The following is a 122094-nucleotide window of genomic DNA, read 5'->3' on the forward strand; positions in this document are numbered from 1 at the left end:
AAGCTCACTGAATATTTTGGAAACATTTTAAATATTTAAGGGACATATCTGGCCCCTTTTTCCTCCCTTAAAAATACAGGCAATTAGAGTTGGAGCTGCATCAGAAACATATTGATTCCACATGTTTAAGTTGAATTTGGTTTAAAACAGTCAGGAAGACATTCATAAACCTATAAACCTATTAGAATTTTTAATATATATATATATATATATATATATATATATATATATATATATATATATATATATACATATATATATATATATATATACATATCTATATATATATATATATACATATCTATATCTATACATATATATATATATATATATATATATATATATATATATATATATATATATATATATATATATATATATATATATATATAAGTGGCATATGTGGCATTTATGGACGTTTTAAGGATTTGACAAGTTTGTTATTGCACAAAGAGCAAAGAAAGTTTCTGAATAGTTTTATCTTTGAGCTTTTTACACCAAATGCTGCAGCAAATAGAGAAAGCACGATCAAATTCTGAACCGCAGGTCCTAACTGTGTTACACAGTGTAATTGTCCCTCCCATTCTCCTCTTTTTCACCACCTCACACTGTCAATTTCTTTCTCCACTTCCAAGAACATGACCGTGGTCACCACAGAGCTGCTGAACATCTGTAGAAGCTCGCCGTACAGATTTAAGTAGCCCCCAGAGGAACTAATAGGTTCTCTTTGCTGTGGAGTTGCAGCCTGATGTGTCGGCTTTCTTAACTCTTTACATTATGATGACGAGGATAGAGCACCGTTTAAGTCACTCGGAGTCCACCTCAAACATTTTCCTATTGAATAAATGTATATAAATGTATATTCTTTACCTATATTATCTGTGACACATCTGGTGATGGAGGGATCTTCAGACAACCCCTACAAGTATCAATTTGAAGTAAACGGCAACAGTGACAATGAAGATCAATGGCATGCTCGTCACCTGATGTCCATGCCCAGGACATCGTGTCCTTACATTAGTCATGAGGTCCTGGTTCTCTGAGTAAAATATGCATCACATTTGTCTACCATCATGTTCTGATGAGCATGTCAGGGGGCAGCACCCTAAGTGTGTTGCTCAAGTACAGAACAAAATATTGGCTATAGATCAGAGGGTGCAGGAAGTTGTTCTTCAGCTGGAGAGTCAACGGATTGATCGTCAGCCCCACCGTCAGTGCCAAGGACACGTCAGGACACTGAAGCCCACATTGCCCCATGTACTCAGGATTAATGGATATACTGTATGACGGAGTATGATTGTAGATGTGGGTATGTGGCGTATATATTAATACATATAATTGAAGCACTGTATGAGTGTGAATGGCGAGACCAGGCTGACTTGTTTGTTTTGGGTACATTTCCTCCACGAATTTATGGTCTCAATAGCTAGTTTCAATTGCTGCTTGGAGCATGAGAGCTATATTCTGATTCATGGTCACATTTATTGTTACACAGATGATAAATCCAGTTCATTTATTAGTTTGCAGATGTACTATAATGGAAAATGAGTAGTTTCCACCATTCTTGGTCAGATCTACCACTCAATTGTAACTTCCAAAAGATCAAAATGATTGTCAAAAGCCCAAGTTCCCAGAGTGCAGCCAAACTGCTGAACTCTGAGCTTCAGAACAGAGTACGGAAAGGAAGACCTCACAATTATGTCTATATATTTAACACAGTCCATAGATTTTAATGCTGCATTACATGATGAACCAGGAACTAAGAATTTCTGATCTCTTACTTGGAAAAATGAAAGGAAACAGTAGAAGAAGTCAACTTTCTGGGGCAGTAACTCAGGTAAAATTTCAATGTACTTAATGCTGCGCCAATCTTTTTTTTCCTCTTTTTTTAAAACATTTTTCTAGTCTTACCACTTGGTTGGCAAACTGCCCTGTTGAAGCTATTTCAGCAGGATACCAAGACCTGCTTTTGTTCTCGACAACATGGATGAACAGAATGATTATTATTGACAATGTTTTGACTACAATTCTAGTGTTTGGTTAGATTTAAGCATCAAAATTGCCTTTCGTACCCTACTACGAAAGGCTTATGGAAAGGAAAGGCTTATGGTTTGATTTAAAATGTGCTGTTTCATTATGTTTACATGCCAAGTTGAAACCAATGCTGAAGGCTTACCTCTAGTCTGATTACTGACTGGTTCCTACGGAGTGGTACATGACAGCATCAGAGCATGACCCAAACTGTAACGGTCCCAGGAGGTCACGTGTTAGGGGTTTGAAGTGCTGTAGAGGAGAGGATTCATCATGCTTTTTTTTTTCTAACATTATTTCACTTTGGCCTCCGTTGCTGTGTTTGGGTAAAAGTGGAGATGTCTTGGAGCATGCTGTAAGATTATACTGCAGTTAAACAGATCCATGAAGTCCTCCACCCATGTTAAACATCTTTGTGCGTGTGTCCATCCAACAATTCCTGATCCGTGGGAACGCTTGAGTAGCTTGACAAAGTTGAGGATGGAATTTTTCTCTTTAAAGGATTTGAATGGGATGATGTGAGACGAAAGCCTGACCGGTCAGCCTGCTCCGGCTCTGATGATGTCATGTCCTGCAGCTTCATCGAGAGCCGCTGCCATCACCTGCTAATGACAAGGGTAGCTCTGAGTCGCTTTCAACATACGGAACCTGTAGAATTTTATCCCACTAAAATCTTTTCCAAGAAGAAAAAAATTATTTTGCCTAACCGAACAGAAACGGTGTGTAAATGATGTGAGAAATAATACGAGGAAGTGGGAAAAAAAAGCTGTTTTGAAGTATTCTGAACGCATGAATTAGATTTCAAAGACCTCACAGCTGCCAGGGGCTTTAAGAAAACAACATTATTAAACATTGTTTATTCTCCTTTGTGTAGAAATGGGTAAGTTATTTTACCTTGATTATTTTCTTGCTCTTTTGAGCTGAATTTATAAAGCATTTTTTGAATATTTTTTTTTAATTATCTACAAGCTGCAGCATTATTAACCCCAGTAGTACATTAACTCTCAGTGTTACGAGGAGTAATGTTTCACAGTCCTCCAGACTAACTTAAAACTGCACATTTTCGGCGCTCTGGCATATCTGCTTTTTCACGCGGCCCCTCTGAAGCTGTTCTCCAAATGTTTTTCTTCTGTTTGTTCTTTTCGCTTCAGCCTAAAGAGGTATCAACTAATGCTTGAAATGGCATTTGGGGAACAGGCAGTAAAAGCGGTCCCATCTGGATGTGACATACAGCAGTTGCTGAAATCGACCAGACATGGACTTTTTTGGCAAGAGAGTGACTTCCGAGTAGAGCCAAGTGGTTGTGGTCTTTTTCACAAAGGTGATGAAACTTCTTCTAATGTCCTAACAGTTATTAAAGTTCCTCTCCAAATACTTCAGAGTGATGTCACGCTGCTTGATCACGTTATCAAAGCAGCTAGAAAAGATCAAAATTGATCCCAGACATTTAAAACGGACAATAAACAACATAAAACAAGGATAATGAGTCCTGGAAACAGGTTTTCATTTCAAATAAACAAAAAAATACTCTGGTGGGAAGATGTTTTATACTAGTTTGCTTTCCATCTGAGAGTAACATGGGAAGATGGTTATCATTTCTATGTTAGTTTTTAATAATAATAATAATCATACTTGAGAGGAGTTACAAAATTATCATACACAACACAAAGCGAGTCATATTTTTACATCAGAATAAAGTAAATGAAAAGTAGTTCCAGTGCAGCGTGGCAAAGTCGCTTTGATAAAACAGGTGACAATTTTAGCAAACCTGCAGTTTTCTGGGAGATCCATAAATGAAAGCACTGAATGAAATCAGAGTATATTAATAATAAAGAAAGAAACAACAAAGAAAGAAGACAGCGATAACAAAAAGGAAGACTAAAAAATGGGTTATAAACAGATTTTTAATCACAACAGACAACCATATACCCATATGCATTCCTTTGATTAATATTATTCCTGTTCATTGGTATAAATTCATTAGTGATAGTCAAAACTAAAAGGAGCTATGTCGTTATGTTTCCAATCATTTTTATGAATCCTAAAAGTCATATTGCTGGACAGAGAGGGATGGAGCAGCCTGGTGGGGATGAAACACTGTTGAACAGAAAGACAGAAGCACATATACGTCTGGACTGTTATCTGGGCGGTAAACAGCGTGAACTAAACCCATTTTCGACATTTTCTGCCAAATGCATTTTTTTAATTATTTCATATTGACTAAGTTGCATATTATAAATAATCCACTTAATGAAAATGTTTTTATGCATTTCTGTCTTAAAGTCTTCCGTAAGATTATTATAAATCGTCTTCCCGTGGTGATATGGATAAAGATGTTGATGTATAAATACTGTTTGAAAATGTTCATTTTTGATTGACATTTTTATTTCATTTAATTCATTTTATTTCATTTATTTCATTAGTTCATCAAACTACAGAAACCTGTAGTTTGATGTGTGGATTATAAATTTAGATTTTTTTTAAATATAATATTACATCAAATTTAGCAGATGCTTTTATTGTGTAATAAAAAGGCATACAATCAAAGAAAAAAAAATTGCGGGACACAATCAATTTAAATCGTATTTACTTTTAGTTATGAATTCAATTTGTACATTTCGCAGAAAATGTTTACTATCAATGTTGCTATTTTGAGCCAGTTGAGGAAATGTAATTAGCTTGTTTTGTTGTTGTTGTTTTTCTAAGAATTTGTAAAAGATGAGTTACACCTTTTAAAACCTAGGATCTGAAATTATTATCTTTTTTTTTTAGGTATAAAAAAGTCAGGATTTTCCCAGATAGGGTGTGCTTTGATAGTGATACTGTGAAGTTTCAACCTGTCAGACTTGTTTTAATAGTTTAATGAAACAAAACTCAAGAATGGGACATCTGCAATTTTTATTTCTGCACAGAAATATTGTTCTTTTTCTGCCAAATTGTGAGTGCAAATGTGTCATCTATTAAATTATGTTATCACTGATTTTACAAAAAAGATGTGTGTGGTATCAAGCCCTCAAGTGTAGATAATTTGATTTAGGTGTTTTGTTTTACAAGTCAAATTTTAAGTTGAAGGAATCCAAGGTTTTAAATTGTGATTATGTTTGGATAGAGATCATTGAAGAGAGATCATTGAAAACGCCATTTTAACTGTTGCTAATCTGTTTGTAGGAAATATGAATAAATTCACCCGTTGCTGAAGGTGCTTCTCATGGTTTGCAGTTAAAGGCTGATTTATGGTTCTGCGTTACACCAACGCAGAACCTACCGCGTAGGTATACGCCGTACTCTACGGCGTAGAATCTGCGTCGATTCAACGCAGAACCATTTCAGGTTTAAGATGGAAAGGTTTGGGCCCGGATAGCTCAGCTGAGCGGGCTGTTTCCATGTATGTATTATGGGCTGTTTCCCTCCTGCAGCTGCAGCTCCGACTCCCGTGTCCTCCCCCTCACTCTATCCAAGTTTCCTGTCTAGCCACTTTCACAATAAAGGCCACCAGTGCCACAAAAAACCTAAATAGGAAAGTTTAGACAGCCACTGGGAAATTTAAAAGTTATTTTCCGAAGACTTGTAAATAGAAATAGGAGGTGCGCGTGGTGCGTTATGCCATCTCTAATTGTGTAGTGGAAGAATGGACGACTTGATCCACTTTACTGAATGTATATATATATATATATATATATATATATGCTACACAAAAACATATGAATAAATGTTTTTTAAAAAGGGTTTTTTTGACATTTCATTGTGTTCTGCTTTTTATTTACATTTACACAAAATCACAACTTCTTTGGAATTGGGGTTGTATTATAACTAGAGTTATGTTTTATTGTAAATATAATTATGGCACAGATCAGAGTTAAAACTGATCTCAATCAGAACATCACAGACGAAGCAGTGTTGGAAAAAACCTCATTATCCTGCCAACACTGGGTGCCTGGGTGAGATAGTATAAATACGGTACTTTTTTTTTTAATCTCTCTTTACATTTTTTCTTTCCAACAAATCAATGAACTCAAAAATATTAACAAGAGAAAATGAAAAATACACTCAGTTAGTTTCACCACATAACTGTTAAACCAATTAACTACATAAAGTACATTAGGCACTTAGTCCACCGTTATAATGTTCAGAAATTTAAAACAATTACATGTTTATATATACGTATATGTACTGTATGTGCAATAGTCTGTTTCTTTGCAAACAGAAGATATTCCTTGTTTTTTTTTTATTGTAAATGTATGCATCCATTTCTTATTTTTTACTTTTTTCAAGACATTTCAAACAAAATTGGGACAGTAAAGTTTTTCTATGTAAAGTTGTCATTCCTTCTCATGAAACTAGAGGTTGTACATTGAGGATGAATTCAATATTTCAGCTGGTATGTTGTCCCACTTTTTCTGAAAAGATACGTCTGCAGGTGTACAGCACAACACAATCATCATCATCATCGTCCCATTGTTGTTTGTTGTTCTTTGTTTTGTTTTAAGCTTCTCCACATGCTCATATTTAAGGACAGGTCATCTCCACAGGCAGGTCAGTCCTTCACCCGTGTCCTCGTCTTCCTCAGCAATGTCTTTGTAATGTGCTCAAAATGTGGCTTCCTATGGTCTCTGGAAAAGATGTTGTCTTGAATGCAGTGGACATTGCGATATAATCTTATTCTGCTGCCATCACAGAAATGTAAATGACCTTTGCCAAAGGCACTGATACAACTTCATGCCGACACAAAGCCTTGCTTATGGACAGGTTCCTGATAACAGTCTGGATCGTCCTTTTTATCTTTGTTTCACTGCACATGGCGCCTATTTCTTTGAATATAGGTCAGGAATATCGGTTTATCTGACCACAATACACATTTCTAGTTTATAATAGTGTGTTTCCAGATGCCCTGGAGTTCAGAGGCATTGGAATCTGAGTCTGATAACATGAGGTTTATTTTTTGCAGACTAAAGTTTGAAATGACATTTGCACTTGACAAAGGTTTCCCGAAGGAATCCCTCGCCCATGCGGTTCTATCAGCTGCTGATGAGTGAAAGGCCTTGATGCTGTCAGAGGTCATGGCTGACCAGCTTAGCCTTGTATCCTTACCCTTTTATGCACCGAAATTGCCCCAGATTTGTTCAGTCATTTAGTGATAGTATGTACTGCTGAAACAAATATACAAATCCCTTCCAATCTTTCTATGACAAACAGTTTTTAAACATTCCCATGAATTTCTGACTGATTTGTTGAAAAGGTCCCCTGCCCGTCTCAGCTCCTTAAATATTCATCTTCTCATGGACTCGTCTTTTATACCAAATCATCAACCTTATAAAGTCTTAAAATGTTTACTGGCCCAACTTTTATGGGAATGTGTTGGATGCCTGATATTCAAATGTGAATATTGAGAAATGAAATGTGCTGTTGAGAAGAAAAGAAAATAAATATCTTAGATTGATACTTTTGACACAGAAATAGAAATCAAAGTAAATTCAAAGTACACGCCCCTGATGGCTGAGTTTTACTTGTGTTCTCAATCTGATCCAGGACAGAAATTTGGACTTGAAACACAGGAGAGGCAAAGGAGTGACTGGGCTGGTGAGAGTGAGGGTGAATGAGTGCAAGTGGTCATGAGTCTGCCAGGGAACAGAGAAGAGGCTTTCTTGTGTCACACAGCTGTCTATGAGTGTCACTATCAAAAAAAATCTGTTTGAAAGATGTGTTTGTAAAGAAGATTTTATTAAAAAGGCTTTGTGCTGTCTGTCTACAGTAAAATAAGAGCCAAACAGTTATTATTTGCATTCGAGAGATTTCTACTTGGACCTTCTTAGCAGGGAAAGATAAATGATTTTTTCTCCTCGGAGCTGCAGCAGCACCAGTCCCCTCTAGTGTCAGCCAGCCTGATGTTTAAGCTTGTATCTATAGTAAAACTCAGAAGGGGGGGTGGTTTTACTGTAGATACACTGCTGTATGCTCTCATGCATCCTGCACATGTGATGTAATCATGTAAGGAATCAGACTGCAGGACAGAGATGTTATTCATCAGCAACAAGTGGGATACCCTGCCATGCTACGAGATGAGGCTACAACACGAGCCTGTGGATGCCTGCGTCACAGATTCTGTCTTGGTTCCAGATTAAAAATAGTTTAATTGATAACTGGGTCAACGGGGAGTTGTGGTTTTCATAAAGGATAGGATATGTGAAGCTAATCCAAACAAAACAAAACAATCTACACATCCATCAGTGGCTTTGCTGTACCGTTCCTTTTAACCTTTCTGTTATCACATATCACACACGTCCTACAACTCTGTCTGTCTCTGACAGATGTAATTATTGTGGGGGGTGCGTTTGCAGGCTGCTGGGCCGCTGCTGCCTCCATCCACACGGCGCTGCAGGCTGCATTCACAGTCAGGGAGCGTTAAATCACAGCACACGTTCTGGGCTGAGCTGTGTTGTGGCGTCCGCCATCAGGACAGACCTTGTGAGTTTGGACCAAGATGAATCAGTCTGTTATTAATTGCCCTGCCTGCCAGTCATTGGGGCCATAAATAACCGTCAGCTGACAGATGGATTTTAACCAGAAAAACACTATGGTTTTTGTGAATCCGTAGAAATTTTGATTATAAGGTACATCTCTTCAGTTGAGCGCTGTTTTTTTTTTGTTTTTTTTGAACAGGTTACTGTTTCATCATCTAAGAAAGTCTAGACCTCTTGCTTGGTTTGAAGAGAGAGACCAGAGATTAGCGATATTAATAGTAATATGAAAACATGTTCATACACACTCTTTTTCCAGATTCAAAACTTCAGTTTCAAATTAAATATTTGAACGGCTGACTTCTAAAGGTCATCATAGTACACCGGAACACAGCTCTCTCAGTCAAACATATCAAGCTACATCATTCAGAGGTGACTATGCGGCTCCCTGATGAAAGACTTACTTGTTTTAAATTCTTAGTAGAAATTTGTGGCGTGCTGTCTGATCAAACTAAATCCTGTAATTTTAAAGGTATGCTTCAAAAAATAACTCCTACAAAGCGCCCATGAACTCTGAGCGCTAACAGCCTCTCAGTGTAGCTCGAAAACCACTCCTGGGTTCACTCTGGTTTTGTTTTTCCCACCCACCAAGGCAAACAGAGGGCCTGCGGGACATCAAACAGCCAAGATGCCCTGGGGCATCCAGGGGCCAAAGCATATCTGAGATCAGGCAGCATTTCACCAGAACAAATCGCTACCTGATTGTGTCCATCTTATCGTCATACAGCCCGTCAATCACTTCTTAAAAAAGAAGGCAGTGATGACTGCGAGGTCAGCGTAGCCCTCAAGAAGCAAAGTTATTAGCTCTGAATGCTCTACACAGTAAATAAACCCATATATCTATTTGTTGACCTAGTTCAGGCCACGGTTTGTATACCTGCTTCTGGTCAGAACAAGTCAAATATGAGGTCAGTATATTTTGAATCCTCAACCTCCGTTTCATTCTCCCCGGAGGATTGACTGCGCTTTCTGCTGCATATTCAACACGTGGACTTGAATAAACAAATAATTCCACCGGTTTTACCTCACGATGCTCATCGTTGCATATATTTAGTGACGGAAGTTACGATTTCAATAAGCATCAGGTGGGGAGGCTTGTTGGCATCGCCGTGTCAAAACATTTATCCAGCATGCGAAAAGGCCTGTGGTTTCTCCTGCGGCCAAGCTTCAACTTTTATTTAAGTCTGCAGCCACATTCCCCGAGCTCCTCCAGAGCAGCACAGTAGAAGCATTTAGTGCCGGAGCTGCATGGGTCAGTCGTCCGCCTGATCGCACAAGTCGTCTCAGTAGGTGGGTTGATTCATACTCTGGAGCGGAGGACGGACGCCACGCTCCTACATAAAGTCATGCTTGTGCCATGTCATTTGCTGTTAGTTTCAGTCACTCTGCAGGTGAACAAGGATTAAAACTCAACTCCTTTTCAGTTTAATCACATTCTGTTTACTGTCCTATAAAAACACCCATAGGTCTTTTCTGTTTGTAACATTCTTTTTATTAATGACAATCCAGATTTTTTTCCTTTTTTAATTTTCTCCTTAACTGAGATATGATTGTTTTTTAGTTTTTGTTCATCATTCTGTACTTGCCAAATATTATTTCTGAGCTCTCGCTGTGTAGCTACTTCAGGCACGGACAAGTACAAAAAACACAGTTGCCGGAGAAGGAAAATGGTTGTATGGATGCATTTGAGATGCTTCCTTCAGGGCATGAGCCGCATTTCCAAGCTCGTCACTCGAGCCTTCCCCCCTAAGCTTGTTTGCTCTGGTCCAAATAACTTGATTTGTTTACTTACTTATCTTGTCAATTCTTCAATATTTCTTTGTTCAGCTTGTGTTTTCAACTTGATCCAGTTCCATGTCACACAGACAAAAATACAACTTATGCATGTGTTTGAAAATAAGAGACAGCTTTTGCTGAAAAGAAATATTTTAATCCACTCAAGTCCCCGAAAACACAGTTACACAACAGTACAGGATTGTATGAGCATTTAATCATGCACAACTGTAAACTCTGTGTTAATCCCACAGAAACTAAAGTGTACGCTTAACTCAGTGCCCAAAATCGCACTGCTCCAGGCTTTTGGTCCTGTTTTGGTGTGGCTTCCCGTGCCGCCATGGAGACCACATCAAAGTTCCACATTTGATTCAAATTCACGTGTTTTGGGCGATCGCGGCCCGCATGTGATGTTGACACGCGAGTGCGATTACTGGATTCACAGCAGATAAAAGGGAACTGCATCAAGCAGGAAAGCAAAGTCAAGTTTGCTTTAAGTGGACTAAAGCTTGTAGGTGTGAAAGGAGCCTCTAATAGAAGAGTCTGCAGGCAGGAGCTGCTGTCAAGGCTGTGCCAAAGTGATTTGGGAAGTCGGTCCACGTCAGACCTCTGAGAGACACCGGTCATAGTCTCATAGTCTATTCTGATCTTATGGTACCTTTGTACATTTAAATACTCACACGCCTATAGAGAACAGCAGTAGTTGGAATATTATTGTGGGTATTATAATGAGAAATAAACGTTTCAGCAAACTTCAAAGAGAAATCAGAATCAGAATACTTTATTATCAATGTACCTGGGTACTGTGAGATTAGAGGTAGCATCACCTCTCCAGTGCAAGACAAATAGCAGTAGTGCAAACAATAAGAAATACAAGAAATATAAGTAATATAAAAAATATAAAAAATGTTAAGGTGCATTTGAATCGTTTTTTTTTTTGTTTTTTTTTACAGATGACAGTATATACATGTGTAGAATATTGTAGAATATTGCACAGAGTCCGGGAGAAGTATTGCACAGTTTAAAGAGACAGTAATGAGGATGATTCACATATTGTTCAGGGCGATTATGGCTTTGGGGAAAAAACTGTTTTTGAGTCTGTTTGTTTTTGACAAACAAGAGTAAAAGTGGTCAAAGCTGAACTTAATGATTTTATTTAACGTTAGCCTATTTTAGACATATTATTGAACTTCTTGTGACTCGTTAAATACTTTTAACAGGACATCTTCTCGTCATTAACTGGTTCCTATAAATTCTTCACAAGAGAGCATATCTAGGTCCTGGTTAGTCGTTGACTGAGGGCAGTTTATTCAATAACAAATTGACTACAGATTCTCGACACCGGCGGGGGAAGACAATTAGCCTCTGATCATGAATGATAGATCGATTGAAGCAGTCTTGTTTCCAATTTAGGAAAAATGACATCCGCATAAATAAACAGAACAACAGTCATGACTATTTTTCTGTTTATGTGTACTGAGATGAGTTGAAACTGTTTATTAAAGACAACCTCAAGTACATTTTGTTGTGGAATTACAAGACAGTTGTTTATAACATGCCAACTGCAATCAAATGAGATTATTGGGTTTCAGCTGAGTGTGAAAGGACTTTCAGAGCAATACTTTTGTGGGCTGGATTGCACATATATGGACAATCTCGTTTAAACAGCTATCCATCAGCGCACCGACAATTTGTACATGAATATGGAGCTTATGCAAGCAGAGCTGGCAACGTAATCGCCAGTAAACGAGCGTGCAATTTGGGAATTGTTATCATTGTGTTTACTTGAAATATACAATACATTCTGTCACAGCTCATCATTTCTTAAACTTTAATAGAACCTTTAAAAAAAGAGAAATCTCCTCACATGTTGCATCAAGGGGACACACAAGACACATAAGTCTCTGTAAAACATAAAGAAAGACGGATTTATCTCACAATTCAGGAGAACTAGAATTAAGTACATAGCATAAAATGCATATGTTTTGCAGTTTTCTGTTGTATTATGTCTATTCAAACTGTTTGGTTTGAATATTTTAGCCGTCCAGGCGGCTGGATCAGTAGTGAGGAAATGATGATGAGTCCATCAGAAACAGTAGCTCAGCTTTTACCCAGCAGCCCAAAACCAATCACTCTGGCAGGCTGTATTTAATCAATTATTAGGTTTGTCAGAAAAATGCATCTTATCGTTATCTGCTAATTAAGCCTCCAACAAGAGCATGCAGAAAGACAGATTGAGATTGGGGCAGGCGGGACTCAAGATTTCTCCAAGTAAACAGGACCAGGTTTTAAAGGAGTATCTGCTGACTTCTTTTGATTTGAGCTATAAGAAGATCAAACCAGAACATGCTGGCTCTGACCGACGAATATTTGAGATGCTTAACCAGAGAAAATGAACCAGAACGGATAAAGCCCGAGACTTTTACTGAGCTGTCTGTTTAAGTTATCTTCCCTCCATGGGAAAGGGCTGAACATTACTTCGAATGGGAATTTTGGAGCTTTTAAATTCCAGTAATGACAAAAATATTAGAAAATGTTTTGATATTTGATTCTGTGTCCTTTAACATAGAGCAGGCACCACAGTTACACGCAGGGCTGACTTTGAGTTCTTCGGATACTGGTTTATTGTCAATTGTAGTATCTTTTTTTTTTTTTTTTAAAGCTGGAAATCATTAACAGCCTCTTTTAGCTCGGTTTAAACCCAAAAGTAGACATCAGAATCAAAGTATTTGAGTGAGAATAACAGAGGCGTCAGAGTCAGCGCCACAAAGGCATTTCGAAGGCACATTTTGAAGGAATTTTCCAGCTTTTTTCCCAATTACACACATTCTACTCATGTTGTAAAGTTTCATTAAGCAGCCGTCCATCTTTTACAGGCCAGAATATGAAAAAGTAAGGAAACCAATTTTATGTCTTTAGCATCTTTCAAACAATACAAAAATACAAAGAGAGCTCAACATGCTCGACTTAAAAAGTATTTCCGTTTCGGAAAAAAATATTAAAATATTATCTAAAATATATAGATCTCAAAAACATAATTTCCTCATGTTCTTTCTGTCATTCAGGTCTAAATGATCTGAAACAACTAGTGCTGGATGGGTCACGCAAAGTAATTTGCAGTTATTTACATCTTTTTGATTTGGTTTATTCGTTTTTTCATGCTTTCATTATTTCAAATGTTGTCACAATATTTCTCCAAGCATTGCTTAAACACCGGAAAACCATAAACGTAAATTACAGTTCAAAAATTGTTTAATGTTAGCAATATCAATAATTAGGGCCCGAGCACCTTCAGTGCGAAGGCCCTATTGTATCTGTAGGAATTTTTCTTTCTTTCTTTCTTCTGACGAAAGGAGGGCCTTTTTGCCCCCCTAAACGTGCCCAAAAAGTCACCAAATTTTGCATGCAAGTCAGGCCTGGCGAAAAATTTGATATTTAATGGTTTACATTAATGGGCGTGCCAAAATGGCTCAACAGCGCCCCCCGGAAAACTTTGTGCCTCAAGCCCCACAATACGGTTTGACGTACATGCACGAAAATCGCTACACACCTGTATCAGTACACAACTTAAAGAAAAGTCTCTTGGCAACATGGCCGAAACCGAACAGGAAGTCGGCCATTTTGAACATTCTGAATTAATCACGTAATTTTGGAGCAATATATGCCATTCCTTCGAGAATTAATACGGCCCGAACCGTAACGTGCACCCAGGTGTGTTATACATCAAAATATGCGTCTCCATCCTGCGACTACGCGCATTACTTTTTGTCTTTCAAAAGTGTTACCGTGGCGACGCTAGACCCCAAAAAGCGCGCCCCCCTTTCATCTGATTGGTCCATATTTGATAGTTCCCCAAAAGGCACCAAATTTGGCATGCAAGCCAGGCCTGGCGATAAATTTGATATTTAATGGTTTGCATTAATGGGCGTGGCAAAATGGCTCAACAGCGCCACCTGGAAAACTTTGTGCCTCAAGCCCCACAATACGGTTTGACGTACATGCACGAAAATCGGTACACACCTGTATCATGTTGCAACTTAAAGAAAAGTCTCTTGGCGCCATGGCCGAAACCGAACAGGATGTCGGCCATTTTGAATTAATTGTGTAATTTTGGCGCAATTTATGCCATTCCTTCGGCAATTAATACCGCCCAAACCGTAACGTGCACCCAGGTGTGTTATACATCAAAATGTGCGTCTCCACCCAGCGACTACACGCATTACTTTTCTCTTTCAAAAGTGTTACCGTGGCGACGCTAGACGCCAAAAAGCGCGCCCCCCTTCATCTGATTGGTCCATATTTGATAGTTCCCCAAAAGTCATCAAATTTTGCATGCAAGCCAGGCCTGGCAATAAATTGGATATTTCATGGTTTGCATTAATGGGCGTGGCAAAATGGCTCAACAGCGCCACCTGGAAAACTTTTCTCTGCCATAACTTTTGAATGGTATGACATAAAGAGTCGTGGGTGGTGTCATGGGACTCGGTATTGAGTCCTTGACCATAATTAGTGAAAATTAGCCCCACCCCTTCTTTTGATTGGTTGTCCCTATTTCCTGCTATAACTTTTGAATGGTTTGACATAGAGAGTCGTGGGTGGTGTCATCAAACTCTGTATGGAGTCCTTGACCTTCATTGGCTTGAATTAGCCCCGCCCCTTCTTCTGATTGGTTGTCCCTTTTTTCTGCTATAACTTTTGAATGGTTTGACATAGGAAGTCGTGGGTGGTGTCATGTCTGATATGCTTATGGGGGGCGGTGGCTGTGAGTGCGAGGGCCCGTTCATCGCTGCTTGCAGCTTTAATTGTAATTATTATCAATATTCACACATCACAAAGGACTTAAATTGTCCGTTTCAGTTTAATTTAAAGGGATGTACAGTGACTTTACATTACAGCAACAGAAACAATATGTTTATACTGGGTCTTTCTACTCCAAGGACCACTCAACCCTAACAGCTTCCTCTCCCTGCCACACACTCTCTCACACACACATGCATTCATCACACCACATATAACAGCAATGAAGCCAGCGCACAGCGCTCCAGCGGGTTATAAGACACTCAGGAAAGGAATGATAGAAGAGAAAATCAGAGAGTGACTGAGCAAGAGGCCAAACACCAGAAGTATAGGGGGACCACAAGTCCTCCTCAGTTGTGATCAAGTGAACCAGCTCTGCTGCTCCACGAGTTACTACCCAGCTACTCAACACTATATTTTATTTATTTTTTAAGTATGACCGAAACACCAGGCGCCTAATTTGTAAATCAACAGATCTCAAAATGCAGAGAGGGTTTTAGAGCTGATTATTACTTGTTGAGAAGCAAACATTTAAGTTGTCATCAGCTCGAGTACGTAACCATCAGTTCATCCGTCTCTCTCCTCCTCTCTCATCTGCTGCCCGTATGTCTGTTCTGCTCAAGTCCAGGGCTCTGCACCATGCTGATTTATCTGCATTCACTTTCTTTCATTTCAGCGCAGTGTGAGGTGCTCTACTGTTGTTTTACCGCTTTCTTACTCCTCTCTCTTTCTCTTGCCAGTGTGTGTGTGTGTGTGTGTGTGTGTGTGTGTGTGTGTGTGTGTGTGTGTGTGTGTGTGTGTGTGTGTGTGTGTGTGTGTGTGTGTGTGTGTGTGTGTGTGCCTCTCAGCTGACTGTGTGGTCCACACAAAGCACAAATTTGAACCAAACAGTCAGAAGAGACACATATTTGAAAGTGAGAGGCGGAGGAGAGCAGGAAAAGAACAGCAGAGAGTCTTGCACTGAACTAACCCAAAATGAGTGTAGTTATGAGCTTTTAACCCTGCCCACATGGTGATGTAATGGTTGCTCAGAACTTTGACTTGACTGGTGAGACTGTAGAAATCTTTTTTGCAATGATGATGACTGTTTTTTTTTCAATTCATTAAGTGTCGTCTAGCATTAGTAAAAAATGACCACCAAATGATAATATTGACAAGGTTGAATCATGTGGGGAGAACAGGTATTTGATACACTGCCAGTTTTGCAGTTTTCCTACTTGCATAGCATGTAGTAGTTTTTAGTTACTTTTAAATAGTGTGTGCAAACCTGGTCAAGGAAATGTCTGATCTCTGTTGTTGCTAACAAAGACTTCTGTGCCAAATATTAAGTTCTGTTTTACTGATGTATACTTATGTTTTATGCAATAAAATGCGAATTAATTATTTAAAAAACATACACTGTGATTTTCTGGATCTTTGTTTTAGGTTCCATCACTTGCAGTTGTAGAGTACCTCTGATAAAATGATAGGCTTCTACGTGGTTTTTGCGAGTGGGAAAACCTGCAAAATAGGCAGCATATCAAATACTTGTTTTCCCCACTGTCCATGAGAGGAAATCTTTATTCTTACTTAGTAAACCCTTCGAGATCCACCAAAAAGACATCCCATCACAAAAGCAGGCTGTTATCATCCCTGTGATATGTCATGTTGTTGGAAGGTAATGGTCACTGGCATCGTTTATGTTTGCTGTCTTTAACCCTTTAAGCTCCAGCTATTTTCAATGGCTCTGCACATCTGGAGTGGAACAGGTTTGCATCTTAGTTCATCACTTCATTGCATTTATTGTTCAGTTTCTCCTCTTTTTTCATGAATTTGACGTATACCACTGTTTACTGAGTTTTTACGTGCCATTGTTTGTTTAATAACTGCTCAGGGGTCCTTCATTGGGTCTGTGGAAAGCACCTAGAGACTATTTGGATTTTAATATGAATAAAATGATATGTTAAATTGAATTGAAACTGAGTTTTTATGGACCACAATAACATTACACCTGTGTTCGAATTGGGGGGGAGCTAAGGGGAGCTGAGCTCCCCTAAGAAGAACATTGGCTCCCCTGAAAGACTGCTTTGTGAAATTTAGGGGGAGCTCTAAAATATTGGCTGTTTCTTTTTCAGACAGGTTATAGAGTTCGATTTTCTGTACTAAAAAGTAAAAAGTTTTATTTTTGACTCAGGGTATTTATTTTAGAAACATTATTCTAAACATTATTCATTATTTTTTGTTAATTAATATTTAATTTTACAGCATATTGATTGTATAGGTTATACAGGATTCTTGAAGGGGTGTTTTGAGCAGAAAAAAACCTTGCCTGTGTGTCCCCTTGCTGCTTTTCTTTATTCTGATTAATAAATTAGTTTGGTCATGCAATACGGCTAGTAGTTTTTCACATGGTCTTTAACCCAGCAAGCACCGTTCTAAAAGAGGAGCAAATGATACATTTGTTTATTTATATTGAGACCCGTTATGTTGCAAAATTGCGTCAATTAATTTGCTTCAAAGTGAAAATTTCTTTGGGCAGTACCCCCGTCCAACCCCTCAAAAATGTTGGCTCCCCCAGGACCCATGGTCCAATTCGAACCCTGCATTACACTGTTGATAGAATTGAGATACCTTGTTTATAAATGTGTATGAGTGCGAGTTTAATTTCTCATAAATGATGTGCTGCACCTTCCAGTTTGTCTGAACATGTCATCTTTCAACAGATAATGAAGAACCATAAAGAGTGCTTTGGCTTCCGCAGAACATCAAATCAAAACCTCAATGACTGTGGTGAATTGGTTTCCTGTAAAGCCGTGCTAAAAAGCAGGGATGAATAACGCTTAAGGGAGGCATGTCTTTTGAGAGCTTACAAACAACTCCTAAATGGGGCTCAATAATCCCATGCAGCTCTCTCACTTTGCTTCCCTGAGATCCATTGTGAAGATGCTTCTGTGGACTTTGCCTTTCGACAGCAGGGGACATTTCTCCGCAGCATGAGGGACAGAGGGAGACAGGAGTGGCTGCTAATGTAATCCACAGTAGCTCAGAGCCCTGACTGAGCCGAAGCAGATAAGACTGTCTTTGGGCTAACGACAGGTCACAGCATGTACCTGACCCATCCATTTCCCTGCAATAAAGCCCAACTTATAGCCCGGTCCCCTGAGGCTTCAAAGAAGGAGTCAGCTTAAGCCAGACCAGGCCTGCTGAGGGTCACAGGCACCGAGAAGAAGTAAAGTTGCAAGCCGGAGAAGATGGCTGACCGCCTGTCAGCCTGCTCATCCATCTCTCAATAATTTGCAGCTCCGTGGTCACGTGGCTCTGACGGCCAAGGTACAAAGAAGACATGAGGTGCTTCAGGGGTCAAGGAGGAAAGTCAGAAGGCTCACTGCCCCCTGACCTCATGTCTTCAGAGGGGGCAGGGGGCTATTCAGCTCCTGGCAGCGTGTGTCCACGGTCTGACCCGAAACTAAAGTCCTGAGATGGCCAAAGGTCTTCAGCAGGCACAGGGAGTCTCCTATTCATTCACACATAGAAACAAGGGTCATAGAAACAAGAGGGCAGCTGAGAGAAAACAAAGTGGTCGACCTCTGGCTTTAAGAAACATGAGAGGAAATCCCACACTTTTATCAAGTGGCATGATCGGGTGGGAGCGGGGAAAAGTTTAGCAAACTTTGCAAGGGGAGTCAGGCTGTTCCTTTATGAGTTAAAACTCAGGATTTGCAGAATGAGAAGTAGAATTAAAACTTTATTTCAACAAAAATTATTCAAATTCTGATTTTATGAAAACAAATTGATGAACATAAAACAATTTACAGACTAAGATGGACCTCAGTGGAAATGTGGATCATGGTTTTCCATACAGATAATGGTCTGTATACCTCTTTTCTCAAAAATATCTCAATATCTGGATCAATAACTTTGATTTTTGGTCCGTTGTTTTAAATGTTGCCTTCATAACTTGGTGAATATATCAAGATATATTTAAGATATAAGTCATCCATAACAGTATCCATTTAGATCCATCACATGGATACTTTAATATAGTTTATCACTGAACAAATTGCATTTCTCCCAGGATCAGTTCTCCTGTGCTTTGCTGTTAATGACAGTTAATAAACGTTAGTTTACTAAACTAAGTAAACATACAGTAACTCATGCAACTCTGTTTTTTTGCATTTATCTGTGGTTGACAGCTCGACTTGCTAGGCTGCCTGCATGGCTAAAGAGTGTCATTAAATACTTTCAAATACATGCCGTAGTTTGTTTTGATCCTGGTTCAGAAGCTGAAAAATATTGGTATCTGAACATATTCTTATTTTGAATCCTTGCTGCAATAAATTTTGACAGAGATCCGCTCAATTTAATCTCTACTTGGTATTCAGACAGCTTTTTAATTTGCAGAAATAAACACTGTGGCACCATTAAATAACAAAACAGCATTTCTCTGAAATATGAACTGAAAGAAAAAAAAATTACAATCGCACTAAAGTTCACAAGCAAATGTTCAGAGCTTACCTCCTGTGATGTGATTTACGACGCTTCATTTGGAGTGTGCAATTACCCCTGTAAAGTTGCTTCCAAACACTGAGGGCTTGTATTTGTGCACAGTTTTGCCCCAGACTGGGCCTCGGGCACCGGATTTGAACATTAATGGTAGCAGCTCTCCCACCGGGATACATGAACAGCACGCAACTCAACACCCACACACCAACATAGCACAAAGACCTCCTGCCTTTCCTATCAGGGGGATCAAGTCACAACAGGCCTGCAGGAAAAAGGACACTCAGATGCAGGCGGGCTGACCAGCGGGGTGGACGCTGCGAGGCTGCACTCATGGGAAACCAATGCCTCATGTGCTCTCTTATAACTGTGTAGGATTTCATGATTTCATTTTATATTGGTCTGCTCATATCGGTGATATTCCCTCACGAGGGACCAGTGAAGTAGTCTGTAAAAATTCCCACAGTTTGTGCAAGCTCAAATCTGAGGGGTCTCTCTTGGCCAGCAACTCGCCCTCCTCTGTTTTCCCAGCCTTTCACTGCACCTTATAGCACCATAAACCTGGAAACAGAAAGAGGAAAAAGGAAAGGAAAGGGAGGATAACAAAGAAATAACAAGGGGATACTTCTTATCTGATACATAAAGCAAAGCTGAGGAATAGACTGGGTCCAAGTTTAGAGTGGATGGACTTGGAGGTTCATCAAGCTCACGGCTCTGCAGTGCGGTTGCGACAATAAATAAAAAAGTGCACGCAGATGAAGAACAATAAGAGGTCAGAGATCATAGAAACTTTGAGCTTTTCTCTGTGCCGCAGTCAAACACCTGCTGGATTCAGTCGTGCAGCAGATTCTTGCAGTTTGAGAGCATCTCTGTTTAGTGAATGAAGGCCTGTGACCCTACTCCCTGATCACAGCAAGCTAAACAAATCATCCCTGAATGCCAGCTGTGGGTGTTCTGGCTCACAGCGCCCAACAGTGCTCTGCTAATAAGTGATAGAACAGATGGAAAGTCACGAAAAGGTTGAGACAAAATGAATCCGTTTTTAAAGCATTCATAGAACAAAAGAGCAACACACGTAATTTGTTAAAGACTATGTGATTAACTGGAGCTGCAGCCTTGGGTGTGATAGCAAGAGCATCTTGATTATGGTGCCCTTCAGAGAGACTATAGGTGTGATTCTTCTCTTTGTCCTCGTAGTTGTGCTTTTCACTGCTCGTGACAACTACTCATTTCCCCCACAGACATCACTGTTGTTGTTGCTCCGTTCTTTTCTGAAAATGAAACCATAAAAGGTAAGACTGCTCAGACACGTAACACAAATATCAAAAGTAAAATATTTCACGCACAGGATCATGAATTGCTGTTATTTGCCTCTTAAAGTGCCTGAAATTATTATGAAGACATTCAGGGTGTCACGTATACCAGTTTGTATCATTCCTCGGAGTCACACCCATATCTATGTGAGGGCATTTTTTAGTGACATTATTATTTAAACTGGGCAGCTGTGGTGTAGAGGAACGCTGTAGGGGACAGTGGTCATCGTCAGGGCTCTCTGCAGAGGGGCAGATGGTTCCTTCACCCTGTAATCCCTCCACAACAGGGAGCACCAGGGACCGATCAGCCTCTTTAAAGAGTGAAAACCCCCTGCAGGGACGTACTCCAATAAAATCTCTTTGTTCCCTCGTGAGCGCTGTATCCCAGGTCCTCATCAATGCTCCGGGTTGGGATTTCAAGAAAAAACCAAATACCCCCTGGCTGCTTTCTCCTCACGCTCTTTGTCGGTGGATTGAAGGCAAACTGGAGTGCGAGCAAGCAGATTTATTTGGCTGCTCACAGGGTTCTGACCTAGTTTATTAAAGCGAAGTTGAGTGATCCTCGTCAAAGACCACAGGCACAGAAAGGCAAACATTGGGCTCACTGGTGCCGCATTTAATCCTTTTTTTTTTTTTTGCCTGCCTTAGATTCATTATTACTGACGTGCTCCTTTGTTTTTAAACAAATTGAACAATTGTTTCTGGTCAATTTAAACAATTGAACTAAGAACTAAACCAAAAGAAATAAATATTAATTTAAAAGTCTAGTTGTTAACGCTACATAGATGTTTTACAGTTCTCTAATAAATATTACCTTCAATAAGGATATAATACTCACTTTTGAAACTTTCAAAAGTGAGCTCATTTTAAAAAAAAATAATTGCATTGCACATTGTATGTTGTAGCCATTTAGATCAAAAAAATTTAACAAATTGAATAAAATGGGGTCACACAATTGTTGAGCCTCTATAAGCTGCTTAGCCGTCCCCATACAGAGTTATATTAGTCTTTGTAGTAACTTGTGCGGAAATAGGGTGAGTTTGAAAGATTTAACAAATGTTCAGTTATTCTTTTCTGACTTCATCAGGTTTACAGTCCGTATTAACATTTTTTTTTTAAAAAGGTAAATAATAATCATTTATGTGGATATGTGGTAGTGTAAGATTACAGAAAAATGTTACTTCCCTGTCTGAGATTAAATTTTATAGTCTTGCCTTGTTTTCAAGTTGCTACGGAGATAAAAGATGTTTTCTTTGCTGCAAATCCAGTGATGGGCCTTACCAGCCTCTTGATATAAACAAGATCTGCTTTGTAGAAGCACTTCACAAACCGTAAGGGTTTTCGTCTGACCAGTTTAAATTGTAATCATGTTTGTTCTCCATGTTAGGCGGTGGTGATGCTCTCCAAAGCTAAATCTGAGTTGCAAGAATATCCTCATTTATGTCAATACCATAAAAAACCTCTTCTTGACAGACAGCGCTCTGTGCTCTAATAAGCCAAAAGGACTGGGAAAATGGGCATAAAACCTGCCAAAATACATTTGTTAATGAGTCGTCATGAGAATCTGTTTACATCTCCTGGATACCTCAACTTGTGAAAGAGGAGACGCCACCAAGAGAACAATGAAGAGAGTAAATATTTGATCCATCTTTCTTCTCTGCTGTGTCTAGCTGTCATTATAAGAAGAGGGTGAGGTTGAAAAGATTGCATGCCTAGAGTGTATAATGACCCATAAACAGCTTGTGTGAGAAATGAAATATGGTTTTAATTGAAGCATAAATGTTTATGGCTATATGCAGGAAACATCAAAGTTCTGACTGAAAGTCTGTGTACAGCTGTGGCCGCTATCAGAGACTTCTAATAGTGTTTATCCCAGTTGATGAGCAAATTTTCATCGTTGTCTTTTTCAAGCAAACAAACACATCTTTTTGAGTGACTGTCTGTCAGTGAGGGGCGCCTCAACATCCACTTCTCATTATGCTGGTCAGTTTCCATTGACGAGGAAGACGACTGCAGAGAGTAACCCACATACACAGAGAAACACGCTAAGTGAAATCACCGACTAGCAGCAGCACTTCAAGCACTGTCAGTGCGGCGGCAGCGAAACTGAATAAATCAGAGAACATCAAAGGTCAGAAACAAGATGAATCTTTCTTCTAATCAATTTCATGCAAAGGCTTAATTCTCATTCCTCCTATCTTGTGATTTTTATGTAAAGAACTCAATAAAGCTTAAGCCTCATGTGCCTTTGAGTTGAACTGAATTTTCCTGCTAAAGAAAACTTCAAAATATAAAAGAAATAAAGAAAACATGCTTTTTGATTATTATTTAGCTTTGTGAACAGTGCACAATAATCGGTCTGCAGAACATGGGACTAAAATGCTGTCTTTACATTCATCCACTGGGTGAAACCTCCACTATACAATACAAAATATTTACGTATAAATTGGTGCATAAGAAAACGTAGCATGTCACATGAGTCCTTACATCATTGTAACATCACTGAACTACACCCTGTTTCAGCTCTGGTGACCACGAGCAGGGACATTATGCATTTGCAGTGTGGTTAATCATCAGAGAAGCAATTATGCGGCTGATTTTCTTGTATGACAGGAGCTGAGGTCTCCCCAGTTTTGGTCTGTGCCGGGCTGGACTTGGTCAGGTCCAGGACGCGAGCTCGGCCTTTTTTCTGAGCAAACCACACCAAACCACTGCGAGAGGTTATCACGCTGTCTGCATGCAGTCTGTGAGAACTCTGTATGTGCGAGGAGATCTAATCTTAAAACATATTTCAGCCTCATAATTGCACATTTTTGTGAAAAAAAACAACAAATGTCACTAAAACAATTTATAAAACATCCATGTGAAGGACTTCATTTGACGGATAATTTATAAGGTACATAAAGAAGATTTTTTTATAAATCCTCAGTCTATATATGGAAACAATTAGATCACTGAAGGAACACATTTCTGACACTGTTTCATATGTAATTAAATAATAAAGTTAAATCCTTATGTTGGATTTTTTTTGGGTCATTTATTCGTTGCAATACAAAACTTTTTTTTTTAATTTAATTAAAATGCGTAGTAAAAGGACTGTAGAAGTGACAATCTCAGATCACATCTTTATATAATCCAAGCTGTTAGTTTACTAATGATATTAACGTAAATAACGTAAGCAATATACAGAAATAGTTTGCTGTGTATTTTCTGCAAAAATAATTGATTTGCAGAGGTTTTATGCGATCAGTAAAGACCAAATAAATATTTTTTCTAAAGTATCAGGCCAGGCCGTCATTGAAGCTTTGAGGCACATCTCCATGTCTGAAATACTCCCACAGTTGGGGAGGAGGAAAGTTTTTTCCCTTCCACAGTAATTCGATTAGTGGATTATTTTGAAAGCAAGACAAGTGTAAGTGCAGCAAACTGAACATCAGCACAGGCTATACATCAGGATATCCAGAGTATCCTCACTGAAAACCCCGAAACACACACGTTGACAGAGCAGCCACATCCTTCTCTGCATATATGGACTTGTGCAACTTTTGGCATCTGCCAAGGTTGTACACTCCCAAAAATGTCGAATTATTTCCAGGAGCATGTGGGGAACCAAGTAACCACAAAGGCATTCTGATTTCTGTTGGTAATAACATCTCGATTTTGGACTATTTGTATTAGAATAAAGTTAAAGCAACATGAATGAAATTGCTTTTATTATTAATTGCTCTGTTTTTGTCATTTCTAAACCAAAATAATGTGCTTTCAGACAGATCTTTCCTGACACGAGTTGTTAATGATCATATCACAGAACATACTCAAAGGATTAGCACATGCCTGTAGACATTAGCTGCATGAAAAACCCCAAAAATTAAGAATAAAAAAAAATAAAAACCATTATAATTCAGCTGTTTAAAAAAATCTAAATGTAGAGTTGGTAGCGCCACGGAGCTGCCAGGATAGCCTGTCTGGTAAGACAGCTAAGCACTTATGTCTGGTTTAAAATTACATGAATAACACGTAGCCAAATTATAGTGTAGTTACATTTACAGGATTTAGGGGCCAGGTACTGACGTTGGATAGATAAAACATGTACTGCTATTTCACTCCAGAGAAGTGAGATGGTTTAAAAACAGAGTAAATGCAAGAAGCAGATTAGCAAGCTCTAATCACCGGGCTGAAACCAGGTAACCACAGGGAGATTTTACAGCTTAAATTACATTTGATGCAAGTAATAATTGTGTCTTTGAAACAAAATGATACTGAGTTGTAACAGCTGCTGCTTTGCCAAAAATGTTAAAGCATTTGTGCAGTTCACAGAGCCAGAAGAAAACTAGATAAATGGATTTTCTGTGGGAATGTGGTGATGCCAAGAGCTGAATGTTCTCCCCAACTCTTCTGAAGTAGAAACAAAAGTGTTGAGCTGGTCAGATCGTACAACGTTGTTGAAATGTCTTTGAATACTTTAAAAAGCCTGAATATTACAGTATTGTGGCATAAGTGGAACTAAAACACAATATCACTGTGTCTGTGTTTTATTTGGGTTATTTAATTGTAAGTTTTTTTCCAATTTATAATATTACTATTTTGAATATCTACTGTAAAAGTATATCATTCAATTTTAAAATATTAAGTTTCAAAAGTGAACAAGAAATGTTATCACTCCTAAGTATCATAATCCTTGTGCAGATGAATAATGTCTGTAGTATTTTAACTGTTTTGTTGGATTATTAATTCTGGTCATTTAATTTTGCAAACTTTACAAGAAAAAAAACTGAAAAAGATGTAAAATATAAATGAAAACTGAGAAAATAAAACGAACTAAATTAGTCATTTGTACACTTTAATATATTTCAAGGTATTTGCACTTTATTCATGCAGAAAGGTACACTGAGGTCTGAAAAGCAAAAGCAAGCTCCCATCAAGACCACATCTTTTCCAGGAAGGTCCATGGATTTTTCAACAGGGCAATGCAAAACCACATTCTGCACACATTATAAAAGCGTGACTGAATAAAAAGGGGGTACAGGTCCCGGACTGGCCACCTGGGAGCAGGTCTGACCTGCACCCAGTGGAGAATGTGTGGTGAATTTGAAACAAAAAATACCCCCCAAAAATAGCAGCTGAAACTTTTCATCACATGGTTTCCTCCATGAAATAGCTCAGATTCTAGTATATTTATTTATTCCACGTCTCCATGTTATGACACTTTGACAGAAATGTATTCCTGCATTATAAGTACAGATGTGGTAATAACAATTTGAGAAAAAGATTATCAGTGTTTGCAATTTTATCCCACATTTCTTACAACAACTCTTGAAATAAATTGTCCAAGTCATGGTCGACAAGGCTTTCAGTAAAGGATATGGTAATTTTACTTATCAACCCATTAACAGCAAAGACCTGCAGGACATCTTACATCAGCTGAACTTGTCCTCTTACTGTTTAGACATCTTGCCAACTGTTTTTTCACAAAGGTCTCAAATATTTTGTGGTCAGACCTGTTACTAATAATGAACTTGTCCTTAATGTCAGGTGTGTTTCCAGAGCCACTAAAAACAGCTGTAATTAAACCCCTGCTGAATCTTGACGAGACACAATTGAACAACTACAGGCTGATCTCAAATCTCCCATTTTCAAGTAAGATCATTGAAAAGGCGGTTTTTCAACACCAAATTACTTTTTAACACAAAACAACTGCTATGATCACTTCCAGTCAGGTTTTAGACCGCACAACAGCACTGAGACTGCTCTGACCAAAGTGTTTAATGGCATATGTCTGAATACAGACGGTGGAAACATGTCAGTCTTAGTTGTACTGGCTCTCAGTGCTGCATTTGATACAGTTGACCATAATATTTAACTCAAACGACTGGAGAACTGGGCGTGTCTTTCCAGAACTCTACTAAACTGTTTCAAAACGTACTTAGAGAACAGGAAATATTTTGTGTCAATAGGTAACTTTCAATCTGAGCAGAAAACAATTACATGTGGAATTCAAGTTTCCATCCTGGGACCTCTTCTGTTTAACATCTACATGCCCCCCAGCTAACAGATTATAAAGAATACTACCATACCACTACCATAGCTATGCAGACGACACGCAGATATATATTGCACTGTCACCAGGAGACCGGCGCTCTGTACAGGCTCTTGGTAAATGCATTGAAGAGATTAATTATTGCATGTGCCACAATTTTTCTAGCTAAACAAAAACAAAACTGAGGTAAAAAAAATGGGTGTAGTGATGGACTCAGACCTAAATTTGGAAAAACACATTAAGGCAATAACAAAAGTCAGCCTACTATCACCTTAAGAATATATCAAGGTTAAAAGATTTGATGTCTCAGCAGCAAAACTAGTCCATGCTAGTCACCTCTTTAGTAACTTGATTATTGTAACAGCATCTTTAGAGCTCTTCCAAAAAAGAAAAATCAGTTAGACAACTGCAGCTCATTCAGAACTCTGCTGCTCGAGTCCTCACTAAGACCAAAACAATGGACCACATCAGTCCAGCTCTGAGGTCTTTACACTGGCTGCCTGTCCATCAGAGGACAGACTTTAAAGTTCTGATGCTGGTCTATAAAACTCTGAAAGGTCCAGGACCAGAATACATCAGTTACCTCCTGACCCAGAATTTGATTGATTGAATTTATTTATTTAAAACAGGGATAATGCACAAAAAAACATTAATCTTGTAAAACAAGAAGAGATGCTTTGAGCCAGGTTATAGCAACAATTGCTAATTTCCGCCTGTAGTCCCTGGGCAGGTAAAGTGCTAAGCAGATACAATATTAAGATTAATTGAAATAAGACATAATAACCATAATATTTAAAAATGTGACAGAATGCACTAATAAATAAAAGCACGGAAACAAGAGCGCCAAATCATAAAGTGCACAATAGAGACCAACAGCACATGAATGAACCTTCCAGACACCTCAGGTTGTCTTGATCCGGCTTTTCATCAGTTCCCAGAGTCACAACCAGACATGGAGAAGCTGCATTCAGCTTTTATGCTCCACATGTCTGGAACAAACTCCCAGAAACCCTCAGATCAGCTGAAACTCTCAGTGTATTTAAGTCCAGGTTGAAGACTCACCTTTTTCCAGCTGCCTTTGAATAAAGCTCTAAATATGCACTGGTACTTTAAAGCTTGAGTTTCACAACTTGATCATTTTTGAACTACTGATTTTATCTAATTTTATCTATTGTTCTTATTTCTTTCTTTTCTTTTCTTCTTGTTTAAATTTTAAATCATGCTTTTTATTTATGTTTTAATGTCTTTGTAAAGCGTTTTGAATCACCGGGTTGTAGAATTGTGCTATATTAATAATCTTGCCTTGCCTTGCCTTGCCTTGCCTTGCCTTGCCTTGCCTTGCCTTGCCTTGCCTTGCCTTGCCTTGCCTTGCCTAATTTCAGAAAAGTCTCATCAAATGCACCTGCTGTTATGCATGACTTTTATTTTGTCTTTTGGGAAACAAAAGCAAAGGAGTGATTATGTTCATCGGGTAATAATTTTTATTTTACGAGCAGTTTCCCGCCGCTGGCAGGTAGCAGGCGGGCGGAGTGCAGCCAGCAGGATTAGAGGTTCAGTTAGCAAAAGAGAGGGCAGGAGGGCACACAGGAAATTATTACAGCCCCGTGGAGGCCAGTCAGAGACTGGCGCTGCCAGACCAGCTGCTGCAGCCCAGTCTTCACAGAAGTTCTTGGTTATGGGAGTGCTCAGACAAAGAAAGAAAAAGCTAAGGTCAAAGAATCAGAAGAAAAACACTCCGAGACACAGTAGGAATATGAAACTGCTGAAGATAGAAAAACAGTCATGTAAAAACAGAAAATTCTCCATAATGGTCACGTCAGGAAGATGAATATTGAGGTTTTTTTTTTTGTTTTCTTTTATTTTTTGGGGGGGTGGATAGTTGTTTTGTTAAGTAAACGTTGTCCAGTGGACTGCATGGGGTCAGACTGGGGGTACTGGTGCATAGGGGCTCATAAATCATATGTGCTGGCGATGGCTGCTCGGCTACATTGCTCAGGCATGTGGAGAAGGAGGAAGTATGCCAGTTTGAGTCCCCTGCACACATGTATAACCAAGGTGTTTTCTAACTCATTGAGCTTTTATTAGCAGTAGCCACTGCTCTGGCGGTGGTAATTGATTCTGGCAGGGACTTTAGCTCCCAGTTAGAATGGCTTCCAAAAGTAAACAAGCACTGCCCCACTAATGTGGAATTTCCACCACATTCATTTCTTAACGTGATACAGCCATTATAAGGATCTGTGCCGCTGCTATAATTAAAGGTACACTGTCCAAGACTATGTTTTTCCACTTTTTATCACCCACCCTGATAGTCCAATGCAACTCTTTTGTATGAATACATTGCGTTTAATAAGAGGGAGGGCGAGCCAAAGCAGCTTAGAGCAAAGAGACTGTCATCTATGAAGACAAAGGCAGAAAATGACAAATATACATGCAGCTTGAGTTTGTAGACATGCAGGCAGGATCCTCCCAGTCAGGGCCTGTGGTGCCTGATCCTAAAAGCCACACAGGATCTTTCATGTGGGGACAATCTATTGTCCCGCTGTCAGCTTCAAGACTGAAATGCCTATCTCTGTTTACTGGAAAAAGGAACAGTTAGATCATTTCTTCCTCTACACCCCCCCCCCCCCCGGTCAACAGTTAAGCTCACAAATGAAAGTATCATTGCAAATAATTAGTCTGTCTTGTCTGCACACTGGCACAACTAAAGTACCTCAGTAACCCTGGTCTCGTTTGGCAAAATGCAGGACAATCTGAGAGCAATTGTGGTCTCAGTTTTTTTTCCAGAACCACGGCCCAAAAGAGATTTCCAACTTTCTTCTCGGAATCTATTTACCTACGGCAAAAATCACTGACTCGCAGTGAAGGAACTTTCAGCCACAGATATTTGTAATCTAATGATACAAATGGTAATGAATGCATACTGAACAAAAGCAACAGCTGAAATAGTAAAAGAAGAACAAACTTTACTGATGCCATGCTCGCAGCGAAGAGGATGATATAACAGAGAACAAAGGCAAAGTATGAATGAACAGAAAGCATCATTTTTAGCCTGTTTCAAATGTTCTCAGTCATCTCTAATCTTCCATTTGTCCTCTCTTAATCAGCCTCTATCGAAGCCTTGTGTGCTCTAACCTTCGCCTCCAGAGAATCAATAGATTTAAAGTGTGCACATGTGTGTTGCAAAGAAGACTGCAAATAGACATGAAAAATTCAAACACTTAACAACTTCCAGTCCTAGAAACCCCTTCCACACGAGCACACATCCATAACACCACCAGCTTTAAGAATATAAATATACCAATTAAAAACCCATCTAATAGACCAAAGGGATATCTGTGAAATATCGCGAGGATGGATGATTTAGAGATTCATTCCACAGTCTTCATCAAAGCCTCCTCAAGTACCCCAGCCAAAACAGAGCCGGACACACAGCTGCTCCTCATTGAGGGGCTGGGTTGATTTAATCTGTGCTAAACATGATCTGATTTAGAGTTAATGTGGCCCTTGTGTGGTCGAGGGGAGGTACAACTTCAGACAATCGAAGTGATAAGGAGCTCTGACCTCTGCTGAAATAAAGAACATTCTCTTGGTCTTTTCAAGCCTTAAAGAGGTAATGTTTCTCTTCTCCATTCTCTCTTGTCCGCTTGTTTGTTTGGTTTCTTTAATTAAATTCAGCAAAGATTGCAGGCCAGTACAAATGGCCTCCCAATGAGCACTGAACTGTAGATTGGTATATCAATGCTGGTTTATCTCGTGCCTCACCCCTGCTCCTGTGTCCACCTGTCATGGTCAGTGTTTGCTGAGCAGCAGTAATTGTACCACGCTGGCATGAAAGCCCACAGGAAATCCCTCAAACAAAACGCCCGCCACGCTGGAATGTTGGCACCACGTTGGTACTCAAATGTCTCAACCCAGGCTACACTGATTGAGTAAGAGGGCCACGTGATGCGAAGAGGAATGCCTGAGGCTGGTGTTGGGTCGAGGGGGCAGATGGAGGGTCGGTGTTTGGAGGACAGTGGTGGGGAACCGCCAAGGTTAGTGGAGGATTTTCAGGGAGGATTTAGGGCCAGCAGCCGAGTCTGTGCTGCTAATCTCCAGTTGGCAGGCTGCGGAGAAGTTTGAGGATATGTGTGGAGGAACCTGGCCTTCGCAATGAAGAACTGCGTCCTTTCTATCCAAAGTACTTAAGAGGGGTTCGGAGCTGCGGGCAGCTCTGCTGCCTGTTGGAGTTAGAATAAAAACATTGTGTCCCTTCAAACTAATCCAGATTGACAGGTAGGAGTATTCCCTCAACATTTGCACAACGAATTCCAGTGACAATACATTTTTAAAATCCAAACAGTGTTTTAACTCCGTAATGCTAGATGTGCATATTTTTTTTTTAATATCTTTTTATTTCACAATAATTTTCACAATTCACATTTTCACATGCATGATTTCTATTATACCCACATTCCTACCCTCCCCATAATTACCCTAGGGGAAAAAAAAAAAAACATACATTAAGGGAGAACAAAATTAAATAAATATTAAAATAAATAAATAAATAAAAAATATATAATGGCAGCAACAGCGATATCAAACTATATATATATCCATACATACATACATACAAACATACATACATATAAGGCATAAGTTCGAAAATAAAGATACTCATTGGTCCCCTTTGGAAAAATTATCCAATTTTGAGAATAATGGGAACCAAAATTCTTGAAAAATATGAGCATGGTTGTATTTTTCTAAAGTAAATTTTTCCAATGGTAAAAAAACTGAAATTTGATCCAAAAAAAACTTGAAAGTTGGAGGGGAATCATCTTTCCAAAGTAAAAGTATGCATTTCTTAGCGAAGTATGTGATCATAATTAATATCCTGCTTTTTTTCCGGTCTAACTGAAGATCCAGTGTGTCATTTAATAAATACAAATTGGAACTTAACTCAAAATTAATTTCTAATACTGATTGTGTGAAGGAATGAATTGATGAATGAATGAATTGAATTGAATAGATGTGCATATTTGATGCATTACGCTCTGTACCAAACACATAATAACAATTATAACAATATAAAAGTTATTCGGACAGCACGGTGGCTTTAGTGCTTGAGTGGGTTTTCTCCGGGTACTCAGGCTTCCTCCCACAGTCCAAAAACATGCATACTAGGTATTGATGATTCTAAATTGCCCGTAGGTGTGAGTGTATCTGGTTGTCTGTGTACCAGGGTGAACCCCTGTCTCTCACCTGAAATGAGCTGGGATAGGCTCCAGCAGACCCCCGTTACCCTGCAAAGGATAAAGCGGGTATAGAAAATGGATGGATGGATGAAAAAGGTATTCATACTGATACAAAAGATCTCCAGAGACTGAGATGCAAAAGAGCAACATTCAATCGATGGATTTCAGTGCTCAAGTCAAGCACATATTTGTTCTGGCGGTGCATATCAGGTAGAGAAAACTGGACTTTAGGCATTTATTTACCTCAGCATTGACACATTATATCTGATGGAGGGTTTGACATCATCTTGAAAGATAAAAAAAATGATATCTCTATGGCTCTTTTCAAAGCAGTTGGTTTTAGGGGGTGGGGTCAGACACTCAACTCCACACGCTATGCTGCAGGGTATCCTCTTTTTTAAAAAAACAGTGCTGCAACCAATCCTCTCCCTTCTGCTAAATGGTTTGGAGTTTTGTTGAGATAAAGATGGATAATAAGCCAGATAATTCTGTTATGAGCTGCCTCTGGGATGTCACAAAACCCTGTAAGTCTGAAAAGCTCAGTGAGTGACATCTTTTTAGACTTACACAGCCCCAAGCAAAGTGACAGGATAATGTCAAACTGTTTGATTTGTTAATCACGTAAGATGATCAAATGTATGCATACACATGCATTTACTTTGTATCTACTCTCAATTATAAATTTAAATATGTATAAATCAGTTGTTTTGAGGTTGTTTTTTCTCATAATATAGCCCCTTATAGCAGCTGAAGAATTCAGACTTGGCCCTGCTTTTTCACATTTCAACTCAGAGCGGCAGCTGTACTGAGAAAGAGGAACAAAGCCGTATATCAGAGGAACAAAACATCATTTTATGGGGCATATGGGAGTGCTGGGCCGTCTGATTTTCTGTAAAACCCATGCTCTTCTGACAGAACCTGAATGTGTGCATGTGTGGATACGTGTGTGTGGGTGGGTGTGCATGTGTGTGTACATTTCGCAAGATATCCACACAGCCTGTTCAGAGAACATGGAAAGAGACAGCTATTTCAAAAACATCTTCAAGATTTGAACTCTGGACCAATGCCTAAAACTTGAAGGAGCACAGTCAGTCTGAGTAATTACTCAACATTATCAAGGTGCTCTCAGACTTGTCCTTTATATCTGAAAGGGGAAAGAGAAACTTTCATAACCGAGCATCCATGAAGCTATTTATTTGCAGAGAATCCTGCGTTTCATCAAGTTGTTGAAGCTCTTGGAGACGCTCCCATCACAAACTTTACTGCACAGAAACTCTGTACCATAACTGTATCATGACCTACTGGAAAAATGCATTTAAGAAGAACGTCTGTGCAACAAACAGAAAAACTTTGAACTAGACATAGTTTACCCCTTTTGTCAAAAGTTGGCACAGGTTCCTTAAGTCTTCATGAAATTTCCATTACACTTTTCAGTCAAAATACCACAAAGATGCAGTCCAACAGCTTTCTGTAAATCAGTGTTTCAGATATTTGCTTCCAACTTATAAGTTACAGGATGTAATGTTGAATAAAGACGTTGAGGCTTGATCTTTTCTTTTCTGTCAAAGAATTCTGAAAATCTGAATAGCTCGACAGAGTTTCAGATTAATGAACCCTCAAAGGAAGTGACAAAGACCCTGTCTTTAAACATTCAATTCAAAAGAAGAAGTAATTTAGCCCTTCGTCATGAACTCATAGTAGATACAAAGAAAGCCTTTTCATTATATTTAGATGCTTTGTTTAGTTAATGAGCATAACCTCTTATAAGCCCTTAATTTCTAAAATAATGATAGTCATTCAGCTTCTCGTGGCTGCTCATTCACATGTGTCTGTCCCGATAAAGAGTAAATAGCTGTCATCAAGAACGTCCTGTGAAAAGCGTCTGCCATTAGAATCCAAGAACATGACTGCTGAACCAGCACAGCTGCGTATTGTTGTGCATTGCAGAGCAAAAGCTGAGAAACTGAAGCCAAAGCTTCAGGGAAAAGATCGTGTAGGTATGCACCATTATCTAGCCTCCCTGGCAAAAACACATTCACACTACAGAGAAAGAGAGAAAGAGAGGCTGGGAGAGAATGGAAATCTGTGGTGCATCCTCATCTCAATTTGCTTAAGTTAAATGTTGCGGTGGGAGAAGGGAGAAGGGAGGAAATTCCATTATATTAAAAAGCTGGTCACCCTGGTTATCTAATGTCTCAAATGGCATTTAGGCAAACACTTTCACTCATCCATAGCTGATATACCCACATGGACAAGAGATTATGTTAGGACGTCTTTGTCAGTGCCCTTGGCAAAGGTCATTTATGCTTCTTTGATGGCAACATTAATGCAGAAAAGCACAGATTTTAGAGCAACATGTGGCATCTTCAAGGCATCTGTTCCAGGGGCATCCATGCATTTTTTAATAAGACAATGCAAAACCACATTCAACGCACATCCCAAATGCATGGCGACAACAGCCCCATACTGTTGCACAACATGTTTGCATAACAATGCGAGCAAATAACTGAATCTCTTCATCAGTTTAGTGTAAATGTTGTAAGAAGGGATGGACATTATAAGGCGGTAAAAGGTTTTACTGCACTTTTTCTGGAATGTGTTTCAGACCTAAAACGTAGAAATGAATGATAATTAAATAAGTGAGATGAAGTTGATGAGAAAATTTGAAATATTTGGGATTCAAAGTGAATGTAAAATCAAAGTTAATGTAGGAATCACTGTCTTTCTTTTGATTTGCAATTTCCATTATGATCCCAACTTATTTGTGCTCAAAAACAAATAAATGTTTTACCTGCAGTCGAAGTAAATCTTTCAGTCATTGATTGAGAGTGAGTGAAAACTTTACACCTGAATGTGGAACTAAATGTATAGCCTGATTGATCATCATTACACCCAAAACAAAAAGAAATCTGTTGTTTTGGGTGAGAGCAGATCCTGCGTGCATGGGCTCGTTTGTCTCTGGGTGGGCCTGTGATGGACTGGTGACCTGTCCAGAGTGTATCCCACCTCTCTCCGACGACAGCTGGGGGAGGCTCCAGACCACCGCACAACCCCCACAACCCTGACAAGGGCAGAGAAGATGGATGGATGGATGGATGGATGGATGGATGGATGGATGGATGGATGGATGGATGGATGGATGGATGGATGGATGGATGGATGGATAGTCCCCTCCTAACAGCAGCTGTAAAATGAATCAGAAAGCATGGAAGGACAATATTAAGTGTCCACATGGTAAAGAAGATGTGGATGAAAGTGTCTGACTGTGAGAGTTAAGCCTGAATCTTTTCCTTCCTTTCCTCTTATGTTTTGCACAAAAACAGTAGTTCTGCGGCTGACTTCAGAACTGGCTGTATATGTAATTTTTTGGGGGGGTTAACGCACACACACACACACACACACACACACACCTACGCAAACACACACACACACACACACACATTCAGCATGCAAACACGTCCGTCTGCAGCTGCGCTCCTCCACAAAGTCGCTCTGGGACCCTGAAAGGACAAATGTTTGTTTCCCTGTGTAGAATTAATGAGGGGCATTAGTTCCTGCCACATCCACTCCCCTCCACACACACAAGGCACTGAAATCACGCTCGGCCTCAGCTCACAGGCGAGAAGTAAATATTAGGATTTGACTATTTAGAATGAGTTGGAAATGTGCAACCCACGGCAGGGCCATGAGAGGGACAACAGAAGAAAAGAGGAGGGGCTCCTTCCACCGGCAGAGCGTCTGAAATGTGCTCCCAAGAAGGATATGACAGAGATGTGTGCTAATTGCTTTAACCTTTCACAGCTACGGCCTCTTTGTACTGGCCCTGTTGTTATTGCTTTGCAGAGAAAAATAGTCTCTTCCCCCGCTAACCTACTCAACAGACAATGCGTTTGTTTCCATCCTTGTTTTCTTTTGGGGAAAATCAGTCCCCAATCAGTCTTTTCTTTTTCATTCAACCAACCATGTAACACAGTCACGGCTGTATTATTTTCTCCAGTCCTTTTAAATTTAGACTGACTCATTTATTAGTATATCCAAGGCATTTCCGCAGCTATGATCATCTTAACCATAATAACATCCCTGACACTGATCCTACTGATGCATCTGTGTTTGGGAGTCCATCCCCAAATGGAAACACGGTGGAGAAGGAGTCAGAGGAATTACTAATGGACAGCACTGACTCAGAAACTCCTCGCCACAGGTTTTTTTTTTTCAAATAGAGCGCAGGAAGCTGTGTTCTCACAGCTGCTAAATATACATTTACCTGAAACTCACTGATATTTTGAGTACGATGCCAGTGTCTTTTCTTTAACCGCTTTAGACTCCAGTCCAGCAGATCAAGCCGGTGCAGCAGTTAAAGAGACAGTCCTGCTCAACGCTGGGAGCTGTCTGCAACTGTTGCAGCTGAGATGAGACTGAGGTCATTGTATTGAAAGTTATTCTGGTGCTACTAATACCTAAACATGCTGTTGTATTACCCAAAGGCCAATAGTTTGAGTAGTGTTAGAGTAACTGTAATATTATTTGACCATAAACTGAGTCTATTTGTTCACCATAACAGTAGGAACTATAATAGTATTTGCAGACATTAAATTACACTGTAGATTCAGCAGAAATGCTAGCAGTCAAGATTTGCTGCTATAGTAACAACAGTAAAATTACTAGAATTAAAAGTAAATTCGGTGTTCATTTTCATTGGGATTTTGTTTGACATAGGATGTGTTTTCTCCATCACCAACAAAGTATCTGAGGGAAGGAGGCAAAAAGAACCATTGCTTGACTGAAAATATCTGTTATTGGCAATGCTGTTATTGATCCTATTTCACTTAATAGAAACCAGAGTTCAAACCATCAGTACTTCCCACTGCACTTGGACTGCGAACACATTGTTTTCACTCAGTCACTGATTCATTTGTCTGTGAATCAGTGACTAAGACATGGTAGTAACTGGAGCAGATGCCTTCATGTAGTCATTTTCCGAGCAGATGTGAGAAGAAAATCTAAACTAAATGAGATACTTTTTTTTAAAGTCATCAAGGTTTGTAGGATGTGAGGTGGGATGTGCAAATCCAGGACTTATTCTTGTGTTGAATAGTTTCTGTTAAAAAGATTGTTTCAAAAATAGTAATTACAGTTTCAGCACACACACACTTCTGACTATAGTAGTTCAAAATGCCTGTTCTCTGCAGATGACACAACTGCTTTTGTACTGTAAAATATGCAACATTTATTGTGATAAATTAAAACTGTGTAATCTTTCATCACTCTCCTGTCTTTCATCGGGCAGCTTCAGTCTGGTTCACCAGAAGTGATGAAGGTGCTTTCTGTTCCTCGCACAAGCAAACACCGAGGTCTGGCCCAGACTCACCCGCACATCCCAATACCCCCAAACCAAGAACAAGAGGAAAAGAGCAATATTTAGATGTATATGCAGTGCATGATACGAACAGCTCGGTGCAGCGCAGTGTCGCGGCATCTCTCCATCTCTCTCGTGAATGAGTTAGAGGTGAGTCAGTGTAAGTCTGGAGGCTTGAGATGCATCTCAAGAAAACAAACAAACAGAAAAATAAGATCTCGTATCTGAGGTTCTTATCACACACACTCCCTCCAGTAAAGTGAGGGGTTGAGAGCTAAAAAATATACATTAACACTTATAAATCTTTTATGTTGTAATCACTACATTGAGTGGAAAAAAATACATTTAATATCACACATTACTTATTTATGTAGATTTATTCAAAGCACATAGAGTGTGAGCCTTACATATTAACAATAAAACATTTAAAAGTTTTATGTAGTAGTAGTAGTAGTAGTAGTAGTAGTAGTAGTAGTGGTATTGATTTATGCATTTACATTTTCTACTTATTCTATGCTATTACTGTAAAACATGTAGATGTGCTGTATTATTACGATATTCATTATTTGATCATCAAGTATAATCATTATTATCAGTTGTAGTTCATTGTTATTATTATTATAGAGTTTTTTTAATTTATATTACCGTATTCATTTATATAGTTTCCTCCTCCGGGTCTCTTCTCATTTCTTGCATGTTGAGAAATAAAATGTAAAAAATAGAATCACATTTATGCGCACAGTAGAGGCCCACTAACCTCTCTACTGGTGACTTTGCACGCCTGTACGGTAGAAACGCTTCTGCTGGAGGACCATTTCTCCGCCACCTTCATGATGCCGTCTGCCTGATCTGATTCTCAGCTTCGCATCTTGAATAAGTTCACACCTTCCATGTGTACAACTGTTGTTTCCTCAAGAGATCTAAACAGGACCACACAGACTGTTGAGAAGCAATGTGGTGCAGGTTTATTGACAGCGCTTCCAGGAAGGATTATCAACACGAGATTCCATAAAAATGCACAATCTCTCTTTAAATGACGAATCAAACAAAATTGTACGTGAAACTGCAAGAGGTGAGTTTAAATTGTTGACTCCATCATTGTGTAGATTTACGCGGCCAGTCGAGGGTTGATCCTACTCCAGGGACCAGATGATTAAACAATGCACCATGTATACACAAACATACACAAATTGGTATTTATAAAGCCCGAAAGTGATGAAAATGTGCAAACTCCATGTAGTCAAAGAGTGCAAATCAGGTTCGTACATGTGCATGGACTTTCCCAAAAGCTGCAACTTCTTCAAGAGAAACATAATTTGCACAGCTTTACAAATCTGCTGAGATGAATGCTTATTCTTATTTACTCTCTTGTCCATAAACACAGCTTCAGTCACGAAACCACACCGAGGTTTCTGCCTTTGGCTGCAGGTAAGGAACGGCCAGGAACGGCCAGACTGACTCAGATGTGAGTAGTCGACCTGTGGTCTGCTGCTGAGCTCCCGGCATCAAAAACAAGCTTTTCTTCAAATCTGAAAGAAAATATGGATATTTAGTAGGGGTGGGAATTTTTTACCATATCACAATTCAATTCGATTCCGATTTTTGGGACTACGATTTGATTCAAAATCGATTTTTGATTCCAAACAATTGCCTATTCAAAGTTCGATTCATAATGACTTCTGCTTTGATCTATAGGTATGCAAAGGAACCTCATGATCTACTCCAGTCTCTTTTGCAAGAGAGAATGATGAATGGAGACATTTCAGTGTTTTTTTCACATTTATTACATTTTAAACATGGATCCATGCTAAGATAGAATTGTTGCAGCTGTTACATATTGCTTAAGTTAAAAATATATATGAAAACAAAAATACTTCTTTATGAAAAATTTCTTCAACTCCTCTTCATGCTGACAGTTTTATTCATCCATTGTTGCGGTGACTTCTTTGTTTATGTGCTTTCCGCACATGGTACGTTCCAGAACCGGCTGCATGGTGGCATCTGAAAAACAGATTTGTTTTATTTTTTTTTATTATTATTTAAAATTTGATTTTGGGACATTTTATATTGATTCTGATAATTGCAATTCTTATATGAATTGATTTTTTGGTACACGCCTAATATTTAGTAATTCTATAAGAAGTCTATAAGAAGTTTAATTCAGTATTACTGACACTTTTCAATTATTTCTTTACAGCAAAGTTTTGCAAGGCTGTTACATGATTCACATTATTTCTAACTTTTCTACAATTGTTTAGATTTAAGTGTTTCTTAACTGCTGCTCATCTCAACCCTTAACCATAAAAAAGAAATATCTTGTCACACAATACAAGAAAAAGGGTAATATCAGCCACTTCCTACTTATTTATTGTAACTATTTGTAAAAGTTGAAGTAATGTAAAAAAAGAATAATAACTACAAATACACACGAGTTGAAATGATTTTCATTTGCTAGTTCTTTTTGTCAGACAAATAATTTCGTTTTTTTAATTACCTGACATTTTTCAGCAATCCTTTCCTTTCCTTTTGGAAGTAATATTGTCTTCGTGAATGTAAAGCTAAACCTTCAGAATGCTAAAATTGTTTTAATTCATTTATTTTTCTCCTTTTGAAGGAATGTAATTCTTATGCAGGAAAGACTAATTTCTTTAAGTTGGAGGTTTACATACCAGCCAAAGTTTTGCCTCTGCTGATTTGCCCTTTAAAATTAGCCGAGCTTTAAATATTTCAGTATTCAGTAGCAGGTTATTGATGATTGATGGTGGCACATAGTTTCCAGTCTGATGTGCTTAATCTGAAAAAAAAAGGCTCTTTTCCCACAACGCATGTCACCAATCAGACTGTTCACAATTCAAGTCATTGCTGCATGCAAGGTTAATCACACATAATGGCTGTGCTGGCTGGCTATTTCAGCCATTCTTCTGCCAAATAAATGGTATTACCTCATTCAGACTGAGAAATATGGAAGCAATTAAATCAATGGGGTATTCTGGCTACTATTCAAATTCAACCCGATGTTATGAAGGAGGAGGGGAAAGAGAATGAAATGAATATGCGTGTGTAAGGTTGATTTCTCCTGCCTCATCTACTGCTTTTTCCTTCTGCAGAATACAACTCTTCTGAATGAGAACGCAAGTTGAAAGATTTGCAGAGAAGAGGGATTGATTTACTGTGATGTGCTTGAGTTGCAGAAGGAGAAATGTCTGTATTTCAAACCAAAGCCATTCATTTGGGTAATTTAACCAGATTGGGGGGGAATTGAGCCATGCTCTGAGCTCATGTGGTTGATATGCTCAGCCGTGATCGTGTGAGTGCAGTTCAACCGCTCAGCAACTGTAACTATGTCAGGAAGTCAAGGTGCAATTTTAGCACTTAGGCCTGAACTTGTCCTCTTGTTTCAATGTTCGGCGTAAGCGGTCCGGGATAACGAAATACTTGAAAAAAAGCTGAAGCTGCCTCCTGAATTTACTGATGCAAGATAAAAACCTCAAAGAAGAATGATTCTCGCATTTAACCTTTGGACCACAGTCACAATGAGAGTGGGATATTTTCAAAGAAAAAGCAAGAGCCACATCTGTTTTCAATACATCAATATATATGACAAACAAAGTCTTTTCGCAACAAAATCCACTCGTGCGTTTATTTTACAAAACTGGACAGAGAAACAAAAGAGTGCACAAGCTTTGCTTCCAATGACGACCCACAAATCAGTACAGAGTTCGACATTTAGTTTATTCCAAATGTCTCTTTTCTTTAAAACTTTATGAAACCATGTGTTCATAAAATCGGAGCCTCAGTCAATAGATATTAAGCTTACTTTCCGCATCTGCTGAGAGACAGAAAAGTAATAATTCCAATACATCACCTTTTGGGTCTCATGGTTTCTACAATATTCCACCATTCCTCAAATCTGCCATTAAACCGATTCCTTTGATGTTTTCTATTCCTTTGATATTAGTCAACTTTGCATGACAGCCACCAGTTAAGTTAAATCATGGTGGGTGAAGATAAGACTTACTCATGCAATCGAGCAGATTTTATTAACTGATCTGTGGTCAGTGCAGTGCAGGGACGGGCAGCTCCATTTATCAGATCACTTATCTCAACGCTTCTGCTGAAATGAAAGTGTTTCCCAAACCTTAACTAATATGAAAAATGAAGTCAGCCATAGAAACAGCCAACTTCACACTCTTCCAACAAAGACCAAAGCGCCCAAGTCACGTTTGCATTTGTGTTCTTGAATTTTCTCCTTGAATTACATGCTTACGTTTACATATTTTAACTCAGCCAGACATTGGGTAAACACGGCAGCGTTTCACTGATCTTCACATGAATAAAGCAACGTCGCCCTGTTTAACCCCTCTCAGTAATGCCCGTACGTCAGCTGCTGTTTTCTGTGGGTTTGTTGACTCCTTGGCCGAGGGCACAGCCGGCTCTGCGGCCCCTTGGCCAGATTTACCCTGATTGCATGGGCCGGTGTTTACTTTTCCCAGCATACTTAGCTAGCTGGTTCTTTTATTCATATTAATTCGGTGTCGCTCTCTTCTTCTCCACAGCCCTTTTCATCTGTCCCTCTTTTCATCTGTCCGTCCTCTACTTAAACTCTGCCACACACAACTGCTCAATATTAAACCTCAGAGTTGATATGGTCCAGTTGAATCTGATGATTGCAGCAGATTTGTTGAAAATATATCAATCAATTAGTAACAAAAATAAAATTAAAAAAATCATGTTCATCAGCTTGTGTGAATTAATTGGCTTCTAGGTTTATTTTCTTACATCCTATAAAAAACTATTTTTCCAGCTGCAAGTCTTCCCCTCCATGTACAAAATTATCTATGTTTTACTTTCTTTATACTCGTATTTTTGAGGAAGTTACTGTGGACTTCATGCAATCCTTTCATAAATGAATGATGACAAGCTTAAACTACATATTTTCTTTCAAATGTATTTAATCTACTGACAGCATAATAAAAGAGAATTAGATTGATTGATTTATTCAATTGCAAATGAAAATCCTTAAGATGTCAATTTCCTCCAATATAAGTCAAAGAATGGATGTGGGATGTCTTCCTGCTGTCCTCTGGAGTGGCTAATGTGCCACAAAACACGAAAACCTGGGAATGTACCAGAAAACCGCATTTGAATAGCTGTCCACTAAAGACCACTACATGTGAATGGGTTAAGTCTGAAACGAGTTTTTCCTCTGAGTCAGATTTAATTAATGAAAATGACTGATGTTTCAACGTACTCTGGAAAATTGATGCAATTATACAATTATTTTAGTCCTGTTGTTGCTGTGCAGTTCATCCTGGAAGCCTGAGAAGACTTCATCTGCCAAGCTTCAACAACTGTGCTAAACGTTGTTACAGATATACTTTCTTCACGTTGTGTGATGTATTGAATTAAAGGATTATAACAAAGAAATGGGCTTCCCTTTGTTTTGGCTCCTGTTTGAAAAGTGCAACGACGATGGGAGTAGTTTAAAAAAAACACAAGGTTTTCAGGAGAAACCAACTCTTTACATTTAATTGTTGTGTCATCCCTTCACAGGGGATGGGTTTACTGAAATGAATCAAAAGAAAACATTTACTAGAACTACAGGCAACTTCTTTTTTGTTTCCAGCAGGATTTAAGTGAAATCGAAGAAGTTTTTTCTTTTTTATCATGGGAATAAAGCTCCAATTGGTTTGTTTCCTTCAATCACTAATGTCACTAAACCCAAAAATGAAGAAAAAATAAGATAAGAATAGAAATTGAGAAAGACTGAAATAAAATGTCTTGTCTGGAGAACAAAAGGACCAAACGTTAACTGCTATGTTACAATTTTGAAACAATCTAAAAGTCTTCAACCAAAAGAGTTTCCGGCGGTTCGACGTGAACCTCTGCTGGTGTCGGTGTCTGCCTCTCAGCCATCCACTGGTTGCTCTTTATCTAGAAAGCTGCATGCTTTGCATGATCTGTTATCTCCCAGCAACATGCCCGGGGACACACACGCTAATACACACAACACACCCACGCACACCACATGGACAAAAATGGCCTTTAACAGCCCATGCTGTTGGGCTCCTATTTAAAGGCTGGAGAACGAGGGTGGGGGTGGACTCCACTAAAGTCCATTTACAGTACGGGTCAGTACATCTGAAAGCCTTTACTACCGCAGCCAAATTCTTTGTAGCCCTCATTCACAGCCAGTTATCCAGACTGCGAGGGCACAAAGGCAATTGGCAATATATTGTCCGAAGTGACATTAACCCATGATATTGTCCGTGCTTTCCATTAATGTCTTCTTTTCTGGCTGTGCTGCAAGACAGTTCCCACAGAGCACGGGGTCACGCCAAAAACAAGGAAGAGACAAAGAAAGAAGAAGCAATTCAGGGTTTTTTTCTTTCACTATTGTAATGTCTTCATTTCAGACGTTTTCTTTCTTTTTTTTTTAATGGCAGAAAAAGGCACTCCATACTTGTTTAATGTATAAACCCCGTCTTTCCACAGCTTTGTGTTCTCAGAAATAAAAATAGAGAAATGTGGAGCAAACAGCAGGCTTTCATTGCGGTAGCACATTCAGGTCTTACTCCAAGTGTGTAATTATGTGATCTATCTCCGAGTGTGATATTTAAGAAGGGTCACTTGGAGGTCAGCTGAATAGTTTCACGGCTTAGTGATAACAATGGTTGCTTAGAGGTTCGCTTGGCAAGGTCCAGCATTTGTGCACTGAAGGAGGTCAGATTAAGGATTATCTAATCTTCAGAGGTGTGATGAAATTACTCAAGCATTAGGTGTTAAAAATGACCGTTTCTAATAGTTGAGATGTGCCACAAATTTTGGAGAATTTTTTTTTTACCATTAAATTAACATTTATACAGGTACAATGTATATTTGTAAAATGCAAGGGCTGAGGCGTTCGGCGAAAGTTATCACGAAAGTCTGTGTAATGGTCTGGAGTTGAAACAAAGACACTTGTACGTTTTATTTAAGAGTGCTTTTGAAGTGTCTTTTTCCTTGTAATGCACGCCGTCATGTTGGAAATGGGTGGAGCAATTAGACCTCAGAGGAACGGTCTGGAACACACCCACCATATGTCAATCAAATGTAACTGTTTTAGCTTCTTTGACTTAGGTTTTGCTAACTTATGTTTATAATAAATATTACTTTACATTTATTTGTATCAAATCTTCATAATCATCATAATTTCAACTGAAACCAATCAAAAGTCAGCACTTGTAATTATGCATATCTTTATTTCTTTAAATAGGCTAACCTGATGAATTATCAACTGCAAGTTTTTTTGAACCAGGCTGTGAATATATTTATATACTTGGAGGCTGACTCGTTGTTGGATCCAGCCTCCAGTGGTCAGTTGATGAACAGCAATTGTTCTCATTTCCAGGTTGGCTTCAACCTGGAAGTTAAGTTTGAAATCTACAACTTTGAAACATCACCTATTTTTCACAGCTTTTATCAAATAAAGTCACACTCCCTCACGTACTGGGGAATCTTCCTACTCTGGGGTCCCTTGTGTGTCTGTTCTCACAGAAGGTGATGCTTCCTGCTCTGTAGTGCTGAACCTAGTCAGCACTACAGAGCACAAGTGACAGCAGTGGGTGGACTCATAACCTATTTTCTCCCAGCGCTTGGGTCTGGAATGCTCAGGACTGAAGAGTCCTTGAGGCTGTTGACGGACAAGGCCTTGCACTGCCTCCCCCCTCACCTGCACACTGCAGACTCTCCCTGCCCCCAAACCCAAAGACCACAGTGGGATGACTGTCCTCTGGCCGCTGAACATTACCATGCATTGTCTTTGGTCCGCTGTTGGAACAAGACTTAAGTCCCGGCTTTGGATCTGGAGTCACATCCCCATTACCCGAAATAGATCTGCTTAATCAACGCTGCTTAACCCACATTTGTGGTCTAAGATGAAGTAAACGGACAGCTGAAAATGAGCGGTGATAAGATCCCAATTAAATTGGTTCATCAGAGGGTGCACGGTTATTTTGGCAGCTTTTGTGCCTCTGTGGTGGATGAGCAGCATCTGCAGGTATGGCTCTGTGATGCATCACGTGAGTTCACAGCCTGACATCTTCCACTGCTATTTCTGTCTGTGCAAAATCATGAGAACCACTTTAGTCAAGGTTGATCAGAGGGTAATGTCCCCGCTCCGTCCAGCTGAGGAGAGTCTGTCTATATGTTGAGAATAAATTAGATATTTCTGATTTCACTCGTGATGTTTGGCTGTTGGAGGTCTGAGTCGCAGACAGTTGAGCTCTTTAGGGTTAAAGCCGTGGTGGGAGTGACATCATTCCTTTTGTAATGGCCTTTGTGAGGAGGTGGAATGTCCAAACAAACACTTTCCCAGGGTTTCAGTAAATCAGAGCGTGATTCCAGAGTTTTTCAGGTTGAACCCTCAACAACTCATTTCTGGCTGCATGAAGCTTCCACTACTTTCACAATGTGCACATTCAGTTGTGGTTGGAGTTTTATAAAACTTAATTATACTAAATGTTGCACAGTTTAAAAATAGATCCAGGGGGTTTTGGTTTATTTTATAAATACATCTTTCTTTATTTTTAGTATACAAAATAACATTATATACATCCACACAAAAGTGGTTTAAAAATCCATGAGTTCATTTCATAAGCTCTGAAAAATATATATATATTTTTTAACTGCCTGTAAATGTCAGACAAATAAAAAGGAGATAATGGGCTTTTTCACAAAGTTCTTAAAATTCCAGCTCTCTTTCCACAGGCATATCACGATCCACACGGCACATGCTGAGAGTCCCAAACATCAAACACAAAATGTTCCATAAAAAGTACTTGAGGTTCCCTTTGTGTTCCTTTTTTCCACTACTGTCCATTTCCAAAGAGGAAAAAAGTTTTAATAGTACCTAAAACACGTGGATCCATGAGACTTCCACAGAATGAAGCCAAAACATGAGTCCGGAGGATCCTCCAGCATAAAATCCAACACTATTTCTTCGTATTAGAGATATGATATAAACAGACTTTCGGTGTCCCTGTCTGAGGGGGCTGTTATGATTATTAACATGGAAAATAAAAATACCCAGGAGGACGGTGGTCTTCACATGAACTGACTCGCACTGTGGCCACACTTTCCACGTCCAGGTTTGTGCAGCAAAATGTGTTGAAGTCCAAGTGGATGTTTGGAGAGTTGATACAAAAATGATACTGCACAAGAATAAATCGGTTCTCGCTCACATACACATGCTAAAGCCTAAGACAAAAATAAACCACGTTGGTTCTGTAGTGCTTTGGTTAATCTGTAGATTTGCACCCAGCTATGGGCTGGAAACAAAGCTGCTGCTGCTGCTGTTTCTGCCGCCACCGCTGTTGCTGCCACCGCTGGTGAGGCCGGCAGGGGTGAGGGCTCATTTGCATACGTATCTCTCCACAATCCGGTCGCACTTTTTGCAGGTCACGTAGCAGCACCAGTGGTACTTGCAGTGGCAGCGCTCCACCACCTTCTCCGTGTACGCGTTGTAGCCACGGCCGCAGCACATCAGGTCGCAGCTGTCGCTGCCCAAGGAGGTTTTGTTGCACTGTCTGAAAAAAGGGCAGAAGATGGTATTTTAGCATTTATTTGATTTTCATGTCACACTGCATTTTGAACCAAAAAGGTAGCTACAAAAGCAAACATATTTACAGGTTGCCATCCAGTCCAACACAACTAACTTCGCAGCTTCTTTCTAAAAGCATCTTGCACGCTATCAAGAGTCTTTTAAAAAGGCTCTACCAACTGTCGGGCCTTAACCTTTAGTGCACTCTTTCTCCCAAACATTTTTTTCCTCCATTTTCTTTTTGTTTTGCTGTCTTTGAGCAATGGGTGCTTTGGAGCCTCTCATTCCAGGGGCCCGGGGCATTCTGAACAGGCAAAGAATAGTTGTGTCATAAATCACACTGGATACACAGCGCTGCCCTCCCTCTCGTTAGCTTGCCCTCTGAGCGTAATTGCTCTGTTTTATGAGGGCAGGATGCTAATGACCAGCGGGAGTGCCGCTGAAGTAATGGCTGCTGCAGGAGTGAAGAAGAGCAAGGAGGAGGAGGGACAGGAGCCATCGAGAGTGTCGGCTTTATTACAGCGGCGCGAGCTGGAAAGCCCCCACACACACTCGTGTTTTGTCAGGAGCAAAAGGACATTACTGTACATCTAATGGCTCACATCTGCAGGATTAGTGAGAGACGCTATAATGCAATTTCAGGTTAAGTGCAGGCCTTCCCATGGACACAGCGAGCTCCTGCATCAGTGATCACATTATATCTATTAAATACTGCTGCTTGAATTCCCCCTCCTTGTCCCAAACTCTCAAGAGAAGCATAAAAGTACTGCTTCTGCTCTCAGGTGTGGCACGGGGATCAGAGCAAGCATTACAAAGAGGAAGCATGGAAGCCTAGGAAAGGAAAAGCAATCAAGTGGCCACGGGGGATCAAGAAATCAGCGGTGAAACGGTAATATCTTCTAATGGATAACAGATAATATTGTGAACATGTGATCTGGCAACGCATCAAATTCCTCTAAACAATCTGCTTGGACACTTATGGGAATAAAGCAGTAATGTTGCAGACTGGGTGGTTGTCACGTTATCAGACTGTAGTGAGTGCTGTGAGTGTTCCTGACATGAAACCTGTCCTCTGCTTATCTGTGGCATGAGTGGCAATAGGCTGCGGTACACATGATTGACAGTCATGCAATGTTTTACAACAATAACACGAGATGATGCTGCAAATGCAATCGTGTGAAGCGTTTCTGGTTGAGCAGACAGATTATCAACGGGGTAATAATGGCAAAATGGCCGAGATCAGGTTTCGACGGAGAAAGTTAAGACTAACAGAGTTAAAAGAGAAATTTGAGGAATCTCTTTGAATATGACCAGTTTTTTAAGTTTACCCATCTGTGTCATGCAATCCAAAACAAAATAGTAATGCTTGAGACGATACCTCTGCTTTTCTGCAATACAATCATCCAAATTCAGGAAATTCAATAAACCTCCATGAGAGTGCGGCATATTATTGCCAGATTTCTTTCGTGTTTGTTTTCCAGGTCAGACGTAAACTAACCCACTAACTTCTCCCGGAGCAGCACCATCCCACAAGTGAAAGGTGTAGGTAAACCCTTTATCTCTGGGTGACCATTAACTATATCCTTATTTCTGTAGCCCTCTTAAATCAATATCACCTCAAGTGCCCTCAATCCTAAGAATAACCACATTAGTAATTGTCTGAGATAGCAGCACAAGGGCTCTATTCACAGTGGCCTTTCCAGTGGCACATGCTCAGACAAGCCATAGACACTGCACTCTCAGGGGCCACTGGTCGTTATCAGCCAGCCAGGAAAGTAAATGGTGCCACCAGGCACCACAGCACTTCACTTGAGTCAACATCCTGGATGAGCAGACATGCAGGATTGGTCATTTCCTCTTTGTCTGCTGCATGACCGGCGCTGATGTGACTCATGCGCACCAACCTATATCCACTACCGTTACTGCCAACCATCTGTCCCTTTGTCTCAATTTTAACTCCAACAACTCTGATTGGCCCATCCGGTGTGCCATAATTACACAACATGTTGCTTTGGTTGAATAAAATGACCTTGTGGAACAAAAACTATGAAATGTAACAGGATGGGATCCTGTCACATTTAGACAGAATGCTGATGCCGTTACCACCGGTCTAATTGCAGCCAGTCATGTGAAAAAACATGCTTTTTTTTCAAAAGTTTTATATGTTAAGACATAAGCAGAAACCCAGCAGAAACTGCTTCCAAACTGCATTCAGGACCTGTTCCAGATAAAAGAAACCCGCTATGACCTGAGGGGGAAACTCATGTTTGAGACGACGACAGCAAGAACAAATATTAAAAAGAGATGGACATCAGTTAAGGCTAGAGAAATTTGGAATAGTTGTAATAACAACCTAAAAATGTGTCGCTCTATCGTCAAGTTTAAGAAATTGTTTAAAGAAAATATTGTAAATAAATATAAAACACTATAATTATAAAGTATACTATCAAAAACATTCTAGGATGTGAAATGTCAATTTTATATTTTGTCTTACTTATTTTTTTCTTCTTTATGTATTGTTTGTTTTCACTGAGTAAAAGCTAATGTCTCATATTTTTGCTGCTCATAAGAAAAAAGGGTAGGCACTATAAGCTACGGCTTCAGCCTACACCTTTTCGGCAAAAGAAATGTTGTTTTTTTTCTTCCTTTTCATCTTGTTCTGTACAAGCCGAAATAAAGATTCATAACATAATACTAATGATTCAACAGAATCTAAGCCAAAATGCAAAATCAGTGTTTGAGTTAGAGGACGGAAGGGTTAACACGAACACACCAGAACAGCTCACTTTTGTGCATCTGAAGAAACCACTGAAGAAACCACAAAACTTCTGGAACAATGTAGTTTGGACAAACAAGGCCAAAGCTGAGATGTTTGGCCATAATGCACTGCTCCATATTTGGTGAAGACCAAACACAGCGTATCAGCACAAAAGCTCATACCAGCTGTGGGGATAATAAGGCCTTGCAGCCGTCGCGTCAGCCATGAAGTCCTCTGTACACCGGAGTGGTCAAAACTATGTAGTGCAGCAGAGCAGTGACACCAGAGAAACAGGCAAATACACAACAGGGGCTAAAAAAGAAAAGAATCAAGGTAAAATCAAAACCCAGGCCCTTTGTGACCGATTCAGTTCAAAACCTTTATGAACTGATTTTCTAGGTGCAGTCAAGGGGTGGAGGCGGGGTCCAGATGGTGGCTAAAGGATTCCAGCTCTGCTTTTTCCAGCATCTTCTGCTTTCTGTGGAGCAATCCACGGCCTAGTGTGAAGCAGTGGGGATGAGACTCACCATCTGCAAATCTGAGATCCTGCTTCTCAGTCAGAAAAGGGTGAAATGTTCGCTCCGTGTTCGGAGTGAGGTGCTGCATCAAGTGGAGGAATTTAAGTATCTCCGTCTTGTTTACAAGTGAGGGAAGAATGTTGCACGACATTGCCGGGCGGATTGGTGCGGCATGTGTGGTGCCGCCGTGCCGCTTTGCTGCGGTGGAGACAGAGCTGGGCCAAGAGGCAGGGATTCCCGTTTATCAGTCGATCAATGTTTCTACCCTCACCTGTGGCCACGAAATGTGGGTAGTGACTGAAAGACTGAGATCGCAGACACAAGCAGTTGAACTTAGGATGACTTTGTCTCTCACTTCGAGATGGAGTGAGACATTCAGTCCAGGAGGGAATCTGAGCCGAGTCACTGACCCTCCACATCTACACGGGCCAGGTGAGGTGGTATCTGGTGAGGATGCCCCCTGGACGCCTCCCCGGGGATTTTAAGTCCAGACTAGTTGATCATGTCCTGATGTGTAAAACTTTTGAATTAAAAGAGAGTGATTTCTTTTTCACAAAGGCATGTGCAGATTTGGTCTTTTCATAGCACTGCCAGTTTGTGTCTCGACTCAGTCTATTGAACACGCCATCTATCTACCGTATTGTCTGGACTATAAGCCGCACCTGCATATAAGCCGCATCCGCTCTATTTTTAAAAAAATAATAAAAAAAAGATATACAAGCTGCATCCGCTCTATTTAAAAAAAAGATATGCAAGATATTTATGTTAGATTAGATATTTACTACATGTACAGAAGGATCTTGAACTGTAAGTGATGTACATGTTTATAGATCCTTTCCTAAAAGTGTCTTTTAACACGGCAGCAACTTTACTGATTAAAGCGGGACAGAACCAAGAGAAAATAACCGATATTTATTTATCTATTTATCTGTTTGAAATCTGCTTCTACCTACTTCTATCTGCTAAAGAAGAAGTAGTGTATTCTTCTTTGCATTTATTTTGTCTTAGTTTTGATTCTAATTCCGGTTAGAGCGCCCCGAGCGGTGGAAGAAAAATCCACAGAATAGCTGCACCTTTGTATAAGCTGCATGATTGAAAACCATGAAAAAAGTAGCGGCTTATAGTCCAGAAAATACGGTAAATCTAAGTGCAGGACAATGAAAGACAGGCAGATAAATGTTCACAACAGCACACTTGTGTAGATAAAACCATAAAGTGAGCTCTGAGAGTTTAGTGACTGGGCAGTATTACCTGTCTGTTGTGCCAACAGAGCCCTGTTTATCATTTTTGATGCAGAAGTCTGGGGAGCTCTGCAAGTAGACCAGCTCGTTGTCCCTCACTGGCCGGATGTCAAGGTCTTTCGGCACGAGCTGCTTGCGCGTCCCCATAGGCCGGTGAACCACCTTTGTGGCCGACAGGTACTTGGTCTTAAGGTCCATGGCGATCTCTCTGAGATCCTGGAGCCCTCTCCAGCAGGTCCTAATAGAGCAGGATCCAGACACCCCGTGGCATTTACACTTCATCACCAGCGCTCCTCGAAGCACCTATATGTGACACAGAGAGATTAGCCTACTATATATGGGATGTTTCCTCTCGTCGTAACACAGAGAAGTATCTGTCCATGGTACATACCTGTCTGCCAACTTCACTGTTGTGTAGATGCATCAGCTTGTTGGCATGGGAGCTCGAGCGCTTCATCTTCATGGGCGCGTCTGAGAACTTGGAGCCCATCATCAGACCGTAGTGCAGGTTGTCCGCACAGCCGCCCCATCGATAGCCGGGTTCTGGGATTTCCGCTGGGATAGGACCACATGAACACAGCCGCAAATCCCCAGAAGTGCATGCTCTCGCTATGGTGTGACTGATGGTTGCTGCAGCCAGGGCATAGACAAATGCAGATTCCCTCGTTCCTGATCAAATGGGAGAAGGAAAAACAAGGGGATTATGGCAGGATGTTCAAGCTTGCTCCAGCAAACTGATAGTAGTAGTAAAAGCCATTCAATGATATGAATGAATGAAGTTTATTCAGTCATTGCAACACAAAACAACACCAAAAAAAACATTGTACACAGCATTAACTTTTCATACAAAACCAAAAAAATGTGTTGAACAATAACTGAAAAGGCATAGGCAGAAGCAAAATGCTTATAAAAGCCTATCCTATAGTACCAACTTTCTATTTTTGGCTACCGGCCTCCAGAAAACCAAAAAGAGAATAGAAAAGCAAAGAAACAACAAAAGGCAAAGAAACAATAGAAAAGCAAAGAAACATTAACAGATGGTCAATTGCACTTATAAGCTTCAAAAATAGCTTTACAAACCATTTTCTTAAATACAACAAAAGAATGACATGTTTTTAAATTTATGTTGGCATCATTCCAGAATTTAACTCCAACGATGGAGACACATCTCCTTTTCATACCTTTTTTAGCCATTTGTACTGTGAAATTACAGACACCTCTAAGATTGTAACGAGTCCCTCTGTATTGGGTCAGGGAGCATTTTTGATTTTGCTTTAAACATAATTTGCATGATTTTAAAATAAAACAAATCATAAAATTTAATAACATGAGAATTTAGAAAAAGTGGATCTGTGTGAGCGTAGTAATCAGCCTTATTGATGGTACGTAGGGCTCGTTATCACTCTGCTGAGCCTAAATTATAATCTGTTGTCTCTGTGTATTCATTGAAAGGGTCTTCTCTTAAATAATCAGTCATCCATCCATCTGTTTGTTTTCCACTGCTTATCTAGGACTGCATTGCTGGGGGATCAGTCTGAGCAGAAATATCCTTCATCCCAGCCAAGTCCAGCATCTTTACCAGCCGGACAGCAATGTGTTTTTAAACCAATCGAGAGAAACGTTATATCTATTTAATATAGAAATAATAGAGTGAAGTATCTCGTTCCTCAATATGTCCTGTCTCAACAACAGTGTCAACATTATCAGTTGGCGGCAGGAAAAATACCTGCAGAATCAGTAAATTGATTAAATACCTTTTTACAAGATACTGTACATGCCACCAGTAGACTATGTGAACATTTCAGCTTAAGTTTGAGAAAGTGAAATGTTTGTCTCTGCTCTTTTTCGTGCATTTTGAGTAGGTTCCATATGGTCACCTCCTCATGAAGATATGAGCTAGAAACGTTCAGACACACAAACGTCATGATTCTCAAGGCCAGATTAGCACACACAATCACATTATTTGCTTATGGGTAACAGCTATCCATGATGCTGCTCAGGGAACAGCCTCATCTACGTGATGAGAGGAGTCTCGCTGTAGGCACAGACACTCCCACAGCATGGAGTGATTGGATTCTATCCACACAAGCAATGAACATAATGGAAGAAATGTGGGAGTGCAGCTCCTGGCCCAGGAACGCTTACAGAGACGTGGCAGGAACTGAATTGCCAATCTCCCGGTTCTGGACCTACTCTACTTCCGAACCGGAGGCCCACATCGTAGAATCGTTATAACAGCGATACGCTTGTACTCAACCACGTCTGCTTCATGTTCAAGCTTTACTGTCCCGCCTGTTTCCTATTGTCCCTTTTTTGTTTTTTGGGGGTTTTTTTTCTGGAAAAAACCCCCGAATGCTTAAGATCTATCAATCTGCTTTACGCTGTAATGCAGAGTGACCACTGATGTAATTGGTAGTGATGTGCATTTATAGAGAGCACATATGTTCAATCGTAGACCAAGTGGAGGGAAGTATGACCATGGGCTACTTCAATCACAACCAAGCCTGGACAGAGATGAGCCGTTTCCTGTCCAATGCAGACTACTCATTTAGTCAATGACAGCCATATCCTTTCCAGGGAGTGCAGTGCCGCCGCCGCCCCCGCCTCTCCTCCGTCCCACAACCCAGCAACCATCTTTGGCTGATTCAAGGTCCTATTGGTAATAGAAACAGCAAGGTCAAACTGCAGCGAGCGCAAACTGGCATTGAGCCCGAGACTGATGTGGCGTCCCTGATGAGGGCTCCCCATGAATAAAGGATGGAATCATTTTGCTGGCAGCAAAAAAAAAAGGATGTGGAAAGATGTCAAGTTCAAATCAGACTCCAGTAAGTTGACGAAAATGAATAAATAAATAAACCTTCTTCTATTTAGTTAAGTGTCATTCTGCACTGTTTGTAAGCATACCTCTGTCCAGATCTGGATGATACTTTTGGGCGCCAGCGGGGATTTCAATGGAGGAACAGTTCCAGCGCATGTCCCCAAAGGTCTTCTGGCATGTTTTCTTGACTTCTCGTGCAGCTTGTATGATGGTCTGCATGAGCTCCAGGTTACTGCGACACAACTGAGCTTGGGAGGACACCAAACCGGGCAGCTTCTTACAGTTCTGGGTGTGGTTCATGTGTACCGAGACAGGAGTGTGTGATAGCGTTCTGCGAGGGGGAAAACACACACAGACAAAAGCTTTCGGTCAGTGTTTGATTTAACAAAATGCTGATCGCTTTCTTTTTTTTTTTTTCTGTTGTGAGCTGTGAAAATATTGCTTTTGAAAGAGGAACAAACCTGTGACCTTGCTTTTTTTTTATCATGTAAGAGATTTGGTGACTTTTATACACACATTTCAATACTTGCAGACACATCAGCTTTTAGCAAACAACTTAAGAATCAAAACAGATATCGCTTCAGGCAGAGAATCATTTTTTGACATATGGTAACTCCTAACCAGCTTATCACAGTCAAAATCACAAAAGAAAGTCAGCTGTAGAGTCATAAAATATAAGTGACACCTCCTTGGCACAGACCTTTCTTTTGTAATAGCACAGAAGGGGCCTAATGATGTGCCAAAATATATAAAAGCCTCTAAACGTAGATCTTCACTCGGATGAGAAACTGTCTAGATTCCTTATCATTTGAATTTTCCAGCACAGGAAGCATCACCCTCTTTGGCATCAGTCTAACATGAATCATCTGTTCAAAGAATATTAACGGGTGCACACAATTCTGAATTATTGGGGATTTGCTTAATCGAGAAAACACGGGGGAGCAGGTTAGCTCTGATCTCCAGTGTTGGACGGTGCTGAGAGTTCGTGAGAATCATGCGGGACTGCCTGCACCTTGGCCTGTTCTGCATTAAGGCTGAGGGGCCACCACTATGTGGCCAATGATAAGCTACGAGTCGCTGGGCTCGTCGTAACCCTGCACTCACAGGTGTTTACAGCTGCATCTGTTTTGCATTGCACCGCTCTGCACTTTGATGACTGTAAGACTTCTCGGTTAGATTCTCCACAAGCCACTCCGGCTCTCACGGGCACATCTGCTGAAGTGTTCCTGTTGTGAAAATTGAAGTCTCTTGTTCAGATAAGAAAACCACTGACATATTTGGTCAAGCTCCTGCTTTAAAAAGTGATCGGACACGCAACCCTGTGGTACAGAAGCGGTACACAACTCACATCCCAGCCGTCTTTAACATTAAACATTACACTGAGGCTTATATTGGGAGGTTTAAGAACTTTTCAAAATTAGAAGAAGTAAGAGACAACAACATTTTTCACACTAATTCACAGAGCGTTCCTCTGCGGTGGAATATTTTGATGATTTGAGGCCCCAAGCAGACAACACACAAAGCTGTGACATCATTGGCGCTGTGCACGCCACCGTGACGCCTCCTCGTGTTATTTTTCTGTTCATCTTCTTCATATTCAGCCAGATTTCGTTTTAGTCTGCAATCCCACGCTCGGAACGCTGACGCCTTTTCGCTTTACTGAAACCACACTAAAACCGGCAAAACAAAGACGTTTCCATTCATGAGCTGAAGAACTTCCGAAGAACTAATCTGCTGTTCACTTCATTGGATAAACATACAAGGAATACACAACGGAAACTTGAGGAATGTCAGGGCCCATTTCCAAGCTGCTATGGGCTCTCCCCTCAATGCAAAAAGAAAAAAAGCAGAATATATAACGTAGCCGTCTTACATCACCGGCGGTAACACTGTTCACATGGAAAACGGGGTAAAGACAGCAGTTGACTTACAGATGGAGGTGGCAGCGCCCCTGAGAATACTTACAGCCATTTGATGCCCGAGCAGACTTGAGACAGCAGCAGAGCCGTGAGCACTCCAACAGGCAGGACGTGAGTGCTGCTCCTCATGATGAACGGTGGCTCCAGTTAACGCAGGACTCGAATACAAAAGGCTGTTGGGCTCAGATTCAGAGGTCAGCTCTCATGGCCCAGCACCTCATCTAAATCCTAGAATAAATCAAAGAAATATGAATCACTACACGGTGCCACGGCAGGCCAGTGGGAAACGCTTACGTTTGGCTGACGAATAATCTGTAAAACCCGCGACCTGTGTGACCCCTGAAATCTCTCAATGGTTTTATCAGAAAAACGTCATGGAAAAAAAATGGCTAAAACATTACAAAGTTGATCATAAAGTTATGAATTGTAGCCCTCTTTCAACAATCTCTACATATAAAAGGAAAACTTGGAAATGGTCTGTGCTTCAAAGAAAAACATCTCCAGGCGGTCATTGTTGCACAATAAACAACCAATCACACTTTAAAGGAAAATCCAGAGTAGAAGCTGCTTGAGGCTCCTTGGATAAGTCGGTAAAAACAGAGAAACAAAAGCAATCCAAGGAACTTTACGGACAAAAGAATACTTTCTACGCTCACTATAAAATAACATATTTGATATCTATGAACACATTCCAATTCTGTTATGATTTTAAAAGGACTATTTTTAAATTATAATTTTTAATCTCACAATATGCAATAAATTACCATTATGGATTATTGTCCCTGGCATATTTTGGATGCCATGTACCTTGGATTAGGTTTAGAGAGATGAATGTAAAATGCAATAAACATCACTAACAATCCCATGAACTTCTGCTAAACTCTGAGGCAGGCACCTATAAAAAGAGACCTTCCATTTCCCAGTGATCTAATGCCATATGGAGCAGAGCATTCGGATATTTTAGTCACTTTTAATTCAATTTGGTGTCACCCACGCGCTCCACGTGGAAGAATGTGGAGAATTTCAGACGTGCTCACATAAGCGGGACAGCAGGCCAGATCAAGGCAGTAATTTGTGGACAGATAACAGGGCAGCCCATCACAGGGATGATCAGATAGCTGTTGATAAGACCTCCCTTTGAAGGGACGTCAGGACGAGCGTGAAGAGTTTAGGTGGAGGATAACGAGCTCATTGAAGCGCCGCTCCGGTTCTCGTCGCTGATTGGCCGAGGAGCCTCGAAACTGCGTGAAATTCACTGATATGAATCATTTAAATGAGTCAACAGAAAAGACTTTCGGAGCAACTGCTTGTCGTGATCTACCTCCATCGTCTGAACGGTAGAGAATAATAATTTAATTAACCAATCTTGATTATTGATTAAATACTGTGACCTTTTTAAGTTACATGAAAGCGTGGCTTGATGCTTGAGCTCGTGTTTGCCGTTTGGAGCGTTTTTATAAGTGGCAATGAGTTGCCAAAACATCAAGTTTTTATTATCATTATTATTAGTAGTAGTATTTTATTATTATTTTTTACAATATACAAAAACACAAAAAGTCTTAAGCACTCCAAGTCTTGCTGTTAGATCCAAATTTAAATGCATACTAATTTTTCGGTCACTGAGACACACAAAGGATATCCAGTGATGTTATTAGAGGTGGACAAACGATTAATCGTTTGGTCGGTGACTGCAAATTTTATTGGTGATTAATCAACATGGTCTACACTTAAGACCTACAGGCCTATAGCTCCACCTTTAGATAAAACACGAAATAAAACCGCACACTTTCCTCAAATAAATTACTCTACACGGAAAAGTCAGTAATTAGAATGACCTTCCACAGAATCAAGCAAAGATGTAACTCATTTAAGAAGTGTGTCCTAAAAAGATGTTATATTCATTATTTTGAGAGCCATGTTCCCGTATCTTGTGTTTCTGGCCTAAAACAAATATAGTTGTCATGAAACATTTGACAAATCAAAAAGACTAGGGCGTCTGAGCCTTGTACTTTGTAATCTGGAGTATTTAACCTATACTCTCTGTTTTCACTGAGATTAGAAAACCCTGCACGCAATGGATCACTAGTTATATGTCCGATAAGGTGGGGTTTGACAAACATTATGGTAGAAAGGACATATGGTTTAGTTTTTTAAATATTATAACTGATAAAGATCAAACAAACATAGTTTTTACAGGAAGTTTTTACAACTTTAAATCTGTTTCATAGAAGAAGACAAAACATTTCCAGGACCAGGTTGTAATCTGCTTTAAAAAAAAAAAAATTTAAGAGAAAAAAAGTATTTTGAAGGTAAAATTGCAAAGTAGATCTATAAATCTAGATAAAAGCATGGAGTTTTATTTATTTCGACCCATTTTCCTGGCTATAATAGAAGTTTAGGGAGCGCAGTCGGACTTTTGCAGCAGCCTCACCTTCACCGCGGCGCTCCGCTCTCTCCTCTCAACGAGCCTGCAAATATCCTTCAGTCAGCCGTCTCTCCTCAGCCAGAGGCTGCAGTAAAATCCAGCACGGGCAGGTAGACTGGTTCCGGACAGGTACGCATGATAGTGTGTGAGTGGGAGCGCTGTGGTGCGAGTGAGCTGAGTGCAGGTCTGCTGGAGCAGAGGGAGTGAGCTGAGTGGGGGCAGCCGCCTCTAAAGTACCCCTGCCCCGCTTTGATCTCACTGCTGATGTCAGACCAGCATTAGCATAAAGCCCGAATTATGGTTCCGCGTTAAATCCACGCAGAGCCTACGGTGCGCGTCGCCGCGTACCCTACGGCGTAGGTTCTGCGTTGGTGTAACGCGGTACCATGAATCAAATGTTTCCACAGGGAGCTTGGCTTGGCTCTCACAGCCCGAGATCGTGAGTGGTCCAAAAAACCGACCTTATTTTATTGAGTTTTATTGTTACTATTGTCTAAGTCCAATTAAACTTTTTTTTATTATACATTTTTTTTATTATTATTTTTAATTTATGTTATTTGTGAAAGGGGCAGATCAGATAAGATTCTTCTTCTTTCTGCTCCCTTTTCATTCATAAGTTAGGAACATTTGTATTTGTGTTTGTATTACATTGTTTTGTTTTTTTTAATGAAATAAAGAATAAAATGAAATGAAAATGAACTCCTATATATAGTTACCTCAAAGTGTACTTTGTGGTACATTATCAGACTCAGCATTTAAGTCACCAGTGATTCTTCAAAGTTATTCTCAGGAACTAAACGTCTTATTCAAGATTTCAAGATTCAAGATTCAATCTTTATTGTCCCATCATATTACTAAGTAACATGGGTAAAAATCTTGGTTGTGCAGGCTCATCATTGCAGTTAAAAAAGATAGAGAGACAAAAGACGAAATGCATAGTGCATGAATAATCTACATGATATGGAATAAAAGGTGGAATAAAAAATAATAAATAGTCTTGGGCGTATGTGTATAATATAAAAATCTCTATTAACAAGAGACACGTTCAGTTCAGTCTGTCACCCGAACTAGGTCTTGTTGTCTATTTGCTGACGGATAAAAACTGTTCAGGAATCTGTTCGGGAATTCTTATAATATTCATCCCTACTCTTGATGTTTCATCAAAGTTTTTATGACACCTACATTTATTTTCCCAGTATTTTGAGGACACAAAGTCAACACAGAGAACGCCTAAACGGAATAAATCCAAATTAATACCAAATTAAACATCTGTTTCAGTCAGTCTCCATAAGAATAGTAAATTTGTGCTTCTATCATATAAAATAAGTCATTTTCCTTGTAGATTTATTTTGTTGTGAACATCATGGTTCTGTTTTATGGGATTTTCTATAATTATTTAAAGAAAAATGGAGATGAATTTTACTACTTAAATATTTTCAGTAAATTGACCGTTTTATCCTAATAAAGAGACTGAAAAGAAATATGCGCAGTTATTTTAACTTTAATTTAAAACAAACAATACTGTGATGCCTCGGGCTGTTTTCTTTTTTAGTGGAATCAGTTTTATAGTCATTTTACACAACGCACTGCTTGAAAAAAGTTTGAAAATCATATATTACAAAAGTACTTAAAAAGTTCTTGATTTGATTTAAGGCAAAAGCAGTGGCTGTAATTCACATATCACAGATTTAAAATGCCCAACAGAGACATTTACATGATATCTATTTTAAATGGTGTTCCAGAGATAAATAACAAGACACAGAGGGACCCGGAGAAGAGCCAAACGTGTCATTATGGTTCCAAACACTGAAATCAGACAGCAGATGTATTACAGTTATACTTACAAAACAGGTCGAGACGTAATGAAAAAATATAATATACATAGATCTTGATTTCCACGTATGAAACGTCTACCCGTGTGAGGGAATATGGCCTGAGGGAATCATTCTAGGATTATTAGTGAAAATGTTCATGTCACATGCTTTCCATCCACAGCCATTCACCAACTGTGCTTTACATTTAGGCCTGGATTTCCTCTTCACCACAAACAAAACACAATGTAGACTTACTCTTTCATTAGCTTGTAAACTGTTTTGATTGGGAAAAAATGTCCTGGAGGTAATGTTTAATGGAACTGTAATGGCCACGGGCACATGTAAAGTACAATTTCCACTACAATTTAAAATTGTTACCACTTGGAAATGCAAATGGTTTTCTGAGTTCAGTCCGGCATTAAACACATCTTTTATTTATTAGTGCAGGCACCGTATAATAGTTGCAATATATTTACTATAATACGATGTGACATGATATCGTGGTATTCCAGATACACAACAAATGCTATCCAACATGTGTTCTGTTGGAGAAAACAAAACAAAAAAAATCTTAAAAGAATAGAAAAGCTTCCTAATGTTGTGCAGTTTTGCTCCGCCGTTTGATTTCCTCCTTTATTAAGCATGTTGTAAGCGATACACTGTGGAGCCAGCTGTGGGAAAGTAACGTATAGTTCCCCTCAAGTCTGACAAGAGGCAATGCTGAGCTGTTGTCCAGACCTTGACCTTGCAGCGACTATAGCTAATGCGGCTGGCCTCCTGTACTGCTGGCTGCTCCGCAGAGAGACGTGGGCCAGGTGCTGTGACACCGTCTCTGAAGCAGACATAGACCACAACAAGCCCCGTTCCTCTGGGAACCCCCCCCTCTTTGGGTATGTGTTTGCCAAACAGAACCCGCGGTATGGAAAGGTCCGCATGCACGCAGCTCATTTACAAGAGCCTGGTTCCACCGAGGCTCGCCGTGCTTCACATGGCAGTCGGTTGTGAATGGGCACGGGGTCAGAGCGTGTGTGGGAGTCGTGGAGCTTCCAGCGGGACCGGGCCCGCGTCTACAGACAGACTTTTTTGCACACAGGCTCTCCATTCCTGAGCTAGGATCAACACGCAGCCCCTTGATCTTCACATCTCACCTTCCAAGCAACACCGGGGGGAGGGGAGATGGTTTTTGTGGGGAGGGGGCGCGGTGGAACAAGAGAGCCGCTGATGTTCATTATAGTGAAATAACTCATGTTCGTGTAAGAGCAGAGTCAGAGCTGAGTTATGGTAGATAATCCTCATTGCGGATGAAAACCAGCTTTGCGCAGATAAGCTTACATTTACATTGTAGTTTTTAACTGTCATGTAGTCAGCTTCAGTTATGAGGGGATTAGTGGTGAACATGCTACAGTATGTTAAAACTTAAACAAACTTAAACTACAGCTTTGCAAAATAGTTTTTTTTAAATGCACTTTTTTTGTTTTTGTAAATGAATTCCCTGGTAAACATAACAAGGCCCTTTGGATTTAAGGATATCATTAAAACCTAATAACATTTTTCATAAAACAAAAACTGCAAACGTAAACTGTAAATTGTTTGCCTTTGGTAAACTATCAGATGTGCCCCGCGTATATATGATTCCTGTGTTGTAAAACTGCCACCATGTAAAGGTTTTAAGAGACGTTTTTGTGACCGTGGTGAATGCAGGATGGAGTTAGCCCCGACTCTGGCTTCGTACGCTTTTCCTGACAGTTTGGTGTGGAAAGAGTCCCACAGCACCGGGCCTTTGTCCCCCGAAGCTCCAGAGGATCAAACCCATATCATGAATCAGGAGCTCAGCTGGAGAGAGCAGGAAGGACACTCGGCTTTCACCCAGGAGGATCAGAGCCTGAACGGCTTCACAGTCACGGTGACAGCCTTGGAAAACACCCTTGTGCCCCTAAAAACTTAACTAGACTCTGAAAAACAGCGCAGGGCAAAGGTACCGGTTTTTGTTGTTTTCTTTTTCTTTATTTATTTCCTTTTTTGGGGGGCTTTGAAAACTGCAAATCCAAACAATCCAAACTGGGGTTGATCCTTCCTCAGATACAGCTGACGTTGAAACTTTTCCTGTATTGTTGTAAAATGTGAGTTAAAATGGAAATATATATAAAAAAAAAAAGACATTTATGCAAAAAGTTGTTCAGTTTAAATTTCTGAAATCTTTTCAAACGTGTGTCAATTTCCAAACTACAATGATAAACTCATCCAGGTTGTAAACTCAACTTTTATATTATATTACCTAAATGCTTTCAACCATAGATCATTTTAAAATTATATTAAATCAAAAGTTACGATCCTTTATATATAGAATGAAGCAGAGAGGATGTTCAAGTCTGTAGGCCTGTGATGGGCCGGTGATCTGTCCAGGATGTATTCCTGCCTCTTACATGATCATAGGCTCCAGCAGATCCTTGTCATCCTGAACCAGAATAAGGGGAACAAAAATCTGAGACGTGTACATGCAACTATGAATCGTCAAACCCTTAACACCACAGGTCTGTAGTGCCACCTTATTATTCACAAATAGAAACATGATACACTATCAGCAGCATCTTCCACGGCGAGAAGGTTCCGGCCGGACTTCAGAGGGGCAGTGATGGCCTCAGATCGGCCTGGGGAAAATCCCATCACCCCCGGCACCGGTGACGACGCCGTAAAAAGCTGCCGGGGGACACAGTGGGAGATCGCAACAGAAACAACAGGCTACGTCCAATTGGTACCCGGAAGGGGCGAAATGGGAGCCACGTCATCTGTGTAACATTTGTTTACAGCCTCCGTCTCCATTGTGCTTTGAGGACGCAGCTCTTTCATGTCACAGATGGGTGGCACTTCTGAAAAACATCACGTGGTCCTCCAAAAGGGTTTACACTCCATCACCATGATCTGGCACAGAGCCTCTGCTAAACTATTTGATCAGCTTACCAGCACTGTATGATCACACTGAGAGAAACGAATACTACCAACACAGTTTTTCTGATTTGAAATGAGTGCTTGAAACACACCAGGATTAGGGATTTATCAATGAGAAAAGGGTCTAATAAAGCAGATTAAAGCATTGCCATGACTGCGGTCATGAAACCTAACTAAGTGAATATATCCGCGTCATAAAACTGATACCAATTTTAATAGATGTATACAGTATATATTCATCTTACGCATATTCTGCAGTGAACATGATGGTTTTAACACAAATCAGTGTCCCTGAGAGGGTCATCACCTCACATGATGCCACCATTAAAGTGGGAGTTTGTGATTGGCTGTCATCTCTCACTTGTAGTTCAATGCATTTACTGCCGTGAATAAAAACACAGCTTTATAATCTTTTAGAATATCTAAGGGTTTATTAGATCACTTACTGTTTATGGAGTAGCTTGAGCATTTGTGTCGTTCTGGCGTCATCACTAGTCAAACAGCTGCAGCTCGGTCGGCCCAAGCCAGTTTGAAGAAAAAAAAAAAACCCTATTCTTCACTATAAAATTAAAATATGCGCTTTCTGCTTTGTGGTTGATGTCTGAAAGCACGAAGGGCGGCGGGGCAGCGGTGCAGGTGCTTCATCACAGAGCATGATGACACTCCAGCGTGTCTGAGGAGGTGTTTCTGAACGGGAGGGCGCAGGGGGTTAAGGTGAACCATGTGGGTGGAGTGAGGACTTCAGAGATCTGGGACACTCCATTCATTTACAGATGCCCTGCCGCCTGCGCCTCCTGGTAAATGTGAAGCCGGGGAGCAACAGAAGGACTATAGAAACTGGCACCAGCGTGGCTGCGGGCCTCTCAACAGCACAATAGATAAATTGTGCAGATACATCTGGATCGTATACCCAGTTAGATTGCGGTTAGTGGAGGCGTAAGAACAGCAGAGCATCCTTATGAATGATTAAAGCTTACTTCTCCTTTCTTTTTAAGGATCACAAAGCTTTTGAAATTCCTTACTGCATCCTGTTACTCTGTGAAGACGATCCAAGAGCAAATAAACACTATTTGATGCTATTGTCCAGGAGGGGAGCAGAGCTTTGCTGACAAGAATCATTTCAAGGTCAGATAACGTGTGTAAGCACGTATAAAAAGTGATTCACAGCTTTTTGATGAGATAATCTCTTATACACCTTAGCACCACACAATCATAGTCAGACAATCCTTCACATAAGCTTAGCGTTTCACATCCTATAGTTTTACAATTGCGATAAAAATTAAGTGTTCTTTAAGAGTACAATCAGCAAGCTGACATCTGAATAATTCAAACCAAAAGTCTTGCTCGCAGTGCTGGAAGGATCTGCTTTGTAGCTCATGCTGCCAATTTCTTCCTGAAAGGAAACCTTGAAATAAAATCCACTTAAGCCTTGTGTCTTTCCCTTGAGAGCGTAGTTAAATCCTGACCGTGTATGGACATGATTACAGACCGCCACAGGTCTTATATCAGCGCAGAACCTTGACATTCAGCAGGAAACTTTGGTGCACGGGTCAATTATGGCAATAGCTCGTTTCGCTCGGGGATGGAGGATGTGCTCCTCTCCCTCCAACACACGGGCTGCACCTGAGACTGCAGCGTTGAGAAGGTAAATAAATAAAACAGAGTTTTGAGACGTTTGGGAAGAGGTGACACTGTGGTCCTGCTCTGGCGCATGGCGGAGGAAGGCCTGTGAACATCACGCCTGCTGACCCACAGCAGAAGCAGATGTTTGCCGAGCTGAGCACCAACAATCAGGCTCTGTGTCGAGGAGGCATCTGTCCTGAGAGCTCCCGTGAGGAATATGGGAAGTAATAGATTCAAACATCAACTTTAAAGTGGGTTTAGCACTTGTGTCATTGTTTAATGATCATATGAAGAATGAAATACTACCCCTTGCAGCTCAGTACAGTAGCAAAGTTATTGAAATTCCTCTGTGAACCCTCCTACACTAAACTGGAACGCCAAGGCAAATAATTAACTGGAATAAGGAGGCAATGTCTTATCAGGACTCATAGAAACCGCAGCCTCTTTGAACTAAATATTAACCAAAGCATGACCGAAACAATGGAGCAGAGAAGTGACCATTTGCATCACCAGCAAATAACTGATCAAACGCGTCTGTCCCACATACTGGCCTTAGGCGTTAGTCAAAGACGAGTAACAATAATAAAAATATCTACCTATAATGGTGTTTTTTTGTTTTTTTTAAAAAGGTAGCAGATATTTGCACAAAAGCCTATAAACAGGGTTCATACAGCAATCCTTATGTTAAATTTAATACCAATTTAATACCTTTTTCACTACCTTCAGATTTTTTTTTAAAAACTGTCACAACATTAAGTGTTAATCACGGACCTTTTAACATTAATACAGATTTTGAACTATAGAACACTATACAGAACAGATTTATAGACTCATTGATGTTGACCAGATGTTTCACATTTATTTCACTTTGTGAATGACAATAAAATAGACTGCTTAAAATGTAAAAAGGTAAAAAATACCAATTAAAAAAATAATACCTCTGACAGTGAATTTAACACTTTTAATGGCCTTAAATTTGGCAATTTTCATTTATCACTTTTTAATACTTTTTAAAACCCCGCGGAAACCCTGATAAACCAACACCCCTATTGATCAGTGAACCGCATTGTATCAATCAGTTTTGATTAAATAATCCATGAGCTGCATTCATCAGAAACACTGAAGTTGGAATATTAGGAAGCGAAACTGTACCAGATATTCAGGAAGAAAAGATCAACTTCATCACGAGGCAAAAAGAAGGCGGCAGTAATGCCTGAGGATATGTAGTTATTTATAAATCCCAATTTAATATGTATTTTATTGAGCATTGATTAGTTTGTGCTAAACCCTCCATGTAGACTCATTTCCAACTCCCCCCCCATGTGCCTCTCAAGACACCTTAAAGCTACACTTCCACCTTAAAGCCACACTGCCACCTTGTGTTGGTTTACGTGCATCACCACAAACTCAACAGCCAACGGTAAAAATAAAGAAACTTGAAAACCAACAAAGCAATACATCTTTTTGGATTGTTTTATTACTTTTTTGACAAATATATATGAAGGTTTTCCTATCAAGGAAACATTCTTCTCAAAGATACGTTTACAGCAAATTCATCCCTGCACCGAGACAGGATTTGTGGGAAATCATCAGAAAACATGACAGAACTAATCATTTCTACCGTTGTGCCTAGGAAAGAGAGGGTGCAATCTAATAACTGGAATGAGCTGATGACAGTGATGCATACGCCAGTCTGGTTGCTTCTGGTAATGGAAAAAATAGTTATTTTCAAAAAAGCTAATGGGACATTTTTTAAACTTCTATTAGTTTCTCATCAAGGCACACAAGCATTGATAACTGTCAGTGGGGGGTTGCTAATTTTTTTTTTTGTTTAAATTTTATTTTTTTTCTTCAACGATACTGGTCCCATTGGGAAGTAAAACTGTACAAACTACAGAAGTAAAAAAAAAAAAAAAAAAAAGAAGAAGAGACAGCTCATAGGATAGGGCTTTGCAGGACAATCAAAGGAACATAATTCAATCAATAATGTACAGGGAAACTGTTCAGAAGTTCATGATGAGGGTGGAACACATTAGTCCTTCAGTGTAGTGGTGTGGACGTCCACCACATTGCTCAAATCTGCTAATGGAAGACCTGCAACTCTCACAGAGGATGGAGCTCCTTGAGAGATCTCCTCCTTTGCTGAATGAACTCCTGCAAGCTTCGTTTTCCCTGCCTGAAGTTGCTCTCCCTCCTCGAAAAGGGCAAGATAACCTGGAGTCTGAGGAGAGTTTCAATGTTACTAAAACTTCTGATCTGTGACGTCTTGAGCGTATCGAGCACGGTAGTTGGAAGATAGCCTGCCAGAGGATCCAACCACTTCTCCTTCCACGCCTTCATCTCAGAGTGGAGGGAGGCCTGATCGGGCAAGTCCTCCTTGTACAGGCGGAACACAAGACCGCTGAGAATGCTGGTTTCGACTTTGGACATTGCGTAAGGCACAATCTCCAGACATCTCAGGGTATCCAATACCTTTTCTGTGAAGAGGTCGTTGATTTCTGCTATCAAGTGCTCCACCACCTTTACACTAATGGATTCTTTGTAAAACTCGCTCAATGGCTCCAGCAGCACTGAATGCAGCATTGCGACGTGGAGTTTGCAGGCCAGGGCGGCCGCTTCCTCAAACCAGGCCTTGTGATGGATGTCAATATCACTTTGGATTTTACCGATGGATGCTTTGAGATCAGGCAAGTTATTCACAGCAAGCAACATATCTAAGGGTTTGCCCTGAAGAGACTGGCTCAACTTTTTTGTGAAACTCAAGACATTCTTCTGCACCACGGTAGAAAGGATAAACTCAAAGTTTCTGATTGCATTTAAGAACTGTGATGCTTGTTGCTGGTTCGAAGTACTTCCTTCCTCTTCCAGCTCTTTCAAGCAGAGCATGACTGCTTCTAAAATCTCTACCATCACCTCATGCATTTCATGACTCTTGTCCCAGTTCTTGACAAGTTTGTCCCTCAACTCATTGGCCTTTCCTTCATCCTGCTGGAACACATTAATGATCATGTCCTCCAGTTTGTTCTGGCGGTCTGCATCCTCTGTGAGCCAGTGTAAGAGTTTAGCTATGAGGACTGCACCATCCGCTGCCTCTGCAGCAGGAGAAGATTTAGCCAGCCAGCCACTGAGAGATAAAGCCGAGCTGACAGTTCTAACAGCGTGAGGGTATTTGTTAGCGATGGCTACACTCACAGCTCTCATCTGAGCTCCGACCTCACCAACACTCAGCAAGGCCTGTCCTCTGCAATACTCCATGTTGAGCCCCCACTTCTCAGACAGAGCCGTTTCAATAGCTTCGGTGAGGACAACAGAGCCTCCGACGAAAGGGATGAAAGCTAGCGTTTCCTCACACTGGATGTCCTCTTTGTTAAGGTACCTGATGCACAAGGGCACATAGGGCTCGCCATCAATCTCAACCACCCTCTCAGTTACAACTGTGAAGAACTGAGAGTCCCAGAGTTCCTTGATGATTTGCTCACGCAGCTGCGGCTCATAGAACGACACTGCTGTTCTCGGTCCTTGTACGACTTCCAGGATCAGGTCCTCGTCGGCTGATTTCAGCTCTCCGTCGGCAGGTTTCTCAGCTGTGCTGGAGCTTTGTGGCTCTGTTACTTCTTCTAGTTTTAATTCAAGGCCTCCTGATTTTAAAAAAAAAAAGAAATTGATCGATTCTTCCCTCGAACTCACAATTAGAACAGCACATTTATGTTATTTAGTTATCACAAATCTACTTACCTTTGACTAATTTCAATTTTTCCAAAGTTCCCAGCACCTAATAAATAAATATGCAACAACTTCAGTAACATAACAGCTTGCAGATAAAACAGTGTTTCAGCAATATGAATTTTAAATGGGTCTGTGTGACTGCTGCCACCGCTCAAGTCTGGTGTTGTGAAGTCCAAATTACAGACTATGCAAACAATTTTGACGGAATAAAAACCATCAAAACACAAACACACAGAGCTGTAGATTGTGACATATGTGCTACAAGGACATTCATCTGAGGAAGTGAAATGACATCAATGTCATTGCATCAATAAGCAAATGTTAAGTTTTACAGAAAAAGCTTCAGAGTACACATTGTGTGATTAATTACTGTGGTCAAAATTTAAAAAATCTAAATGAATTATTCAGAATACAGCAGATGGGATATTTTACTGACAATATTCAGGCTAAACTTCAGTTTTGGTGAATTAGAAAAATTTTGATCACATGTTCTCAGCATCTTTTTTTTTTTATTAAAGAAAAAAAAATACAATCCAAATTTTGTTTGGATAGCTTTAAGAGAATGCTTTAGTGATAGATTGAATGAAATGAAATCAAAACCATTTGTAAGTGTTATAACTGATACTCTGCTGTGACATTTTTAGCCCGTTTGATAACCAGAAATTAGGTTGTGGTTGTTGCTCATGATATAATGAGACACAATATGTGAGGTAGACTGGTCGTTTGATTACTGGAAATTTTTCTGGATGTAATAAAATATCCAGGTTCTTTTTCTTCCTTATTCTCAATTATCTGTGAGAGGAGCAGAGTGTGGCTACGCCCTGACATTGTGCAGAAGAAAAAAATCTGTTCTGATGTATTATGTCAGTGCACTTGTTCTTGAGTGTCTTAATTGTCAAGAAATCAAATTATCTTCATCCTCAGTGACAGTTTAAGGTCAACCAAAGGCTAAAAATATGTGTTCTTTATTGCCAAAACCAAGAGTAATCATTGTGAGATTACAACAATGCTTATTCCAGGATTTGGTAGTTGGTATTAAATCTCCCATTGTTTGTTTGGAACTGTAATATTAAATAAAGTAAAATTTAATTAAACTAAAAAAAAAAAAAAAAACATTTGCCATGTTGATTTTGAGTTAAGAACTTAATAAAATTAAAAAAAAAAAAAAAAGAGGAAATATTGTGCTCCCTGAAAACAAAAAGAGATTCACAAGTATGAACACGGCTGATTTCGTTTACCTGGGAAAGACACGTAGTGCTCTCTGGATCAACTTCCATGCTCTTGACGATGACTTCTGGCAGTCTCTGCAGGGTCGTGCAGTGAGAGAGCAGCATCACTCGGTCCGTTCTGCTGCCTCTGCAAATAGTGTTGTTAAACAGATCCCTCAGCGAGTTGAGAGTGGTCTTCATCAGGTCACACTCCATGCTAACGCTGGGCAGGACCGCCACGAGCCGAAGCAGCAAGGAAACCGCCGGGTGGCTCTTGGATTCAGGATGGACAAGGGTTTCAGCGATGGACGTCGGAGGAGCCACATCCTGGTATTTTTCACTCCAAACAGCAGCCCAGGTATTGATTTCCTGCTCAGCAGCTTCGGGATCAGGAAGATCTGTCAGGTAGATGCTGAAAGGGTTGTCTTGGGACTCCGACAGCATGGATTGTGGATTGCAAGAAGGCAGCAATGTAAGGACTGACAAGGCCTTCAAGTGGTTGTCTGAGAAGCAATATTTCATTTCATCGATAAGACTTCGCAAGAGTGGGACACTCAGATTTTCTCTGTAGTAGATCTCTGGAGAATCATAGCTGTTGGCTTCCTCTGAAAAACACACTTGTTCAGGAGCTACCTTGGTTGCCAACTGGAAAGCGTGCTCAAACCACGTGGAGTGAAGAGCGCTCACGTTTCCTAGCATTTTGTCAAGAGTCTCAATGATTGAGGGGATTTTTTCCACCTCACAGAGGATGTCAGATGGGTTTCCGCAGCGGAAGACAGTGCTACAGTTACGAAGGGGAGCACATGCGTTCTTCAAAATCACGAGGGTGACAATAAAATCCATGTTCCTCAGAGCAGTGGAGAGGACTTGTGCATGCATGGACTTGGTACCGGTGGCACTGGAACTAACGGCATCCAGGCAGCTCAGAACGCCCTCCAGTGTGTCGGTGAGGACGTCAAAGAAGTCCTCCCTCTTTTTCCACCTCGAGTAACACGTTTCTGGTACTTCATCTAAAGCTTCTCTCGGCATATTCAGGAGCCCATCGACAGCCTGCGCCAACTGCCCTTCCAGGCAAGGAGATTCATCAAAGAACAGCAGCAGGTCTTCTGCGACGTCCAGCATTTTTGTCACCGAAGGACAAGGCACACTACTGGCCAGCCAATGGGCAAGACCGCAAGACTCGCTGGGTGTCACGACGCAGAGCGGGTGGCTCTTGAGGAAATCTAGAGACATTTTTTTCAGGCTTTGACAACCTGAGCCCAAATGCATGAACGCCTGCCCTCGACACTGAGACATGGGGAGGCCCCACTCTTCAGTGAGAACCCTCGCAAGGTGGCTCGCTTGTCTATCAACGGTAGAGCCCTCATTAAACGGTAGGAAACCCATCAGCTCCACTTTGGGTGCAGACTCCCCAACATACCTGACAAAAACAGGTAGGTGGGTCTCGTCAGCAGTTCCGACAGGCTTGTCTGTGATAAGTGAGAAGAAAGGGGATTCCTGCATCTCTTTGAGGATGATATCTCTGATTCCATTGATGAGGAGGTTCAACAGGTCGTCGTCACTAATAGATGGTGTGCTTTTGCCGTCGTTGCCAAACCACTGGCACATTTTGAGCTCCTGAACAAGTGGTTCTCCCTCTTCTTCAGAGAGGTCGAGCAGACTGCGATTCTGCTTCCCCAGGAGAGCGGCTAGTCTAAAAACTGTCGCCACGCTCTGACGGTTGTCCCCTACGTGTCCGTTCTCATCTGCTGGTTTCATGTCTTGGTCCTGCATCCTTTCAGGGAATTGCTGAACTTTGGTCTCCTCGGCTTCCTCTTTGACACAATCAACTAAACACACAAGAAGAAAGCAGTGTTGATGACAGATACTCAAACCATGGCAGAAAGAAGGAATGACAAACCCCCAACAATCCTACCTTCCATGTTGTTTTCAGCATTCCTGATGAGACTCTTTGATTCCTTGTCCTGCAAGAAAAGCCGGGCGTATTAAAGTTATTCTGATATTTATGTGATCACTAAAACAAGTCAAGTGAAGGCAGCGTTTTTCTTACTTTACAACATGAGAGCTGCACATGTAGGAGATGTGCAACAATCTTGAACGAGGTACAGCATTTGCTGTAAAGCAATGCTCTTCAACCCTGGTCCTCCCAACCCACAGTCCTGCATGTTTTAGATGGTGCTCTGCTCTGACGCACCTGGCTCAAATTAGTGGAACATCGACATACTTGTGTAGACCTTGATGACAAGCTGACGGTGATCCAATCATATGAATCAGGAGTGTGTTGGAGCTGAGCAACATCTAAAACACGTAGAACAGCGGTCGCCGAGGACCAGGGATGAAGATATGACAGGTGATGGCAAACAACCTCAGACTGGCAAGAGCGGGACGAGTACTTAGGGCTGGGCGATATGGACCAAAAGTCATATCTCGATATTTTCTAGCTGAATGGCGATACTCGATATTTTTTCTGTGCCATAATTGGGGTTTCCACCAAAGCATTATAGCATAGCATCTCTGTTAGCTTCATTTTTTTCTGAGGCAAACCCTTAAAAAAACTGTCAGTTTTAATACAAAGCCTCGTGCCAAATGTCACACAGGTACCTTTGTTAACAGAGGTCTGCACAATATCAAAATGTATGAAACAAGTTAAATAAAAATAAACTGCCTCCATATATAGAATAAAAATACTTCTTGAATAAAATAAAACAAATATCCCTTTCCTGCATAACAATTAAATTAAAATACACTGTATCAAAATGTATGAAACAAGTTAAATAAAAATAAACTGCCTCCATATATAGAATAAAAATACTTCTTGAATAAAATAAAACAAATATCCCTTTCCTGCATAACAATTAAATTAAAATACACTGTGCAATTAATACAATGTAGACAGTAACAGGCAGACTTTTCCACTGAGGTTGACAGTTGTGCAAATAACAAAACATTTGTGCAAATCTCAAATAAAACATTCAAGTCAATTTGTCACAAAATAAGCTATATCAAATTCATTAAAAAAAAAAATCGATATAAACGATATTGTCTCAGACCATATTGCGTTTGAAAATATATCGATATATATTAAAATCTCGATATATCACCCAGCCCTACGAGTACTGCATGCATGTTATGCAGCTGCAGTTAAATGCCTCTTAACTTTACAAGTTTATTTTTTGGGGGGAAAACAGGCATCCACAAAAGTACTTTTAAAGCGGGGGGAAAAAAAGGCCACGTTTCTTTCGATGTCATGAAAATTCAAATAAGAAAAATAATTTAGGAATCACTCAAAGCAAAGTTCATCAAATTATTTGCCCTTTTGGGATTAATTATGTATTAAGAAAATGACATTAGGGAAGAACAAAATGCCATCACATCAGAAAATTAGGCCTTTAAAAGAAAACCGTCTTAGAATCTTTGTTTTAAACACTTGTTTGTTACTTTGTCACTTGTGTTAAAATGCAACTACATGAAATACAAGATCAATAATAACGCTATAGATAATTTATTAATTCTTTGAACTCATGAAAAGCCTAACAAGGGATTTTTATAAACCAGATGTACTTACCAGACAAATGCCCTCCAGGGCCTGGGGCGTGACCTTCAAGCACTGGGTCACCATGCGGTCCAGGTCTCGGCTGAAGTCCGTGCTCACCTGCAGCATGGCCAGACACGGGGACCTGTCTTTCGGGTTGGTATTTTTCAGGTAGTCCTGGAACAACTTGTGGCGCATGACGACGCCGCAGTCCTCCAGTGTTGTGCTGGGGAGCACAGACATAATCCGCAGCAGTGTGTTGATGTTCCCAAAGTACTGCATGAGCGGCAGGCGTAACGTGTGGAATATGGAGTTGGGGATAGTCACAGACGCCACTTTAGTCTTCCAAGTCACTCTCCAACAACACAGCTCCGTGAAGAAGTTGTCCGCATCGGGGAGGTCGCTGCTGTACAGAGGAGGCTTCGACTTCAAGCTCTCAAACATGTAGCTCACCGTCACTGAGCAAGGAACCAAGGACAGGAAGTTGAGAGCTTCTTTGTGGTCCTCGGAAAAATGATCCTTCACAGCGTTGATGAGGTTGTCCACAAGGGGGACGCTCAAGCTATCCTTGTAATATCCAACAGGTTTTATCATTCCATCTCTTGGCACAGAGTTTTCAGGCACTTCGATCTGAACTCTGAGACTCTGGGCGATTGCGCATGCCTCATCAAACCAGTTCTGGTGGAACACCTTCATATTGGTTTTCACCCTGTTCAGAGTGGACACAATACCACTGATTTGGCAAAGCTGGGACGCAGCACTGAACTGGTCCTTCTGGATCCCTGCACTCAGCTCTCTGGTGAAAGAACACGCATTCTTCAGGACCACCATCGCCATGATGAAATCAAATTCCATCACCCTGCGGAGGAGAGCTGACGCTTGCTCGGACTCGAAGGTTTTCCATCTCTGTGGATTGTTTTTGACCTTCTCAAGAAATTCGACCAGAGGCTCGAGAATCTGCACAAACACCTCGTAGGAATCGTGCTTCTCTTGCCAAAGAGAGCAAAACGTCCCCTGTAACTCCTGGACCTTCTCGTAGCTCTCTCTGAGACCGTAGGCTATCACGTGGTCCAGCTGTTTCTCCAGTGCAGCACTGCTGCCAAAAAACATCAGGGCCTCTTCAAATGTGTCTAGAGCTCTTTTGACTGCAGGTACGGGGATTGATTTTGACCACCACGTGTTGAAAGAATAAGAAGAACAGTGTGTGCTTATAGCAAGAGGATAGTTCTCCTGAACTTTGCAGGCGAAGGCTTTCAGCTTGTATGAAACGTCACCAGAACCGAGGTACGCTTGACCTCTGCAGTTATTCAAATCGAGGTGCCACTCCACCGTTACGATTTCCAGAAGACGACGTACCATGATTTCACAGTCGAGATCTGCTTCAAGGAATCCCATCAGCTCTAATCGCATGACGTCAAAACTGTCCATGAACCTGATCAAGAGTGGAAGATAGTCCTTATCTCCCAGTATCACAACACGGTCGATGATCAAAGAAAAGAAGGAAGTTCCCACCTCCAGCAGGATTCCCTCCCTGACAGCATTCTCACAGACTGCAAGAACCTCTTTCATCTCAGACTTGGTCACATACTCCACCTCTCCGTCCTGAGCAGGACTAGTGTCCCTAAGTGGCCTACTGTGACTGCTGTACGCGGTCGTCACTGCAGCCTGCAAAGCAGATTTAAGAGCTTCTCTATCAGTCTCTGCACATTTCAACTCCACCAGCCTTTCAGCATCCATCTCTAGATTTATGAGCTGCAGTTCCTCTTCAGCATCCTTTTCGGCATGGTTCCCATGGGCTGCCACTGAAATGAAATGTGGGAATGTCTTGTGAAGACGCAGGTATTGGAAATCCCACTAACACGTGGTAAAAGTTCAGAAATGCATTTCAGATTCAGGCATTACCATAATGGAATGACTCATTACGAGTGCAACTTAATAAAAGGGAGAAATTCTCACTTTTGACCAATTAGGTGAATGAAAAGCAATGTATTTTCCTCACACTGAAAACTGTGCTCTTATTGTTGTATAGACAAATAGGCCATAATGCTTCGGGAGTCTGTCTGCATGTGATTAACACTCTGCATTCAGGACTTGTGGGCCATCCACTGTACTCGCAGCGTGGTATTTACGATATCAAACACACAGCAGAACAGAATAAAACACAACCAGATGGATGTGGGTTTACACTGCATCGCCGGCTACCCAAGTTCGGTCACGTTTCTGGAAAAAGCCAATTAAAACAAGACTGAAATGAAGGGACGATGACAAAGCTGCACAAAATAACAAGTTAAACAACAGGGAAGATTCCTGTCGCATCCACTGAAAAGTTTCCCCAGGCCTGCTACAATTAGAGTCTGACACAAAGCCATGACAGGGTGCTCTCGAGGGGGGTAAAAAAAATGTTGTTTTTTTAAGTGTAAAATGAAGTAAAATTTCTATTTGAACTCTTTCTGGATTTTAGCCACCTGGAGTTTCACTGAAGTCTAAACTCCCTGCAAGTCTTTGGGCTAGAGAGAAACAATCACCACTTCTTTCTTTGGACTGTACAAGATAAATGAAGAAATAAGCAGAGAAATTTACTAGCCTGTCAAACAACAGTTTCAGGACTGAACATTGTAATTTTAGTCACTGGTTACAGCAACTTTACAACTTTTCATTCATCTATGTTGATCATAAAGTAGGGGTCGGAAAAAATATTGATACGGCAATATATCGCGATACATAGTCTCCTGATACGATATCGATATTCAATGTATGTATTGCGATATATTGGCGTATCAATATTTTTGCCCACCCCTAGCTGCACTTTATTTTGTGATTTCAGTGTGGATGAGACACTGCATTTTATTTTGAGTATTTTGTATCTAAGAATAATGCACACACTGCACTTTTCATTGTGTTTCAGTGTGTTTTTTCATGCAAATATGTTGCATAATTAAAATGGAAAGTTTGAATTACATTGTTTTGACTCAGTCTGTCCAATGCATTATCACTATCATCTGATATATATATATATATATATATATATACATACACACACAACTTGGATTTTAAGATGTGTAATGCATTTTTTAAATTTTCGGTGAACTATGTAGAATATCGCGATATATCGCATAATCGGGATATCGCAATTTGTATCGTATCGTGGCTCAAGTATCGTGATGCGTATCGTATCGTGAGGTCCTTCCCAATACCCACCCCTATCATAAAGTGAAAAAAACCATCCCAAGAACATAACTATCGTCAATGTTTTTTATGGGATTATTTGGGATAAATACTCGTAAATCCTGATGCCTGTTTCAGGATATCATACCTCCATATGTCAACACAAACAATGTACCTGTTCTTTGGTGAATAGTTTGCAATAACTGTCCCAATTTCTGCTCACTTATTTAACAGGCCCTCATTTTCCCTCTTGGACAAGTTAGTTCAGATGTCTGTAAGTAAGATCATTTACTTCCACGTCATCTCACCTTGTGTTGGCCTCTCAGTTGTATCATCCTGTAAAAAACAGCAACACAATTCGATGTTATTCAAGATGAAAAGCTGTAAAATGTGAGCGATGCTCATCTTGTGAACTTCTACTAACCGTCTGCAGCAGCTGCAGGATGTCGGGGTGCTTCTGGACGTACGAGTCCACCATCTGCTCCACACTGAAGTGAACGTCCTGGTTGACGTACACGAACGCCATGCTGCACAGCCTTTGGTCCCCTGCTGTGGCTTTCAGGTAGGCCTGGCACCGCTCCAGCACCATATGGTACTGGCCGTACACATCCGCCTCTGCGTTCACGCAGGGAACCGTGCCCAACACCCGCAGCAGGCTTTGCACGTTTGGGTAGAAGCCGATGTCGGGGATCTTCAGCGTAGCAAACACGGTGGTCGGCAGGATCCTGCGCTTGCTTGCGTGTCTCCACTTCACTTCCCAGCAACCGAGCTCTTCGTAGAACGTGTCCGGCCGCGCAAGGTTGTTCAAGTTTGCGTCTGCCACTTTATCCCTGCGAATGCTGAAATTGTGGTCGGCCATGTAAGACGGCACCAACGAGAGCCAGCGGAGAATCCTCACCATCTCCGTGCTGAACACCCTCTTCACCTCCGCGACCAGAAACTGCAAGATTGGCCGACTCAGAGTCTCTCTGTAAAAGTCCTCCAGCGGCGTCTCAGATGTGTCTGCTTGAGTCACCTCCGGTTTGGTGACCTCCACTCCCAGCTTCTTTGCTCGGCCAACTGCGTCGGAAAACCATTTCCTGTGAAATATTGCAAGCTCCTGTTGGTATTTGCTTACCAGCTTTAAGGCATTGGAAATTGTGTACTGCAACGTACTGCTGATGCTGATTATTCCCCTGAGACTTGAGTTAAGTATGCTCACACAACAGAGTGTGTTCTTCAGAACGACAAGGGTGATGATGAAATTGAAATTTTTCAAAACCGGCTTAAGCTTGGCCATCTGCTCGGCAGTATCTTCGTCCACTTTTGAAATGATCTCGTTGATGCAGTTAAGGAACGGCTCAAGAATTTCCAGCATGGTCTGGAAGGCGTCGGTGCCATATTCCCAATTCTCAGCGAGACCTGTTTTGATCCTGTCGACTTCCCCCTTTAAATGCCCGTACGTCGTCTGGATCTTCCCTTCCAACCGCTTGCTGAGCTCTGGCGTACTCTTGAGTAACGAGGCCACCTCCTCTACAGTGTCTGCAACCTTCTGGATTGAGGGCACGGGCATGCAGCGAATTATCCATATGTTGAATGCGTATGGGTCACTTGGTGACAGAACCACTTGTGGAAACTCCTGCAGGATTCTGCAGGTAAGATCTCGCAACTTCTGGCACATGTTTCCTGTAATAACATACGTGAGTCCTCTGCAGTGCTCCATCCTCAGCCCCCACTTATTTCGCAGCTCAGAGAGGAGCATGTAAAATAGATTCTCGGGATCCAAGTTGCATGGCAAGAACCCAACGAGGTGCTTTTGGGGGAACCCGGCAATGGTGACGGACCTGATGAAGACTGGAATCTGCTCCTTGCCTTCTATGTTGGTCACATCCTGAAGCAGAATGGAGAAGAATCTAGCGAGTCTGAGATTGTTCTGGATCTCCTCCCGCATGAGGTCTTCACTGAACTGCAGAATTTCTTTCTTGTCAATTTTCTCCGCACAGATACTGTTGAGAGCCTGCTGCCCCCGTCCGCCTCCAATGGGCTCATCAAGTTTGGCGCCATTGATGCTGAACCCTGTCAGTGCGAGGATTTCCTTGAAATAAACTTTCAAAGTCTCTTTTGCTCTCAAGCTGGAGAAGTCTTCTTGGGTTTGGTTTTCTGTCGGCAGCTCGGCGGCTGCACTGTTCTCTCCCGCCACCTCTTTCGTCTCGTCTGCCACGTCTGCATTTTCTGACGTGAAAGAAAACATTAGACGTGAAAGACTGAACATATTTAAAAAAAAACTGCAAATTCACTCAGTGAATCACAATTTACATCAAGAGCCAATACATGTGAACGTAAACAAAACTCAGTTTTTCCCAGTGATCAGATGAGTTTCTGTACCTTTAGTTTTCTTTACTACAGCAGCTTCTTCTTCTGACTATATGAAAAGAGAAAGAGGTTGGACTTTAGAGTGTCTTCATGTGTGTTAATGAGTTCATTTAAACGTCAGATAAAATACTTACAGGGTCTCGAGTTCGTTTCCTGTTACAAGCTGGCTGCTTGTTCCCAGCCGTCGGAGGGTCAAATATTGTTGGAATCGCATCTTCCGTTAAAACACAACTGGACGCACTCTGAAAAACAAAAACAAGAGCATGTTAAAGTCGTACTTGAATGAATTCCCCAGTAACGTCACCCAAACCCTGGAGTTATTTGTTTATTTATTAGTACTGGATCTTTGGAAAAGATCATCCTCCTCTCTCCGTCATTGGCTATTGTGATTACTTTTGTATGCGTTTTTATTTAAGTTCAATCTCATTATTCATACATTTATTTTTTGATCATTGTTCCCGAAGTTCATTGCTGGCTGACGGCTGCTGCTGGCTTATTTACCTGTGATCTAAATCTAATTTGGTTGGGATGAAAAGGTGCTTTGTTGTAGTTTTGTTCCCCCCCTCCTCCTCCCTGCAACTCCTTTGTTTATTTCCCTGTAACCGTTTTGATTCTGGCATTTGCATTGTAGTCTGGTTTACTGTTGGGTCAGGCCTCTACATAGACAAACAGCTCACAGGCCCTGGCCTTATTTTTAAAGCAGTGAAGACCAATACAATGGCAGACAATAAAATGTTCTGTTTTCCAAAATCAACTTCAACTGACTTCAGTTTAGCATTAGACTGAGCATGAAATAATATTTGCCACAATTATGAGGTTATATCTATCTCATAACATTTCTGTGACAATTTTATATTTTAAGTCAAATCTAACGGTAGCCTTTTCCAATGAATTTATAATTTTGTGTGCACATTAAAAAAAAATCTGTCCAAGTTGGCACTGATCCTAAACTATCATACCAAAGTTTATATAAATATGGGGGGAAAAAAACATTTCCCAATACCAACCACAACCCAGGACTCAGCAACGTTTTATGTGCAACATATTTATGACAACACAACTGTTGAGGCGACTGTTGAGAGTTGATGAAATTGGAAAAAAAACAACAAAAAAAAGATCAGTGATTTACTACCGTAACCTAAATCAGGTTTTGGTATTTAACAAAACATTTGACCAAGCTTTTTTTCCAGAGAATTTTTTTTGGTATAATTTATTCAAATATTAATTCCAAGTAAATAGGATTTAACACTTACACAAGTTCACTCTCTTCATAGAAACCATTTAATTATTCAGTGTTTATCGTTTCCTCACAATCATGCACTGATTGCATATTCAGTTTATATTTGCCTTGAAGATGTTAAATGACACAAAAATGTATCCACATTCAAAAAAGACTGCTTGCATTATTAGGAAAAACACGATGGGATGATGAGGACTGTTTTCCAACAGAACTTTTGGCATTAGGGTGGCTGTGGCTCAGGGTGTGGAGCAGGACTCCTGTTTCTGGGCATGACGCTGAACCAAATAAAGCTGCACACAGAGAGCATGTAACAGAAGAAACACATGGGTCTGAGTGGCTGAATGAGAAACACTGGAAAGTGCTTTGTAGAACATAAACAATGTTTTAAAAGACCCCTTGATCCAGATCCTCAGGATCCATAACCACCTATATTTCAGACGTTCGGTTGCTCACACAGCTAGATTAAATTAGTGGGTCACTGACAGACCTGAGCAGACCCTAAACCACAAGCTGAACCTCGAGGACCTGGACTGAAGACACCATCCTATTCAAGTGTAAACAGCTTACTGTCTTCTTCTGTTTATAAGTAAATCAATAGTCATGTGACAGGTTATGATTCTGATTAAAAATGACAGTGTTTTATCCAGGTTTGAGGAAAACGGGTCCTTTTTAAGTCCAGCTCCTTTCAGAACCAGATCAAAGCTGGTTCAGCTTTCTGCTAGGGTAGCTAGGTCTAGAGCAGGGGTCGGCAACCCAAAATGTTGAAAGAGCCGTATTGGACCAAAAACACAAAAAACAAATATGTCTGGAGCCGCAAACAATGAAAGGTCTTGTATAAACCTTAGAATGAAGACAAATGGTGAAAGGAAAAATGTCGAGAAAAAAGTCAAAATGTTGAGAAAAAGGCGAAAAGATGAGAAAAAGTCAAAATTTCTAGGAAAAATGTCAAAATGTCGAGATTATTGTTGAGGTACAATCTCGAGAAAAAACTTGTAAATGTTGAGAAAAAAGTCGAAATGTCGATAAAAAAAGTGTAAATGTTAAGAAAAAAATAAAAATGTCGAGAGAAAAGTCGAAATGTTGAGAAAAAAGTCAAAAGTTCGAGAAAGTCGAAATGTCGAGATTAAAAAGGAAAGGAAAAAAGGAAGAAAAAAGGAAAAAAAGAAGAAAAAAAAGGAAAAAAGAGAAAAAAAGGAAGAAAAAAAAGAAGAAAAAAAAAGAAGAAAAAAAGGAAAAAAAAGGTCAAACATTTTTGAAAAAGCTCCAGGAGCCACTAGGGCTGCGCTAAAGAGCCGCATGAGGCTCTGGAGCCGCGGGTTGCTGATCCCTCATCTGCAGACAAGCATTGCGCTAAGAGACATTTTATCCGGACAGTTCACGGTGTTTGTCTCATTGTCGTTAGGGTCAGTGCAACCATCACCTGGATGTATTTATAAATGTTGCTGGAAACAAAAGTCTCTTTCCTACCCTAACCTGCATGTCTAAATGCTGACTGGTATTTATGAGCACCGCTACCTCTGGGATTTACAAACAATGATCCAGTGTGACCTATAAACATCAGTGAGCCGTATTAAAACACTTGAGAAGGTACATGAATAAAAAGGACAATTGTGTTCTTAAATGTAGTTAAAATGTTGATTGGAAATGACTCCCCACATCTATAACCCCAGCACCAAACCACGTAGCCTCTAATGGTGGCAGTTCTTTGCTCTGGACCAGATGAGACTAGTTAAGACCACGTCCTGGCGCCAGTGCTTTAGGTTTCTGTAACAAAGACCTGGTTCTGAGGTAGTGGCTGGCTCTGAACCAGCACCCCAGGCACTTGGTGGAGAAGTGGTATGAAACATCCTGCTGGACCAGTGAAGAGGCTCCAACTAGCTGCAGTCGGGCCGTGGCTGCTCAGTTAAATGCAAAAAATCCTGATATGTACAAAATATATTTCATACTAGGAATGGGCGATATTTTACCGTTCACGATAAACCGTCAAAAAAATTCCTCACAATAAGAATTTATCATCTCGCGGTAAAAATGATAAATTCCCGTTGATGTTTTTGTGTAAAGCTGATTTATGGTTCTGCGTTAAATCCACGCACAACGTACGTGAAGAAAGAAAGAAAGAAGAAAGAAAGAAAGAAAGAAAGAAAGAAAGAAAGAAAGAAAGAAAGAAAGAAAGAAAGAAAGAGAAGAAAGAAAGAAAGAAAGAAAGAAAGAAAGAAAGAAAGAAAGAAAGAAAGAAAGAAAGAAAGAAGAGAAAGAAAGAAAGAAAGAAAGAAAGAAAGAAAGAAAGAAAGAAAGAAAGAAAGAAAGAAAGAAAGAAAAGAAAGAAAGAAAGAAAGAAAGAAAGAAAGAAAGAAAGAAAGAAAAGAAAGAAAGAAAGAAGGATAAATTCCCGTTGATGACGTTTTTGTGTAACAAACATGGCGGATCTGAGAGCGAGATAGATTTATAGTTAAAAAAGGTGGAGTTGAATTGGTATTTTTTTTTAAATCGTCATTTTTATTGTTATCGGATAAATGCCAGAAATTACCGTGATACATTTTTTAGTCCATACCGCCCATCCCTATTTCATACAATTAATCAAATGTGTGGATGTATCAATTCACTCTCAATCAATGAGAGCATGTGTCCTAATTCTGGAATATTACCTTACATTTTATTTATCTATATTCATTCATTTAGGCTGTCAATTAAGAGGGGCAGCCTCAACTAAAGTAATGACCCTTTTTCTTTGTTTATCAACTTTGCAAGGGGCATGTTTGCTTCTTACCTGATCAGCGATCATAGAGGGCTCAAAGTGCTTGGCACAAAGTCTGTACTCCTTGTGCAACTGCTCTGGTGGTTGTGGCGCCAAGTCTGGGCGGCAACAGTTCGTCAACCATTGTTTACACCTGAAAAATACAGACAGTAAACACAGACTCAGGGATTTAAACGGTCAACAGTCAAAACACTGGACCACTGCCTCAACATCCATCCGAGCCATCGAAGGTCAGAGATCAGAGTGAAACGTTGTTTACTGAGGTACGGCAGCATACATGACCGTCACCCGTTCACACATATACAGATAAACGAGTGAAACAAAAACTGATGGAGTCATGGTGGAAAAGGCTGTGCTCAATATCAAGCTGAGAGTTCATATTGAACTCTGTCTGAGCTGCTAGCAGTTCCTAATTATTTTTATCTAAAAAATGACAAATACACAGGAAATATTTTCAAAGAAGATAAAAATGAGGGTGGCTGTTCACATCAGTGGGAATTCAACACTTTTTCAGAGACTCTGGCCTTACTTTTACAACTGGAATGAAAAAAAAAAAAAGATTATATAGTACAGTGCCAACAAATAATACTTCAGCATAGCATACTGTAAATAAGGGCTGCAGGAAATATTGAAAATGTTTCACAATTAAAACATTAACACATGCAATATGCAACAACACTCAACATCAATAGCAGTTTAGATGTTAATTTACATGGAGTGTTGTTGTTGTTCCAGTTTTTATGCATTTAATTTAGAATAAATCCATGCAGCTGTGTTGCTAGGATAGAAATAAAACCTTTATATGTGTGTGTGTTTCTTCTGTCACTTTATAGCCACAAATACCTGACCTACTGGTTTGCATAGTACAAGTCATGTTGACATCTCAGCTTTCAACGCTCATGTTTTCCTAGTCTTGTGTCAACACTTGTACGAATTGAAACGACTGCGCTGCTGTAGCTAAACCACGATCCCAGACTAGGTTTTTTAGATTATGACACAGATTAGAGGTGATTTTTAGAAATCAGGGCAGCCAACAGCAGACTTATGATGCAGATTTTCTTTTTGTTGTTGGCTGATATGTTGGACCTTTTTCTTTCTTTTTTTGCTAAACTTAAAATAAAGATTTATCAATTCAACTTTAACCCATAAGGACACATGGTGACAGGGGTTCACACTGCCTTTAAATGTCCCAGAAAGTTCCTAACACATATGGTTCGCTTCGCCTGGGTTTTTCACTGCATATTATTTCTTCACGTAGAAATGGGTCGGAGTTCTTACATGTGAAAAATTATTTCATTAAACAAAACAATTAAACAAAACAAGGGGCAGTGTCAGGTTTAACAACACAGGGCTGCCTGTGAACATGCCTGACTGTTAATCTGACAGATATTGCCTCATTTTGATTTTGTTAAAAGGTGTACTATCTTTAGTGCAACCTTTTGGCCGGTGTCAGCTTCATAACGTTGATAATGTTTAGCAAAGTGATGATGTTTTAAGTGTTGGGTAAAGTCCTATGTCCAAATGTTTTGGGAAAACAAAAACTTATCAACCAATCCCCAAAAATTGATTTAAAGTGCATCTATATCATGCATGCACCAGCTAGAAAAAGTTATTACCATAACAACAATAATGTTTGATACTGAAACTGGATGATTCTGATCAATAGTCAATCAACTGTCACATCTACAGTTCAACTGGCATCCCTGTTTTTGTATTAATATTTTATACAGCATATTCAAACTAATATCCTAAAACTGCAGGATTATAGAAATTAACCAATTACTGACAGTAAGTACTCTTACACACAAACAATCTTTGCAAGCATGCAGATATTCTGCATTAACTTATTTCTGCACAACACCACACATACAGTCAGCAGCAAGAACCATCAACACAAGTTAGAGGAATAAAATCCGTCTGGGACAGATTTGCTTTTGCTCATTTACGTCAAAAATTGTTGCAGCGATCTGATTTGCATCAATGAAGAGGAGACAGCATAGCCACTTACATCATCTCCAACACCACCCACCCTCGGTGGTGATGGGATGAGAAAGAAAAAAGGTTGCAGATGACTGAAACTACTGTTCTGTCCCCTCACATGAGCCCTTTGCTTTCATCGCATCCTTCCTCACACCAAGGATTTCCCTGCTCTACACACAGCTCGGCTCTATCAACGAGCCCAGTAAACACAGACGAGATTGGGTCGTTTACAAAGGCTCATAATAAAACCAGGATGGTCACAAATTTTCCGATCTGCTATGTGTTTTTAGCATTTCCGCCCATCTTACCTGGAGGATTTCCTGCCCACAGATATACTGAGATTTAAAGGAGCCGTCTGTAAGAAATGTCCAAAACTGGTACTGCAGTCACTTTCAAAATATTGTTGAGCGGCGTGTACCCTCCCCCTCCTCCCCCCGACCAGAGGTTGCCAGGTAGGCTGCAGAATGCAGCAGGAACGTAGGCTGCCATGGCTGCGATAATTAGAGCCGAGCTGGCAACCCGGATGCCGAAACAATACTGACTTGGTGATTGGGAGATAGGTGGAGGGTGGAGCTTCAGAAACAATACTGACTTTGTGATTGGGAGATAGGTGGAGGGTGGAGCTTCAGAAACAATACTGACTTGGTGATTGGGAGATAGGTGGAGGGTGGAGCTTCAGAAACAATACTGACTTGGTGATTGGGAGTTAGGTGGAGGGTGGAGCTTCAGGCCAAAACAAAAAATGACAACATAAACATCAGTTGAGGGCTGCAACTCCTCTTTTTAAAAACTGGAATATCCTGGCTTGAGTGCTGTTGTCAGTGACATAAGTATTTGAAATGAACATGATTTTTAAATGTCTGTTGACATATCGGGGTAATTTTATGATTCGTTTTATTATTGCTCTTACATACAGCTCCTTTAACCATGTGAGATGTTTCTAGGCAAGGCACGTTCATTTGTAAAGCACAATTCAACACAAGGCAATTCAAAGTGCTTTACATCAACATTTAAAGCGGCAAGACACAATTAAACTGTAAATAACAAATAAAATGATAAGAAAAGAGGTAAAATACTAAAAAAGCACAAGTTGTTAAAAAGTAAGGGCAGTAAAGTGCAGCAGGTAAGTTTTTAACCAACAACAAGGCAACCAACCGCAGCCCATAAATGTTTACAAAGTAAACAATGTTTACAAAGGCTCATAATAAAACCAGGATGGTGACAAATTCGCAGTTTAACTCAACATGAATATGTTCAGATCTGCGAAGTGTTTGCAGCATTTCCCCATCTTACCTGGAGGACGTCCTGCCCACAGATATACTGAGATTAACCATGTGAGATGTTTCTAGCCAACCATAAATGACCATAAATGAGTCTTGGTGAATGTTATACGGGGAAATCGATACTTCATATTGCAGAAATGTTTCAATGAAATGGGAGACGTGGACGGATCACGTTACAATAAAAGTTATCACCTGTTACTACAACATACTTAGTTTTTATTTATGTGGGATTTCTTAAGTATTTTATTCTGGCAATGCATTTGTTGAAAAGAACAAATATATTGAGTTGAATCAACAGAACTTTGGCTGTAATCAAAATGTATTCTAGTGACAGTTGGAACAGAAATTAACTCCTATCTGCACAATAAAAACAGTTTGTCAATTTGTCTTGTTCAGGGTCACTTAACTGAAATATTGTCTGATGCACAGTAAATAGAAATAAGATCCATCCATTTCTGCTTTGATAGTTTAAAATAACTTCAAGGTAGAGACTTAGTCAATAAAGACATGAGGTTGTTCAGGGATTTTATGGCTTAATTGTGCAAAATAAAAGGGGATGGATCAAAATAAATGAAACTCAATAAAAACTAAGTATAGGCACATATTGGGCAACTCATGAACCATAACGGAATTAAAAGTTAAACATTGTTTCTCTAGTCTTGTTGCCCACCTATACTGAGACTGAACCATGTGAGATGTTTCTAGCCAACCATAAATGACCATAAATGAGTCGTGGTGAATGTTATACGGGGAAATCGATCAGGGGCGTCAATTGGGTATGGCAAGGTACGGCAGCCGCCACACCTTGGCTTCAAGGGAAAATGTAAATGTTTGTTTTTTTAAATACATTTATGGAATTACTCTGTCTATTTGTATTGATTATTCTATTACTCAATACATATAGAATAACTACAAATGCAAATCAGAACAACATGATCGATTTCACTAGTTATTTTACGCAAAATCTTAAGAATATTTGTCTTATTTCTAGTTAAAATGTCTAATTTTTAGTAAAAAAAAAAATCTCATTACATTTAAGACAAGACTCAAAAACAACCATTTTCACCTGTTTCAAGTAGATTTTCACTTAAAATAAGTAGAAAAATCTGCCAGTGGAACAAGATTTTTTCAAGTGAAAATTTACTTGAAACAGGTGAAAATGGTCAAATAAGTTATTTTTCTGGTAATGACTCTTGTTTTAAGTGTAAAAAGATTTTTTGGCTAAAAATGAGACATTTTAACTAGAAATAAGACAAATATTCCTGGTAAGATTTTGAGTTTTTGCAGTGAGCGAGACTGCATTTGAAAAAGTTCCAATTTTCTTGACCACACAGATAAGCTCCATAGCAGACTTCTGTGATGAGTATTCGCTGGACGTATTGATTGATACTCTAGTGAAGTTCTGTGACTCAAAACATTGCCATACCTTAGCTTCGACTGAATTGACGCCACTGAAATCGATACTTCATATTGCAGAAAAGTTTCAATGAAATGGGAGATGTGGACGGATCACGTTACAATAAAAGTTATCACCTGTTACTACAACATACTTATTTATGTGGGTACTTTTTATTTAATTGCTGAATTACCATTGAGTTAGAACATTCGGGAAACGCAGGGGGTAAAAATATGAGCTGTAAATTAGAGCTATTTTCGTCGTGAGTTGCCCTGCAGCGTTTGTTGATTTAAATAACAAAAAAAAAAAGTTTTTAATTGTACCGTTTCTCCGTGCACGAATCATTTGAACCAAAGTTAAACGAAGCGTGCAAATATCCCTCGACTGCATCCGCCCCTGGCCTCTCTCGTGGGTGAAAACACGGCATTAGTCGTGTACTTTCCTCGCAGCAGTAACGTGAGACTGCGCCATTAGTGTGTCACTGTTACGGCTGATTTATGGTCCCGCGTCACACCGACGCAGAGCGTACGCCGTAGCGGCGCGCGTCTCCGCGTACCCTACGGCGTAGGCTCTGCGTCGATTTAACGCAGGCTTTAGCGCGCTACCAGGCTAACGCTCGGCTAACACGCTTATTCTGCTCGTTTCTCCACCACGCAGGCATGAAAACAGCTTACCTCTCCGGATCCAAGGGGAAGCTGAAGAGAGCGCCCTGCTGGTAGTCACAGTTGGCTGCAGCGCAGCTTTCACTCATCTTGGATGCAGTGTGGCTAGCTAGCTTAGCTGGCGGGCGCAAGCTGGGGAAGTCTACTACAAACAAACTCTTTACAGAGTCATGCCTTTACGGAAATCTGCAACTTACGCAGCCCGATTCGAGTGTTATTTCCTATTTATCGTATCGCTGGAAAACTAGGAGGCGACTGATTCCATGCTCTCAAAAGTTGGAGTTGCGAGCTGAGCTAGCAGACGCCGACAGCGTGCTACCGTCCACACCAACCAGGAACTGCTCCGCGCTGCTCCTGCTGCTCCCCGCGGCCGCCAGCAGAGGGCGCTGTGGCGCCGCAGCGCCCTGCCAAAGGGCCTTATGCTCAAGAGGATTCCCGCACCGTGTTCATTGAAACGTACAAAACGCTAGGATTTTATGAAATTGTTAGTTACCGGTAGTTAGTTAATATTTATTTCGGTCAATCACAAACAAAAATCAACAAACAAGATAACACAGGTTTTTCCCTGGTCAACATTGTGATTATTTGACCGAAAAGGTCTGGGCTTGAAGCATAAAGCTTATCTTGCCCACCTTTTAACATAATAGAATATAAAAAAAGAACAAATTAAGTATAATAAGTTATGATACTTAATTTGTTCTTTTTTTATATTCTATTATGTTAAAAGGATAAGTCTACACAAAATACTAGTACTACTACTACTACTACTACTACTACTACTACTAATAATAATAATAATAATAATAATAATAATAATAATAACAATAATGATGATGATGATGATGATAATAATAATAGTAATAATAGCAATAATAATGATAATAATAATAATGATAGCTCTGAAAACAGAAAGTGAAAAGATGCTAAGGAAACCGACAAAACCAATTTAAATTGTCATTTTATCTCATGCATGTGTGCATTCTTCTTTGTTTGCTTATTGTGTTTCTATATATGTGTCCATTACCTTTGCTTTGAATACTATCTTGTTGAAATTGAAATTGAAATTGTTTAAAGGTTTGAAGGATTTTTCTATAAGATTCTACACTGGTGTTTTTTCTCTATTTGCAGGGTCACCTCCTGTTTATGACTAGGCTGTTAAATAGTGTTTCTTTAGAATCAGAATCATGTTTATTTGACCAAGTCAGGTCAAACAAGACAGGGAATTTGACTTATTTTCGCTCACTGTACAGTAAATAAGAAAATGACAGCTCTTATTAACATATATATGTGACCGATGTATGTCTTCTCTGCATTAATCTCACTCTGGAACTCATATGGTGGTAACAGCTCAAGGGTGTTTATTCTGCAGCATTGAACAGAATAGGGGTACAGGAGAGTGCACATTAATTCAGATATGTGTTGACCAAAGCACTGTCTGCCTCATGGACATATATACATGTATACATGTCTATGGTCTGTCTGCCTCATGGGAATCCTCCAGCACACTAGTACTAGGCAACTATGTTACATATACAATTTTTTTTTTAAAGTGAAAGGTGCAGCAGTTTGAGGTAGACATGGTTATTGAAAGGTGCATTTTTACAGTATATGATTGTGTTATTATTATTATTATTATTATTATTATTATTATTATTATTATTATTATTGCACAGTGATTGATTACTCTGAGACTCTATGAGTGATGAGACTTCACCAGAGCAACAGCTTGGGGGAAGAAACTGTCTCTGAGTCTGGAGGTTTTTGGCGTACAGAGCTCTGTAGCGCCGTCCAGAGGGGAGTAGGGGTCTGAAGAGTTACCTGCCCGTTTCCTGGTCCTGTACAGGTACAGGTCCTGGATAGATGGGAGGTTAGTCCCAATTATCCTCTCCGCAGACATAATTGTCCGTTGCAGTCTATGCCTGTCTAGTTGGTGGCCGATCCAAACCACAGTGAACCAGACAGCAGGAAGAAAAAGTCTGTTTAAAACGAGCAGAGTAGGAATTAACTTGAATTTATATAGAAGATGGCACTGTCGTGTCATTTATTCAATTAAGGATGTTCAGTGAACCAGACAGTGATGGAAGTGCAGAGAACAATTGCAATTGAAATTGAGATCTTTCACAACACAACGCATTGTTATGAAGTTGAACCAAACTGTAATGTGTTTGTGTTTTTGTGGTAAAGGAATACCCAGTAAAGGACTCTAGTTTACATTTGAAAAAAATATAAATAATAATAATGCGTGGCCACGAGTTAATATCTCGTGGCAACGCATTATTTTATTTTTTTCAAATTTCACCAAAGGGGCTCCGTACTAGTTTGATCTTTGAAGAAGAAGACGATCTGTTCCAGTATTCCACTGGGCCATATGCCCATGCACGTGTAAATTGTTATTATGTTGAAATACCATAATACATTTCAACATAATATATGATTTATAAATAATAGTTTACTTTGAAACCATGGTTCACATATGCATGTCACACTTGACATTACACAAGCATCAAGCACAAGCCCAGTGCTTATCTTGCTTTGGCTTATTGCTCTCTGATTCTGATTTCTTCTTTGTTTATCATTTTTGAAAAGTATTTTTAGATATTTTATTGTTCTCTTATACATATCTAGGAAATTCAATTTGTGTTGTTTTTTTTCAAAATGATTAAATGCCCATGAGGTCTTTGTTAAATATTTTATTGTGGTAATGCATTTGTTGAAAAGAACAAATATATTGAGTTGAATCAACAGAACTTTGGCTGTAATAAAAATTTATTCTAGTGACAGTTGGAAAAAGACAGTTGCGCGGGAACAGAAATTAACGGCTATCTGCGCGATAAAAACGGTTTTAAAACATTTGTCTTGTTCAGGGTTACTTAACTGAAATATTGTCTGATGCACAGTAAATAGACATAAGATACATCCATTTCTGCTTCAATGGTTTAAAATAACTTCAAGGTAGAGACTTAGTCAATAAAGACATGAGGTTGTTCAGGCATTTTATGGCTTAATTGTGCAAAATAAAGGGGATGGATCAAAATAAATGAAACTCAATAAAACCTAAGTATAGGCACATATTGTGCAACTCATGAACCATAACTGAATTAAAATTTAAACAGTGTTTCCCTAGTCTTGTTGCCCACCTAAAAACAATAACACATTCATAAAGCATTTAATAATGTATAATATTTAATAGCTCAAGCACTATTTTCTCCACCAATACCACACAAATGAACACACTGAGGGATGTGGGTTCAGTGTCTTCTCCAAGGAAACTTCACAGACCGGAGCAAACCAGAACAAACCACTGATCTTATTGGCAGATGTCTGCACCATCTTCCAAGCCCCCAGGCAACCCAAAAATGTGCTAATCTATTTGGCAAACCCTTTCCTAAGAACAGGAAAGTGTTTCCAGAAAAGACATTTGGAGGACTTTAAATCTGAACTTTAAGCTTGGAATGCGTGATCATGGGTGGAGGGGTTGATGCCAACTCTGACACCGTGTAAGGTTCATCTTCACTTATATCAGATTCAATAAACGGCAAGCAGCGGAGTGGAAAGGAAACAGGGGAAAGCTCAAACTCAGCACTTTGTTCACAATACACTTTATTATCAATTGAATATCAAAAGAAATTTGCATCAAAAATGGTTGTAGGGGAACATGAAAACACTTAAATTTGGAATGCAAACGACGAAATATGACATATTAAAAATCCCACCTCATTATTTACACAATGATAAAGGGAATGCATGTCCAGAAATCCTTGTGTGACTGCAGGAACGCCAACAAAGCTCACAGTAAGATCTCACAAACATTGCAAATGATGCAGCTACAAATTGCAACAGAACAAGTCGGCAACACCGCAGGTATCTCCAGTAAGGATGATGTCTGAGTGTTCTCCATCCAGACCCAATGACCTCAAGACACTTTCAATGTCACAGTTGGTAGGACAAAGGTGCAGTCCTGTTTTTCCTTCTACATCACAAAAAATGTAAGTCTACTAAATATGGTAAATACCATGTGAGGTCTACAAAGTTTAACTACCTATTCTGTCTAGATGGTCAATTGGTACATGACAACTATGACTGATCCTGGCTGTCAGGGTACGTCTTCATGTAGATCTCCACCAGTGAATCCAGATTAAATTCAACGTCATAGTTTATGTTCAAAAGTGCAAGGCTTTTTGATTTGACTTTGTCCGGCATGTTCTCCATGTACATCCTGTAGCGTTTGCTGGCTACAGTACAGCTGTCCTCTGCACCCACGGTTGGCAGGATGCTGATAAGTCTCAGGAGTGCCAGCATGTTGGGGAAGAACTTCACGTCGGCCAACTGCAACGTTTCATGGAGTGTGGAGGGAAACGTTTGGTCTTTGCCCTTTTTGCCCCATTTAACGCACCAGCAGTGCAGTTCGGCAGAAAGGGTCCCTGCATTTGGGACATCATCGTTGAAAACCTGTATGCTCTCCTCTTCGGGCTGCTGGGATTTCTGCTGTTCTATGATGGCAGGCACCAAGGACAAACATCTGAGAGCCTTCAGATGGTCTTCAGAGAAGATTTCAGTCAGTTCCCGGATGACGTGGTTCACCACAGGAACTGACAGGTGCTGCTTATAGTAACTCTGAGTGTTAATGGTTCCAGGATGTCCCTGATGCTTCCTTAGAAATGACCGAGGAACCATGACTGGGATCTCCATGGCTGCAGCTAGGTTAACGGCCTCATCGAACCAGAACTCATGAAACACATCAATGTTTTGGGACACCTCGGTCAGTGAGTGCAATACAGCTTTTAAACTGTTAACAGCAAGATGGACACCTGTTGCGTTTTCTTGTAGGTGTTTCCCAAAAGCCTGGGTTAGCACCATGACGTGTTTGAGTACAGTCAACGTCATGATGCACTCAAACTCCGTTACTGCTTTTGAGATTTCTAAGGCATTGTGAGTAACTTGGTCATTCCACCTCATGTCCTCGTTGTCGTGCACGCTATCTACGCAGAGTAGCAGTGCCTCTACGATGTCCAGCGCCACCTCAAATGCATCATGTCTTCTGGTCCAGTTGGTTCTGGAGATCTCCTTCAGTTCATTGGCTTTGTCTTCTTTTTCAGGGTAGAAAATGGAAATGGCGTGCTCAAATTCAAGCTGCAGCAAAGGTGACCGAGAGAAGAAAGACTCAATCCTCTTAAAGGTGGACATGACGAGCTGAACGCCTGTCAAAGCCATACCTTTGGCCAGTGACACATTCAAGGCATGATTAGATCTGAATGCAAGGATTGCCCTCGGATGCTTTTCAATCAGTTTGGAGGCAAGCGCTTTCATTTGACTACAATGTGTCCCAGAGTCAGAGTGAGCTTGAGCTCTACACTGCTCCATATCTAAACCCCATTTGTCAGTCATTTCAGACAGCATTTTCTCATCCATTGCATCTCCATCTCCTTCAAAGCTCAAGAACCCCACAAACCTCTCCCGCTGGCATTGAGACTGGTCCAGATAACGAACAAAGACTGGGAGGCCCCATTCTCCTGAGATCCTTACCGGATCATCAGTTAGCAATGAGAAAAACCCATTTTGTTTAACCTCCTCTACCACCTTACTGCGCACATATTTCTCACAAACCTCCATCAGCTGATTCAGCTCGTCTGAGGTGCAGTACTGCTTAGACACATCATACCTCTTCTTTAATGCGTCATCTCTGCAGTTCATGCGATAATCTAGTAATGCATAAAAGTTGCTTGACTCAAGGCCTTCTTTGTTATCAGCGGGGCCTGTTGGGGCAATGCTTTGCCCTCCCAACACAATAAGAACTTCAAATAAAGACTTGAGATAGTTTTTCTGTTCTTCTTCCTCTGGAACTGCCTGCTTATCTTCCTCAGTGGGGTCTGCTTGGGACTTTTTGATTTCTGCAAAAGAAGCAAGGATAATGGACACAAATTCAATAAATTACTAATCGTGTTACCGTTGTGGCAGCGGTAGACCTTTGTTTTACTGTCATCTAATTAAAAGTGCCAGTAATTCCATGTCGACTTACTTTTCTTCCCCTTGCTGTCATTTTCATTTTCTTTTGTCTACAAAAATGAAAAGATAAATACAATGAATGAATACATCAATTATGCTATCTAAAATATCAATAATAAGAGACTGTATGTTCACAATATTAATTACTAACACGCATTCATGAAAAAAGATCCAAATAACAAAAAGGTTCAGATCCTGTCACTACGATGAAAGTTGTTTATCAAGATTATTTGGCATTTGAGGCATTACTGAAGATGAAACAGTCCTGTACACAGGTAAGCTAAGCATGGAGTAAAAAGAAGCCTGACTTAAAAAAAAAAAAAAAAAAAAAAAAATGTATAAGAGTATTTAACTGTACTTCATATGTACACAGTAATGTGCACAAATCCTAGGTGTTCCTAGTTCTCAATAATGTTTAAAAGACAAATGAAGCAGGTAATGTTCAATAAAAATACTTGGGGTACATGGCTGATTAGTGGCTAATTTCTAATAACTGGCACCAGCCATCGAAAAACCATTATCAGTCAACCTCAATAAATAATAATATAATAATATAATAAAATAATAAAATAAAATGAGACCATCTTCAGATTTTACTTTTTTTTTTTTTTTTTTTTTTTTAAAAAGGAAGCTGTCCCACGCAGTTGTTTATCATATGCAGGAATATTTGCTTACTTTCAGAAAGTGCCGTCTACTCGTAATAGTCTCCTGACTGTATTATCAGCAAAAACCAGTCTAAGTAACTGTGGACTCTCATCTCAGTGGAGCGATTGCTTAGTATTTAATGGGACTATGTCACATCAGCAACGATGAAGCAAGCTCACAGATACAGAGAACATACCAGCAGAGGCCACTCACTCAAGTGTGGTATTTCAGAAGAGAAAATGAGAAGGACCAAGCAAGAGACCAAACAAAACTAACCATGTATGTATGGTTGCTAATGGAACGGGATTCAGTTAAGTTTATTATTGATGCAAGTGCTTATAAACAGCAAAAGGAAATTGAAGTCAGTTGTCTGATCTTAACCGTATACACCTTTCTTTTAAGTTGCTGAAGACAGAACTGAAGCCAGAAAGGTCCAGAAACAACTTCAGGTACTTCAGGCTTGTTGAACAAATCTGCTTGTTTCTTTTACCCACCGTCTCTTTAGAGCGCTTCGCTTGTCCATTTTGGGGTTGGGTTGGCCCATCAAATACAGTTGGTATGGCATCATCCTTCAGCACTGTACTCTGAGCATCCTGCAACCAAAATTCACATTATAAACATCCCAATCAAAAAGGAAATAAATATTTACATTTACTAGTATAAAGTGCACATACATTTCCTAACCACTACATAATATGCTGTGTGACAGTCAGTGAAACATTGTACAAAGCTAGATGAAACTTGTATTACATTTGTTATGGTATTTTATAAAACAGTTGAAACAGTTGAAAATGTATAAATATAGTGAAACTCCACTGTACTCTGTTTAAAGAGGACAGAACTTACACCATCAAACGCAGATGCTTCAAAGTGTTTTCCACACAGTCTGTAGTATCTGCACAGCTGCTCCGGGGGCTCGTCCACCAGGTCATTCCTCTGGCACTTTTCAACCCACTTCTTGGACCTTAACGAGAAACAGTTTTTATATAGATTTTTTTGCAATGACCTCAGGTTATAGAGTATATTTATTTATTTTTATTCTTATGATTAATGGAAAAGACAATCTATACAAAAACAATGGCAGGCATAACACATGTCAAATAGTTTGGCAGCTAAACACAGATTATAGTAGGAAATAAGTGCCTGAAGATGTTATGCAGGCATTTTTAGGAAAACCTAGGTTTAACAAAGCCCATTAATGATGTTTTAGTGGAATTAGGATCGTTATTGTGACGGTATTTATTTATTAACACCTTTAAGTGTACAACTCTCAGAGCTTCGTCTGCAAACTACTGGATTTAGTAGAGGTGTTAGTATTACTTACCTTTCTGGATTACTCGGAAACCTGAAGAGCATGTGGGAGTCAGATTTACCACTGGGACAGTTTGGAGCAGCGCATTGTTTTTGCATCCTGACTTTTAAATCAGAAATATTAGCATCAAGTCTTTGGATGGTAGTTTCCTGCGGCTAAGGTTAGCACCGTTAGCACTGCAGCTAGACAGCTATGCAGAAGGACTTCCGGTAGCTTTCAAAATAACGCCTAGCCCTTTTCAAAATAAAAGTTTATGAAAATTTGTTGAATATATTGCAAAATAATGCTAAATCGTACAATGTATTACTGTAAATGAACAGAAACGTATCATCAACATTTCCAAACAACTCAAAATTATTTAGAGGAGAAGTAACTCAAGTATGTTTACGGAAGGTAAGAGTAATTTTGAAGTATTTTACATTCTTGCAGCATTCTAACCAGTCCCATAAATGCAACAATGTGTATGTAACTACAAGTTAATTATCAAATCCGGAATATAACACTGATTTTTACTTCGTTATAAATATTTGCTTTGCTGTAACACTTTTGATAGTACAACTAGCTGCTTGTAACATTGGCTTAAATGCTAAAAAACAATAAATATGATAGAAATTACTTTAGGAACGAAAATTAAAATAACCTGAATTATCAAATGCATGTATGCTACCTGCTTTGATCCAATCTTGAGTTTATACGCTTTAGTTGAGTTTTGATGGACTTTATTTTGAAGGTGAATTAGATTCTTGGTTGAAACTGTTTAAAACTGTTTACTGACGTAGAAATGAGCGCGCAGATTGAGTTTCGCGGTTCCCCCATAGACATATATACATATATGTATATGAGGGCAATATATGTATATATGTCTATGGGTTCCCCTTATTGAGTTTTGCTGAGGACACTCTTAGGTTTTTAGCTGTACAACAATTTTTGTTTTTGTTCAGAGGTTGTACTGAACCAGCGCAGACAATCTAGACATACTTGGATTGAGACTGAGAACATGCCAGGCATATTTCTAACAAGCTGAGGCAATGTCACCTCCACCTGAAGGAACAAGATGCAACATGTAAAGATAAAATATACATTAAACACATAAACCTGAAGGAACAAGATGCAACATATAAAGATAAAATATACATTAAACACATTGACCTGAAGGAACAAGATGCAACATATAAAGATAAAATATACATTAAACATTAACCTAAAGGAACAAGATGCAACATATAAAGATAAAATATACATTAAACACATTAACCTGAAGGAACAAGATGGGCAACATATAGATATAAAATATACATTAAACACATTAACCTGAAGGAACAAGATGTGCAACAAATAGATATACAATATACATTAAACACATTAACCTGAAGGAACAAGATGTGCAACTAATAAACACAACATATTCATTCAACACATAAACCTGAAGGAACAGGATGTGCAACATATAAACATAACATATTCATTCAACACAAACTAGATCAAGTCTGAGTTGTTTTCAAGCTTCTGTGTGGTCTCAAACCAGTTTAAGGAGGTGTTGGGATGCAATCAGAATCAATCAGAATCACAATCAGGTTTGAAAGGTGCAGCAGTATGAGGTAGACATGGTTAAAAAAGGTGCATTGTTACAGCATATGATTGCTATTATTATTGTTAATCAGCACTAACATCAGACTATCATGCATCACTGCAGCCCACTTAGTTTTGTCTTTGAAGCCACCTGATTCACAAAAATGACTAGATCCAGGTAGAATCTCATGAGTTGATAAGAGAGGCATCTGGAGGAAGTCCACCTGAGTTCAGAATGGATGTTCTGCTTGCTTTCTATTGTTTTATATTAATTTATACAATTTTAAGGTAAGCAGGACAGGTTTCTGTTTATGAAAGATACTTATTTTATTCAGTTCATTTTGTTATTTTGTATTAAAGCGAATTGCTGGATAATCATTTGTTTTCCACGTGTTCATGGAATTCAAAAATATGCATCTAATTCATTTCAGGTTCGAGTCAAATAGTTAAAAAATCGTTTCACTCACAAAAAAGGGGCTAAAAAAATTCACTACGAAGGCAATCGGGTCGTTTTCAGGGAGTTGGCAACCCTATTTAGCAGTGATAGAAACACTATAATAAAAACAGCATTTTATATTAATTTATTTCCCTGGAGGCCTTCAGAGCTGCCGTGGGTGTGCTCGGACCAGAGGCTGTTTATAACGAGGCTCGGACCGTAGCTCGGACCGGTATTACAGGAATTCTGTTTGTGTTCAAACATTCAAACCCGTGATTCAAAATCAGCGTGGAAATTTTGACAGACACGTTCTCGGCGGCGCATTCACGGCCTCTCTTTGGTTGGTTTCCAGTTATCGCGAGACTACAGCAGCCAATCACAGAGCAGCACCGCCAAGTCAAACCGGAGCGCTTCGTCTCAAGAAGAGAACAGAGTGTTTTGTTATTCCTGAACCAGTGGGCAGATAAGGAGGACACGAGTCGCCTTTGGTTTCTCCGACTGAGATAGAGTAAGTTATTATTCTACCATTGACTTTACATATTCTAATACACTGTAAACGACTGCGTTTAATGAAGCTGATACTTTTACACACCTACTCTGTTAATATTAACGGTCCTTCGTTTAAAAAATAAATGCCACGTTATAGTTGTTACGTATGAAGTAGAAACGATCTTATTTCGCTCTAAATACGATCAAGAAATGTATATTAAGTTGAAATTAGTTCTGATGTATGAGCCTTTGTTGCTAAGACTTTGCTACAGCACAAAGTCTGAAGATATAGTTTGCGTTAGTGAATGAAATCATGGTTGTGAAAGTATTTCTCCCTTTTCTCAACAGTAATCTTCACTACATTTTTACACCATGGACAACGTTGCAACTCCGAGGCGACGGGGCAATACTAGAGTAAGTCTACCTTTAGAGCATATTACTTTATCCTGCTTGTCATTTTTAGCTAATTACAAGAATTACTATTATTTATACATTTGTTTCAATCTTCCTAATCATTGTCTTCTTTAAACAATATTAGGGAAACAAGGAGAATACCCAGCCTGATCATAGAAACAAGGCTTTCATCAAAGGAGACAAAACATCTGTTGTGCCATTCCAACTGAAAGGCAACCAAAAGGAGGAGACGCTGGCAAAAGATGGTCTTCTTAAAGCGCAGGATAAACAGGGGTTCACAAGGCCAGTGCCTGGGAAAAATCCAAAAAATATGGTGGATGGAAGAAGAGCCGTTGTCTCTGATGTCAAACGAAGAACACACAGTCAGGTCTTCCTCACTGAACAAGCACAGAGGCATAAGAAAACCGTCAGAGAGGCTCCAAAGCCGCCAGCTGTTGTGCCGTCATCAAAACCAGCTCCGGGCATGTACAAAGGCAGGATTATTCAGTCAAAAATTGGGTCTATTTGGAAGTCAAGTGATACTCTGGCTTCAGCGGATCTCAAACCGTCGGCACCCAAGGCAGAGCGCAAAGTGGTTGGAAGTGTGGCCAAAAACAGTGTTTCCAAATCTGCTGCCGAGATGTCCGGGCGTGGCATTCAACATTCTGCAACAACGAGGTACAAGTCAGTTTCTGATAGATCTGCTCAGGTGTCCAAGTCCACTGCAAACAGCTATCGTCCTGCTGGAGTCTGCTCTGCTCGACCTGCTGCCAGAACCGTACCAGCAGCTTCAGTGACTGCTGGCTCCAGAAAGACTAATGTGGCTCCCCTCAGGCCAGGTGGGAATCAAGGGGCAAAACCAAAGGCTCCAGTGACGGATAAAGTTAAAAAGCCTGTAGCATCAAGCAGCCTCAGCCAGTACCGACTTAGTATGGAGACTGCAGAGGAGAGGAGGTAAGGTTATTCTTGCAAATACAGTTAAGTTTGCAGTGTGTTACTCTACTTCAGTAATAATAAAGTTTTTATCATCTTCAGAGCAAAACTGGCAGAGTGGCTGGCCTCCAAGGGAAAGGTTCTCAAAAGGCCGACCTTGAAAACTGCAGCACCCTCAAAAACCAATGTTTCTGCAAAACCTGAACCCAATCTCAAAACCCAGTCTCATGCTGATCTTCACCTTGCTGAATACTCTAAACCTGAACATGAAGACGCACAAAAACCAGACCCTGCAGGTGCTGCTTATGCTAAAAATGTCCAAGAAGTAGAACAAACGGCAAACAGGCAAACGGCAGAGGTCATGAACACATCACTGGAGCTGCTTGAAAACTCGGATGCAGATCTGCCGGATTATTCACAGGGTGGAGTGGATGATGTAAGAAACCCCACCTCCCTTTCATTCTCCTCATTCTGGAAATGTTTACTGTCAAGCAAAGCAACAGTGTTCTTTTGTGTTCATGTTGACAGATTGTTGTGAATCTGTGTGACGCCTTGGAGGCCATGGTAATGCCATCTACACGCAGCGACGGTAAGTTACTGCACTTGGCCATTATGGTTAAAGCAGCGGTTTTTCAGGTCGTTTTCCAATATTTTCATTAAATACAAAAATGTTATGTCTCCAAAAGAACTTGTGCAGGTGACAGATGATGTCGAAATAGAGAGCAAAACCGTAGATGAATGTGACGAGCTAAAGCCTGAAATGTCTGAGGATGTTTGTGAGAAGCCAAAGGTTGAGCACATTAAGAATGAAGAATGCAGTGACCAGAAAGTGGAGGATGACGAGGAAAGTGATGAAAGTGTGCTGGCAACACCACCCTCACCAATGGCCGATGCCTCAATAATAAGATACAGTGTGAAGACCACACCGTACTTACAAAGGTGAGCCCATCAGCTTAATTTGCTATACTGCAAGTGTTTTGTTTGTCCACCGTTTCTTAAAAAAGTGCCATTTCACCTTTGTTTAGTGTCAAGAAGACGATTGAAGAAGAAGTCAACACAAGTACATCCAGAAGAGCGAGCAACATCAAAGATCTGAAGTTTCTGACACCTGTGCGCCGTTCCACCCGCCTCCTGCGCTCGTCCTCGCGTCTGCCGGCGATGCTTGCTGATCATGATCCCTGCGTGTCTTCGCTGGCCGAGTTGGTAAAGCTGGATGATTCCAATGCCTACATTTACAGAAAAAACCCTGCTCTTCTGGACGACCTACCTGACCAGGACAACGTATAAGAACTGTACTTTCCTGCTTAAATAACAGCAGGTAATGTTTGCAACTAAAGCTAATGGACACTTTATATTGTACTTAAGATGGCTTTATTAATCTAAATGCATTTGCACAAACACTATTATTCATTTTGTGATCTGAATGTTTATCTTTTTATTGTAAAGCTAACATTGACTGCCTCTATCACTACAGAAGGTATTTCTTATTCAGTTGTACTTTTGACATTAAAACTGGTGAAAGAGAATTCAGTGTGTTTGTGCAACTCCATCGAAGAATATGATTTAAATAGTACAAGGTTAGAGCAACCTAAACTTCCAGTGGCTGCAGCCTGCAGGGTTATTCCGAGTTAAACATTAATGACTGTAAACAGCTGTTCTGTAAATTTTGCCATATTAAAAAACAAACTCAAACCACATGTAATTCCACTTTATTTGACCACATTGTAAAAATCCAAAGCAAATGTTTTGTACACTTTCTGGCAAATTATACTTCCTGGTTTTACACCAGCTCCCTCTTATCCCAGAAGAAACATTATCCAAAAAGGGAAAGCGAGGAGAAGGGGAGAGGAAGGAAAAACAAACAAACAAAAACAAAACAATCTCTGATGCAGTTTTCTTCCCCAAACAAAGTATAAAAAAGTACTTTTCACCACTCATTGGCAGACCACAGGGGAAGGCATTCAGTGCTGTGCCAAGGATGTATTCAGCGCCGCCTGAAGCTTTTATGTCCTGGAAAGTCCTCGGTTATCAAGATCTTTCACCTGAAAGAGTAAATGAGCATCAGGTGGTTCCGTTACATGACTTTACATTAATTCGACATCCTTTAATGTAACAGTGGAAAAGCCTTGCCCTAAATATTTTCCAGATAAAGCTGAAATTTGCATTATTCAATCTTAATATTTTGGTAATTAATGTGTAAAAGCAATTTCAATCAAACAAGTTTCTGTTACAAATTCCAAATAAATAGCTTTTAAAGAAGCATTAAATTGTTACATCTCAAAACATTGACACACCATCCATAGGATGTTCTTGACTCAAACTAGGCCATCAGTGCTGCACCCTATCAATCAAAATGTATTTATAAAGCACTTTTCATAAATATATGTAGCACAAAGTGCTCTACATATTTAAAAATGTTACTATTTAAAAAGTCAAATTTGACAACTAAAGTCTGCTTCACTTGAGAGCTCTGGTCTGGGCTTTAGCATGTGCAGGAGTGCATGTATGCAGAACTGCATGCATGGGCAGGAGTGCATGTATGCAGAACTACATCTGACCAGAAAAACCTCACATGTTTGGGCCAAGCAAAAATGGGTGCATAACATAACGCATGTATGAGCAGCGATCATCTTCCAACATGATGAGACTGAGTAATGAAAGTGTGGGCTAGAGGGGGGATCGGGAGTGAGGTTCTGTTTGACGCTGTGGCGTAACTTCAATACTGTGAGTGTGCCTTAAAAAAAAAAGCCTGTAAAAATTAACAGTCACAGATAAGTTTGCCTGATTCTTGTTCCAAGTTGTAAAAACATTTAATATTCCTTGTCAGATATGATCTTAACCAAACCAGTTTTGCTTGAGGTCTACCTTGTATATCCTGACCAGCCAGTGCTCTGTTGTGTAGGCCTCCTCCAACACGTCCAGTTCAAAGTCTTTGTTCCCAATTTCAGCATTTCTCACTCTGTCATAACCAGGTGGCCTCTCTGCATGGAGCAACATCACAATTAGGGTACAAAAGGCTCCAATTCTGTATTTTCAATAAAAAACAGTTTCTCTCATCTGCATCACATTTACTGCAATTCTTTTTTATAATTTAATATCAAACTTCAGAAATGATACATATTAATGGCTTAATTAATTTACAAAAGACAGCCACTTCCAGTCTTTCTGGTCAGTTTTATGTTTAGCATTGATCTTCCTCATATTTTAAAAATGCCTGAAACAGAGAGCCATGATGCACACAATATTTTCCACTGGCATAAGCCAGTTAAATATATATACCGTAATACAGTTATACAGTTTCCTCACAATCTCATATTTCTGTAACAATTCATACTAGTTTCACAAACATGCAGTGGTGTATGGAAGCACCTGAAAATATTATATTTCCATATGTTATGTATAAGATTATTGAACAGCATTATTGCATTAAAACCTGACTGTCGTCTTTTCTCTAACTGTAGGATTGCAGTGCCAGAAATGCTATAGGTGTCATCAAGTTGTGAATAATCACAGAAAAAATTTGGGACAATGCAGGCATTGATTGAACGACATGACCAGTCCGATTCCTCCAAATAATTCTCAGATCAATACACCGTGAATGCATTTCTGTGAACGTTACTGCAACTAATCACACATTGTTAATGGGAAGTTGTGCAAGTCTGAAAATGACTTTTAGTTCAAATATACATAACATCTGAGCTGATCCAACGGGCTCATCCAGGGAGAACTACAGTAGACATGGAGTCATTACTTACTGCCCTCTGTGTAGACCTGTCCAAAGCGGTAGTAGCACATCTTGTACATAAGACAGTTGAGCAGGACGGAGGAGCCCTCACGATCTACTCTGAACTCTCCGGTGGGAGTGTAGTAGTCGTGCTCCTTGATGTGTTTGCCAGTCTCAGTGCTCCCTCCAATGCGGACCATCCACAGAAACTTATTAATGTCTGTCACAAAGAGACGGATCATTCACACAGGTGTTGATAAAACTGATATTTTTTCCCTTAAGTCTTAGGTCATTTGAAACACTACAATAATTAGTATGTGCAACCACATATTTTCTAGTGTAGCCAAGTTATTGAAAGGCTGGTCGTAAAACATCCTTGTATTTTTTTTTAAACAGGGATATACCATCGGAGGAGTAGCCCGTCAGTCCTCCAAAGATCACCAGGACATAACTGACATCCAGCTCCCTCATGATCTCATAGGCCCGCTCCTCTGTGGAGGCCATAGCCTGCAGCGCAAAGGACGACAAGTTAACTCTACAGCACTTTATCACAACCGTAATGAACCCAAAGGTTGTCAACTTACCTGACCAACTCTGGAGATGTGCGTGTTGTTCCATGTGTTGTTGTCCACTAGGATGGTTCGATTAGCCATGGCCGTTATCTGATAGCCATAATCCCACCACGACATGACTTTAGCATCCTGAAAGCACACCATAAAAATGTATCCACCTGAATTATTATTCCTCATTATCTTTTTTCCTCCATCACTGAATTGTAGCTCTGTGCGAGTCTTTTTCTTGGATTTGCGTGGATGACTGACCTCGGGAGTGTTGTGGCGGAGCCAGTAGTAGGCCTCTCTGAAGTCATCAAAGATGATGCGGCTGCCGTCGCCACCACGGGCCGACAGGACAATGGAGGGAGAAGAGTAGGCTTCGCTGGTTACCCAGGTAGAGTGGAAGGTGTATGTGATGAGGAAGAAAGCCATGACCAGAATCATCCCACTGGCAACCTCCAATAAAAAGAAGAAGAAATTGTATCTCACTGCAGAATTTTGTCTTGATCAAGGCTGAGTCACACTTTGAATGCGGTATACTATTGTACACGACATACATGTCAGTACTAACAGATGAAAGGCCACACTGAACATATCTTGCATCTTGTTGCTACCTCATTTTTGATGGGGTACGTAGCATCCTGCTGTTTCTTGGTTTTCTTGTCTTGCCGGCTGACATCCAAGTTCTTCATGTAAGTCGTTAATACCTGGGACACACCAATGCCTGATAGGATGCACATCACAGGGGCGAGTACCAACATCAGACGCACCTGGGGAGGTAAACAACCAGTACATTAAATCATATGAGTTATAATATACTTTTTGATCAAACCGTTTTATACAACCTTGGATATTTCCTCTTCCACAGACCCTGAGTTCATTCAACCTGTGCCAGTACGGAGGCTGCTCTAAAGGACAGCTTATAATTGATCTCTTTGACAGTCCCCTTATCATTATCAGCTATTTTTTTCCCCTCTCCATCCCTGTTTCCTGTTTTCCCCATATAAAGGATATCATTTGGTGTCTGTCAAAAAAAAAAAAAAAAACCCCAGCAAACCCCAAAGTGTAATTCTACTGTAAACAGGGTGAATATTAATGCTTTTTCTTTTGTGACAACCTGCCTTATGCTGTTCAATAAACACTCATGCCTTGCATGGAGCATGCAAACTCTGCACAGAAAAACCCATCTCCACATTTGATCCAGGTCTGGATAATCCCTAAAATACAGGACATAAACAGAACTGGCCCTGGAAGTCCCAGCACGGTATTGTGGCAAGTAATCGGCCACATGTTCTTCCCCACTCATCGCCCTGGTTTCCCCTCACTATAGAGAAGCATGATGCAAAAATAAAAAAGGTACCAAATGAGATTACCGGTATAAGAAGAGATAAAGTACTATCTGCATACAGCACATTTACAGGCTTTTGGAACACTTAAGTACAAAATTGGTTTATTATTTTATAAAGAGCATATACAACATAAACCACATCAGCAAAAAGATACAGTGTTATCTCAGTCTTACCATGACAGCTGAGAAGTACATGCTGGTAACGCCGTACATGATGATGAAGATCCTGGCGTCAGACAGGTTGTTAAAACAGTAGTAGAGACCAACTGGATGACAGAAAAGGTAAAACAAGATAAATAAGGAGGGATAGTATTACAATAATACTGAGCGATAATGACTTCTGGTTCTGTTGACTTGCCTGGGAACATGAAGACGAGCAACTGGAGGTCAAAATAGTACGACGACCAGGTTGTGGGCTGGTGCTCTGAGACGGAGGCGATGATGGGGATGTTGTTTTTGGCATAAGAGGGGTCCAGCAGGGAGTAGAAACGGCCAGTCCAGGGTGAGATTTTACCTGAGGGGGACAAACTTCAGGTCATTCAAGGCCCAGAATAAAACAATTTAAATCATAAATGCCTTTAGTTCTCACAAAAGGAAGTGAAAAGGTAGTAAAAGAGTGGACATTCATTTTGGTTTCACCTGTCAGCATGAGAACAGCCCCCACAGACAGCAGGATGAAGCCCACCAGAGAGATGACGCTCTTGAACAGCACCTCAAACTGTTGTGCATTGAGTTTGCTGCGCAGGTAATCCACAAAGGCATGGATCTGGCACAAGCCGAACACGCCGAAGGCTGCCATGTGCTCTGATGACTGCACCGGCTGGTGTACGAGAGGAGACAAAGAGGTGAATCGGGATGTCTTTATTTTACCGTAATCTTTGTTAAATATATATAAAAAAAAAAGCTGTGACACAAAGTAATACTTTTGTACCTGGAAACCAACGAAGGGGATCTGCATGGAGAGGATGGTGCCCAGGCAGTAGACTGTACAGTAAGCCACATAAATGCGGTGAGAGAAACGGCCTGTGAGCATCAGGACCAGGACGTGGAGGGGAATGAGGTTGATTAGGAACACGTAGCCGCCCCAGGAAGACACCTGAACACACACAGACAAACACACACTCCTGAATCTTTTCAGTTGATGGATCACTATGAGAATGGGATGATGTTCCATCTCCTCACCATGTAGAAGTATGCCAGCGCACACATGGACGACCAGTACACTGACCCCGTTTTGACAGCTTTGATCCACATGTAATAGGTCAACAACATACAGAAGATGGCAATACCTGTGTGGGAGAGTGAAAAGACATACGATTAAAAAAATATATAATTTTCTCCCCTCAATGGCATCATGAGTGAAATATGTGAATATGTAACCGTGCAACATTACAATTATACACTGCTTTTTAGTATTAACTATTAATGTAGTGAACCTGTGTGATGTGCCTTGCTGGGGCGTCAGAGCACGCGCCGAGTAATCCAGGTAAAATTTTGACGTATTTTATGGAGCCTGAAGCCTCGCTGGCAAGACGCAACACGTGACTCGCAATTTGGCAAACGCACTTGAGCTCCCTGGAATTTTATGCTTTATATCAATTGCAACTGTGGTTTGTTCATTACGAGAAATCTGAGATGGAGCTGGCGGAAAATAAAAGGAGGATTTCCCTGGTTGGGAGTATTTTATTTCATTTCTCCCAGCAAGGTATGCACATATTAACTATGATTTACTAGATTTATCTCCCTGGAAAATGCAGCTGACCAAAATTACTAAATGCATTTGTGTTATTCATTCTTTTTTTTATTCTAGTTTTTTTATACAAGGTGAAGTGCCTGTTGTGTTCTAAAGAACCTGGATACAATATCTCCTCATCTACGCTGGGGCATTAGCCTTGTGAAAGAGTATTTTTTTAAAACGAGGCAAAGTACTATCTTACAGCTCAGTCAGGTTCACATCCACGTTGTGGAACCACTGGCGTTCATGTCTCTACACTTGCGCCTGACACTGTTTTCTTTTTGTGTCACTTTTGTTTTTTAGTCTTTTGTTGTTGTCTTTTATATCATACGTTGTTGTCTTTTATATTGTGTATGTTATATGTATAATGTTTTTTAATGGTACTATGGACCTCTTCTCAAGATGTGTCTTTAATAAAGTATGAATTGAATTGAATTACAGAAATCGCCTTTGTCTTAAATTATGTACAAACAAAAAAATATTTAAATTAAAAAAAGCTTGATCTGGTTAATTTATTTTTGTCCAGTAGATGGCTTATTAGAGCAATTGAAGCCTCAAGAAGCTTTGCCCTTGACTGGACCAATTTGAGGGAAAGCTCCAGTACTTCATCACAATTCATCCAGACATCACTACATCAATGTTTGTGTAACATCAAACAATGTTCAACGTCAAGTCCAGGTTTTGATTCACCCAACAAACATGAATGTTGGTTAGGTGGTAAAACCTAAGTATGTATATTTCCTGGTACCTTCATTATCATAGGAGCCAGCGACAGAACGAGAGATGTAACCAGGCACCACTGCGATCATTGCAGCTGCAAGGAGACCAGCACCTGCATCCTGAAGAGACAGAAATACCGTTCAGTGGCAGTACTGTTGTACACCATCATATTATCCATGAAGTACTTATCCTGCAGTGTTTGGTACAGTTTAGCTATACAATATTATACTAAAAATATACATAGTCTAAGTAACATATTATCCCCTACATACACTGTATTCCACCTCAGCAACACCACAGACAGACAACAGAGTAAACTAAAGACAACCTCTTAGAAGGAAAACTGTGTTAAACAATGAACACCTTACTCTTTAGCAATTCATAATATTGGCATTTTTATTAATTTTTTACCTTCAGCTCCTTGGTGAGGTGATAGGTGACTATGGCAGTGAAGGAGGAGAACAACGGAGCCAAAAACACACAGACATTACGGATGTCAATAGTGATGTGGAAAAAATGTAGGACGTGATAAAGGACGGCAGATGTGACCATGAGTCCTGGGGAAGGAGACGAGGAAAAGACAATCATTAACTGACACTTCTCAACCTCATGTGACACTTCGACTGCTCCATGTTTGTGATCAAGAAGTTACTCGAGAACAGTTAGAAAAGTCAGAAGCTCAGAAACTCAACCTGGATAAATGGTGCCACCAATAATCCTCCCTAGTGGATACCATGCTCTGTCATCAAACCAGTTATGAAACTTATAAAATCCTTCTTCTGCCAGGAAGCGGGTGGTACGGTAGTTGAAGTACCTGAAAGTGAGATCAAAGGTGATGGTAAGACAGGATTTTGAGGATCAAGTTTGACAGACACAACTGTGACATGAGTAGCACTCACGGATCAAACTCATGGATGACACTTTCAAACCTCAACACGGAAAAAAGCCTGGTGGAGAATGCTGAGGAGGAGAAGAAAAAGAATCTGATTATTATGTGTCTCTGCATTTATAGCAAGGAGACAATGCTGCATAATAGATGCTGGGGACTCACAGAGGACAGCAGCCATGGACAGTATAAGCAGCTTCAGCAGCGTGTCCTGTTTCTCGTAGGACAATCGCAGGAAGCCCATCTTTGTCATTTTGGAAAGGAGAGCAGCTCACCGTACTACCTAAAAGGAATAAAGGCAAGGCAAGTTTATTTGTATAGCACAATTCAACACAAGGTAATTCAAAGTGCTTTATATCAACATTAAAAGCGGAAAGACACAATTGAACAGTAAATAACAAATAAAATGAAATAAAATGATAAGAAAATAAAGTAAAATAAAGAAAGCACAAGTTGTTACAAAGTAAGGGCAGAAGAGTACAGCAGGTAAGTATTTAATTTAAGAGTACAGTAATGTTTTTAGGCCTGATTTAAAGCAGCACAATGTAACTTTCAGCTTTTGTTGAGTTTGGCGGCTCCTTTGGACAAAAGCGGTAGTGCTTTACCAGTAGTGTGGCAGGGTTCCTACCATGCTCCTCCAAGTTACATAGTGCCAGTGAAGGCGATACAGACCCCTCAGACCATGACAGAGGTGTCATTAAAGCTGTTGGAAATTGATGTACCATCACAATGACTCTGGAAATATGATATTACGGTGGAAAAGTTACTTTGTGCTGCTTTAAAGGATCTACAGTTGGAGCAGACCTAAGTATTAAATTTAAGAGTACGCTTCAGGAAACAGTAATGTTTTTAGGCCTGATTTAAAGGATTTACAGTTGGAGCAGACCTCAGGTCTACAGGAAGTTTGTTCCACCGGTGAGGAGCAGAATAACTGAACGCTGTCTCACCTTGCTTGGTTCTGGTTCTTGAACACAACAAACCAGAACCAGATGAACCTCAGGGGTCTGGGAGCTTCATAGGAACTAACAGATCAAGCATGTATTTTGATCCAAGACCATTCAGGTCTTTGTAGACCAGCAGTAAGATTAAACACAAGCACCATGAGAGCAGGGACATTATGACAACTGAACCATTTTCCGCTCACTGCTGACTAATATCTACCATTTTAAATCAGTAGTGGGGGGGAAAAACCCTGTTAAATTAAAAAAGGACTTGACAATCAGATTTTAAACAAGCTTGAGACAAGAACCCCTCTGATTTCAGCTATTGGTGTGGAGCTGGGCGGCCAGGCCAACCAGATAAGGCCACGCAGCAGTCATGGCGTCAACAACCAGGAAGCTGCCAAGTGGGGAACCTTGTGCAGGGATTTATGCCCATTCCTCCTGGATTTGCATGAAAATGCTTCACCCAAATGCTCAAACTCAGATGACTGAGCCGAGCAAGGGTTATAATTAACATGAACCTCCTTGGCAGTGCAGAAACTGAGAGGTTTTCAACTGTTGACATCATCCAACCTCCACCACAGCTAATAACTGCTTAATACCTTTGAAGTACATGTCGCAGACGGATAGCTTTGGTGTAATAATGCACACAGATCATAAAGCATGCATTAGTTGGTCAGCTTTAGTCCTGCGTGTGATGATCTAATGATGCACTTTAGTTATAACTACGAGCAGCTAGCATGGCTAACTGCTGCGAGCTGCTGTTAAATGAAAACCACAGTCCCGGATCACTTTTCATATCTCTTTGCAAAATACCATGCACTACAGGATAAGAGTGTCAAATAAAAATAAGTAGTGCAGCATCAGTTAAATGTTTAACATGTTCAGTTAGACTCACCCGCTCCGCTCCTGCTGCTCTTACTTTTCACACACGACCCTCACCGTGACATAGCCCCGCCCCTTTCATGACGCAGGCGAGCGCTTATTGGCTCGGATCAAACCTCAGACTAATCTGATTGGCTGTTTGGCTGTCATTCAAATTTGGTTCCTTTCTTTCCCTCTGTGACGTGTCCTTAGTGAGGGAAAATGACTGTCGCCCCCTGCTGGTCCGCAAAGATGTTATGTCTGTGACGGTCTGCTCACACAATAGATAGTGTTTCTTAAATTTCCCAGACAGACCCGAGGTATTCCTGAAAAACCTGAGACCCGGCGTTACCTCTCACATGACAACTACACATGGGTTCTCTATTACTCCTCGGCACTCATTCATAAACGAGAATCTTCATCACTGAACTTACCTATTGCCTCATTCCATAGCTTTCTTTATTCAAAATGATATAATATATATATATATATATATATATATATATATATATATATATATATATATATATGTATATATATATATATATATATATGTATATATATGTATATATATATATATGTATATATATACATATATATATACATACATATATATATATATATATATATATATATATATATATATATATATATATATATATATATATATATATATATATATACACATGTATAATTCTGTATATCTGGTTGGCTGTTCCCAGTGGGTTCATATTACATTGCTTAAAAAAAAACAACATATTACTTCCTGGTCATGATGGTTAACAGCTGTTAAAAATACCTGGCTATTGTTATACCAAAAGGCACATAATTAGCTCAATTCAGAATTATTTGCAGTACATTTCACATTCCTCTCCAATTCAATCAGAATTAGCCTTATTGGCCAAGTTTGAACATGCCAGACAGGGAATTTGACTCCAGTTATTTCCCTCACTGTACCGATTTAAATAGTAGCATACAGTAAATAGAGAAATGTGGCTCTTATCAACACATATACAATTAAAAAAGTGAAAGGTACAGCAGTATGAGGTAGTCATGGTTATTGAAAGGTGCATTGTCAAAGCATATGATTGGTTATTATTATTGCACAGTGATTGATTACTCTGAGACTCTATAGCCCCTTTCACTTAAGCCCCTTTCACACAGAGATTCCGCAATATTGGTGTAAAGAAGTCCTGCCAATACGCCGCCTTTGTTGGTTCACACAGAACCATACAACGCCGGCATAACGCCGCTCCCGTCTGTAAATTCACACAGCATGCCGGCGTTCCGCAATCAGAGGCGTGACGACAGCGTCAGTCCGACCGTCATGTCAGCGGCATGCCGGCTGTGTCATTCACACAGACCCCGTTTCGTCTCTGTGACGGCTCTGTGACTACCTCCGCTGCCGGCTTATTGGTGGGGCCACTTGGCCCCCCCATTCCGCCTCCGTGACTTTCACACAGAACAGCGAGGCGGCTTAAAGGCGCAACGTTCCCGCCTCGAACTGGCTGTGTGAAAGGGGCTACAGCCAGTTCGAGGCGGGAACGTTGCGCCTTTAAGCCGCCTCGCTGTTCTGTGTGAAAGTCACGGAGGCGGAATGGGGGGGCCAAGTGGCCCCACCAATAAGCCGGCAGCGGAGGTAGTCACAGAGCCGAAACGGGGTCTGTGTGAATGACACAGCCGGCATGCCGGCATGCCACTAGACGCTGACGCTGTCGTCACGCCTCTGATTGCGGAACGCCGGCATGCTGTGTGAATTTACAGACGGGAGCGGCGTTATGCCGGCGTTGTATGGTTCTGTGTGAACCAACAAAGGCGGCGTATTGGCAGGACTTCTTTACACCAATATTGCGGAATCTCTGTGTGAAAGGGGCTTATGAGTGAATCCACTTTTTCCTGCTTTTCAGTCTAACCACTGATGTGTCCAACCATCGTCTTTCCACTGTTAAAACTCTTGCAAAAAACACCCTAATCACAGATCAAATATTCAATACTGACCAATTTTATTGAAACCAGGGGTGCTACATTTACAAAATCTCACTCACAAACATCGGCCTGCACAAACACTATAAGTTGCTTATCACTCCCCCTCTCCACAGCCACTAAGCTCTGTCGAGCAAGAGAAAAGTTCGGTTGGGTGTTGCTGTGAAGCGGAGGGCTTCTGAACATTTAAAAGAGATCAGCCTTACAGAATGTGAACGAAGTGGAGCTTGATCACATATTCAATAGGATTATAAAGGCTTTAACCTCACAACTCCTTTTATTACAGAGATTTGCATTGTAGTGGTTTAAGTGAAGCAAGCAGAATGTTGATGCAGCAGTTTGGCAGTGTCATCTCACCATCGTTAACTCGTGTTACACAAATCAGACAGCTTTTTCTATATGGGCGCAACCTTATGAACTACAGCAGCAGACAGTGGAGCAAGGGAGATTTTAAGTTGGGGGTGAGACACCAAGCTAAGTTTCTGTCGACACAAGCAACTGTTATTTGGTTACTGTTACAAAATACCATTAATCCTTTTTTTCAGCAGCTCCTGCACTGATTTGTAAATTCTACTGAAAACTGTGTAAGCAGCGCCAGAATTAACAGCCGGGGGAGGTGGGGGGGTCCCTTTGTAGCTGTACAAGTTTGTTCTTGGAACGGCAAGAACATCATAATTCATGTGCAAGAAAGCTTTCAATCTGAGAGGAAATGTGACTTGCAACACCAAGAAAACATGTGCTGCAGGTAAAACAACTGTGCTTTGCTTCTGAATGCAAACAAACCCCTTCAAAGTGGAAAAAGAGACGCTTCTTTTGTCATTTTTGCTTAAACAAAAGGATATGACGCCTTTTGCTGTAACTTATTCAGAGTCATTCAAATGGCACTTTATACAAAACCTCATATTGAAAGAAAAGAGTTGTAGACTAAACATGTTCAGTGTGACACAGGTCAGTCAATTTTTGTGTCAAACTGAAGAGGCGTCTGGCAGATGCAGCATTTTAACAACCCAGGACCCAGAGATTAGATAAAACATGTTAACCCGTGTCCTTCATCACATATCATCTTCATGAATGGAAATCTCTCTGGAAGAATCGTTTTTTCCAAACTGAATGAAGCCACTCGGTAGTTCCTGTCCTTGATAAAGAAAGTAGGCCCGTCACTGGGTGGGTTGCAGCCTCTGGCGGTTTGGGGAGGTGTGGGGCGAGGACAGCTTCTCTGACGAGGCCGATGACGTCAAGGAGGACTGCAGGTGGACAGTCTTGTGGAAAAGCTTGTTGCTGATCAGCACAACCAGAGAGAAGAGACGCAGCTGGAAGTGGCTGGAAGGACAGAAACGTTAGTGACCTATGCTGTCAGACCAAACGCTTTATTTATGCATTTTTTTAATGGAAGAAACTCACTACAGCTTTGTTGGTGTCTTTGCTTCATTTGCGCTGATGATGAACAGAGGGAAGAGGATGGAAAACAAGCAGCCACTAAGTAGAGAAGACATCAAATCTCAGAGTACATCCTCAGAGTACAAGATCCATTTTAGAGCTTACTCCAGTGAGTTGAATTTAGAAAACTTTGAATCCTCTGGAGGTTGTGGACAAGAGTGGATGTACTAACCCAAATCCTTTAGAAACAACATTGTAGTTGCATACAGTCTCTTGATGATTTTGCCAGATTTATACAGTACCACATGGTCATTCAGAAAGATGCCAAAAGCAGACGAGCCTCAACAACAATGTAAATTAAATGTGGAGCGATAATGACAAGCAATGCAGTCTTTGTTCTCCTTGGTATCAGCTGTTATGTAGGCAATATCTGTATGGAATAATAGTGCAAGTTGCAAGATGCAAGCTATTACCAGTTAATATGGAACAAAGGTTATTTCCAGTGGTGTTTTCGTGCCCAGTTGGCATGGATATGCATTGGTATTTATGTAATGTGTCGTATGTTTATGTCATGTGTGTAGTGTGGATGGAGAGCTTTTTTGTGATGGAGCTGAAAGAGTATTTATTCGGACTGGTTCCCTCCTAAAAATAAAGGTTGGGATGAAGCCTGAAGCATGCAAAAAGTCATTCAATCATTTTGATTCATTGTGATACTGCCTTCAAACCAACCTTCTCCCCCCAGCAGGCTGGTTGTAAGGATTTTTTAAAACTTGGCATCACTTTGAACAATAAAATATACACTTGCTGGAAATGGGCAGTTACAGAGTGCCCCCTGGTGGACAAAATATGCAACATCAACTCTCAGGCGTGTTGCCAGGATGTTTTTTCTCCCATTTTTCATGTCACTTATTCCGTTTATCATCTATCCTAACGCAGATGCTAATACATTTGCAAATAGATGTTATCAGCCTAAATTGGTCGGTCTCTAGTATTTATTATATTAATTACTGCTAACACAGTCACAATGATATAAGCTGGAAAAATACATTCTGATACAGGAATGACATACATTCTCTGAGTCTCCCAGAGAAATGGCCGTGTGACTGCATTTGTAAGCACGCAGCACTGCATGGGTGTTTTGATGAGTGTTTAACATTTGAATAACTAACCTGATGATGTATGAGGAGGGCATGGCGGTCAGCAGAGCCATGGGTAAACCAAAGCCAAAGTAATATGGCCAATTCCTTTCGATATTGGACAGCCGTTGGTGCATCTCAATACCTTAAACATGGACAAAAAGAAGATATTTCTAACTGAACTATTCAGTCTACATGGCTTCATTTATGCGTGGAAAATGACAGATAAACCCACCATTGTTGAACCAACGATACTCAAAGCAATACAGGGAGTAGAGCAGAGACATGTGGAGGAGGCTAACCATCTGTCCAATCGCATCGATGGGAAAAAGGCTAACAATCATACCCTAGAGGAGAAAACACAAACACTGGCTATTAATCTTAATAATCACTGTTCGTGTCTCAGTCAGAGCTGAGATTCCTTCATAGTGACAGATGACGACAGCAGCTTTACTCTTTCTGACAGTTCAAATACCCCGTGTGGCCACCACAAGAAGAATCAAACACAGGAGTAGTGGCAGTGTAATTTTGTAGTGCTGATAATCAGGTACGCTGTGATCAAAAAGGAATAATGTACAAGAGAAAATAATGTACCTGTATGAGGAAGAGTGCCTGGAGGAGGAGGTTAAAAAGCATGTCTGCGATGATCTTACTGACGCTGGGGAACGACTGAGCTTTGCAGCCAGACACTTCAAATGCTAGGTCAGCTATGTCCTGCAGACAGAGAACAATCCTGTACCAAAACTGCAGCAAATAATTAACAGAAAAATATCACAATCCCACAACCCAAAAAGATGGAAAGCCGTTGGAAATATTAAAAACAATTATCCTTGCAAATCGTGCTGAATAATTCAACTGATGGAGCAGCGCTCCATCAGTTGAATTATGAACTACAATCCTCCTTCAGCCGGCCCGGGTACAAGCACCTCCCGTAAGTAACCCCACCCTCCCTCTAACTCCTGTTACTGGTCAATAAAGGCCACTAGTTCTTTATAAAAAGAAAAATAATTATAATTATACTAAAAATGTTGAATCCTTGTTGTGAAATAAGTAGAGATCATCTATTTTTTTTAAACAAAGACAATAATGAGTTTCAACATTTGGGATGTTGTCCTTGTATCTTTTTTAATTAAATATGGAGTTCTACAAATTTTTAACATTTTATTCATGGCATCTCACAATGTGCAATGACATGCAACAAAAACTGAAGACACCCCCCACTCCGTCAGTTAAATAATTCACTTGCGAAAGAAATAAGGGAGTAATTTTTCATGCGTTTTATACCCCTGCATATGACTTCTTATTGGCATTTTCTTTCATAATTTCTAGGTCAAACATTAGAAAATTTGAGTTACAATAGAAAACAGTCTGCCAGCAGTTAAAATAGCTGGATTCCAAGAAAAGAAAAAGTTATTAACTAAAACTTTTGAAATCTAACTCTTAAAAACAAAACCAAGAAACCCAGAACAACTGAAGCCAAATGTGTCATGGAGGATCTATGATGCACTGAAAACTGCCCTTTCATCTTTCATGCAGATAGTTGGGTTGCAGTTTGCTTTGTGTCAACTTTCAGATTTTTTATGCTTATTTAAATAATAATAACATATTGCAAGGGTTTCTACAGACTGATGTTTGCAAATGTATGCTTGCATGTTAGTTTAATGATACAGGACAGCTCTCAAATAAGGCAGGCCCTGACTTTATAAAGTCCTTAGGAACTGGTGTGTGAACGGTTTGGGGGGAAAAAAAAGGTCTAACCTGGAACCAGATGGCATTGACGATCTTGCTGAGAACAAATAGGGGAAGAACCCAGAGAGCACTGAAGACAGAGGTCAGGATGAACTCTAACCAGGACCACACGCTACCATGAAGGGACGGGTCACCTGGAGCAAAAAACAACTTCTGACTGACTGACTGGTTGCTGCTAAATAACAGGCTTCACATTCACTGATAGTCATACATACCGATAACTTTTGCTGTGAGAGTCTGCAGCAGTGGGATAAACACCCGGTAGAAGAGAAACAGACTGAGCTGGAGACACATAATAAGAGCTTCAGTTAATCTTCAACTCATGCATACCCTCAAACACAAGGTTTATCAAAACCAGGCAGTTATCGTTAAACTGTCATTGACTTTCTATGTTCAAACTTTTAGTGAACTGTAGTTCTTACGATTTAGAAAAGAGGTCATTAAGCCCAAAATCAATGAATGTCAACGTTTGGCTAGTAAAACCTCCATTCAGTGGCAGTACCTTTTGAAAACGATGAACACCCAGTACTGTACTGTAACTGAATAAGAACTTACCCAGAACACCCCTCCATTCCAGGCACAGCACTGAAAAATCCTGCTGGCTACTTTTGGCTCACTAAAAGGGAAAATAAGAACAATAACAGTCATTCTTGGAGATACAAATGTATACATTTATATAACTCAGATTTCATGGCAACACTTGGCAGTTTATACAGCTATTCTCCTGCCAGAAAGATGTGTGTACATTACAGTGGCATTTGTTAGAGTCACTTTCCATCACTGTGGTGTCAGTCATTTTGTAGATATTTATATAATTACATAGATATTAGGCCTCAAAGACATGTCATGGTTTAAGTACCATTCTCGAACTCCACTCTCTTTTTCTAAGTCACTTTTGGCTCCAAAAGGACCAAGATGGAAAGTCAAATTCCAAACTTGAAGTTTCAAAATGGCACTGCAAAAACCAGATGCTGATGTCACCATGGCAACATTTAGCTCTTTAAGGACAGTCCACAGAAAAAGCATTTATTCAGATGTTTACACGTACAAAATGCAGCAATTAAATATATTTCAGATCCACAACACGGAAGATCAAAATGTCTTTGAAGTACATAAAAAGGGTTAAAAAGCAGCGAGTTCTGCCAAATGAGAAATCCTGGAATTATTAGGTGCCAAATGTAATTCATAAGCATTCAAATGTTACTCCCCTTTCATGTGGGATACACCTGTGTCTCCTTGCTACTCGATTCTCAAGGAGTTTAAGAGACTGGAAAATCTTAAAGGGAAAACCATTTTAGGCTCAAAAGAATGAGAGGATGCATAAATGAGTAAGTGCACAAAGCTCAAATTCTAACAGTTTGTTATACTCGCTTCGTTTCAGCTCTGAGTACATTTCAGATTCCAAAATATGTAAATGTACAGAAGTTCAGGTTTTATTTTTGCCATTTTTATTCTTTTTAGGATGTACTCTTCTATTCTTGTAGGAATAACTGCATTTTTTTAAACATAAGATGTGTCAAAATGCAATACAATTGTTCGACAGATGCAGTTTGTATTTGCAAAACTAGATTTGCAAATACCATTAAGTATTAATGCGCTTCTGAACAGGCAAGAAATATCAGAAAAGGTTGGGACAGTGTGAAAATTCAAAGCACAGTTATTGTTTGATTAATATGGATTAACTTTAAATATAATTTAATCCCAAGACATCTCATGTTTTGTTTTGTCAACTCAGAGGTGTGGGATACAGCCAAAAGAAAAATATGTTGGTATTTTCAGAGACACAAAGGATGAATTGCTCATTCTGGGTTGGGAAATATGTGCCATCTTTAACCTACTTGTCGGGCTTGCGTTCCTCACTCTGTGCACGCCTCTGTGCAAGGGCTCCACTGGCTCTTCTCCTCCGCTGCTCTTCCCGTTTTTGCTGAATGCGGGCATCCAGCTTGGAGATCGTTCCAATCCCCAGGATGGAGTCCTTGATCCCCTGTTGTGGTCAGACCAACAGAGCAAGAGAGGATGAGAGGATGCATAAAGAATCTATCACCAGCTTTTAAAAATCTGTACTGGACCAATTAATTTATATTAGTCTTATTTTGCCAGTATCAGTCTTTACATTCTTCTAAAAAGGAAACTATAAGACTACAAAGATAAAATAAGTAATAAAATCAATGTTTGCTTAAAGGCTGCTTATTATTACTTTATTTGTATATACTCTAACATAGCTTTACCTCAGTTGGGTTTGTTTTAATGTTTTGAGATAACTAAACATCCTGCACTTCAGTGTTAAACACATAAAATAAACTCCTTTAAAAAAAAAAAAAAATTTGTAAACATCGAATAAATATGGGGAGTGACAAGTCAGCCGATAAGAGTGATCTCACACTGACAAACTCCTGATAAAATACAACCTTGGATAAACAAAACCACAACACATTACAGATGTCATTAGTTATATACTGCATTCTACTATTTTATCATCGCATTTGTACTATTTTAAGACAAGAAAAAACAAAGATTGCTATACATGCGTCATTGCTTGTGAGCTTTTTTTTTTTTTTTTTAATTTCATGCAACTCAGATGTTATAATTTGTAAAGCTGTGATTTGTTGGATGACAGATTTTGTAATCTTGGAAAACTTGGAAAAGAAGTTCTGTTCTGTTCCCTCTTGACTGCCACTGGCAGTTTACATCTTTTAATATATATTTTTTAATCAGTTACTTCATTTAGTTAGAGATTTTATTCAATATGTGTTTAAGAAAAAAAAATCAACACCAACTGCTGTGTTGAAGATGTTTTTGTTATTTTTTATTTATTGGATTCTTATCAAAAACTCAACAGTGAAGTTCAGAGAAAAATGTGTGACAGTTGACTCTTGAAAAGAGTGACACATGTGACTAAGTCAAACTTAGCTTTGAGGGATATTTAGTGTAGAACTTTGGGATAATGAGACTGAAGAGCTTAGTGACATTTCCACTGTCTGTAACATGATTGTGTGTCAGAGTGAGCGCAGTGTGTTTGCATCTGCTGACCGTGGCAACATTCTGGAGGAAGGCCCTGACGCTGTCTGTCATCTCGGGACCAGCTGCAGATCCATCAACTGCAGAAGGAGGGGGGGCTGTTGACCTGGTGGTCTGCTCTCATGGCAGGGAGGGGCTCGCCCAGGAACCTGTCACACAGCAAAACCTCATGCTCTTATTGTCATTAGACATAACATTTCATTTTACATTAGAAGAACAACCACTGTCATTAAAGGGACTGCTAAAAGCTTCTGAAGGCAGTTTCACATCTATTTTCCCTTATTTTGCATGTGTAGTAGCCATTTTGTGCCAATTCACCAATGAGGCAAGTTACACACACACATACATTATATATATATATATATATATATATATATATATATATATATATATATATATATATATATATATACATACACACACACACACACAGAGATACACATACACACACGTGTGTGTATTAAGTTAAATGTATTGTTCTCAGTCTCCCAGTCTCTATTTTTATTTAGTAAACGTGGCTCTTTAGAATACAAAACGTTTTCAAGTTAATGTCAGGGGATGAAAAACCTGTTATATACTAGATCAACTCTTCTTCTCTTTCACTCCTAAACAAACTCACCTCAGAAAAGCCTTTGTGCCTGTTTAATAAATTATGCCTTTGTTCTGTTTATTCGCAACTACCACGTAAATCCATCGTTTGATGACCGTATGAGACAACGCCAAATCTCCTGATCTGATTCAAGCTTTGTAATATGTTTAATTTATATAAACAGCTCAGTTAAAGTAAGTCTATGTTAGCAAATCGACTGGCTAGCTCACATTGAAGACTCCAATGTTAACACATTGACCTACCAAAAAGTCTTAAAAAAATGATTGCGATTTCTTCTAATAATCTCGATAATCTGGATAATCTTCGACTTTTGGTGTCTTTTCTCTCAGTGCTTTGCTAGCTTATCTCTCCGTGTTGCTAGCGAAGTGCAACTATTTTAACTATTTGTTGTTGGGTTTTCCTTAGAGAAGACAACGCGTCCACGAGCGAAGAAAGGGAAAGAGAAAGCAAGATGCGAGCCATGATCTCCTGCTTACCTCATGCGACAGGTTCGGGGTTAAAACCTATTTATTCTGTCTTTCGCCCCCTAAATATGACAACAAACACCAAACAGACGCTACTGACAAGCAGGGCCGTGCAAAACATATTGCGCAAGCTCCGACTCTAAGAATCATGGGAAATGTAGTTCTTCTTCCTCAACATTTGGGTGGTAAATTGAACGTATTAACAAAGATACTCAATACAGTTTATTTGTTTATTTATTTGTTTATTTAAAAAGGATCCTCATTAGTCTTCGCCATGGGAAGACTATTCTTCCTGGGGTCCACACATAGACATACAAAAGATAATATAAAAGATGATAATATAATAATAATATAATAACATGACAATAATAAAGATGACAATAATCCAACTCAAAAAGGGTGAAAAATCTTCACTACAATTCCTGAAATAATAAATTGAACCAAAAATAAAAGATTAAGTAACCAACCATCCACATCCTAAGTAGCATTATTTGCTACTATCACCAGATCTGTTCTGCTTATGAACAAGATAGTTTACAACAGCTTTATAATATACTCATCCCTCTATTTATAGAAGTATAAATATATATTACATATCATAATATACTCACACATTATAATATACTCATACTTCTAAACTACAGTATATATACACTCCTACAGAGATTTAGAATATATTTACTATTACATTTATAATATACATACATTTAGACAATAATCACAATATAT

The 122094-nt window shown here is 40.0% G+C and overlaps 6 protein-coding genes across 6 annotated transcripts; 1 reads left to right on the forward strand and 5 right to left on the reverse strand.

The window, feature by feature from the left end:
- Nucleotides 1–46095: 46095 nt before the first annotated feature.
- Nucleotides 46096–58980, reverse strand: wnt11 (wingless-type MMTV integration site family, member 11). The gene is made up of 6 exons (XM_061740201.1): nucleotides 58801–58980; nucleotides 56416–56597; nucleotides 54537–54781; nucleotides 52024–52301; nucleotides 51643–51935; nucleotides 46096–47101 (listed from the first exon to the last, which is right to left on the reverse strand). Exons 2-6 carry the CDS (start codon nucleotides 56496–56498, stop codon nucleotides 46927–46929), a joined length of 1074 nt encoding a protein of 357 aa, XP_061596185.1. The 5' UTR covers nucleotides 56499–56597; nucleotides 58801–58980; the 3' UTR covers nucleotides 46096–46926.
- A 7661-nt stretch (nucleotides 58981–66641) lies between these two features.
- si:dkey-250d21.1 (uncharacterized) lies at nucleotides 66642–88814 on the reverse strand. Its single transcript, XM_061740202.1, has 11 exons — nucleotides 88489–88814; nucleotides 83168–83288; nucleotides 79295–79402; nucleotides 79173–79209; nucleotides 77233–79019; nucleotides 77117–77144; nucleotides 73677–75445; nucleotides 72027–72075; nucleotides 70142–71940; nucleotides 68913–68949; nucleotides 66642–68815 (listed from the first exon to the last, which is right to left on the reverse strand). Exons 1-11 carry the CDS (start codon nucleotides 88563–88565, stop codon nucleotides 67281–67283), a joined length of 7347 nt encoding a protein of 2448 aa, XP_061596186.1. The 5' UTR covers nucleotides 88566–88814; the 3' UTR covers nucleotides 66642–67280.
- Nucleotides 88815–91276: 2462 nt separating this feature from the next.
- thap12a (THAP domain containing 12a) lies at nucleotides 91277–96639 on the reverse strand. Its single transcript, XM_061739082.1, has 5 exons — nucleotides 96449–96639; nucleotides 95971–96088; nucleotides 95619–95717; nucleotides 94493–94529; nucleotides 91277–94364 (listed from the first exon to the last, which is right to left on the reverse strand). The coding sequence occupies exons 1-5, from the start codon at nucleotides 96532–96534 to the stop codon at nucleotides 92551–92553; spliced, it is 2154 nt and encodes a 717-aa protein (XP_061595066.1). The 5' UTR covers nucleotides 96535–96639; the 3' UTR covers nucleotides 91277–92550.
- Nucleotides 96640–98860: 2221 nt separating this feature from the next.
- On the forward strand, nucleotides 98861–101953 carry si:ch211-266i6.3 (cytoskeleton-associated protein 2). Its single transcript, XM_061740204.1, has 7 exons — nucleotides 98861–98949; nucleotides 99279–99344; nucleotides 99469–100277; nucleotides 100359–100692; nucleotides 100785–100845; nucleotides 100943–101195; nucleotides 101282–101953. The coding sequence occupies exons 2-7, from the start codon at nucleotides 99303–99305 to the stop codon at nucleotides 101541–101543; spliced, it is 1761 nt and encodes a 586-aa protein (XP_061596188.1). The 5' UTR covers nucleotides 98861–98949; nucleotides 99279–99302; the 3' UTR covers nucleotides 101544–101953.
- Nucleotides 101950–111159, reverse strand: stt3a (STT3 oligosaccharyltransferase complex catalytic subunit A). The gene is made up of 18 exons (XM_061740203.1): nucleotides 111063–111159; nucleotides 109389–109506; nucleotides 109237–109297; nucleotides 109030–109151; nucleotides 108749–108894; nucleotides 108366–108456; nucleotides 107065–107171; nucleotides 106814–106978; nucleotides 106522–106702; nucleotides 106241–106396; nucleotides 106057–106148; nucleotides 105149–105304; nucleotides 104802–104990; nucleotides 104565–104681; nucleotides 104385–104487; nucleotides 104012–104200; nucleotides 103122–103237; nucleotides 101950–102298 (listed from the first exon to the last, which is right to left on the reverse strand). Exons 2-18 carry the CDS (start codon nucleotides 109474–109476, stop codon nucleotides 102260–102262), a joined length of 2118 nt encoding a protein of 705 aa, XP_061596187.1. The 5' UTR covers nucleotides 109477–109506; nucleotides 111063–111159; the 3' UTR covers nucleotides 101950–102259.
- Nucleotides 111160–113014: 1855 nt separating this feature from the next.
- ei24 (EI24 autophagy associated transmembrane protein) lies at nucleotides 113015–121496 on the reverse strand. Its single transcript, XM_061740205.1, has 11 exons — nucleotides 121378–121496; nucleotides 120304–120440; nucleotides 119112–119257; nucleotides 117829–117889; nucleotides 117489–117555; nucleotides 117283–117407; nucleotides 116119–116238; nucleotides 115760–115871; nucleotides 115558–115669; nucleotides 114413–114487; nucleotides 113015–114331 (listed from the first exon to the last, which is right to left on the reverse strand). The coding sequence occupies exons 2-11, from the start codon at nucleotides 120343–120345 to the stop codon at nucleotides 114169–114171; spliced, it is 1023 nt and encodes a 340-aa protein (XP_061596189.1). The 5' UTR covers nucleotides 120346–120440; nucleotides 121378–121496; the 3' UTR covers nucleotides 113015–114168.
- Nucleotides 121497–122094: the final 598 nt, after the last annotated feature.

The sequence above is a fragment of the Cololabis saira genome, chromosome 14 (assembly GCF_033807715.1).
Source record: "Cololabis saira isolate AMF1-May2022 chromosome 14, fColSai1.1, whole genome shotgun sequence".
Lineage (NCBI taxonomy): Eukaryota > Metazoa > Chordata > Actinopteri > Beloniformes > Belonidae > Cololabis > Cololabis saira.

Excerpts from the sequence above, each read along its gene's own strand:
- wnt11 (XM_061740201.1), bottom strand. The coding sequence starts at position 56,498 with ATGAGGAGCAGCACTCACGTCCTGCCTGTTGGAGTGCTCACGGCTCTG. Across the intron at positions 52,302-54,536 it reads TCATCCAGATCTGGACAGAG|GAACGAGGGAATCTGCATTT; the intron begins GTATGCTTACAA and ends CCATTTGATCAG. Across the intron at positions 51,936-52,023 it reads ACAGTGAAGTTGGCAGACAG|GTGCTTCGAGGAGCGCTGGT; the intron begins GTATGTACCATG and ends TGTCACATATAG.
- si:dkey-250d21.1 (XM_061740202.1), bottom strand. The coding sequence starts at position 88,565 with ATGAGTGAAAGCTGCGCTGCAGCCAACTGTGACTACCAGCAGGGCGCT. Across the intron at positions 79,020-79,172 it reads TGTAGTAAAGAAAACTAAAG|AAAATGCAGACGTGGCAGAC; the intron begins GTACAGAAACTC and ends CTTTCACGTCAG. Across the intron at positions 68,816-68,912 it reads AAAATTGAAATTAGTCAAAG|GAGGCCTTGAATTAAAACTA; the intron begins GTAAGTAGATTT and ends TTTTAAAATCAG.
- thap12a (XM_061739082.1), bottom strand. The coding sequence starts at position 96,534 with ATGCAAAAACAATGCGCTGCTCCAAACTGTCCCAGTGGTAAATCTGAC. Across the intron at positions 96,089-96,448 it reads TTTCCGAGTAATCCAGAAAG|GTCCAAGAAGTGGGTTGAAA; the intron begins GTAAGTAATACT and ends TTTCTCGTTAAG. Across the intron at positions 95,718-95,970 it reads AAGCATCTGCGTTTGATGGT|GATGCTCAGAGTACAGTGCT; the intron begins GTAAGTTCTGTC and ends TTTTGGTTGCAG.
- si:ch211-266i6.3 (XM_061740204.1), top strand. The coding sequence starts at position 99,303 with ATGGACAACGTTGCAACTCCGAGGCGACGGGGCAATACTAGA. Across the intron at positions 100,693-100,784 it reads CACAGGGTGGAGTGGATGAT|ATTGTTGTGAATCTGTGTGA; the intron begins GTAAGAAACCCC and ends TCATGTTGACAG. Across the intron at positions 100,846-100,942 it reads GCCATCTACACGCAGCGACG|AACTTGTGCAGGTGACAGAT; the intron begins GTAAGTTACTGC and ends TGTCTCCAAAAG.
- stt3a (XM_061740203.1), bottom strand. The coding sequence starts at position 109,476 with ATGACAAAGATGGGCTTCCTGCGATTGTCCTACGAGAAACAGGACACG. Across the intron at positions 105,305-106,056 it reads TGTACTTCTCAGCTGTCATG|GTGCGTCTGATGTTGGTACT; the intron begins GTAAGACTGAGA and ends TTACCTCCCCAG. Across the intron at positions 102,299-103,121 it reads GGCTGGTCAGGATATACAAG|GTGAAAGATCTTGATAACCG; the intron begins GTAGACCTCAAG and ends TTACTCTTTCAG.
- ei24 (XM_061740205.1), bottom strand. The coding sequence starts at position 120,345 with ATGACAGACAGCGTCAGGGCCTTCCTCCAGAATGTTGCCACG. Across the intron at positions 117,890-119,111 it reads GAGGAACGCAAGCCCGACAA|TGAGCCAAAAGTAGCCAGCA; the intron begins GTAGGTTAAAGA and ends TTTCCCTTTTAG. Across the intron at positions 114,332-114,412 it reads AAGACACCAACAAAGCTGTA|CCACTTCCAGCTGCGTCTCT; the intron begins GTGAGTTTCTTC and ends CTGTCCTTCCAG.